Source organism: Maylandia zebra, linkage group LG23, assembly GCF_041146795.1.
Source record: "Maylandia zebra isolate NMK-2024a linkage group LG23, Mzebra_GT3a, whole genome shotgun sequence".
NCBI lineage: Eukaryota > Metazoa > Chordata > Actinopteri > Cichliformes > Cichlidae > Maylandia > Maylandia zebra.
This window is the reverse complement of record NC_135188.1, coordinates 49,232,604-49,376,782: the sequence shown is the minus strand read 5'-3', so window position 1 is coordinate 49,376,782 and position 144,179 is coordinate 49,232,604. Positions and strand designations below refer to the sequence as shown.

The window sequence follows — 144,179 nt, the reverse complement described above, 5'->3', positions numbered from 1 at the left end:
GTCTGCTTTGGTGCCATCATTTTGGCAAAAACATGAAACGCAGCTTGAATCTACAAGTTCAATGAACTGCCCGCTCTCAGAGCTCAGTTAGCAGGTTCTGTTTGATATAATGTGACCGTTCTGAGTGATCATTGAACATGGATTTGATTGAACAATGATGTGATGTCCACTCGACTAATGAATCATTTTAAAGAAGAAACCTTCCTTGTTTGATCAGGTGTCTTGCTGTGTTCTCCCTTTGCTTGATGACATTTGTAAAGATAACAGATAAATAAAACATTACATATATTACAGTACAAGACGCTGTTATAATAGGTTGGGAGTAATGCTTGTGCTGTGAGGTCCTTGTAATTGTGACAGTTACATTTATATATAACATATTACAGCTTATTTAGTCTAGTTCTTCTTTATGTTTGTGACCTGGGAGCAGAATTGCTTATGAACATATAAACGTTCATAGAATTTATTTTTTAAATTCTAATTATAATCAGCTTCAATCTGAAGAAAAAGAAGGAAAATCTATTTCTATTTTCTGTTGCCTACATTGTAAAATATGTACAGTCAGGAGGGATTCAGCAGGCTGGGGTTGTAATGTCTCAGTGTGGTGAAACAAATCATAACAGAGCTCCAGCAGATTTTTTTAGTGTACAGGCTGTGATCAGCTGACCTGCTGCTCGCTGTGGATGTACACAGCTGAATTCAACCAGATGTGAGCAGATGTTTCATAAGCGGTCCTGGCTGATTTCATCCTTTACACTGACTGTTTACGCTGTCTTTATATTAGACACTATACAGTTGGTGTGAAGGTGGAATTCAGTCAATGGATCTCAGCATCATCAGCTACAATGTATATGAATCTCTGCTACACTTGAGGTAACCTAACGATGAAACCACAGCCACTGTGCACCAGTCACACACTGTCCTTTACTTTAAATCCATCACAGTGCAGCAAACTAACCTGTTTGTCCTGCACTAACCTGCAGAGGATTTTCATGCAGCCTTTACAAAACTGTTATTCTGCCTCAGTTTGTTTAGCAGCAGGTTTCACAATATGAAAAAACATAATGTCACATGTACAGACCCAAGAGCTGATTTAAAAACATGACGACTTACATGTGAGCTCTACATTTCTCCTGATCATCCTTCCCTTTAAAGCTCTCTTCTTCCTCTCCTGTCTTTCTTATCTTTCTCCATCTCTGAGTGAGGTTAGCTCTTTCTTTTCTCTTCCTGTGAAATAAGCAGCTGGACCTTTTAGCTGGCAACACACTGTGAGACAAACTGCACACAAACAGTTTGTGTGCAGTTTGTTGAGCTGATAGAAACGTTGCATCTGAAATTACTTGCCACTTAAAAAAAGTCACTCCCTTTATGGTCGCACCTAAGGTGGGTGTCATCTGCATAGCAGTGTAAATGTATGCTATGTCTTCTAATGATGCTGCCTAAGGGAAGCATGTATAATGTAAACAGAATTGGTCCTAGCACTGAACCCTGTGGAACTCCATAATTAACCTCAGTGTGTGAAGAGGACTCTCCATTTACATGCACAAACTGGAGTCTATTAGATAGATATGATACAAACCACTGCGTTTAATAACTACAGCACGCTTAATCACTGCAATAATTCATGTTTTCTATCACACACACACACACACACACACACACACACACACACACACACACACACACACACACACACACACACACACACTAATCTTATTAAACATTTTTAGTGTCAAATTGGTTTGCACAAGTTAGAATGATTACGTGCATCCTTATGTCTCTCACATAAATGAAAAATATAGTCTTCACTTAATTCAAAAACATCACAGGATTTGTAGTTCCACTTTGTGATAAAGGCACAGTGTATAACAGGTTCATGCCGATGAAAGCTTGCATCATGCGGGCCCTTGCAGCTATGTGGATAAGAAGTATAACTCTATAAGTCATAAATGCTGCCTTGTCTTTACTGGCATTGAATCCAACCTTTTCTAAGCACCTTTAGGCGACTGTTGCTGTTATTTGGCATTATATAAATAACATTGAATTGAATTTAAATGAATTTTCTCTAGCATGGATGTCAGGACTAATTGTTCCACTTCAAACTTTGAATGTTCACGCCAACAACTAAATCTCTTTGGACAGTTGTTTCTTTATTAGAGGGAATTAAATGGATCTTAAAATAGAAACACAGTTTTTAGAGTAGTTTTTTGGGAGGTTATATCATTTTGAAAAGAAGTGACTCATCGCTTAGCAGAGCACTAGTGATTTCTACACACAAAGTGCCAACTCTGTAACTTCATGCTGAAGTTGCTTGGGTTTCCCAAGTCCTTTGCAATAATGTCAATTACAGTTCATTATGGAGGGAAGATGTCTTGTTGCAAAGTTGGCATGCTACTACAAGCTAACACCTGAATTTAGTGATCTCTTTAGAATGACCCTGTAACTCACCTGACACTGGGACGTCCTCTGTGTTTTCCCTGTATAATTGTAGGATTTTCACCATAGAATATAAAGTGCCTGAAGCAGCTGTTGTTGTGATTTGGTGCTATATAAATAAAATTGAATTGAATTCAAGGTAACAGACCCAACAACACTTTTGAAATGGCCAGCTGGTTTACCAACTGGCAGCCTGGTAAACCAGTTGCACAGCCCTCCTACCAATAGAATCAGGTCATAAGTTGATCCACAGTTGATTCATACTCCATGTGACCAGCCATCAGGCTATAATGAGCCACCTGGGAAATTAATTCCTGAGGGCTTTTTGGCACCAACAACTGGGTGTGTTCTTCTCTAGTGCAACCGTCACGAATCATTTGGTACAATATGCCCCTAATAGTGATGTGTCGGTCGCAAACGAAACGGCTCTTAGAGCCGGGTCTTTGACGTGAACGACGCGAGCCGTAGGTTTTTTTTTCTTTCTCTCTCTCTCTCTCTCTCTCTCGCACTTTTTCCCGCTTCACTCTGCACGCCAGCCTTGTGCTTTGCTGGGCAGAGGGGGGAGGGGCGGTAGTTACAGTCAGTAGCACAGGAACAGAGCGGGAGGGAGAGAGAGAGAAAGAGAGCAACGTCACATTAGAAAGGTATTGTTGTAAAGGCTCACCTTCTAGCACATTCACTTCACCAGATGCACCTTGTTTCTTTTCCTCACCTTTGATTGGGTGTGGTGCTTGGCCTTAATTGCACTCACCTGTCACACATTATATGTCACACAGTATATAAGGACTGCACTCACCTACCCCTCACTCTTTCTTCACTCCCACATGGGGCGGCAGCTGAGGTGAGTGTCTCTTTGAGTCTCCTGAGTTCATGTATCATTTTGAGTTACTTAAATCGTACTTTATGTCCTTTTTAGAGAGAGCAGTCCATGTGTGTCTTTCTTTCCTTTACCTGTTATACAATAAAACGACAAAACCTGCAAATGATGACTGCTTATTCTCATTCTAATCCGATGAGCCCATGATGATGACTACTGAAACCCTGAACCTTCCTTCCTCCAAAACATGGTCCTCCGAGCCGGAGTAGCGTTAGCGTCATGGATTCACAGCAGCCATTGACTGAAGATTTGAGACGTTCAGGTCGTGATAGTCGACCTCCTGCCTACCTGCAGCAGTATGACGTTCAGTATCCTGGAGCTAGAAGAGCTACATGTGAGACAGGGAGTCAAACAGAATGCCAACATAGTGACAAAGACACACATGGGCTGCAGGATCCTGTCGGAGAGTCAGAAAGCTGCTAGCTGCTACCACTGCACATTCACCGTATGTATGTATGTATGTCTGTCTGTCTGTCTGTCTGTCTTCTACACCCACCCACCCCCCCCATTTTTTTCACATGTCGAGGAGCATGTCAGACTACATTTCACTGTGTGTTATACTTGTATAACTATGCATGTGACAAATAAAGAACCTTGAAAGACAACCAGAGACATCCCCTGCTCCTTTACCCACCAATCAAGATGAGGTGATGAGGGAACTCCTGATGACAATGAGGGAGATTAGGCAACTCATGATTCAGTTATCTCCTCCCCATTCTCGCAGTTCCTCCAGATCTTCAATTCACACTGTCTCTGATGAAAGCAAATCCTCAGTTTGCGGTTTACAAGCCATTCCCCAAACACATCAGCAACATGAGCAGTTCCCAGTGATTGATCCAGCAACATGTCAATCACCCTCTCAGCCCCCCCAGGTTAGCCGTCACTCTGGTGCAGTTCTGGCTGCTAGCCCTCCTTTCCCTAATTCAACAATATTAGATGCTGCAGTTCCTTCAAGTGGTTTGCCTAGACCAGTTTTTCCGACACCAGATGAGACTCCTTTTAATTTCCTGGCCACACCACTGCAAGGTCCCCACCAGATTTCATGTGTTCAACCTGCTGTTCCTCTAGATCAGTAGTTCCCAAACTACCGTACGCGTACCCTCGGGGGTACGCAAGTGGCTGTAGGGGGTACGCGTGGGTTGGGGTTGGAGTGGGGATCAAAAGTTTTAAAAGCCGAAATTTGCGCTAATGCAGTTTTTTTTTGCCTGTCAAATACATGACTATATACCACCCTCTGGTGTTCAGCAAAAAAATAGCTCTGACAAAATACATGGGCGTGATTTGCCCAAATGACTGACACCTAACAGTTGAAGTTGCCTCCAAGCATTCAGTGCAGCGCGAAAATGGACAAGTGGTTAACAAGAAAAAAAGGCCCTACCACAGAGACACCGGCCACAACAACCAATAAGCTCATATCTGAAGATGCATTTTCCAGTGACCGCACAGGTGATTGTTCAACAACAATGTGTTCGTCAGATTTGGATGCTAGCAGTGCTAGCAGGGATGTATCTGTGGTTACTAGCCAAGTGGCTAGCATAGCTGGAGCCAGCCATGTGGAAAGTGATGAAGTGTCTGATGCGGAGCGTCAAAGTGGGAGAAAGCATGACAGCACGGACTGTAACACAACCTCATCAAAGAAGCGCAAATATGATGACAATTATATTTCGCTGGGGTTTACGTGTATAAATATTGGTGGATTTCCCCGGCCACAGTGTGTTATTTGTGCAAAAGTATTGTCTCAGAACTCAATGAAACCTTCACCTTTGCGCAGACATTTAGAGACAAATCATCCCCATTTGAAAAATAAACCAAGGGAATATTTTGAGCGACAGCTAAAATCACTTTCAACAAGTAAAACCTGCATTCAGGTGCCAGATCTTATGAATAAAAACAGACTACAAGCATCTTACATGGTCAGTTACAGAGTGGCTAAAAACAACAAACCCCACACTATTGTGGAGGACCTCATTCTCCCTGCTGCTTTAGATATGGTAGGGACAATGTTGGGGGAAAAGGCAAAAAAGACGATACAGTCCATTCCATCATCAAACAATACTGTCTTACGGCGCATCAATGCAATGTCAGAAAATGTTTTACAGCAGCTACTTCTGCGCATACGCCACAGTGAATGTTATGCAATACAGCTGGACGAGTCCACGGATGTGGCTGGCCTGGCGCATCTTCTCGTATATGTGCGCTACATTCATGAAGGAACCATCAAGGAGGACATGCTGTTCTGTAAACCGCTGGAACAAAGGACAACTGCCGCAGATATTTTTCAAAAGCTGGACACATTCATGAACACACATGGACTCGTGTGGGACAGATGTGTTGGCATCTGTACTGATGGCGCACGGGCCATGACTGGGAGACACGGAGGTGTGGTTTCGCGTGTGCAAGCAGTCGCGCCAGATGCCTCCTGGGTACACTGCAGCATCCACCGAGAGGCTCTTGCTGCAAAGGGAATACCTGTCCGTTTGAAACATGTTTTGGACACGAGTGTAAAAATGGTTAACTTTGTGAAAGCCAGGCCGCTGAACTCCCGCTTATTTGCTGCGTTGTGCAATGAGATGGGCAGCGAGCATGAGACATTATTACCCCACACAGAGGTTCGCTGGCTATCTAGAGGGAAAGTGCTGACCCGTTTCTTTGAGTTGAGGGATGAACTTAAAGTTTTCTTCAGTAACCATCCCTTTGAGCTGTCTGAACATTTGCATGATGAAGAGTACCTTACCTGCCTGGCTTATCTGTGTGATATATTTTCTCGTCTGAACGAGCTCAATCTCGGATTACAAGGCGTTTCTGCAACTATATTCAATGTTCAAGATAAAGTTGAGGCCATGATAAAGAAGTTAAACCTTTGGAAGAACTGCTTGGATACAAACAACACTGAAGTCTTTCCTGTGCTGCATGATTTTCTGTGCTCTAATGATCTCACACTATCTAAAAGTGTAAAGCGCGAATGTAATGTGCACCTTGAGGAGCTGGAGGTGCAGTTACGCCGATACTTCCCAGAGACGGACGGCTCAAATGATTGGATACGTCACCCGTTCACCGCCGTGCCTACTTCGTTATCACCGTCTGACCAGGAGAGCCTAATTGAAATCGCCACAGATGGATCTCTAAAAGTTGAACACGCTCAAAAGAACCTGGCGGATTTCTGGATAGGGCTGCGCACTGAACAGCCCGCGCTGGCTAAGCGCGCTGTCAAGACTCTGATGCCTTTCGCCACCACATACTTATGCGAAAAGGGATTTTCTGCTTTAACAAACATGAAAACAAAATACAGAGCAAGACTTTGTGTGGAAAACGATTTAAGACTCAGCCTTTCCCAAATTGAGCCAAACATTGAAGAGCTGTGTGCCTCTGCTCAAGCACATCCATCACATTAAATAAAGTTCTGTTTAATGAAAGTTCATGGCCTTTATGCTCTCGACAAAAAAGTGAATTCTAATAAATCCTTTGATACACTGCTAGTATTAAGTAGTAAAGTTTGTTATTAAAACTCTGTCATTACTAAAAAATATTGATAAATTCATTTGGTGGTGAGAAATAATCGACTGTGCAGTATTTATCTTTATGCATGCGATATTGCAATGTATTTATAGACACTAATTAAGAGTCGTTCGTAGTAGGGGGTATGCAGCTGAGGGTGACATGTCTCAAGGGGTACGTGGCTGGAAAAAGTTTGGGAAGCACTGCTCTAGATGAAGACCCAGCTCAACCTCTCGTTTGCATTCCAGAACCAAGGCAGCACCCTCCTGTAAAGCAGCAACCAGCTACATCTGATGGTTTGCATGCACAAAACCCTTCAGTGCCCATTACTGCTAGTTCTAGTCACCCTGTTAGCACTAGAACACATGTGTATAAGCTTGAGGGTCCTTCTTTCCCAGACCTTACCAGAGAAGATGAAATCCAGTATAGGCTGTTACGAATGGCCCTTACTAACCTGCTTGACCCTCATGAGACGGAGCACTTTAAATATCATGTCCTCCTCGATCATCTGAAAGTAGACCAAGCTAAACGGTTAGCTATTTCCTTTTCCTATGCTCCTGACCCATACACTCAAGCCATCAAAGCTCTTGATGAGCGTTATGGGCAACCAAGACAGCTAGCATTGAAAGAGCTACGGAATATACTGGAGCTTCCTCCTATCAGAGCAGGTGATGGTCGGACTCTGGATAACTTTGCTCTTCGTGTGCAAGCTTTAGTTGGTTTGCTTAGCACTATGGGTGATCAAGGACGGACAGAACTAAATTGTGGCTCCCATGTCGATCGCCTACTTGAAAAGTTGCCCGCAGAGCATTCCAGTCGCTTCAAACGGCACATTTACAGGGAACAAGGAGATATGACGTATGACTTACCTTTGTTCTCATCCTGGTTGCAAATGGAATGCAAGTGTCAATCAAGAAAGGACAGTCCTGTTTCATCCTTTAACCAGCCACGACCTGCCCATAAGTACACCTCTCCACTCACAACAATATTACATGGGACAAATGCATCCGATCCTGCACAACCCATCATAATGACTAAGGCTAGATGTGCATATTGCTGCTCACCTGAACACCACATTAGCAAGTGCCCTGAGTTCATTAACAAGACAAAGGATGAGAAAATAAACTGGATAAAAGCAAACAAACGGTGTTGGCGTTGTGCTAGGACTCATCAGGCCGCAAAGTGTGATCTGAGGAAAGCATGTGCCACCTGCATGGAAAGACATCTACAGATCCTATGTGAGGTGAATCAGAGACCTAGAACTGAAACTAATCCTGTAGTGAGGACACTGTACTTTGATAGACCTAGCGATCGCCCTAGTGTACTATTAAAGGTTGTGAAAGTGCTCCTGCGTAATGGCAAAAGAACCCTGGAAACATATGCAATACTTGACGATGGCTCCCAACGTACCATGCTTCTGACATCTGCAGCTAAGCATCTCCACCTAACCGGGAAAGCTGAAAAATTATCACTCAGAACTGTCCATCAAGAAGTTGAAACCATTCAAGGTTCTTGTGTAAGTTTCCAGATTTCTCCCATCGCACATCCAGAGAAAACTTACACAATTAATAATGCCTTCGCTACAAGTCGCTTAGCACTTTCAGACCACACCTACCCCGTATCCTCTCTTCAACGGAGATACAAGCATCTTCAAGGTATCCCATTAACCTTCATTAACAAAGCAGCTCCACTACTGCTCATAGGCTCTGATCATACCCACCTTATTACGCCTATTGCACCAGTTAGACATGGACCATTCGGATCTCCTGCAGCAGTCAAAACCTGCTTAGGATGGACACTCCAAGGTCCAATCACAGACTTCCAACCCCAGAGCAGTTCCACACATGCCCAATGTTTATTCACATCTTCCAGTTCAGGTTCAGGAGAACCGCTCCAGCACATCCTTGTGTCCGCTGATGGCTCTGAATTCATTCAGCCACCTCATACTCTACCATCAGCAGTACCTACGTCGTCACTGGCAGTGCCACTATCACCAGTTCCACCGCCTGTGGCTGCCATCCCGCCAGTGGTCAGGGCGCTGCCTGCTCCTGCATCACCTGGTCCTGCCTCTGCCAAGCCCCGTACATTGCCCCCAGCACCTGCAAAACTGCCCAACGGTCTGCAGGTCTGGGCCTGCCGCTGCATCCCAGGTGGTTGGCATTTGGACCTGCTTTGCCGCCACCGCTGGCTACATGGTCGGCCCCCTGAACTGTCTAGCCTGCATTGTCGACCTCTAGGTCGACCCCCTGGACCTATAGTAGACCTGTAGCATGTCTGATTCCTCTGCCCCCGCTTTGTGAAAAGGAGCATCTCTGATCCTTTGAACATATTTCTCAGTAGAAATATGGGGGCGGCTGTTGTAAAGGCTCACCTTCTAGCACATTCACTTCACCAGATGCACCTTGTTTCTTTTCCTCACCTTTGATTGGGTGTGGTGCTTGGCCTTAATTGCACTCACCTGTCACACATTATATGTCACACAGTATATAAGGACTGCACTCACCTACCCCTCACTCTTTCTTCACTCCCACATGGGGCGGCAGCTGAGGTGAGTTTCTCTTTGAGTCTCCTGAGTTCATGTATCATTTTGAGTTACTTAAATCGTACTTTATGTCCTTTTTAGAGAGAGCAGTCCATGTGTGTCTTTCTTTCCTTTACCTGTTATACAATAAAACGACAAAACCTGCAAATGATGACTGCTTATTCTCATTCTAATCCGATGAGCCCATGATGATGACTACTGAAACCCTGAACCTTCCTTCCTCCAAAACAGGTATAGTAATCATCCACAACTATTTTCAGTTGCAGATGATAAAGGATTCAGAAGGTTTATTCATGCAGGTCCATATGACAGAGAATGTGCATCTTCTTTATGTTTTCATATTATAATTTATATTTAATTGTGTTGTGGTTTGCAGTGTTTTGTGTTGTTTCACTTTAAATTTGTTTAAAAGGAAAAAGCTGAAAGTTTAAATAATTAAAAGTTGAAATGTGAATAGTTGGTTTTTGTATTATATGATTTATTTATTACATTTTATATTTACAGTGGCCCGGTGGACTGGTGCCAGCTGAACTACCTCCACATCAACACCAGAAAAACCAAGGAGCTGGTCGTAAACTTATGCAGGAACAAACATCCTCCACTGCAACCACTGAACATCCAAGGTATGGACATTGAGACTGTGGACAGCTACAGGTACCTTGGTGTTCATCTGAACAATAAATTGCACTGGACTGTTAATTCAGACGCCCTCTACAGGAAAGGGCAGAGCAGGCTGTACCTGCTGCAGAGACTCAGGTCTTTTGGAGTGGAGGGCCCACTCCTGAAGACCTTCTATGACTCTGTGGTGGCCTCGGCCATCTTTTATGGTGTGGTCTGCTGGGGACAGGAAGAGACTGAACAGGCTGATCTGCAGGGCCAGCTCTGTTCTGCCCTCTGGACCCAGTGGAGGTGGTGAGTGACAGGAGAACGGTGGCTAAGCTGTCATCCCTGTTGGACAACATCTCCCACCCCATGCAGGAGACTCTGACAGCACTGAGCAGCTCCATCAGTGGCTGCAGCACCCACGGTGTGGGACGGAGAGATTTCACAGGTCTTTCCTCCCCACTGCTGTCAGACTCTACAACATGGTCATACATGCACACAGACACACACAAACACCCCATACACAATTGTAACTCTCCCACTGATGCGCAGAAGGAGATAATAATCAAGGAGAGCAATCTCCGGCTTGAGTGAACGCGCCTGCTGGCTGCCGCCGCCTGGCTACCACCTGGCTACCGCCGCGCCGCGCCTGGCTACCGCTACTCACCAGTACATTTTCATTTTCGATTATTTGGCTTCAGACTTGAATGAACAGGAACATTCACACTCAGGACCAGATCGATCTCTGCCAGGGATTGATTTGCAACGCTTGTCCTCAACATCTGCTATTTCAGCTGAATGTGCTCTGACGTCTTCTTCTCAGTGAGCTGCACTAGCTTAACTGTTTGAGCTATTTTAGCCTACCTGTTTGTTGCTCCGGCCAGCTCCTTTTCCTCCACATAATTCAACATGTGGGCCAAGATGTTCTTGAGCTGGTCCACACTATTTTGGATTCTCCTGACGCTCGTCTACCATCCTCACTTTCCAGCCTCGCCGGAGATACATCCATCGCGGGTCCCGCATGGAACTAAATCGTTCTGGTCTGCTACTCGCCGCCCTCGCAGGAACCCTGATCGGGCTGTCAACCATCGATCTCTAGCCCACCTGCCCAGGGCGCCCACCACGATTAGCAAAAAAGAAAATACTCCACTCAACTTCGGTCTTCTAAACATTCGTTCATTGACAAGTAAGGGACCTCTCATCCAAGACCTCCTATCTGACCGTAAGTTTGACTTTTTCTGCTTAACTGAAACCTGGCAACAACCTGATGACTTTTCTCAGCTAAACAAATCTACTCCTCTGGGGTTTGTTTACTTTTCTAAACCCCGCTGCTCAGGTCGTGGGGGTGGTCTCGCGATCTTCTTTCGCCAGCACTTGAAAGTCCTGCCAGTTAACGTTGATACCTTTAGTTCTCTAGAGGTCCTTGCATGTGAGCTGACTGGACCCATTCCCACCATCATAGCTACTGTATACCACTCCCCCCAAACCTAACCCTGTCTTCCTCAGTGACTTTGCTAATCTACTAACCCATCCTTCATCTCTCTCCCCAAATGTGATCTTGGTGGGAGATTTCAACATTCACATGGACAATAATGACCTTCTGCTCACCAGAGACTTTTCCTCCTGTCTCGAAGGCTCTGAATTTCAACAATTTATCGACTTTCCCACTCACTCTAAAGGACACACCCTGGACTTGGTCTGCTGTTCTGGTCTCACTCCCTTGAATCTTTCTGCTACTGAAATCCCCATAACTGACCACTTCCTCCTTTCATTTAACCTCACACTCTGCTGCTCTTCTACCAAGCCAACCCGTCTCATCTCATTCCGCAACATCAAGAACATTGATATGGACATTCTCACTACCAGTTTGGACAATGTTCAGATTCCAATGTTCAGCGTTTTTCTTTTTGCAAGTGTTTTCTGAAGTTGCAGTCCGTTTGGCCTCTCAGGGCCACTGTAGTAATGGCTTCATGAATTTTATTTTACAAATAAACCTCACAAATGTACATTATGTACTGTTACAGGGTGGCCCTTAGTGGCTGGAAACACAGTGAGATGGACCGAGGCAAGAGTAGTGGAACAAATTATTTATTTGCTATACAGCTCTCCTTACAACAATTAACTTGTCGAGCTTCTTCACAGCACAAAAAATCCCCCTCTAATGACAACTGGCAGCCTTAAATATGTTCAGCTGTCACAGACTAAACCATTATTCCACTCTCAGGTAAATTCTTAAATCCCAACCTTCCACCACAGTATACAATATATCAATAAGAATAAATAAATACATTTTCACATTAATAAATATTTCACACTTAATGTTACACCAAACCCAATATTATAAAAACCCAGAAACCCAAGCACAAAAAGATTCACCACACTCTCTTTACCAATGGTCTCTCCCGGAACCTTTAAATGGTGTCTGGACCCCCGGGGAAACATTTGCCCAAACACCTTGAAGAGGACACAGGCAAGAAAGGTGAGTAATCATTAACTTACAAACACCTATTTGCACCACTTTTATCCCTAGATTTCACACACATTTGCATTAGTTTTCCTTATTGGTAAACCTTAATCACAATCTCAATCACCATTCTTCTCTCCTGACAGACAACCACCACATTCCTTGATGAGGAGCAGCTGTGCAGGATCTGAAATAAGGCTACCAACTGATTTTAAAATTCCCAATAAATAGTCAATAAATATTTAAACTGCTTGTGTGCAAATCCATGCTTAAAGTGCCATGCTAAATAAAGTGCTTGATAAGGTGCTTTTAATAAAGTGAAAGGTGTGCTCCGAAGTGCTATACATATAATATAAATAAATGCAGTAAGGGAGTCCTCTTCCTTACATGTACAGCTACTGTAATCCATCAGCCAATGTTGATAATTAAAGAAAAGATAAGATATGATTGTTCACAGCAGAAAGTACAAGAGCAGTAAAAAATTAAGAGAAGAGAAAAACAATAGAATAGAATAAGATAAACAGAATAACATACTATACAAAATAAAGAATATTATATACAATAGAATAAAATCTGCTCTCTGATGTATTTTCTGGCAGAAACCTTGCTTGTTGTGCCCGTGTGTGCTGTGAGTCAGCCACAAACCTCTTAATAGTGAGATGATCATGCTTAAGCTTTTGTGAAACATCTGAGGTTTTCATTACGTGTCCAAGGTATTCAACTATTTCACACTTTTCAGCAGCAGAGAGAACCTGCTTCTTTCCCATATTGCTTGAAAACGGTGGTCTGCTTAATAATGTGGAACACCCTTCTTTAGTTTTTCCTTTAATTGGGCTCAGCTGGCAAACTGATGATCACAGGTGTCTGGGATTGATTTCAGTCATCCAAAGAGCTCTGAGGCACAATGCTCTCCATGACTTTAATTGAAAAACATATTTAATCTTTATGACACTTAAACACAATTTGCATAATAATTTGGAACGCGGTATACAACATGCCACATTAGCACTGTTTTCTATTCTTTTAAGTGCTCAATAACTATCATTCACACTCTGATGGATGCATCGGAGAGCAACTTGGGCCCCAAAGACATTTGGCATGCAGACTAGAGAGCCAGGGATCAAACCACCGACCTTGCGATCACTAGACGACCTGCTCTACCTCCTGAGCTACAGCCACCCCCACCGCTTTATTTGCATGTGAAGATGCTCCCCAGAGCTTAATTGAGGCAACAACAAACTTCTGAAGTGCCACAGAATTTCAGTGAGGCCTTCCTTAGGAATGTGTTTGTTTTGCTTCTTCCTCCAGCTTCAATAATACAGGCAATTGCTCAAGAGATGCAAAATGTGCACGAGTTGGGTCAGGATTATGCTTTAGGTAAACTACAGTCACTTTTAAAAAATGATTTGTGCCTAAGAGATGATGCTATTGCTAAAATCTGTGATTGTATCAAGTCCACTGAGAACAACATACTGAAGCCTAAAGAATTAACGTCAGGAAATGTTGGAAATTTGACGCCAAGGATTTCCTTCTACATACCAAAGAAACAAACACAGCAGCTTATTAAAATCAGAATTATGGACGAATTCAGTGTCACAGCAGTCTGGTGAAACTGACTCGGATGCTTTTGGAGACATACGTAATGGAAAAGTCTGACAAGTTTTTCATTGAAAATCCAGGATGCCTGAAGCTAATTCTGTCCCAGGATGTATTTGAAATTGTTAATCCTCTTGGCTTTGCTAAGAAAAAACACAAAGTGGTTGGAGTCTGTCTGTCTGTGGCAAATCTGCCTGCTCATGTGTGGTCCAGTACTGATCACATGTCTCTTATCTTCCTATGTGGAGAGAATGACCTTAATAAAAATTTGGAAGAACAAAGGTTTTCTCAAAAATTTTTATTATTAACCTTTATTTAACCAGGAAAAGTCCCATTGAGATTAAAAACCTCTTTTTCAAGGGAGTCCTGGCCAAGAGGCGACAACACGTTGAAATTACAAATGTTAGAAGATTTAAGAGATTTGGAGGAAAGTGGTATCATTTCTGGTGATGAAACAGTCAAAGCAGCTTTGTCTTGTATTTCTGGGGATAATTTGGTTTCACACAACGTTGGTGGGTTTACTGAGAACTTCAGTCGCGCTGAATACAGATACTATGAAATCACACAAAGTGAGTTTCAGAGTTATGATGTAAATGCATGTGATCCGCAGCGCACATCTGAAAGCTACAATTCTGTTGTGGACAATCTACAAACTGAAGGCAGTCAAGAAATCAAAGGGATAAACTCTGTTTTTAATACTTTGAAATCTTTTCTTGTTTGCCAACCTGGTTTAGGCCACGACATGTTTGAGGGTGTCTTAGCCTACGACATTGCAGTGTACCTGAAGTATTTCATTAAGGAAAAGAAGCGACTTACATGTGCACTTTTGAACTGACGCATTAAACAGTTCAAGTACAAAGGAGCTGGTGCGCTAACAAAGCCGTGTGCTGTCAACCCATTTTTAACCAAGCTTTCAGGTCAAGCCATTCAGAACTGGAGTTTGTTAAGGTTGCTGCATGTTATAAATGGTGATAAAGTCCAAAACCCAAAGGATGACGTACGAAAGTTAATGCTCCAGCTTAAAGACAGTTGAAATGATTCGTGTACAAAAGATCTCACTGTCACAGGTAGCTTATCTTGACCTTATAATCCAAGAATATTGAGATTCAAGAAAGTGTTTGTTTCCAGAGAGTCTACTAAAACCCAAACACAATTTCTTGAGCCACTATCCTGCACTTATTTGTAAATTTGGCCCCTTGATTAGGTGAGCTATGCATTTTAAAAGTAAACATAGTTACTTCAAAAGATGTGCCAGGAATCTGAAAAACTTTAAAATCATGTGCCAAACGTTATCGAAAGCCATCAAATGATGTAGTTGTGTATTTTGTGGATATACACAAAGCTGAGTATCTTTCTGAATACCACTCGGTGACAAAGGATAGTACAAGGTTGCAATGTCTCAACTAGAGATGGACCGATTCAATATTGCGTATCGGTATCGGTCTGATACTGACGTAAATTACTGGATCGGATATCAGAGAGAAATAAAAAAAAAATGTAATCCGGTCCATAAATATCACAAGAGCACCTCAGCATCTGGGGCTCTCCTCAGCTCTTCCCAGGAGGGTGGCACGGATGCCCCTCCGGTGGTCCTCCTTGGGCTCTCGCCCTCTGGGGCCTCTGGATGTCTGGAGCCTGGATCTCCTCCATGCCTGCTTCATGCCCTGGGGGGCGGGGCTATGGCTCTCTACATCCTCTAGCAGACCGTTACATGGGGAAACCATTTGAATACAAGCGTGCTGATCCACACAGGTGTGCACACGGGTGTTCACTGTTCATAGACATAAACTACACCTTTATTGGTGCTATTTCCAAGCACATTGTGCGCTGTCGGTCCTGCTTGCTGCACAACAACCTTCAATATTTAGTATTTACTGCTGTTTACACTCAGCTAGATTAACGTGATGGTGTTGTGTTTAGTATGTTGCTCTGTTGTTTTTGCTTGTTTTCTCTTCTTTCTCTTTTTAAGTGCCCTTTCTCACTGTCCCTCTTCCCTTCTGTTTTTCTTTTCCTTCATCGTTCTCTCTCCCTTTCCTATCCCTCACTCATGTCTGTCCCGTCTGTAACAACTGAAAATAAAATTAAATAAATAATAACAACAAAGGTCGATCAAATGGACCAATAAGCAAGGCCTTGATGATCCATTTGGCAAAGTAAATCCATTGGGTCTCCTTGTTGGTCTTCAGACAACAATTCTGACGGCTAAAGAACCAAATGGGACAGGCACAAAGGAAAAAGAAAAAGAGTACCTCAGAAACTTGCAGAGGTGGGACCAAGTCATTGTTTTGCAAGTCTCAAGTAAGTCTCAAGTCTTTATCCTCAAGTCTCAAGTCAAGTCTCAAGTAATGTCAGGCAAGTCAGAGTCGAGTCTCAAGTCACTGGTGTAAAAGTCCGAGTCAAGTCACAAGTCTGAAACTTTGAATTTCAAGTCCTTTCGAGTCTTTAAAAAAAACAAACGAAAAAATAATGTTGCAGTTATGCTAAATGTAAATATTAGACCATGTGATTTTTAAATCTGTGTTTTTCTCAACACATGACAAAATAGTGAACTTAGAAAATATACACAAATTGTGAAATTGCACCTCTTTAAAATGCAGCTCAATTAAACCTAGCTCCAAGAATAATTTTCACCGACAGTTCTGAGATAAGCTGCATGTTATTCTTGGATGCGGTTGTAGGACCAGCTTTAAAATCGCATGACAAAAATATCATACACATTAAAAAAAACTGCATCACCAACGTAGCCTGGACAACATTTGCTAGTTAGATGAAGTCAGCTATCTCATCGTAGCATATTTATATGCATATTTATAATCATACGGTTCTTGGAGTGAGTGCACACACTCATGAAGTTTAGTAACTTCAGGTCACTGCAACAAGTCCAGGTACAGTTTACCGACGGATGGGTGCAGGACCTTGAAATGCACCGTGTAGAAAGTACAGAGCATCGTACATATCATAAGTTTACCAGTCTCACAAATCGTCGTCATAAATACACATTCGTTAACCGTTTATTAATAGGACCTTTGAGCTCAACGGTAATTAATTAGTAGTGGAAATAATTTCTGGTAGCATCACAGAAATGTAGCAGTGACAATAATACTGTATGCTGTAATCGTACTGGACAATTAGTGATACAAAAAACCTGTTTTATCCTGTGAATAAAAGTATATGTTTTTGTCAGTGTACCATAATAACAGAAGCGAAACGCAATATTGTGTCAGGACAATTCACTATTTATGCACAATAAATAAAGGAGCATAGCGCGACAATTTCTGTTCAGCGCCAGACTTGCTTGTAACCTATATCACCAGTTATGTTATGAAAATGACGCATTAACTACTAAAAAACACTGACCTTCGTGTAAATGCTTGGAGCAGACTAACCTGTGAGCTGGAGGGTTCTGGGACGTTATATTTGGTCTTTGAATGGCTGCAATCCAGTCGCCTGTTTGTTACTTCGGAAACATGGCTTGAACAATTTCTCTTCAACGACGTAATCCGATAACAACCGATCTCTTTACTCGTCGGCTTCCCGTGGCTGTCATGCGACCGGCTATTGCAGTTAATAATACAACAGCTTCTTGACATTTTTGTGTTTCTTTTTATCGCTGTGTAACTGATTTTAATTGAAAGCCTGCGTGCGCTAGTACCGCTTGCCACGCGTTCCCAGAATCCTTTGCGGTTTTACCCCTGAATGACGTCACATTTTCAATCTCTATATAATATGCATGTTAAATTTTATATTTGGGGTAAAATATCAAGTCTTTTCAAGTAAACCGGTTCAAGTCCAATTCAAGTCCCAGGTCATTGGTGTAAAAGTCCAAGTCAAGTCACAAGTCTTACAACATTTTTTCAAGTCAAGTCTAAAGTCATAAAATTAATGACTCGAGTCTGACTCGAGTCCAAGTCATGTGACTCGAGTCCACACCTCTGGAAACTTGTGACATGGCATAACTCAGCTCATAACCTTAGCACAGGGGTGCCCAATCCCGGTCCTCGAGAGCTACCGTCCTGCAGCTTTTAGATGCATCCTTGTTCCCACACACCCGAATCAAATGAATGGCTTGTTATCAGGCCTTTGCCAAACACGATGGCATGCTGAAGAGGTAATCAAACCATCTGATTCAGCTGTGTTGGAGTAGGGATGCATCTAAAAGCTGCAGGACGGTAGCTCTCGAGGACTGGGATTGGGCAGCCCTGCCTTAGCACGTCGGAGCAGTATGCATCACGTGAAAGAGCGGCTGTGGAGTGCAAGACCTCTCGGGGGTCTGGTTGAGCATTTGGAGCCAAACCGGCATTTCATCTCCGTGAAAGTGATCCCGAGAGAAGTAAAGCAAGTGTGTAAGTCCATCTCTGAATGTTTGTAAAGCATTCCTGCGTTAAGCTTAACAAACGATATATGGAGCGACTGCCTCTCTCTCTCCCTCTCCTGCTGCTACTTCAATCGCGAAACTGATCAATGATCAGCTGATCGGCTTTTCTGTCGCAACTCTGTCTCTCTTGTTTTTTTATCGCCCACTTTGCACCAGAAAGAGGAAACAACAGCAGCAGGTTTAAGCTTGACAAGCTGTTGTTAGAATTTATTTAATATTACTTTCTACACCAGGATCTTTTTCTACAGCTGACGGCTGGTAACTGTGCAGGGGCGGATCTAGCAAACTTTAGCCAGGGGGGCCGATAGGGCATTAACAGGGGAAAGGGGGCACAGAGACATACTTTTCTTTCTTATTCTCATTTAAAATGTCGAGCTTTTAATAAAAAATTATCTGAATCTTACACCCAAAGTTTTAATCTGATGTAACTAACGGTACAACACAAAGAAATCACAAAAGACCATGAACTCAAAATGATGGGTCACTGACCCAGGACCCTGATATACTGTTTTCCTGGCTGCTAAGAATAATCACCCGGGGGAGAGCTAACAGGGCCTACGCTACCTTCAGCTGCACCAGCTACAGAGGCCTGGCTAGCTACAGTTTTGTTGAAGGTGCGAAGCCAACTCTCAAATTCAGTGATCCTAGCCCAAACTGCAAACAGGCTACATTCATTACAAGTATCATTACTGCTAGAGGAGGCTGAGGAGTAACTAAACATCTGACACACTGAGCAGGAAACTGCAGGAGGGACAGGTGAAGAGGCCGTACCTCTAGCAAGTCAGCTTTGAGGTAAGCTAGCAAATCACAAAAGAAACAGTGAGTGAATACTGTGAATGTAACAGAGAGTGTACTTTGGATAAAGCACGTGAAAATGACACTATGAAATAACACACTGTCTATTATTTCGTTTTTAATTAAATTGACTACGCAGATAAGCTACACAAAAGCACCACTGTGTGTTGGAACAGGAACAGAAAGGGATACTCTACCGCAGTGAGAGTCAACACCAAGCGCGAGCCTCATTACATGGCAAAATATAATGGCACAAAAGGAGGGTGTGTGTGATGTTTGGTGATGCATGTTGTACCTTCATCCCTGACAATACTGCTGCTAATAGTTCTTTTACATAAACAGTCAGTAAATTAGAAACATTGGCTGATGGATTTAAATATAACATTTGATAAAGATGTCTCACATAAATGAACAACTTATTTAAATAAAGTTTTAAAGCTCTCTTTATGCAGTAGAACAACTAATGCTAATGTACTATGTGCTAACTAATGCTTTGTACAACGAGTGTGAAGACGGGAAAAGAACTGACTGTAAGCTTTGCTCAAGACCATGACAAACTTCATTATCAAGCTGGTGTCATGATGGTGAGAATTTCACTCCCAGCCACTGAGTTGAGGAAGGAATCTTGTCTTTTTCTCAATGCTGGTACAAACCCCATTATTATTATTATTATTGATCACTTTGCAAAGTTTTTAACGTTCGTTCAATAAATCTCAGAAAATCAGTTTGGTTTCGATTCTCAAATTATTTTTCCACAACAGCCAACATGAGCGTTGAAGTCCTGTTCTTAAGCGTGCTGTACCTGCTCGATGTTATCGTGCTTTTGGCTCAGATACCGCCGAGCGGTTCTCCATATTGTTTGACCAATTTATTTCTTATCCTCCTGAGTTGTCCATCTCAGATGGATTAGTTTCTTGTTAAGATTCTGCTTGTAAATCTGTCGCTCCTTTTATATTCAGACGATGCAAGCCAAAGGCTAGTCCTTGGCTAACTGATTTTACCAGAGTCGCTAGAAAAGAATGTAGAAGATGTGAAAGACGGTGGAAAAAAGATAGGCTGTGTGTCTCTATGGAAGCTCTTAAGACTAGCTGGAAAGTCTATCAGGGAGCAGTAAAGGCTGCCAAGCACTCCTATTTTTCTCAACTTATTGCTGCCAGCTCGCATAACCCTCATGTTCTATATAACTCTATAAATTCTGTACTTAATCCGGAAGGCTATATTCTTTTGCACTCTTCTGCGGTTATGTGCAATAAGTTTCTTAATTATTTTGTGGATAAGGTTGCTAGTTTGAGACCTCCGACTCTACCTATTGCTGACCCAGCCATGCATGGTTCTTGCTCAAGTCTGTTCTCTGCTTTTCTACCAATTGTTTTATCTGATTTAGAGAAACTTGTGTTGAATGCTAAACCGTGTGGCTCTCCAAAGGATGTTGTTCCTCCCCGTTTTCTTAAAAAGGTATTTCCTGTCATTGGAACACACATTCTGAACATCATTAATACTAGTCTTTTGTCTGGTCAAGTACCTAGGGAATTTAAGCAGTCATACATCCTTTACTTAAGAAACCAGGCTTAGACAGTTCAGTCATATCAAATTTTAGACCCATCTCTAAGCTTCCCTTTCTTAGTAAGATTCTGGAAAGGGTTGTTTATACTCAGTCGATGGACTACTTGAATGACTCTAAATTGTCAGAAATCTTTCAGTCCGGCTTTAAGCCATTCCACAGCACGGAGACAGCACTCGTAAAAGTTATGAATGACTTCCTGATAGCGACAGACCGTGGTAAATATGCAGTGCTGGTCTTGTTGGACATGACCGCTGCATTTGACACAGTGGATCACGATTTGCTGATCGCAGCACTGTGTGGGAATTTCTGGTTCGGCACTTTTGTGGTTAAAGTCCTATCTCTTAAATAGGACCTTTTGTGTTAAGTTGGGGTCGGCTTCATCCTCTGAACAGAAGGACACGCATTCGGAGGGAAAGGGGTTACCCGCACACGCAGGGTGGATCTATGAGAAAAAGAAAAACGAAACTTTAGGGGGAGATGCCAAACCACCGATAAGAAACAGCAATAAACATGGGGAGAGTTGGAGAGCTCACTTGTCACACTCGGGCGAGGGTTAGGGTTAGCCCGAGCCCTGTACAGGCTCGGGCGAGGATTCTCGGGATGTGGGAGAAACGCTGTGATTGATCTCCGTAGTGATCCCGGAAATGCGGCTTCACAAACAGCTGACAGGTAAGCGGGTGATGGATCCGGCTGAGGATACAGGACAACAGGTAAGCGAACAAAATCCCAGACATATGTAACGTGCGGTGGAGATGAAGCCAGCCGCGGAGGTGTGCAGGTGGATAGCGAATGAGCAACAGCTTCTGACTTTCCAAAAAGTACTCATTTATTTACAATATCAAAAATAAGTGCTACCTCTACCACACATTACTGAAGAGCACACTAGTCCGCGTACACACGGGAGCATCCATTACAGGAGGAGTGCGAAGAAGAACAAAAAGGGGGTGACACCAGTCGTGAGACAGGAGGCGCCGCCATGTGGTGATACACTGCATTACAATAGCAACTGTTACACATAGGTTGGCCGTAATGCACACCGCGGAGAATTAACAAACACGTTACCACTCGAGGAGGTGGCAATACTCCGACACCAGACGTCAGTCGCGCTGCTCCTGAGTAACGCTTCATCAAATGACGTCTGATGCACCGCCGGTGTGTCAGCATCCTGTGACACACCACCCCGCCTACCTGTGCTGAAAACAGAAGCAGACCCCGTGACACCACACCAGAGAAACACCACCAACTCCTAATAGTTATTACGTGAGTTATCATAACATAAAATACAATATCATTGTATTGAAGCAATCAAGTGATGAATAACTGTTTTCCAGTACGATGTTTTGCAATGTTGTTGGCAGAGGTGGGACCAAGTCATTGTTTTGCAAGTCTCAAGTAAGTCTCAAGTCTTTATCCTCAAGTCTCAAGTCAAGTCTCAAGTAATGTCAGGCAAGTCAGAGTCGAGTCTCAAGTCACTGGTGTAAAAGTCCGAGTAAAGTCACAAGTCTGAAACTTTGAATTTCAAGTCCTTTCGAGTCTTTAAAAAAAACAACGAAAAAAGCATGTTGCAGTTATGCTAAATGTAAATATTAGACCATGTAATTTTAAAATCTGTGTTTTTCTCAACACATGACAAAATAGTGAACTTAGAAAATATACACAAATTGTGAAATTGCACCTCTTTAAAATGCAGCTCAATTAAACCTAGCTCCAAGAATAATTTTCACCGACAGTTCTGAGATAAGCTGCATGTTATTCTTGGATGCGGTTGTAGGACCAGCTTTAAAATCGCATGACAAAAATATCATACACATTAAAAAAACTGCATCACCAACGTAGCCTGGAAAACATTTGCTAGTTAGATGAAGTCAGCTATCTCATCGTAGCATATTTATATGCATATTTATAATCATACGGTTCTTGGAGTGAGTGCATACACTCATGAAGTTTAGTAACTTCAGGTCACTGCAACAAGCCCAGGTACAGTTTACCGACGGATGGGTGCAGGACCTTGAAATGCACCGTGTAGAAAGTAAAGACCATCGTACGTATCATAAGTTTACCAGTCTCACAAATTGTCGTCATAAATACACATTCGTTAACCGTTTATTAATATAACCTTTGAGCTCAACGGTAATTAATTAGTAGTGGAAATAATTTCTGGTAGCATCACAGAAATGTAGCAGTGACAATAATACTGTATGCTGTAATCGTACTGGGCAATTAGTGATACAAAAAACCTGTTTTATCCTGTGAATAAAAGTATGTGTTTTTATCAGTGTACCATAATAACAGAAGCGAAACGCAATATTGTGTCAGGACAATTCACTATTTATGCACAATAAATAAAGGAGCATAGCGCGACAATTTCTGTTCAGCGCCAGACTTGCTTGTAACCTATATCACCAATTATGTTAAGAAAAATGACGCATTAACTACAACAGCAGACTGACCTTTGTGTAAATGCTTGGAGCAGACTAACCTGTGAGCTGGAGGGTTCTGGGACGTTATATTTGATCTTTGAATGGCTGCAATCCAGTCGCCTCTTTGTTACTTCGGAAACATGGCTCGAACAATTTCTCTTCAACGACGTAATCCGATAACAACCGATCTCTTTATCCATCGGCTTCCCGTGGCTGTCATGCGACCGGCTATTGCAGTTAATAATACAACGGCTTCTTGACATTTTTGTGTTTCTTTTTATCGCTGTGTAACTGATTTTAATTGAAAGCCTGCGTGCGCTAGTACCGCTTGCCACGCGTTCCCAGAATCCTTTGCGGTTTTACCCCTGAATGACGTCACATTTTCAATCTCTATATAATATGCATGTTAAATTTTATATTTTTTGTTGCATTGTTGATTTGTTTTTCACCGAAGCAGCTAATAAAGCACGATGGATTTTTACAATTTTGCCTCTTTCTTGTAAGATTCTATAATACAATTAAATAATAATGCCAGTTATAAATAAAGACAATAAATTGAGTAAATTATGAAACACTTATTTTATTTCTATTAGATCTGAAAATGTTGTGTAACACTACAACCTGAAAGGACAAATAGATGCGTTGGCCTGTAACAACAGCTGTGAGATGGAATCGTCCAAATCACCAAAGTAAACTGGACCTGGGCTTGTTGCAGGATCTGAAGTTACTAAACATGTTGTGAGTGTGTGCACTCTCACTTAGGACCATATAATAATAAATATGTGCGTGATGAAAGTTGGGCAGCACGCTAACGTCCTTACTCCACTCTGTATGCTCGTGTGGGTCTGACCCTTTCACTCCTTTGATTTGTTCCTCGTACTTTCTTTTGCCTCTTCGTCACGTCTGTCTTCGTACGCAGCTGCCGTGTTCTCCGTCGTTTTGTACAGAACTGTTTTTGGGACAAATAAAATGCAAGTAGTGATTAAAACCGCAGAATTAATGATTACCGGTGCTGGAAATGCAGTGTTTTGATTTTGTTGCCACTCATACCCACAATGCAATGTGCAAAAGTCACGTGGTCTGTGAGTCTCTATTGTCTTCAGACACCGTGAAAACTGAAGAAACATAAGGTTTACAACATAAATGTATTTGATCTTATCAGAGTCTCATGTTTTGAGCAAGCAGAACAGAAAAAATGCAAAATAATGGATATTACTGAAAATGTCCTCTTGTTACCAATGTAGAACGTGTATGCAACCTTACGATATACATGAAAACCATGCTGTGTGCACCTCTTGGACCACACGCAGAATAACATTCATGTTGTGCTGTAGCCCCATCTGTAGCTTCTGACCCACAATGCCATGGTTGTGTTCTCAACCAAACTCTGCTCATGTGACCATTACAAACTCTACCTAATACAAACTCTACAGCACTTTACATCTGTAACAAACCATTATTTTGTAACCACATATTTTAGCCAAGGTTTTTTAATCAATGCTACACTTTTATCATCTTATCCAATACATGTTTAATTCTTTCCAACAAATAAATGAACTAAATTAAGCATGAATCTATCACAGAAACATGTGAAATAAACAACTTTATTTTAACTGTCTCAGGGACAGTTACATCGTGGAAACATCTGAGCACAACAGAGAGCGTCTCCAGATATTCTGACGATGTCAGAAAATAAATGAGTATGTCATCCAAGTAAGCTTCACAGTTTTTCACTTGAAACAAAACCTTTTGCAGTAAACGTTGAAATGGTGCAGGTGCATTTTGCAACTTGAAAGGCATAACCGTGTATTGGAAGAAATGATCCGGAATTACAAAAGCAGAGATTTCAGAAGCGTTAACGTGTTAACAGAACTTGCCAATACCCTTTAAAAGGTCATCATCATCATCATCATCATCAACTTTATTTATAAAGCACTTTAAAACAACCACAGCTGACACAAAGTGCTGTACATTGGAACTGTAAAATAAAATTACATGAGATATAAATAAAAACAAATAAAAGAAGAGTGAAATCATTAATTAAATAACTACTGCATTAAAAAAGAAACTAAGTCTCACTGAGGTTAAAAGCCAAGGAATAAAAGTGGGTTTTAAGACGTGATTTAAAAGTGGACAGTGAAGGGGCCTCTCTAACATGCATGGGCAAATTATTCCATAACTTTGGAGCCACAATAGAGAAGGCCCTGTCCCCTCTGAGCTTCCTCCTGGATCTCGGTACCTCCAGGAGCAGCTGGTCAGCTGACCTGAGAGACCGACAGGGTATGTGGGGATGAAGAAGCTCAGAGAGGTAAGGCGGGGCAAGACTGTGTAGGCATTTAAAAACAAACATAAGAATTTTAAAATGAACTCTAAAAGACACAGGCAGCCAGTGCAGAGAGGCCAGCACGGGGGTTATATGCTCTCTTTTTCGAGTTCCTGTTAGGAGTCGTGCAGCCGCATTTTGAACCAGCTGCAGACGTGAGAGCAATGACTGACTGACCCCCACATAAAGTGAGTTACAGTCGTCCAGGCGGGAAGAAATAAAAGCATGGATCACTGTTTCAAGGTGCTGCCTCGAAAGAAAAGATTTTAGTCTTGCCAGTCACCTTAAATGATAAAAACTGGACTTCACCACTGCTCTGATTTGGTTGTCCAATTTAAAATCACTGTCCAACTTAAAACCAAGGTCAGTAACAACAGATTTAAAATAGACTTCCAGGGATCCTAAAACAACAGAGGAGGACTCACAGGGACCACTGGGTCCAAACACCAACACTTCTGTTTTCTTTTTATTAAAATTTAAAAAGTTTCGAGCCAACCAAGCTTTAATGTCATCTAGACATGTCAAGAGAGGTTTTATGGAGATGCCATCCTTGCGTTTTAGTGTCAAATAAATTTGGCAGTCATCGGCATAACAGTGAAATGAGACCCCATGCCTTCTAAGGATAGAACCCAGAGGCAGTAGATACAGAGAAAAGAGCAGTGGCCCTAAAATTGAGCCCTGTGGGACACCACATGACAGAGGAGCAGAAGACGATTCGTAACCGAGAAGGCTGACAGAGAAAGTTCTATCTGACAAATAAGACCTAAACCAATTGAGTGCAGTGCCACCAATACCCACTACATCATGTAATCGAGAAATTAAAATATTGTGGTCTACTGTGTCAAAGGCAGCAGTTAGCTCAAGCAAGACAAGAACAACATGGTTACCAGAATCACATGCCAGAAGGATGTCATTAAAAACCCTTAGTAATGCAGATTCTGTGCTGTGAAGGGTTTTAAAACCTGACTGAAAAACCTCAAAGATGCCATTACCATCTAGAAAATCTTTCAGTTGACTAAAAACAATTTTCTCTAAAACCTTGGAGACTAAAGGCAGCTTGGAAATAGGCCTATAGTTCGCTAAAACTGTGTGATCAAGGCCAGGTTTCTTAAGCAGTGGCTGTACTACTGCATGTTTGAAATTTGCAGGAACCACACCAGAAGACAGACTGCTGTTAATAATGTCAAGGACATGTATACTAGGAAAAATTTCTTTAAAGAATTGTGGAGGGACAGGATCCCGAGGGGAACCTGTGGGCTTAATATGGCGAACCACATCCTCTAAAGAGGAGAGCGTCACAAGCTCAAACTGAGTGAAAACAGCAGCACAAGGGACAGAGACAGAGGGGTCAGAGTCAGGAGCTGTGATAAGAGCCCTGATGGTGACAACCTTTTCAATAAAAAAGTTCAGAAAATCATTGCAAATCTCAGGAGAAACTTCCAAACAGACATTCAAAGGAGTATTAAGAACAGTGTCAATGGTCCTAAATAACACACGTGGGTTATGACAGTTGGAAGAAATAATATTTGCAAAATATTCCCTTTTTGCCTCTTTAACAGTGTTCTGGTAGCGATGCCAGCAGTCTTTGAGAATTTGAAATGATACATGCAGTTTATCCTTTTTCCACCTCCGTTCTGCTCGACGACATTCCCTCTTAACAGCACGACTGCTCTCATTAAACCAAAGCTCAGGTTTAGCCTTAAGCTGCCTGGTTTTTAAAGGAGCCACAGAGTCCATGATTTTTTGACAGCAAGAATTAAACCAGGAATGTAGGTCTTCTGTGTCAGAGGAGACAAAGTCAGAAGGGCCGCCGAGCTGATTAAAAGCAGCAGAAAACTGCGCAGCAGTGGCGGGGTTAATAACCCGACAGCACCGAGTAGCAGCGCCAGGTTTAACTGCGGTATATGTCAAACCAACGTTGAATAACACAGGCATATGATCTGAGAGTGCACAGTCACAAATCTCCAAGTCAGTGACAGGCAGACCATATGACAGAACAAGGTCCAGTGTGTGTCCGTGCTCATGTGTAGGGCCACGTACGGACTGTACCAGGCTAAAAGAGTCAATAAGGCTTAAAAATTCCTTTACCAGTGGCTTATCAGGACAGCATACATGTATATTAAAATCTCCAACAATAAGAACACTATCATAGTTGGGCATAATCCCAGCTAAAAAATCAGAAAAGTCGTTTATGAAGTTCTTATTGTATTTCGGGGGGCGATAGATGACAGCGCAGAAAACCGGGTTTGTACGACTCACCTCAAATGAGGTAAGTTCAAAGCTGGAGAACGAAGGCTGTAGAAAACACTGCTTACATTTAAAATCCTTTTTGTAAACAGTCACTGTGCCTCCACCTCTGCCTGACGTCCGTGGCGAGTTAAAATAGCAACAATCCACAGGTAAAAGTTCAGATAGAACACTGGACTCACCAACACTCAGCCACGTCTCAGTCACACACAGAAAATCCAGATCACGGGAACTGAAGAAGTCCCGAAGAATAAAAGTTTTGTTTAAAAGTGATCTGGCGTTCACCAGGCCAATCCTAGCTGGAGCTGGAGTTGGAGCTCGGGGTTCAGGAGGTCCAGAAACCCGCCGCAGCGATCTCAGGTTCCGATAATGTTGACAGCGGAGGTTTAGCCTGGGAGGGCATGGGCAGCGAGGCCGAGGAGCATCATCATCAAAGCCGACCACAGGCACCAAACAGGCATCAACAGGATCCAGAAAACGCCGATATGCAAACAGCCTTGGCAAGAATCCATGCACTGGTCGGAAAACAGCAGAATAATTCTTTAGGTAAACCTTTAGCTTCACCAGGCGACCGCTTCGTTTACCCCGGCGACGAGGACGCTTTCGACGGGAAGGTAGCGTGGGAACCCGGTACAGGTAACCCGGGGTTTCCGATGCAAATGGGGGCAGGGGTTGCTGCCCACCAGCTCCAAAGGACACAATATTTTGGACCACAGGTTTGAGGTCCAATAGTGTCTGGCGATCATACCTCAGCAGAGACTTTGTTTCGTGGATGACACAAATTAGAAATAACATAAACAGGAACAAACATGACAGTGACAGACGAGCAGCCACACACACCGGCGCCATCTTGCCTATATCATGCAATTTCCTTATATGCCAGTAGCATATAAGGAAATTAGGTCCAACTTTGTAACAAATTTAGCTGACTCAACACTACGAATCCTCCCCCTCCTTCCTGGAATAAGGTAAGTCCAGAGACCAAGACTTCAACAGAACACCATTTTCAACTAAATACCTTACTGGGTCTTTAGATCCATCCCTCTACAACAGAAGAAAAACAAGACGCCAGTGAAGGATCACTCTGCTGTGGTTTGATCAACGTTTCACGTCTATTCACGTTCAAATTCAAATTTATGTCTGCAGGAATAACTTCAGAAACATCACATCTGATCATTTTTACAGAATTACTGGGTGACACAAAAGAGTCTTTTTCATCAAGTGTAGCCATAAATGATCCAGACAAATCCACAATTTCATCCATTTTATGAGCTTGTGCGCGTGTAATTGTGCATGCAAGAAACACATCTGAAGATAGTGCACCAGTCAACGAAACAAACCAGCATAAGATGAATGGCAAAAACTGTGGATCAACGTCAGCTTTTGATTTTTCCTCAGCATCAACATGCACATTCAGCGGAGAAGCTGCCGGAGAAGCCCACACTGGCAGAGCTTTAGTGGCTTGAGCTTCCTTTCTCTTTAATGCTGGACATGCAGCGTTCAAATGTCCTCACGACAGTAAAAACAGACATGATCATTTGACTTAACAGCAGAGGATGATAAAATTTTTCAGAGAGGTTTTGGTGATTTTTTTTTGTTCAGATGAAATTTCTTGAAAGAGCATTTCAAGAAATTTCATTTCATTGAATTCTTTGAACGAAACACACTTTTATGAGTTAAAACAAACTCATCAGTCAAAAGTGCAGCATTAGTGAGGGAGGACACCTTTTGTTAACATAAATGAGTCACAATGCGTCAAATGCTTTTTGTATGATACGTTTTAACTTTACATAGGATAAGATAAGATAAGACTTTATTGATCCCACAACGGGGAAATTTTTGCGTCACCTCAGCTCAGGTACAGATATATGAAGGAAATACAAAAATACAATTAAGTACAATCAATGAAAAAAAGTAAGATAATACACTATATACAATGGTAGCACACACAGTATGTGATTATGGATATAGTTGGAAATATGGAAGACATAAACTATATAGCTTGGAAGGTCATGGAAGGTCCATTATGCATGAAGTGGTGACCGTGGATGTTCACAGTGTCCAGTGACTTATGACATCGTGATTGAGGAGTTATAGAGTCTAACTGCTGTTGGGATGAATGATCTGTAAAAGCGCTCCTTCCTGCAGCAAGGGTGTTTCAGTCTCTGACTAAAGGAGCTGCTCAGCCCACTCACAGACTCATGCAGTGGGTGATGTGGGTTGTTCATGATGGATGTCAGCTTTACTAACATCCTCCCCTCACCAACCACCTCCACAGACTCCAGGGGACATCCCAGCACGGAGCTAGACCTCCGCACCAGTTTGTCAATCCTGCTCCTGTCCCTGTCCGTGCATCCACTCCCCCAGCAGGGCACTGCATAGAAAAGGGCAGATGCTACCACAGTGTCATAGTATGTCCTTAACAGAGTCCTGCAGACTCCGAAGGACCTCAGTCTCCTCAGCAGGTGGAGTCGACTCTGGCCCTACAGGACGTCTGTATTTGTTGTCCAGTCCAGTTTCTTGTTGAGGTGAACACCCAGGTACTTATAAGAGTCCACTATCTCAGTGTCTTTCCCTTGGATGTTCACCGGTGTTGTAGGGGGTGACTTCCTCCTGAAGTCTATGATCATCTCCTTTGTCTTGCCGGCGTTGATTTGGAGTACGTTGGTCTCACACCAGCCAACAAAGTCACTGATGACCCGCCTGTATTCCTGATCATTCCCGTCTGATACGCATCCAATGATGGCTGTATCATCTGAGAACTTCTGTAGATGGCAATCGTCCGAATTATAACAGAAGTCTGAAGTGTGAAGGCTGAACAGAAATGGTGAACCGTGCCCTGTGGTGCCCCCGTGCTGCCCCCGTGCTGCCCACCAGTGGCCGAAGGTGGTGCAGGATGAGCCTTTCCATGGTCTTCATCAGATGAGAAGTCAAGGCAACAGGCCTGAAGTGGTTGGGCTCCCTGGGGTGTGCGATTTTTGGCACCGGAACCACACAGGAAGTCTTCCACAGTTCAGGAACCCTCTCCAGGCTCAGGCTCAGGTTGAAGATGTACAGGCCCACCTGACAGAGCTGGTCTGCACAGTCCCTGAGCAGTCTGGAGCAGATTCCATCCGGACCTGCTGCCTTCCTTGCCTTCGTCCTCTTGAGCTGATTTCTCACCTGATCAGCTGTGAAGTAGATGTGAGGCTGGGCTGGAGTGGGGGGTGGGGCTCGCTTTGTTGTGGATAGATGTGTGGATAGGGGTGAAGCAGGGTTGTGGTGAGAGGAGAGCTCAGGTGACAATGGCATTGCACCGGGAGGGGGCGGCGGCAAACGGAGGGGGGTTAATGGAACCTGGGGGGTGGGAGAGGTGATCAGTGGGCCATTGTCAAAACTGTTAAAAAACAGATTCAAGACGTTAGCCCACCCCCGGCCAGAAGACTCCGCGGCTCCTCCATTGTCCTGGAAGTGTCCAGAGATTTGTTTCATGTTCCTCCAGACGTCTCTGACGTTTTTCTGTTGGAGTTGGTTTTCCATCTTCCTCCTGAAGCGCTCCTTGCCTTCTTGGATCTTGTATTTAAGATCCTTTTGGACTTTCTTAAGTTGAATGACATGAATAACACCATTTATTAAACAGAACTCTTTTCTCTTGCATCTCAATGAAGGTCAGGTTAGCAGTTTGCTCATGTTGATCACTTTATTTCAGTCAGGGTCACTTTAAATCACTCATACTGCAAACTAAAGCTGCTACGTTTGTCATTTTAAAGCACTTCAAAGTCACTTTAAATCTCAATTGTAAATTTTAGACTGTTACTAAACCATTTTTTCCTTCAAAGTGTATATTTACTCCCCTTACCTCAGTCTCAAAGAGTATATATATTTATTCTTACTCTTCTTATATTTATTGTTGTTCTTTTGCACTGAATGGAACTGGAGCCTCGTCGTCTCCTCTCTCTAATTACTGAACTGTATATAGCAGAGATGACAATAAAGTTTACTTTGAATTTTAACGTGACTTTGAGCTGAGAAATTTGTGCTTGGTGGTGTTGATGAAACTGCAGGTGAGCCCTTTTCAAGTTCAAGAGCTCTGATATCAGTCGGTATAGCTCCATCTATCACTGCCACCATCCTCCTCTGCTTGTCCATCACTACAATGTTCAGTTGGTTAGCCATCACCAGTGTGTCACAATATTTATTATGTTTTTATTATGTCATACAACAACAAAGACCTATAAAATCGAGTCAGGTTGGATATTTGGGTAATTCTCACAACATTAGTGACAATTTTATAAGCTTTATTTGGCTGTGCAACAAACGCTGTTGCCAGTAGATGTCAGCCATGAGTGAAGTGAATGAATAGAATAGAATAGAATAGAATAGAATAGAATAGCCCTTTATTGTCATTGTACATGTACAATGAAATTTTGAGTGCTCCACACCAACTGTGCAGAAATAACAAGCAGGAGAAATATCTGCAGGCAGGAGTAAGGCACACATTAGAAGAACAGGTTGGAAGTAGTGCAGGGCTTGAGTGGAGTCTGTCTTTGAGTGGCCTGAGTGATGATGGTTTCTCCGAAACACACAAACAGGAAAACGGGGAATCAGGACTGGAGTCGAGAAAACAAAACACAACACACGGACACAACGGGCAGGTCGACCGGCGAGGACTGCCAGACCATGACAGTGCCTCATATTCATCATGGAGTCGGAAGGGAGAGAGGATGCTCTGCCTATTCCTGATAAAAAATTAAATGTTATGTTTTTATTTTACTAGTTCATAAACAATTCTGCCCCCAGGTCCAAAACGTACATAAATACACTATAGACATACGTTATAATATATCTCAATGTACCTGTCCACTGGTTAATTACAAAAGCAAGAGGAAGCAGAGACCTCACCACACAAGCACACTCCCAACCTACTATGAGAGTGTGCACGTTGTTATATATAAAAGGTTTTTTTAGTCTGTTATTTTTACAAATGTCAAGAAGTCAAAGGAGACCACAGCATGGCACATGTTTAAACAAAAAAGGTTTATGCATTAAAATGATTTTTTAATCAAACAGACACCACAACAATGGCCCGGTATCACACAATTACATGATCTTAAACTGAAGCTGTCAAATCATCATGAAGCAGTTTAATTCAAGCTGCTTTTCATATTTTTGCCCAGCAGATGTCACCAAAGAGACTGTGTTAAAAGTAGAGTATTGAACCTTTTTCAATACAAGCTTCAATGCTCGAGAAAAACTTAATTTGGCCATCACTACTGAAAGCTGTTCAAAAGGACCTAAGAACAACTGAAACAAAAACCAAAGGCTTGGTCGACGGCCATTCTTCTTACAGGGTCACCTTGAACAATCCCTCACCTGCATCAACCCAGGTGTATAAAGCTTAAGCTCCTCCCCAGAAAAAACTGTGTGTCACAAACCGGGCCGCACGGCCATGACAAAAAACCCAGACATGATTAGGAAGGTTTCCAGACTACTTTATTTATTTATTAATAAATAAAACAGAAGAAAACCTACTGTCAAAAAACACAAACTGTGGTGTGTGTAGTCAGTACCATCAGCAGAGTGAGGGAGTGCATGGGTGGGAAAATGGCGCATGTAATGGTGTAAAAAGCCAAACCAAACGCCTGGTGGCATTTGGTTTGGCTTTCCCCGAAAAAAAATGAGCCCAACACAGCTATTTAAGGCTTTTTATGGAGCCTTGGCTCACTGGCCCAGGTGTTGCCAGTGTCACTGATTGTAAACGCAAACTCCGCCTCTCCAACACCTGCAAACAAGACACACATAAGCCAAAAGGGTCGTCACATATGCAAGCAGTTATTAGTTAAGTTACATATCAAATACTTTTGCACACTAGCATCTATTTACCCCTTCTGAGGCTTTTACACAAAAACACCAATACACAATTTTGTTAACACGATTCAAGAGACAATTAAAAAAAAAACTCTGATAAACTTTGTTGTTTTTTCCCTCTTTCTTCCATAACTGGTAAGCTCCAAATTTGCACTCCTATAAAAAGGCTTGGAATCTGCCACTTCCTGTTTGACTCTTTGCAATAAGTGGAATGAGTCCTTGATCAGTGATCAAAGCCCACTGATCAATAACCATGAGTCCCATTCACAGAGAGTTGGGGAATGGCTGCAATCACAGCATTGTAAGATGGGGTCAGATGTACCCTTAAGCCCCCCTCCTCAACTCAGAGATGGTCTTTCCCTTTTCACGTAAACGGAGAAACCAGTGAGTGGACAGAAGTGGACAGTTCTTTGGTAGCTAGCTCGTCTTGGATTTACAGTACTTGCTTAAAGATGCAGTCCCACCACCTCTCTTACCACTTCTATGAACCGAAATGTTTTGTAATTACTGAATGCATGTTTTTGATACCATCTCTTCTCTTTATTGCACCTGCATGCATAAAAGCCTCAGTACAAAATTAAAGCATGATCATTACCTTTTCCTTGTGTTATTTCTCATTGTGTTTGAAGCACAATTGAAAACAATAATGTTGTGGTGTAAACCAACACCAAAGAAGAGGTGAGGTGGTTCTTGGGGCTGGCTGGCTATTATCACCAGTTCAGCTTTGCCAAGCTGACCAGCCTGGCATAGATTAGTATGGGAACCCTAAGATCAGTAATGAAGCATGGAGACAAGTGCCTGTGATCAGCTGACCTGTGCTGATATTCTTTCTGGATTTTGCCACACAGCATTCAGCAATACATAAATGAGTCATCACGACTGCTAGACATGTGGAAATCACTGAGTTAATCTAATCAGCAAAACTTTAACTTGATGTCTGCTACTATTGATGTAACCCAACTTTGACCATGAACGTCACAACTGCTCTGTAGCAATTCAGCTTCAAAATGCAAACTAACCAGTGGAGCCTGCACTAAACTGTTTAGGAGGTTCATGCAACCTTAAGACATCAATTTGTTTTGGAAGGATGTTTCCCCACATGAAAAGAGAACTTCAGCAGCTACGTATAGATCCAATGTCTGTTTAAAAACCTCTAAAATTAATGGGGACATTACATGTGAGCTTTTGTTTTCAATTGGTACTGAAGGAAAAGCAGGGAGGTGCCTTAATTAGAAGTTTTGTGCAGATATTTACATGATGCTACATGTGTACAGATGTGTTTTGTGACCAAATGATGTAGATCTGTCTTTTATTGTTTCACATGGATAAAAATCCACTAAACAAATAACTGTCCTCGATACGTTAAGAAGGAAATGCAACAATGATGCAGTAGAATTTAGAGATTCACTCTAACATGTATCCTGTCAAGTGAAAGCCTCGATACTAGCTCAACGTTACCCATGAAAGGGTTAGCTTGGAGCTAGCAATGCACTGTTTTAATGACATGGCAATCTTTTCATTTTGTAAAATAGTAAACAGCATGCAGAGCACTTAAAAGATGTTCTTCCTCACACACTCACTTGGTTGAAGCAGCATTTTCCACTGTAAAAACACAGAGACTTTGGTAAACCAGTAATAACATGAATTCATTACATTAACTGTCACTGGTGACTGCCTACAGCCAGCTTTACTAGTGTCTGTTTAGCATGACTTGTCTTTCATACCTGGTTCGGTCCAGCCATGCTTTAGATGTGGTTTAAACAAGTGTTTAACTGACAATTTCTATTTACGTATTGACGTTTAAATCCATAGGCGTCTATATTTCTAATGTGTTCAGTGACACATGTATTAGCTGCCATACTCGTGTAAAGAAGTTCTTTCATGCTACACCAACTGGTTAAATGTCTGTTTATTATGAGAGATAAGAAACGTGCTGATTGCTGTTCCTCTCTATGGTGCAAATGAAATGGCTTTGAGACTGACATAACTTTAACAGGCTGATGGGGTATGTCATGCTGCCAGGTGGGCAGGCAAGGCTGAAATACTAGTTTGTCAATGTGATACATGGAGAAAGCAGTGACATGGGAGTTTCAAATGTGTCTACTAAAAATAGAATAGAATAGAATTCAACTTTATTGTCATTGCACATGCACAGGTACAGGGCAACGAAATGTAAGTATATTACAGAAATGGGTCTATTATGGTATGTTATAATGTACACGGTATGAAGTATGTTGTGAATATTCTATAACTATAAGTATGTACAGGCTGTAGTGAGTACAAGCTATGTACAGGATATGAACAGGATATAAATATGAAAAACTATACAGAATATGAAATAAATAACTTTACAGAATCTGAGATATACAGCTATACAGAAATGGGAACTATGCAAGTTGTAAACAGTTGTAGGATTAAAGATTATCGAATGTACAGAATGATTATTTACACAGAGCTATACAGTAGTGCAGTTAAGATAAGTGAGGGTGTGGATAGTTTCTACAGAGGCTATATAAAGTGCTAGTGGTTGTGAGTGGTGGTTCACTCCATGTTATTATTGTGTGTTTGAGGGTACAGTTGTCCATTGTGGGTGTGTGTATGTTCAGTCCATGAGTTTAACGTGGGTCAGATGTCAGGAGGCAGAGTTCAGGAGTCTGACAGCTGTGGGGAAGAAGCTGTTCCGGTACCTGGTGGTCTTAGTCCGGAGGCTCCTGTAGCGCCTCCCAGAGGGCAGGAGGGTGAAGAGTCCATGTGATGGGTGACTGGGGTCTTTGATGATTTTCCCAGCCCTTTTCAGACACCGCTTCCTGTAGATGTCTTTTATGGCAGGAAGTGGTGCTCCGGCGATGCGCTGGGCAGTTTTCACAACCCTCTGCAACGCCTTCCGGTCCGAGGCAGAGCAGTTCCCGTACCAGACTGTTATACAGTTGGTCAGGATGCTCTCGATGGTGCAGCGATAGAAGTTCACCAGGATGTCTGAGGACAGGTGGTTCTTCCTCAGAGTCCTCAAGAAGAAGAGGCGCTGGTGAGCCTTCTTGACCAGCTTGGAGCAGTTGGTCGTCCAGGTGAGATCCTCGGAGATGTGGACTCCCAGGAACTTGAAGCTGCTCACACGCTCCACAGCCGTCCCCTTAATGTGGATGGGTGGATGTGGGTCAGCATTCCTCCTGTAGTCCACGATGAGCTCCTTGGTCTTCTCGGTGTTAAGCAGCAGGTTGTTTGTGTCGCACCACTCAGCCAGACGATCCACCTCCTCCCTGTAGGCGGCCTCATCATTGTCACTGATGAGGCCAAATCTTGAATGAGTTTGAATCTCAGTGACCTCAAGGTCAGAAGTTGAGTTTTCTGAAACTCTTGTGATCATTTACAGGGATCTGATAAGCAGAAGGCATCCCAGGTGTGTTTATGTTGCAAATCTAGATCAGCTCTTACTGTTTATAGTTCTCTGTAATCACACAGGCATGGGCATACACCCCTGAACTGTTGCATGTCATAGTAATCATAGCCAAAAATCAGATTACTTGTAAAAGTTAAACTGGAACAAAAATGGATGAACGATGTGGAGAAAGGGTGTAAAATGACAGAGGCGGACACACACTAGGCGGCACACACGTTTCAGAAACTGTTGCTGGTTCTTGTTGTATAAGCTGGTTAGGAGCCTGAGCCCTTGGGCTACAACCAAGCCAGAAAATATGAGTCATCCCATGAAAGACCTCCCACCTGCCTTAAAAAAGCTCAGTCTTATATAGCTACAGGCGTAACTGAAGTACATAATCAGCAGCAAACATACGAACTGCAATATTTATATCGGCTGATGTAAATTTTGGGGAAATCACTGAAAGATTTTAGGCTCCGTTTGCTGTTCTTGTATCTTTCCCTGCGTCTCACGCACAACGCCCTCTCAGAGGCTGCCACACCCAGTCTGTGCTTCACAGGCAAAGTTGACTCATGAAGTGTAAGAAGACACCAGCGGAGTGTTTCTGAGTCCACAAATACCCGCCGCCGACCCGCGCACACGGCTAAAGAAGAGCCAACATGAAGCTTTGTTTGAGGATTGCGGTGCTGCTTTTCCTGGTTACTGGAACATTAACACAAGGTAAAAGCACAGCTGCCATTATTATTGTGTGTAACTGCTTTTTAAGGTCACGCGAGACGAGTATAGCGAATTAAAAAGTTGTTTGGCCACTTGCCAAAAACAAACAAACAAGCAAATAAACAAAGAAGCACTTCTTTGAAAAGCTGGGTATTATTTCGTAGTAATAACGTCTGCTCTTTGCACATGCGGACGATATGATCCACACGCGTAAAATAAGACAAATGTTTGTAATAACGTGTAACTTTTGAGGACTGTGGTTCAATGCACACAAAAACCTGCAACCTGAGCACACGCTGAACTGTTTGCCTCGATCCAAACCGGGATACTCATCCTTTATTCACAATTTATTTAGTTCAGCTCACGAATCCGAACATTGTCTCTGTTAACAACCCTCCTGTGCGCACAAACGTCTGAAACTGCGCGTAACACGTCTCTCAAAACTTTAATGCGTGTGCGCCAATCGCTGATCACGTCATGCCCACGTGGGGTTTTGAAGCAAATTTAATGTTGCCAGCTTCGCACAGATCTACAGATATAGGCTGCGTTCAATTCCCAGTGTAAAACTGGGAGATCTGGGCTTCCTGTGTGGGGTTTTTGTGTGCTTTTTCAAATAAAGCGGACGTTTCTTTCGCTAAACAAACTCATAACCCGTTTATTAGAAAACATGTATCAGTTACAGACGCTACACAGTAGCCGCCGAAATGTTCGAGTTATTGATTGAAGGATGTTCCTCCCAGAGCGCAATGATGTCATTAAAGAGTTTAGGCTTGAAGCTCATATCATTTGCAACATATTCCATACTCGAGATGTTTTTTGGAATAATTACATTAACACTACATTTCATATAATGTTGAAAAATGTTTATTACATGTTTGTTACAGTGTCCTTAGTGTGGTCCTCTGGTCTTTTTGTTCTTTGGGTCAAACACATGATAGCTGGTTCCTCTGAGGTTTCCAGGATTATTTCCTTTTTTGGGAATACACCAAATTCCAGAAGTGGAAGCAATTTGTCACACGACTGGTACGAGTTTAGAGCGAAAAGATGCTGCTCGTCAGGATCAAGCAAACAGTTTTATTTTCATTCATTTACAAATGAAGGTTGGGGTGCCTGTAGAAAAGATTGTGAGTGTGAGTGGGCCTGACGTGGCTGGATATCTGTTTGGACTAATGTGAGAAGATCCAAATCAACCAAGCTGATCTTCTCCTCGGTTCAAACACTAGTGTCCAAGTCCCTGTTCACTTTACATTACATTTATTTGACCTCTTGGAAATCCAGTTCATGTTTTGGAGACGGACAAATAACCACAACAATAATTCAATTCAATTTTATTTGTGCAGCACCAAATCACAACAACAGTCACCTCAGGTGTTTTATATTGTAAGGTAGAGCCTACAATAACACAGAGAAAAACCCAACCCAGTGGGAAGGAAAAACTCCCTTTTAACAGGAAGAAACCTCCAGCAGAACCAGGCTCAGGGAGGGGCGGGGCCATCTGCTGTGATTGGTTGGGGTGAGAGAAGGAAGACAGGATAAAGACATGCTGTGGAAGAGAGACAGAGGTTAATAACAATAAACACATCACACTAAATTACAGACATTAAAGACACTAACAACAAGAAAGTGCTCAGTAACAACTCCAAAAATCAAATACAAGTAACACACATATCATATCACATCATATTATACACATCCAGGATTTGTTCAACATAGTTATACTCCAAGGTATAAACTTTTTCCACGGGAAAACGTCATGGGGACAAAAATACATCCATTCATTTTCTGCCACTTATCTAGGTTTGGTGTCCTTTCTGCATCCTGTTTGGGGGCGTTACTAAGCTAGCTGACAGATATCAGTCCAGCCTTTGTGAGTGTCAGCTACATTTAAAGTTTGCACGCCATTTGCACGTCTTCCTCTGTCATACTTCCTGTATGAAACTCAAACAGAGCTGGTATGGCAAACCACAGGCATGCTTTCTAAAGTAGATGGCACGCACTGTAGTAACTGAGGTTTTCTACTTCACCCACAGCTCGTCACGATACTTTGCATAAATCTTAAATTATAACTGTAACCCAGGAAACATGCCGAAACACCCACACTGGCGTGCTCACCGTGGGGCCATACGCGCATGTTTGATGGGAAATTGATATTTGGAGAAAAGAATTAAAACACATTCCAAACTGCAGAACTCCCAGGATGGACCTCTGAGCCATCGTCTTACATCACCTGTCACAGGTCATGTGACCATGAGCAACACTGAATCAGAGCCACAAAGAGCTGATCAGTAATCTACATGTAATACATATTGTCCTGGCATGAGTCAGAAAAGGCCGTAGGTTTGTGGTGCTGTTTGCATATGTGCGTTTTGTCTGTCTGTCAGCACGATACCTTCAAAGCTGTTGACTGAATTCTGGGGGGGATTAGAGTGGGCTCATGTCCACTCAAATGTTGCTTACATCCACCAAGGTTGAAACAGACTGAGAAAAATAGACTGAAAAACTCAACTTGACCCCAAAATGTGTCAGATCTTTAACGACAGAACTGTGAAGAGAGGCAACGTTGTATGTTCAGTTGTCTTGTATTCAGCACAACAACAACAGTCGCCTCAAGGTGTTTTATATTGTAAGGTAGACCCTACAATAATACACCCAACAATCAAATGAAGAAACCTCCCTTCACACAGATCTACAAATATAGGCTGCGTATATATTACATAATAAGCCAAACAATTAAACAACAAACTCCCAGCATGGATAAACTAATTGTAGGAAGACACCAGAGAATGAAACTAAAATGAAACAAAATCCGAAAGCTCCTGTTGTCCATCACCTGCTGCTGTACAACATTTGTCATGCTGCACTCATCTGGTCACAAACTATATTTAAAAAGTGCAAAGCAGATAAAAGGAATATATGCAAAAACTAGTTCGAGTACTGGCCAGAGAGCTGCCTTAGTGCAGCTTTGTGCTTCTCGTTTCTTGTTTTTCTGTTTACTGCTGCATTCATGTGGTTCAAAGTGCGTCCTGGTTGTGCTTTATAACCACAGATGAACCAAAAGGCACACGAGTCCTCTAAGACAGCGGTCTCCAACCTTTTTTGCACCACGGACCGGTTTATGCCCGACAATATTTTCACGGACCGGCCTTTAAGGTGTCGCGGATAAATACAACAAAATAAAACTAGTACCGGTACCGAAAAAAGAAAATCTATTCATAACACACGTGAAAAGACCCAGGAAAACCGCGTAAATGCTAAAAACGATAACAAAATAACGCTGAAAACTGATAAAAACCCTGAAAACCAGACATTTCAGACCTGAGCCTCAACTCTCACGGACCGGTACCGGTCCGAGGCCCGGGGGTTGGGGACCGCTGCTCTAAGACGGTCTGCAGAGCTGCTGCTCTGAGGCAAACCTGTCTGTGGGCGCGTACAGTACAAGATCAACGGGCCCAGCAAGTGCTGGATTTCTGCACTTGTTCAGGCAAAGTGCGGCTCACACCTCCTACTTTCAGTTGTGACTCGTGCTTTTTACAGCTTCTTGATGTGTCAGTCAGAGCTGCCCTAGCAACCAGCAAATACACTGTATGACTGTATCCAACACGCAAGGGGCACAGTGAGCTGTGGGCCCGGCACATCTGGCATGCGATTAGTGTGGACTGTGGGTTGTGACGACTCAGTGCTGCTTTCAATAGCACAGGGAACATTCTGACTCCATTCTGCAATAAAAACATGAATAGGTAAAAAATTCAATTGGTTAATTTCAGCCAGTTTTCCCAGTTCTAAGTTCGACTTAGTGAAACTGGTATTTAAGATTAGTTTTACAAAGTACAGATCGTGAAGGTATTTAAAATATGTTAATAAACAAAGGCTACAAATAAACAACACGATACCAAACATCTTAATAATTCAGTGATGATATCGTAGAAAACATGATAGAAATGTAAAACTATGGCGTTCAGCGGGAAATAAAAACAGCAGTCACTGTGAAACATGAACCTCACATCTACCTGCCACCGTCCACACTGTGCATGAAACCATCTAATGTGACGTCACCATTCTGGACATGTTCGCTCTGCTGGTACTCCCAGCACTCCCAGTACTCCCAGCCTTCCATTCATGACCCAGGTCACTCACAGCTTCCCACCATGGGCCCACACGGGCATGTTTGTGTCTGCTAGTTAAAGACTCAGAGGAAATCAGACATGCTGACAAAGCTGGATATAAACATATATAGATATAAATATAAAGGGTATTTATGTGAAGTGTGATGTAGTGTGACAGTGTTACCCTCCTGTGGTTACAGTCAACAGTCTCCACTATTAAACTGTAATGCTCTTCCTCATGTCTTCTTCATACAGAACTCAGCCTGGAGGATGGGTTGGATGAAATAAGTGAGTGACCGTCACATCGGGCACTTTTCCTAGCATTGTTTTTTTAAAGGTTTCATTCACTCGTTTCTTTCTGTTTCTTTAGAAACGACAACCCAAAAGCCCAAAGAGAAGCCAAAGGCACCAGAGCAGCCCAATAAGGATGGTTTGTAGTATTTCATGTGTTACGACTGAACTTTGAAGCACGCCATCAGTGGCCTTTTGTTTACAGTGATGTATATTACACATATGATGATCTGTGTTAGTCTGTCCCATTGTCCTGAACACAATATGTCAGTGCTCAGTAATGACATGAATGACATACATATATATGTATATATATGAGATTACAGGTGTATCCATTGTAACACATCAGCTGTGTAAATCAAACTCGATGAATCAGACTTGGATGTTTTTCATGCTCTTCTTTGTGGCTCTGGCAGTCATTCGTGCCATCTTTAAATTTCCCAGAAACTGCTTCATAATAAGAACGTAAGACTGTGAAAGCAGAAATAAAACGGTATAAATATAGATTTAAACGTATGTCCCAGTTGATATGCTGCACAGCTTCCTGTTTTGAAGCCACACACGTGGACGGGTTAACAGACTAATTCCATGTGTTTCTCCTTCAGGTGAGCTAGACCTTTGGGATGCATTTGAACCAGGTAGATACGCTGACGTCTTATTTTACTGATTGTCTTCTGCTGAGTGTCAGAATTTGTTCTGCGTAATATATTTGTCCTTTTTTAATCTCATGTCTGATTTTTACTTCTACAAATGCAAAACTGTTAAGCATAAATCATAAAATAGCTCCTCGTTAGCCATGCTTGGACTGTCCACCACTGTTTTGTTTAAATTAATCTTTCTTCCACAGACGAGCCACAGCCGGAAAAACCCAAGAAACCAAGTCCTGGAGACTCTGGTAGGTCTGACAGCCTTCATACATCCTGTGCTTTTGTATCATTTGTGATGCAGGGACATTGACGCTAAGATGGATTTTTTTTTTTTTTTTTTTTTTTGTACTGTTTTAATGCCAAAACACAGTTTACACTGGCACAGGCGATTAGAAAACCAGAGCCAATTTGGATTAATCCTGACATAAATATTTTATTATTTGCACATTATGGTTATTGTCAACATCAGTGTGTAAAGCTAGACCCCAACTTTAATGCATACAACAGATGTAGGGTACTGTACAAGAGGGACAGCAAATATCGTCTCAGTGTTGAAGAAGGACAAGCACTCTTTCGTGCAGACTTGGAAGAGCTGGTATAAAAAAGCATCATACAGAACAGAGGGAAGCTGTATACAAATACTGTGAGGTAAAAAAGAATGCTGCTCCAAGTGGAAGCATGACTGATTTTCTTTTAACATCTTGTGCAATTCCAGGAAAAAACTGAAACACAGACACAGCTGTTCATGATATGGTGTTTGGTAACACCACTCCATTTGCTAAACTATTGGATTTGGCAGGGACCTTTGATTTCTTTATGTAACAAGACATGTGAAACAGCTCTAGAGTTTAATTCTATTTCAGCAAATACTCGATTGGTCTGACCTGTAAATATGACATAAAAAAGTCTCTCAAGTCTCAGAGATGCATAGTTACAGATACATTAAAGGTAGTAAATTAAGTTTAGTTTGATTAAAATTAAACTAAACTTGTGAAAAGACTCTAGACATTGGTTAAAGAAATTTGCTTGTTTTTCATTGTTTAGCTCTGTTTGTCTCAAATGAAAATCCAATATTCTCTGTTCATTTAACACTTTAAAATTTTATGCATAACACATATTAAGTCATTGTTAAATGAACTGAAGCATGCACCACAGTATTTGCCATTTGCAAAATAGCAGATTTTTGCTTGACCTGTGCATTTCACTCACAATTGTCCATATAAACTAAAGTGCATTTGGCTTGAAAATGCATTTATGTATATCATTTACTTTTGTTGACATAAATGCATTTCATATGTATATTTAATTTGCATTTTTTGCATAATTTAAGTTAGAACTTATATTTATTTTAGGCTTACACTATAGGTAATTCAATGCCAGCCTTTAACAGGCAATATTAATTAAAATAAGTTTAAAAACTTAACCTAGACCATCTATGAAAGTTTTATTCTTGTGGGACAGCTTATTTTTGAGTTTGAATCACTAGTGACTTAACTGGGGCTGGCGAGGAAATTTCAACTGGTGACAGACACCAGATTTGATGTGAAATCTCCAGTGGTGAATGATAGCTCAGATCTATGGCCCATTTACTGAAGTTTGTATCTTAGATAGAAAATTTTGAATAGTTATGACCGGAAATACTCCAGATGCATTATTGGAGGGCGTTAAAGGAGTCTAATTTTAATGTGGTACACTGTGACCTAAGTACTTGTGCTGCTTGGCTCCATGCCTCTCTGTGGCTCTGCGATATGAAAAGGGCCCCTTAGAAGAGGACTAGAGGGAAAGATATGGTGAGAGGGGTCTAAAATCTCACTCTGGGGGGATTCTTATGTCACATCTATGGCCAAGGCTTTCACATCTCCATCATTGTGGATGGTGAAAAGCTCCCAAGCAGGTAGGTAAGCCCTTTGCATGTAAATTTTTTACACTCAGAAACTTTGACCGTTTTATCTTTCAAACCATCATTCTTTTCACTTCTTAACAAAACTCCTGCAAAACACCTGCCAGACTGCACCACGCCCTGCGTGACATTCAGAGAAGTCTTTTATTATTTCTGTGAAAGCAGAAATAAAACGGTATAAATATAGATTTAAACGTATGTCCCAGTTGATATGCTGCACAGCTTCCTGTTTTGAAGCCACACACGTGGACGGGTTAACAGACTAATTCCATGTGTTTCTCCTTCAGGTGAGCTAGACCTTTGGGATGCATTTGGACCAGGTAGATACGCTGACGTCTTATTTTACTGATTGTCTTCTGCTGAGTGTCAGAATTTGTTCTGCGTAATATATTTGTCCTTTTTTAATCTCATGTCTGATTTTTACTTCTACAAATGCAAAACTGTTAAGCATAAATCATAAAATAGCTCCTCGTTAGCCATGCTTGGACTGTCCACCACTGTTTTGTTTAAATTAATCTTTCTTCCACAGACGAGCCACAGCCGGAAAAACCCAAGAAACCAAGTCCTGGAGACTCTGGTAGGTCTGACAGCCTTCATACATCCTGTGCTTTTGTATCATTTGTGATGCAGGGACATTGACGCTAAGATGGATTTTTTTTTTTTTTTTTTTTTTGTACTGTTTTAATGCCAAAACACAGTTTACACTGGCACAGGCGATTAGAAAACCAGAGCCAATTTGGATTAATCCTGACATAAATATTTTATTATTTGCACATTATGGTTATTGTCAACATCAGTGTGTAAAGCTAGACCCCAACTTTAATGCATACAACAGATGTAGGGTACTGTACAAGAGGGACAGCAAATATCGTCTCAGTGTTGAAGAAGGACAAGCACTCTTTCGTGCAGACTTGGAAGAGCTGGTATAAAAAAGCATCATACAGAACAGAGGGAAGCTGTATACAAATACTGTGAGGTAAAAAAGAATGCTGCTCCAAGTGGAAGCATGACTGATTTTCTTTTAACATCTTGTGCAATTCCAGGAAAAAACTGAAACACAGACACAGCTGTTCATGATATGGTGTTTGGTAACACCACTCCATTTGCTAAACTATTGGATTTGGCAGGGACCTTTGATTTCTTTATGTAACAAGACATGTGAAACAGCTCTAGAGTTTAATTCTATTTCAGCAAATACTCGATTGGTCTGACCTGTAAATATGACATAAAAAAGTCTCTCAAGTCTCAGAGATGCATAGTTACAGATACATTAAAGGTAGTAAATTAAGTTTAGTTTGATTAAAATTAAACTAAACTTGTGAAAAGACTCTAGACATTGGTTAAAGAAATTTGCTTGTTTTTCATTGTTTAGCTCTGTTTGTCTCAAATGAAAATCCAATATTCTCTGTTCATTTAACACTTTAAAATTTTATGCATAACACATATTAAGTCATTGTTAAATGAACTGAAGCATGCACCACAGTATTTGCCATTTGCAAAATAGCAGATTTTTGCTTGACCTGTGCATTTCACTCACAATTGTCCATATAAACTAAAGTGCATTTGGCTTGAAAATGCATTTATGTATATCATTTACTTTTGTTGACATAAATGCATTTCATATGTATATTTAATTTGCATTTTTTGCATAATTTAAGTTAGAACTTATATTTATTTTAGGCTTACACTATAGGTAATTCAATGCCAGCCTTTAACAGGCAATATTAATTAAAATAAGTTTAAAAACTTAACCTAGACCATCTATGAAAGTTTTATTCTTGTGGGACAGCTTATTTTTGAGTTTGAATCACTAGTGACTTAACTGGGGCTGGCGAGGAAATTTCAACTGGTGACAGACACCAGATTTGATGTGAAATCTCCAGTGGTGAATGATAGCTCAGATCTATGGCCCATTTACTGAAGTTTGTATCTTAGATAGAAAATTTTGAATAGTTATGACCGGAAATACTCCAGATGCATTATTGGAGGGCGTTAAAGGAGTCTAATTTTAATGTGGTACACTGTGACCTAAGTACTTGTGCTGCTTGGCTCCATGCCTCTCTGTGGCTCTGCGATATGAAAAGGGCCCCTTAGAAGAGGACTAGAGGGAAAGATATGGTGAGAGGGGTCTAAAATCTCACTCTGGGGGGATTCTTATGTCACATCTATGGCCAAGGCTTTCACATCTCCATCATTGTGGATGGTGAAAAGCTCCCAAGCAGGTAGGTAAGCCCTTTGCATGTAAATTTTTTACACTCAGAAACTTTGACCGTTTTATCTTTCAAACCATCATTCTTTTCACTTCTTAACAAAACTCCTGCAAAACACCTGCCAGACTGCACCACGCCCTGCGTGACATTCAGAGAAGTCTTTTATTATTTCTGTGAAAGCAGAAATAAAACGGTATAAATATAGATTTAAACGTATGTCCCAGTTGATATGCTGCACAGCTTCCTGTTTTGAAGCCACACACGTGGACGGGTTAACAGACTAATTCCATGTGTTTCTCCTTCAGGTGAGCTAGACCTTTGGGATGCATTTGAACCAGGTAGATACGCTGACGTCTTATTTTACTGATTGTCTTCTGCTGAGTGTCAGAATTTGTTCTGCGTAATATATTTGTCCTTTTTTAATCTCATGTCTGATTTTTACTTCTACAAATGCAAAACTGTTAAGCATAAATCATAAAATAGCTCCTCGTTAGCCATGCTTGGACTGTCCACCACTGTTTTGTTTAAATTAATCTTTCTTCCACAGACGAGCCACAGCCGGAAAAACCCAAGAAACCAAGTCCTGGAGACTCTGGTAGGTCTGACAGCCTTCATACATCCTGTGCTTTTGTATCATTTGTGATGCAGGGACATTGACGCTAAGATGGATTTTTTTTTTTTTTTTTTTTTTTGTACTGTTTTAATGCCAAAACACAGTTTACACTGGCACAGGCGATTAGAAAACCAGAGCCAATTTGGATTAATCCTGACATAAATATTTTATTATTTGCACATTATGGTTATTGTCAACATCAGTGTGTAAAGCTAGACCCCAACTTTAATGCATACAACAGATGTAGGGTACTGTACAAGAGGGACAGCAAATATCGTCTCAGTGTTGAAGAAGGACAAGCACTCTTTCGTGCAGACTTGGAAGAGCTGGTATAAAAAAGCATCATACAGAACAGAGGGAAGCTGTATACAAATACTGTGAGGTAAAAAAGAATGCTGCTCCAAGTGGAAGCATGACTGATTTTCTTTTAACATCTTGTGCAATTCCAGGAAAAAACTGAAACACAGACACAGCTGTTCATGATATGGTGTTTGGTAACACCACTCCATTTGCTAAACTATTGGATTTGGCAGGGACCTTTGATTTCTTTATGTAACAAGACATGTGAAACAGCTCTAGAGTTTAATTCTATTTCAGCAAATACTCGATTGGTCTGACCTGTAAATATGACATAAAAAAGTCTCTCAAGTCTCAGAGATGCATAGTTACAGATACATTAAAGGTAGTAAATTAAGTTTAGTTTGATTAAAATTAAACTAAACTTGTGAAAAGACTCTAGACATTGGTTAAAGAAATTTGCTTGTTTTTCATTGTTTAGCTCTGTTTGTCTCAAATGAAAATCCAATATTCTCTGTTCATTTAACACTTTAAAATTTTATGCATAACACATATTAAGTCATTGTTAAATGAACTGAAGCATGCACCACAGTATTTGCCATTTGCAAAATAGCAGATTTTTGCTTGACCTGTGCATTTCACTCACAATTGTCCATATAAACTAAAGTGCATTTGGCTTGAAAATGCATTTATGTATATCATTTACTTTTGTTGACATAAATGCATTTCATATGTATATTTAATTTGCATTTTTTGCATAATTTAAGTTAGAACTTATATTTATTTTAGGCTTACACTATAGGTAATTCAATGCCAGCCTTTAACAGGCAATATTAATTAAAATAAGTTTAAAAACTTAACCTAGACCATCTATGAAAGTTTTATTCTTGTGGGACAGCTTATTTTTGAGTTTGAATCACTAGTGACTTAACTGGGGCTGGCGAGGAAATTTCAACTGGTGACAGACACCAGATTTGATGTGAAATCTCCAGTGGTGAATGATAGCTCAGATCTATGGCCCATTTACTGAAGTTTGTATCTTAGATAGAAAATTTTGAATAGTTATGACCGGAAATACTCCAGATGCATTATTGGAGGGCGTTAAAGGAGTCTAATTTTAATGTGGTACACTGTGACCTAAGTACTTGTGCTGCTTGGCTCCATGCCTCTCTGTGGCTCTGCGATATGAAAAGGGCCCCTTAGAAGAGGACTAGAGGGAAAGATATGGTGAGAGGGGTCTAAAATCTCACTCTGGGGGGATTCTTATGTCACATCTATGGCCAAGGCTTTCACATCTCCATCATTGTGGATGGTGAAAAGCTCCCAAGCAGGTAGGTAAGCCCTTTGCATGTAAATTTTTTACACTCAGAAACTTTGACCGTTTTATCTTTCAAACCATCATTCTTTTCACTTCTTAACAAAACTCCTGCAAAACACCTGCCAGACTGCACCACGCCCTGCGTGACATTCAGAGAAGTCTTTTATTATTTCTGTGAAAGCAGAAATAAAACGGTATAAATATAGATTTAAACGTATGTCCCAGTTGATATACTGCACAGCTTCCTGTTTTGAAGCCACACACGTGGACGGGTTAACAGACTAATTCCATGTGTTTCTCCTTCAGGTGAGCTAGACCTTTGGGATGCATTTGGACCAGGTAGATACGCTGACGTCTTATTTTACTGATTGTCTTCTGCTGAGTGTCAGAATTTGTTCTGCGTAATATATTTGTCCTTTTTTAATCTCATGTCTGATTTTTACTTCTACAAATGCAAAACTGTTAAGCATAAATCATAAAATAGCTCCTCGTTAGCCATGCTTGGACTGTCCACCACTGTTTTGTTTAAATTAATCTTTCTTCCACAGACGAGCCACAGCCGGAAAAACCCAAGAAACCAAGTCCTGGAGACTCTGGTAGGTCTGACAGCCTTCATACATCCTGTGCTTTTGTATCATTTGTGATGCAGGGACATTGACGCTAAGATGGATTTTTTTTTTTTTTTTTTTTTTGTACTGTTTTAATGCCAAAACACAGTTTACACTGGCACAGGCGATTAGAAAACCAGAGCCAATTTGGATTAATCCTGACATAAATATTTTATTATTTGCACATTATGGTTATTGTCAACATCAGTGTGTAAAGCTAGACCCCAACTTTAATGCATACAACAGATGTAGGGTACTGTACAAGAGGGACAGCAAATATCGTCTCAGTGTTGAAGAAGGACAAGCACTCTTTCGTGCAGACTTGGAAGAGCTGGTATAAAAAAGCATCATACAGAACAGAGGGAAGCTGTATACAAATACTGTGAGGTAAAAAAGAATGCTGCTCCAAGTGGAAGCATGACTGATTTTCTTTTAACATCTTGTGCAATTCCAGGAAAAAACTGAAACACAGACACAGCTGTTCATGATATGGTGTTTGGTAACACCACTCCATTTGCTAAACTATTGGATTTGGCAGGGACCTTTGATTTCTTTATGTAACAAGACATGTGAAACAGCTCTAGAGTTTAATTCTATTTCAGCAAATACTCGATTGGTCTGACCTGTAAATATGACATAAAAAAGTCTCTCAAGTCTCAGAGATGCATAGTTACAGATACATTAAAGGTAGTAAATTAAGTTTAGTTTGATTAAAATTAAACTAAACTTGTGAAAAGACTCTAGACATTGGTTAAAGAAATTTGCTTGTTTTTCATTGTTTAGCTCTGTTTGTCTCAAATGAAAATCCAATATTCTCTGTTCATTTAACACTTTAAAATTTTATGCATAACACATATTAAGTCATTGTTAAATGAACTGAAGCATGCACCACAGTATTTGCCATTTGCAAAATAGCAGATTTTTGCTTGACCTGTGCATTTCACTCACAATTGTCCATATAAACTAAAGTGCATTTGGCTTGAAAATGCATTTATGTATATCATTTACTTTTGTTGACATAAATGCATTTCATATGTATATTTAATTTGCATTTTTTGCATAATTTAAGTTAGAACTTATATTTATTTTAGGCTTACACTATAGGTAATTCAATGCCAGCCTTTAACAGGCAATATTAATTAAAATAAGTTTAAAAACTTAACCTAGACCATCTATGAAAGTTTTATTCTTGTGGGACAGCTTATTTTTGAGTTTGAATCACTAGTGACTTAACTGGGGCTGGCGAGGAAATTTCAACTGGTGACAGACACCAGATTTGATGTGAAATCTCCAGTGGTGAATGATAGCTCAGATCTATGGCCCATTTACTGAAGTTTGTATCTTAGATAGAAAATTTTGAATAGTTATGACCGGAAATACTCCAGATGCATTATTGGAGGGCGTTAAAGGAGTCTAATTTTAATGTGGTACACTGTGACCTAAGTACTTGTGCTGCTTGGCTCCATGCCTCTCTGTGGCTCTGCGATATGAAAAGGGCCCCTTAGAAGAGGACTAGAGGGAAAGATATGGTGAGAGGGGTCTAAAATCTCACTCTGGGGGGATTCTTATGTCACATCTATGGCCAAGGCTTTCACATCTCCATCATTGTGGATGGTGAAAAGCTCCCAAGCAGGTAGGTAAGCCCTTTGCATGTAAATTTTTTACACTCAGAAACTTTGACCGTTTTATCTTTCAAACCATCATTCTTTTCACTTCTTAACAAAACTCCTGCAAAACACCTGCCAGACTGCACCACGCCCTGCGTGACATTCAGAGAAGTCTTTTATTATTTCTGTGAAAGCAGAAATAAAACGGTATAAATATAGATTTAAACGTATGTCCCAGTTGATATGCTGCACAGCTTCCTGTTTTGAAGCCACACACGTGGACGGGTTAACAGACTAATTCCATGTGTTTCTCCTTCAGGTGAGCTAGACCTTTGGGATGCATTTAGACCAGGTAGATACGCTGACGTCTTATTTTACTGATTGTCTTCTGCTGAGTGTCAGAATTTGTTCTGCGTAATATATTTGTCCTTTTTTAATCTCATGTCTGATTTTTACTTCTACAAATGCAAAACTGTTAAGCATAAATCATAAAATAGCTCCTCGTTAGCCATGCTTGGACTGTCCACCACTGTTTTGTTTAAATTAATCTTTCTTCCACAGACGAGCCACAGCCGGAAAAACCCAAGAAACCAAGTCCTGGAGACTCTGGTAGGTCTGACAGCCTTCATACATCCTGTGCTTTTGTATCATTTGTGATGCAGGGACATTGACGCTAAGATGGATTTTTTTTTTTTTTTTTTTTTGTACTGTTTTAATGCCAAAACACAGTTTACACTGGCACAGGCGATTAGAAAACCAGAGCCAATTTGGATTAATCCTGACATAAATATTTTATTATTTGCACATTATGGTTATTGTCAACATCAGTGTGTAAAGCTAGACCCCAACTTTAATGCATACAACAGATGTAGGGTACTGTACAAGAGGGACAGCAAATATCGTCTCAGTGTTGAAGAAGGACAAGCACTCTTTCGTGCAGACTTGGAAGAGCTGGTATAAAAAAGCATCATACAGAACAGAGGGAAGCTGTATACAAATACTGTGAGGTAAAAAAGAATGCTGCTCCAAGTGGAAGCATGACTGATTTTCTTTTAACATCTTGTGCAATTCCAGGAAAAAACTGAAACACAGACACAGCTGTTCATGATATGGTGTTTGGTAACACCACTCCATTTGCTAAACTATTGGATTTGGCAGGGACCTTTGATTTCTTTATGTAACAAGACATGTGAAACAGCTCTAGAGTTTAATTCTATTTCAGCAAATACTCGATTGGTCTGACCTGTAAATATGACATAAAAAAGTCTCTCAAGTCTCAGAGATGCATAGTTACAGATACATTAAAGGTAGTAAATTAAGTTTAGTTTGATTAAAATTAAACTAAACTTGTGAAAAGACTCTAGACATTGGTTAAAGAAATTTGCTTGTTTTTCATTGTTTAGCTCTGTTTGTCTCAAATGAAAATCCAATATTCTCTGTTCATTTAACACTTTAAAATTTTATGCATAACACATATTAAGTCATTGTTAAATGAACTGAAGCATGCACCACAGTATTTGCCATTTGCAAAATAGCAGATTTTTGCTTGACCTGTGCATTTCACTCACAATTGTCCATATAAACTAAAGTGCATTTGGCTTGAAAATGCATTTATGTATATCATTTACTTTTGTTGACATAAATGCATTTCATATGTATATTTAATTTGCATTTTTTGCATAATTTAAGTTAGAACTTATATTTATTTTAGGCTTACACTATAGGTAATTCAATGCCAGCCTTTAACAGGCAATATTAATTAAAATAAGTTTAAAAACTTAACCTAGACCATCTATGAAAGTTTTATTCTTGTGGGACAGCTTATTTTTGAGTTTGAATCACTAGTGACTTAACTGGGGCTGGCGAGGAAATTTCAACTGGTGACAGACACCAGATTTGATGTGAAATCTCCAGTGGTGAATGATAGCTCAGATCTATGGCCCATTTACTGAAGTTTGTATCTTAGATAGAAAATTTTGAATAGTTATGACCGGAAATACTCCAGATGCATTATTGGAGGGCGTTAAAGGAGTCTAATTTTAATGTGGTACACTGTGACCTAAGTACTTGTGCTGCTTGGCTCCATGCCTCTCTGTGGCTCTGCGATATGAAAAGGGCCCCTTAGAAGAGGACTAGAGGGAAAGATATGGTGAGAGGGGTCTAAAATCTCACTCTGGGGGGATTCTTATGTCACATCTATGGCCAAGGCTTTCACATCTCCATCATTGTGGATGGTGAAAAGCTCCCAAGCAGGTAGGTAAGCCCTTTGCATGTAAATTTTTTACACTCAGAAACTTTGACCGTTTTATCTTTCAAACCATCATTCTTTTCACTTCTTAACAAAACTCCTGCAAAACACCTGCCAGACTGCACCACGCCCTGCGTGACATTCAGAGAAGTCTTTTATTATTTCTGTGAAAGCAGAAATAAAACGGTATAAATATAGATTTAAACGTATGTCCCAGTTGATATGCTGCACAGCTTCCTGTTTTGAAGCCACACACGTGGACGGGTTAACAGACTAATTCCATGTGTTTCTCCTTCAGGTGAGCTAGACCTTTGGGATGCATTTGAACCAGGTAGATACGCTGACGTCTTATTTTACTGATTGTCTTCTGCTGAGTGTCAGAATTTGTTCTGCGTAATATATTTGTCCTTTTTTAATCTCATGTCTGATTTTTACTTCTACAAATGCAAAACTGTTAAGCATAAATCATAAAATAGCTCCTCGTTAGCCATGCTTGGACTGTCCACCACTGTTTTGTTTAAATTAATCTTTCTTCCACAGACGAGCCACAGCCGGAAAAACCCAAGAAACCAAGTCCTGGAGACTCTGGTAGGTCTGACAGCCTTCATACATCCTGTGCTTTTGTATCATTTGTGATGCAGGGACATTGACGCTAAGATGGATTTTTTTTTTTTTTTTTTTTTTGTACTGTTTTAATGCCAAAACACAGTTTACACTGGCACAGGCGATTAGAAAACCAGAGCCAATTTGGATTAATCCTGACATAAATATTTTATTATTTGCACATTATGGTTATTGTCAACATCAGTGTGTAAAGCTAGACCCCAACTTTAATGCATACAACAGATGTAGGGTACTGTACAAGAGGGACAGCAAATATCGTCTCAGTGTTGAAGAAGGACAAGCACTCTTTCGTGCAGACTTGGAAGAGCTGGTATAAAAAAGCATCATACAGAACAGAGGGAAGCTGTATACAAATACTGTGAGGTAAAAAAGAATGCTGCTCCAAGTGGAAGCATGACTGATTTTCTTTTAACATCTTGTGCAATTCCAGGAAAAAACTGAAACACAGACACAGCTGTTCATGATATGGTGTTTGGTAACACCACTCCATTTGCTAAACTATTGGATTTGGCAGGGACCTTTGATTTCTTTATGTAACAAGACATGTGAAACAGCTCTAGAGTTTAATTCTATTTCAGCAAATACTCGATTGGTCTGACCTGTAAATATGACATAAAAAAGTCTCTCAAGTCTCAGAGATGCATAGTTACAGATACATTAAAGGTAGTAAATTAAGTTTAGTTTGATTAAAATTAAACTAAACTTGTGAAAAGACTCTAGACATTGGTTAAAGAAATTTGCTTGTTTTTCATTGTTTAGCTCTGTTTGTCTCAAATGAAAATCCAATATTCTCTGTTCATTTAACACTTTAAAATTTTATGCATAACACATATTAAGTCATTGTTAAATGAACTGAAGCATGCACCACAGTATTTGCCATTTGCAAAATAGCAGATTTTTGCTTGACCTGTGCATTTCACTCACAATTGTCCATATAAACTAAAGTGCATTTGGCTTGAAAATGCATTTATGTATATCATTTACTTTTGTTGACATAAATGCATTTCATATGTATATTTAATTTGCATTTTTTGCATAATTTAAGTTAGAACTTATATTTATTTTAGGCTTACACTATAGGTAATTCAATGCCAGCCTTTAACAGGCAATATTAATTAAAATAAGTTTAAAAACTTAACCTAGACCATCTATGAAAGTTTTATTCTTGTGGGACAGCTTATTTTTGAGTTTGAATCACTAGTGACTTAACTGGGGCTGGCGAGGAAATTTCAACTGGTGACAGACACCAGATTTGATGTGAAATCTCCAGTGGTGAATGATAGCTCAGATCTATGGCCCATTTACTGAAGTTTGTATCTTAGATAGAAAATTTTGAATAGTTATGACCGGAAATACTCCAGATGCATTATTGGAGGGCGTTAAAGGAGTCTAATTTTAATGTGGTACACTGTGACCTAAGTACTTGTGCTGCTTGGCTCCATGCCTCTCTGTGGCTCTGCGATATGAAAAGGGCCCCTTAGAAGAGGACTAGAGGGAAAGATATGGTGAGAGGGGTCTAAAATCTCACTCTGGGGGGATTCTTATGTCACATCTATGGCCAAGGCTTTCACATCTCCATCATTGTGGATGGTGAAAAGCTCCCAAGCAGGTAGGTAAGCCCTTTGCATGTAAATTTTTTACACTCAGAAACTTTGACCGTTTTATCTTTCAAACCATCATTCTTTTCACTTCTTAACAAAACTCCTGCAAAACACCTGCCAGACTGCACCACGCCCTGCGTGACATTCAGAGAAGTCTTTTATTATTTCTGTGAAAGCAGAAATAAAACGGTATAAATATAGATTTAAACGTATGTCCCAGTTGATATGCTGCACAGCTTCCTGTTTTGAAGCCACACACGTGGACGGGTTAACAGACTAATTCCATGTGTTTCTCCTTCAGGTGAGCTAGACCTTTGGGATGCATTTGGACCAGGTAGATACGCTGACGTCTTATTTTACTGATTGTCTTCTGCTGAGTGTCAGAATTTGTTCTGCGTAATATATTTGTCCTTTTTTAATCTCATGTCTGATTTTTACTTCTACAAATGCAAAACTGTTAAGCATAAATCATAAAATAGCTCCTCGTTAGCCATGCTTGGACTGTCCACCACTGTTTTGTTTAAATTAATCTTTCTTCCACAGACGAGCCACAGCCGGAAAAACCCAAGAAACCAAGTCCTGGAGACTCTGGTAGGTCTGACAGCCTTCATACATCCTGTGCTTTTGTATCATTTGTGATGCAGGGACATTGACGCTAAGATGGATTTTTTTTTTTTTTTTTTTTTTGTACTGTTTTAATGCCAAAACACAGTTTACACTGGCACAGGCGATTAGAAAACCAGAGCCAATTTGGATTAATCCTGACATAAATATTTTATTATTTGCACATTATGGTTATTGTCAACATCAGTGTGTAAAGCTAGACCCCAACTTTAATGCATACAACAGATGTAGGGTACTGTACAAGAGGGACAGCAAATATCGTCTCAGTGTTGAAGAAGGACAAGCACTCTTTCGTGCAGACTTGGAAGAGCTGGTATAAAAAAGCATCATACAGAACAGAGGGAAGCTGTATACAAATACTGTGAGGTAAAAAAGAATGCTGCTCCAAGTGGAAGCATGACTGATTTTCTTTTAACATCTTGTGCAATTCCAGGAAAAAACTGAAACACAGACACAGCTGTTCATGATATGGTGTTTGGTAACACCACTCCATTTGCTAAACTATTGGATTTGGCAGGGACCTTTGATTTCTTTATGTAACAAGACATGTGAAACAGCTCTAGAGTTTAATTCTATTTCAGCAAATACTCGATTGGTCTGACCTGTAAATATGACATAAAAAAGTCTCTCAAGTCTCAGAGATGCATAGTTACAGATACATTAAAGGTAGTAAATTAAGTTTAGTTTGATTAAAATTAAACTAAACTTGTGAAAAGACTCTAGACATTGGTTAAAGAAATTTGCTTGTTTTTCATTGTTTAGCTCTGTTTGTCTCAAATGAAAATCCAATATTCTCTGTTCATTTAACACTTTAAAATTTTATGCATAACACATATTAAGTCATTGTTAAATGAACTGAAGCATGCACCACAGTATTTGCCATTTGCAAAATAGCAGATTTTTGCTTGACCTGTGCATTTCACTCACAATTGTCCATATAAACTAAAGTGCATTTGGCTTGAAAATGCATTTATGTATATCATTTACTTTTGTTGACATAAATGCATTTCATATGTATATTTAATTTGCATTTTTTGCATAATTTAAGTTAGAACTTATATTTATTTTAGGCTTACACTATAGGTAATTCAATGCCAGCCTTTAACAGGCAATATTAATTAAAATAAGTTTAAAAACTTAACCTAGACCATCTATGAAAGTTTTATTCTTGTGGGACAGCTTATTTTTGAGTTTGAATCACTAGTGACTTAACTGGGGCTGGCGAGGAAATTTCAACTGGTGACAGACACCAGATTTGATGTGAAATCTCCAGTGGTGAATGATAGCTCAGATCTATGGCCCATTTACTGAAGTTTGTATCTTAGATAGAAAATTTTGAATAGTTATGACCGGAAATACTCCAGATGCATTATTGGAGGGCGTTAAAGGAGTCTAATTTTAATGTGGTACACTGTGACCTAAGTACTTGTGCTGCTTGGCTCCATGCCTCTCTGTGGCTCTGCGATATGAAAAGGGCCCCTTAGAAGGGTGACACCAGTCGTGAGACAGGAGGCGCCGCCATGTGGTGATACACTGCATTACGATAGCAACTGTTACACATAGGTTGGCCGTAATGCACACCGCGGAGAATTAACAAACACGTTACCACTCGAGGAGGTGGCAATACTCCGACACCAGACGTCAGTCGTGCTGCTCCTGAGTAACGCTTCATCAAATGACGTCTGATGCACCGCCGGTGTGTCAGCATCCTGTGACACACCACCCCGCCTACCTGTGCTGAAAACAGAAGCAGACCCCGTGACACCACACCAGAGAAACACCACCAACTCCTAATAGTTATTACGTGAGTTATCATAACATAAAATACAATATCATTGTATTGAAGCAATAAAGTGATGAATAACTGTTTTCCAGTACGATGTTTTGCAATGTTGTTGGTTTTTTGTTGCATTGTTGATTTGTTTTTCACCGAAGCAGCTAATAAAGCACGATGGATTTTTACAATTTTGCCTCTTTCTTGTAAGATTCTATAATACAATTAAATAATAATGCCAGTTATAAATAAAGACAATAAATTGAGTAAATTATGAAACACTTATTTTATTTCTATTAGATCTGAAAATGTTGTGTAACACTACAACCTGAAAGGACAAATAGATGCGTTGGCCTGTAACAACAGCTGTGAGATGGAATCGTCCAAATCACCAAAGTAAACTGGACCTGGGCTTGTTGCAGGATCTGAAGTTACTAAACATGTTGTGAGTGTGTGCACTCTCACTTAGGACCATATAATAATAAATATGTGCGTGATGAAAGTTGGGCAGCACGCTAACGTCCTTACTCCACTCTGTATGCTCGTGTGGGTCTGACCCTTTCACTCCTTTGATTTGTTCCTCGTACTTTCTTTTGCCTCTTCGTCACGTCTGTCTTCGTACGCAGCTGCCGTGTTCTCCGTCGTTTTGTACAGAACTGTTTTTGGGACAAATAAAATGCAAGTAGGGATTAAAACCGCAGAATTAATGATTACCGGTGCTGGAAATGCAAGTGCTTGATGCAGTGTTTTGATTTTGTTGCCACTCATACCCACAATGCAATGTGCAAAAGTCACGTGGTCTGTGAGTCTCTATTGTCTTCAGACACCGTGAAAACTGAAGAAACATAAGGTTTACAACATAAATGTATTTGATCTTATCAGAGTCTCATGTTTTGAGCAAGCAGAACAGAAAAAATGCAAAATAATGGATATTACTGAAAATGTCCTCTTGTTACCAATGTAGAACGTGTATGCAACCTTACGATATACATGAAAACCATGCTGTGTGCACCTCTTGGACCACACGCAGAATAACATTCATGTTGTGCTGTAGCCCCATCTGTAGCTTCTGACCCACAATGCCATGGTTGTGTTCTCAACCAAACTCTGCTCATGTGACCATTACAAACTCTACCTAATACAAACTCTACAGCACTTTACATCTGTAACAAACCATTATTTTGTAACCACATATTTTAGCCAAGGTTTTTTAATCAATGCTACACTTTTATCATCTTATCCAATACATGTTTAATTCTTTCCAACAAATAAATGAACTAAATTAAGCATGAATCTATCACAGAAACATGTGAAATAAACAACTTTATTTTAACTGTCTCAGGGACAGTTACATCGTGGAAACATCTGAGCACAACAGAGAGCGTCTCCAGATATTCTGACGATGTCAGAAAATAAATGAGTATGTCATCCAAGTAAGCTTCACAGTTTTTCACTTGAAACAAAACCTTTTGCAGTAAACGTTGAAATGGTGCAGGTGCATTTTGCAACTTGAAAGGCATAACCGTGTATTGGAAGAAATGATCCGGAATTACAAAAGCAGAGATTTCAGAAGCGTTAACGTGTTAACAGAACTTGCCAATACCCTTTAAAAGGTCATCATCATCATCATCATCATCAACTTTATTTATAAAGCACTTTAAAACAACCACAGCTGACACAAAGTGCTGTACATTGGAACTGTAAAATAAAATTACATGAGATATAAATAAAAACAAATAAAAGAAGAGTGAAATCATTAATTAAATAACTACTGCATTAAAAAAGAAACTAAGTCTCACTGAGGTTAAAAGCCAAGGAATAAAAGTGGGTTTTAAGACGTGATTTAAAAGTGGACAGTGAAGGGGCCTCTCTAACATGCATGGGCAAATTATTCCATAACTTTGGAGCCACAATAGAGAAGGCCCTGTCCCCTCTGAGCTTCCTCCTGGATCTCGGTACCTCCAGGAGCAGCTGGTCAGCTGACCTGAGAGACCGACAGGGTATGTGGGGATGAAGAAGCTCAGAGAGGTAAGGCGGGGCAAGACTGTGTAGGCATTTAAAAACAAACATAAGAATTTTAAAATGAACTCTAAAAGACACAGGCAGCCAGTGCAGAGAGGCCAGCACGGGGGTTATATGCTCTCTTTTTCGAGTTCCTGTTAGGAGTCGTGCAGCCGCATTTTGAACCAGCTGCAGACGTGAGAGCAATGACTGACTGACCCCCACATAAAGTGAGTTACAGTCGTCCAGGCGGGAAGAAATAAAAGCATGGATCACTGTTTCAAGGTGCTGCCTCGAAAGAAAAGATTTTAGTCTTGCCAGTCACCTTAAATGATAAAAACTGGACTTCACCACTGCTCTGATTTGGTTGTCCAATTTAAAATCACTGTCCAACTTAAAACCAAGGTCAGTAACAACAGATTTAAAATAGACTTCCAGGGATCCTAAAACAACAGAGGAGGACTCACAGGGACCACTGGGTCCAAACACCAACACTTCTGTTTTCTTTTTATTAAAATTTAAAAAGTTTCGAGCCAACCAAGCTTTAATGTCATCTAGACATGTCAAGAGAGGTTTTATGGAGATGCCATCCTTGTGTTTTAGTGTCAAATAAATTTGGCAGTCATCGGCATAACAGTGAAATGAGACCCCATGCCTTCTAAGGATAGAACCCAGAGGCAGTAGATACAGAGAAAAGAGCAGTGGCCCTAAAATTGAGCCCTGTGGGACACCACATGACAGAGGAGCAGAAGACGATTCGTAACCGAGAAGGCTGACAGAGAAAGTTCTATCTGACAAATAAGACCTAAACCAATTGAGTGCAGTGCCACCAATACCCACTACATCATGTAATCGAGAAATTAAAATATTGTGGTCTACTGTGTCAAAGGCAGCAGTTAGCTCAAGCAAGACAAGAACAACATGGTTACCAGAATCACATGCCAGAAGGATGTCATTAAAAACCCTTAGTAATGCAGATTCTGTGCTGTGAAGGGTTTTAAAACCTGATTGAAAAACCTCAAAGATGCCATTACCATCTAGAAAATCTTTCAGTTGACTAAAAACAATTTTCTCTAAAACCTTGGAGACTAAAGGCAGCTTGGAAATAGGCCTATAGTTCGCTAAAACTGTGTGATCAAGGCCAGGTTTCTTAAGCAGTGGCTGTACTACTGCATGTTTGAAATTTGCAGGAACCACACCAGAAGACAGACTGCTGTTAATAATGTCAAGGACATACTGTTGTATACTAGGAAAAATTTCTTTAAAGAATTGTGGAGGGACAGGATCCCGAGGGGAACCTGTGGGCTTAATATGGCGAACCACATCCTCTAAAGAGGAGAGCGTCACAAGCTCAAACTGAGTGAAAACAGCAGCACAAGGGACAGAGACAGAGGGGTCAGAGTCAGGAGCTGTGATAAGAGCCCTGATGGTGACAACCTTTTCAATAAAAAAGTTCAGAAAATCATTGCAAATCTCAGGAGAAACTTCCAAACAGACATTCAAAGGAGTATTAAGAACAGTGTCAATGGTCCTAAATAACACACGTGGGTTATGACAGTTGGAAGAAATAATATTTGCAAAATATTCCCTTTTTGCCTCTTTAACAGTGTTCTGGTAGCGATGCCAGCAGTCTTTGAGAATTTGAAATGATACATGCAGTTTATCCTTTTTCCACCTCCGTTCTGCTCGACGACATTCCCTCTTAACAGCACGACTGCTCTCATTAAACCAAGGCTCAGGTTTAGCCTTAAGCTGCCTGGTTTTTAAAGGAGCCACAGAGTCCATGATTTTTTGACAGCAAGAATTAAACCAGGAATGTAGGTCTTCTGTGTCAGAGGAGACAAAGTCAGAAGGGCCGCCGAGCTGATTAAAAGCAGCAGAAAACTGCGCAGCAGTGGCGGGGTTAATAACCCGACAGCACCGAGTAGCAGCGCCAGGTTTAACTGCGGTATATGTCAAACCAACGTTGAATAACACAGGCATATGATCTGAGAGTGCACAGTCACAAATCTCCAAGTCAGTGACAGGCAGACCATATGACAGAACAAGGTCCAGTGTGTGTCCGTGCTCATGTGTAGGGCCACGTACGGACTGTACCAGGCTAAAAGAGTCAATAAGGCTTAAAAAGTCCTTTACCAGTGGCTTATCAGGACAGCATACATGTATATTAAAATCTCCAACAATAAGAACACTATCATAGTTGGGCATAATCCCAGCTAAAAAATCAGAAAAGTCGTTTATGAAGTTCTTATTGTATTTCGGGGGGCGATAGATGACAGCGCAGAAAACCGGGTTTGTACGACTCACCTCAAATGAGGTAAGTTCAAAGCTGGAGAACGAAGGCTGTAGAAAACACTGCTTACATTTAAAATCCTTTTTGTAAACAGTCACTGTGCCTCCACCTCTGCCTGACGTCCGTGGCGAGTTAAAATAGCAACAATCCACAGGTAAAAGTTCAGATAGAACACTGGACTCACCAACACTCAGCCACGTCTCAGTCACACACAGAAAATCCAGATCACGGGAACTGAAGAAGTCCCGAAGAATAAAAGTTTTGTTTAAAAGTGATCTGGCGTTCACCAGGCCAATCCTAGCTGGAGCTGGAGTTGGAGCTCGGGGTTCAGGAGGTCCAGAAACCCGCCGCAGCGATCTCAGATTCCGATAATGTTGACAGCGGAGGTTTAGCCTGGGAGGGCATGGGCAGCGAGGCCGAGGAGCATCATCATCAAAGCCGACCACAGGCACCAAACAGGCATCAACAGGATCCAGAAAACGCCGATATGCAAACAGCCTTGGCAAGAATCCATGCACTGGTCGGAAAACAGCAGAATAATTCTTTAGGTAAACCTTTAGCTTCACCAGGCGACCGCTTCGTTTACCCCGGCGACGAGGACGCTTTCGCCGGGAAGGTAGCGTGGGAACCCGGTACAGGTAACCCGGGGTTTCCGATGCAAATGGGGGCAGGGGTTGCTGCCCACCAGCTCCAAAGGACACAATATTTTGGACCACAGGTTTGAGGTCCAATAGTGTCTGGCGATCATACCTCAGCAGAGACTTTGTTTCGTGGATGACACAAATTAGAAATAACATAAACAGGAACAAACATGACAGTGACAGACGAGCAGCCACACACACCGGCGCCATCTTGCCTATATCATGCAATTTCCTTATATGCCAGTAGCATATAAGGAAATTAGGTCCAACTTTGTAACAAATTTAGCTGACTCAACACTACGAATCCTCCCCCTCCTTCCTGGAATAAGGTAAGTCCAGAGACCAAGACTTCAACAGAACACCATTTTCAACTAAATACCTTACTGGGTCTTTAGATCCATCCCTCTACAACAGAAGAAAAACAAGACGCCAGTGAAGGATCACTCTGCTGTGGTTTGATCAACGTTTCACGTCTATTCACGTTCAAATTCAAATTTATGTCTGCAGGAATAACTTCAGAAACATCACATCTGATCATTTTTACAGAATTACTGGGTGACACAAAAGAGTCTTTTTCATCAAGTGTAGCCATAAATGATCCAGACAAATCCACAATTTCATCCATTTTATGAGCTTGTGCGCGTGTAATTGTGCATGCAAGAAACACATCTGAAGATAGTGCACCAGTCAACGAAACAAACCAGCATAAGATGAATGGCAAAAACTGTGGATCAACGTCAGCTTTTGATTTTTCCTCAGCATCAACATGCACATTCAGCGGAGAAGCTGCCGGAGAAGCCCACACTGGCAGAGCTTTAGTGGCTTGAGCTTCCTTTCTCTTTAATGCTGGACATGCAGCGTTCAAATGTCCTCACGACAGTAAAAACAGACATGATCATTTGACTTAACAGCAGAGGATGATAAAATTTTTCAGAGAGGTTTTGGTGATTTTTTTTTGTTCAGATGAAATTTCTTGAAAGAGCATTTCAAGAAATTTCATTTCATTGAATTCTTTGAACGAAACACACTTTTATGAGTTAAAACAAACTCATCAGTCAAAAGTGCAGCATTAGTGAGGGAGGACACCTTTTGTTAACATAAATGAGTCACAATGCGTCAAATGCTTTTTGTATGATACGTTTTAACTTTACATAGGATAAGATAAGACTTTATTGATCCCACAACGGGGAAATTTTTGCGTCACCTCAGCTCAGGTACAGATATATGAAGGAAATACAAAAATACAATTAAGTACAATCAATGAAAAAAAGTAAGATAATACACTATATACAATGGTAGCACACACAGTATGTGATTATGGATATAGTTGGAAATATGGAAGACATAAACTATATAGCTTGGAAGGTCATGGAAGGTCCATTATGCATGAAGTGGTGACCGTGGATGTTCACAGTGTCCAGTGACTTATGACATCGTGATTGAGGAGTTATAGAGTCTAACTGCTGTTGGGATGAATGATCTGTAAAAGCGCTCCTTCCTGCAGCAAGGGTGTTTCAGTCTCTGACTAAAGGAGCTGCTCAGCCCACTCACAGACTCATGCAGTGGGTGATGTGGGTTGTTCATGATGGATGTCAGCTTTACTAACATCCTCCTCTCGCCAACCACCTCCACAGACTCCAGGGGACATCCCAGCACGGAGCTAGACCTCCGCACCAGTTTGTCAATCCTGCTCCTGTCCCTGTCCGTGCATCCACTCCCCCAGCAGGCCACTGCATAGAAAAGGGCAGATGCTACCACAGTGTCATAGTATGTCCTTAACAGAGTCCTGCAGACTCCGAAGGACCTCAGTCTCCTCAGCAGGTGGAGTCGACTCTGGCCCTACAGGACGTCTGTATTTGTTGTCCAGTCCAGTTTCTTGTTGAGGTGAACACCCAGGTACTTATAAGAGTCCACTATCTCAATGTCTTTCCCTTCGATGTTCACCGGTGTTGCAGGGGGTGACTTCCTCCTGAAGTCGATGATCATCTCCTTTGTCTTGCCGGCGTTGATTTGGAGTACGTTGGTCTCACACCAGCCAACAAAGTCACTGATGACCTCCCTGTATTCCTGATCATTCCCGTCTGATACGCATCCAATGATGGCTGTATCATCTGAGAACTTCTGTAGATGGCAATCGTCCGAATTATAACAGAAGTCTGAAGTGTGAAGGCTGAACAGAAATGGTGAACCGTGCCCTGTGGTGCCCCCGTGCTGCCCCCGTGCTGCAGATTACCACCTCAGACACACAGTCATGGAGCCTCACATACTGTGGTCTGTTGGTAAGGTAGTCAATGGTCCATGCAGGCAGCTGTTTGCCTACTCCGGCTCCCTCCAGCTTCCCTCTCAGTAGTGCAGGTTGGATGGTGTCGAAAGCACTGGAGAAGTCAAAAAACATGATCCTCACAGTGCTCCCCGTCTGCTCTAGGTGAGAGAGGGATCGGTGTAGCAGGTAGATGACAGCGTCATCCACCCCAGTTCTAGGCGAACTGCAGGGGTCCAACACTGAGCCCACCAGTGGCTGAAGGTGGTGCAGGATGAGCCTTTCCATGGTCTTCATCAGATGAGAAGTCAAGGCAACAGGCCTGAAGTGGTTGGGCTCCCTGGGGTGTGCGATTTTTGGCACCGGAACCACACAGGAAGTCTTCCACAGTTCAGGAACCCTCTCCAGGCTCAGGCTCAGGTTGAAGATGTACAGGCCCACCTGACAGAGCTGGTCTGCACAGTCCCTGAGCAGTCTGGAGCAGATTCCATCCGGACCTGCTGCCTTCCTTGCCTTCGTCCTCTTGAGCTGATTTCTCACCTGATCAGCTGTGAAGTAGATGTGAGGCTGGGCTGGAGTGGGGGGTGGGGCTCGCTTTGTTGTGGATAGATGTGTGGATAGGGGTGAAGCAGGGTTGTGGTGAGAGGAGAGCTCAGGTGACAATGGCGGCAAACGGAGGGGGGTTAATGGAACCTGGGGGGTGGGAGAGGTGATCAGTGGGCCATTGTCAAAACTGTTAAAAAACAGATTCAAGACGTTAGCCCACCCCCGGCCAGAAGACTCCGCGGCTCCTCCATTGTCCTGGAAGTGTCCAGAGATTTGTTTCATGTTCCTCCAGACGTCTCTGACGTTTTTCTGTTGGAGTTGGTTTTCCATCTTCCTCCTGAAGCGCTCCTTGCCTTCTTGGATCTTGTATTTAAGATCCTTTTGGACTTTCTTAAGTTGAATGACATGAATAACACCATTTATTAAACAGAACTCTTTTCTCTTGCATCTCAATGAAGGTCAGGTTAGCAGTTTGCTCATGTTGATCACTTTATTTCAGTCAGGGTCACTTTAAATCACTCATACTGCAAACTAAAGCTGCTACGTTTGTCATTTTAAAGCACTTCAAAGTCACTTTAAATCTCAATTGTAAATTTTAGACTGTTACTAAACCATTTTTTCCTTCAAAGTATATATTTACTCCCCTTACCTCAGTCTCAAAGAGTATATATATTTATTCTTACTCTTCTTATATTTATTGTTGTTCTTTTGCACTGAATGGAACTGGAGCCTCGTCGTCTCCTCTCTCTAATTACTGAACTGTATATAGCAGAGATGACAATAAAGTTTACTTTGAATTTTAACGTGACTTTGAGCTGAGAAATTTGTGCTTGGTGGTGTTGATGAAACTGCAGGTGAGCCCTTTTCAAGTTCAAGAGCTCTGATATCAGTCGGTATAGCTCCATCTATCACTGCCACCATCCTCCTCTGCTTGTCCATCACTACAATGTTCAGTTGGTTAGCCATCACCAGTGTGTCACAATATTTATTATGTTTTTATTATGTCATACAACAACAAAGACCTATAAAATCGAGTCAGGTTGGATATTTGGGTAATTCTCACAACATTAGTGACAATTTTATAAGCTTTATTTGGCTGTGCAACAAACGCTGTTGCCAGTAGATGTCAGCCATGAGTGAAGTGAATGAATAGAATAGAATAGAATAGAATAGAATAGAATAGAATAGCCCTTTATTGTCATTGTACATGTACAATGAAATTTTGAGTGCTCCACACCAACTGTGCAGAAATAACAAGCAGGAGAAATATCTGCAGGCAGGAGTAAGGCACACATTAGAAGAACAGGTTGGAAGTAGTGCAGGGCTTGAGTGGAGTCTGTCTTTGAGTGGCCTGAGTGATGATGGTTTCTCCGAAACACACAAACAGGAAAACGGGGAATCAGGACTGGAGTCGAGAAAACAAAACACAACACACGGACACAACGGGCAGGTCGACCGGCGAGGACTGCCAGACCATGACAGTGCCTCATATTCATCATGGAGTCGGAAGGGAGAGAGGATGCTCTGCCTATTCCTGATAAAAAATTAAATGTTATGTTTTTATTTTACTAGTTCATAAACAATTCTGCCCCCAGGTCCAAAACGTACATAAATACACTATAGACATACGTTATAATATATCTCAATGTACCTGTCCACTGGTTAATTACAAAAGCAAGAGGAAGCAGAGACCTCACCACACAAGCACACTCCCAACCTACTATGAGAGTGTGCACGTTGTTATATATAAAAGGTTTTTTTAGTCTGTTATTTTTACAAATGTCAAGAAGTCAAAGGAGACCACAGCATGGCACATGTTTAAACAAAAAAGGTTTATGCATTAAAATGATTTTTTAATCAAACAGACACCACAACAATGGCCCGGTATCACACAATTACATGATCTTAAACTGAAGCTGTCAAATCATCATGAAGCAGTTTAATTCAAGCTGCTTTTCATATTTTTGCCCAGCAGATGTCACCAAAGAGACTGTGTTAAAAGTAGAGTATTGAACCTTTTTCAATACAAGCTTCAATGCTCGAGAAAAACTTAATTTGGCCATCACTACTGAAAGCTGTTCAAAAGGACCTAAGAACAACTGAAACAAAAACCAAAGGCTTGGTCGACGGCCATTCTTCTTACAGGGTCACCTTGAACAATCCCTCACCTGCATCAACCCAGGTGTATAAAGCTTAAGCTCCTCCCCAGAAAAAAACTGTGTGTCACAAACCGGGCCGCACGGCCATGACAAAAAACCCAGACATGATTAGGAAGGTTTCCAGACTACTTTATTTATTTATTAATAAATAAAACAGAAGAAAACCTACTGTCAAAAAACACAAACTGTGGTGTGTGTAGTCAGTACCATCAGCAGAGTGAGGGAGTGCATGGGTGGGAAAATGGCGCATGTAATGGTGTAAAAAGCCAAACCAAACGCCTGGTGGCATTTGGTTTGGCTTTCCCCGAAAAAAAATGAGCCCAACACAGCTATTTAAGGCTTTTTATGGAGCCTTGGCTCACTGGCCCAGGTGTTGCCAGTGTCACTGATTGTAAACGCAAACTCCGCCTCTCCAACACCTGCAAACAAGACACACATAAGCCAAAAGGGTCGTCACATATGCAAGCAGTTATTAGTTAAGTTACATATCAAATACTTTTGCACACTAGCATCTATTTACCCCTTCTGAGGCTTTTACACAAAAACACCAATACACAATTTTGTTAACACGATTCAAGAGACAATTAAAAAAAAAACTCTGATAAACTTTGTTGTTTTTTCCCTCTTTCTTCCATAACTGGTAAGCTCCAAATTTGCACTCCTATAAAAAGGCTTGGAATCTGCCACTTCCTGTTTGACTCTTTGCAATAAGTGGAATGAGTCCTTGATCAGTGATCAAAGCCCACTGATCAATAACCATGAGTCCCATTCACAGAGAGTTGGGGAATGGCTGCAATCACAGCATTGTAAGATGGGGTCAGATGTACCCTTAGGCCCCCCTCCTCAACTCAGAGATGGTCTTTCCCTTTTCACGTAAACGGAGAAACCAGTGAGTGGACAGAAGTGGACAGTTCTTTGGTAGCTAGCTCGTCTTGGATTTACAGTACTTGCTTAAAGATGCAGTCCCACCACCTCTCTTACCACTTCTATGAACCGAAATGTTTTGTAATTACTGAATGCATGTTTTTGATACCATCTCTTCTCTTTATTGCACCTGCATGCATAAAAGCCTCAGTACAAAATTAAAGCATGATCATTACCTTTTCCTTGTGTTATTTCTCATTGTGTTTGAAGCACAATTGAAAACAATAATGTTGTGGTGTAAACCAACACCAAAGAAGAGGTGAGGTGGTTCTTGGGGCTGGCTGGCTATTATCACCAGTTCAGCTTTGCCAAGCTGACCAGCCTGGCAAAGATTAGTATGGGAACCCTAAGATCAGTAATGAAGCATGGAGACAAGTGCCTGTGATCAGCTGACCTGTGCTGATATTCTTTCTGGATTTTGCCACACAGCATTCAGCAATACATAAATGAGTCATCACGACTGCTAGACATGTGGAAATCACTGAGTTAATCTAATCAGCAAAACTTTAACTTGATGTCTGCTACTATTGATGTAACCCAACTTTGACCATGAATGTCACAACTGCTCTGTAGCAATTCAGCTTCAAAATGCAAACTAACCAGTGGAGCCTGCACTAAACTGTTTAGGAGGTTCATGCAACCTTAAGACATCAATTTGTTTTGGAAGGATGTTTCCCCACATGAAAAGAGAACTTCAGCAGCTACGTATAGATCCAATGTCTGTTTAAAAACCTCTAAAATTAATGGGGACATTACATGTGAGCTTTTGTTTTCAATTGGTACTGAAGGAAAAGCAGGGAGGTGCCTTAATTAGAAGTTTTGTGCAGATATTTACATGATGCTACATGTGTACAGATGTGTTTTGTGACCAAATGATGTAGATCTGTCTTTTATTGTTTCACATGGATAAAAATCCACTAAACAAATAACTGTCCTCGATACGTTAAGAAGGAAATGCAACAATGATGCAGTAGAATTTAGAGATTCACTCTAACATGTATCCTGTCAAGTGAAAGCCTCGATACTAGCTCAACGTTACCCATGAAAGGGTTAGCTTGGAGCTAGCAATGCACTGTTTTAATGACATGGCAATCTTTTCATTTTGTAAAATAGTAAACAGCATGCAGAGCACTTAAAAGATGTTCTTCCTCACACACTCACTTGGTTGAAGCAGCATTTTCCACTGTAAAAACACAGAGACTTTGGTAAACCAGTAATAACATGAATTCATTACATTAACTGTCACTGGTGACTGCCTACAGCCAGCTTTACTAGTGTCTGTTTAGCATGACTTGTCTTTCATACCTGGTTCGGTCCAGCCATGCTTTAGATGTGGTTTAAACAAGTGTTTAACCGACAATTTCTATTTACGTATTGACGTTTAAATCCATAGGCGTCTATATTTCTAATGTGTTCAGTGACACATGTATTAGCTGCCATACTTGTGTAAAGAAGTTCTTTCATGCTACACCAACTGGTTAAATGTCTGTTTATTATGAGAGATAAGAAACGTGCTGATTGCTGTTCCTCTCTATGGTGCAAATGAAATGGCTTTGAGACTGACATAACTTTAACAGGCTGATGGGGTATGTCATGCTGCCAGGTGGGCAGGCAAGGCTGAAATACTAGTTTGTGAATGTGATACATGGAGAAAGCAGTGACATGGGAGTTTCAAATGTGTCTACTAAAAATAGAATAGAATAGAATTCAACTTTATTGTCATTGCACATGCACAGGTACAGGGCAACGAAATGTAAGTATATTACAGAAATGGGTCTATTATGGTATGTTATAATGTACACAGTATGAAGTATGTTGTGAATATTCTATAACTATAAGTATGTACAGGCTGTAGTGAGTACAAGCTATGTACAGGATATGAACAGGATATAAATATGAAAAACTATACAGAATATGAAATAAATAACTTTACAGAATCTGGGATATACAGCTATACAGAAATGGGAACTATGCAAGTTGTAAACAGTTGTAGGATTAAAGATTATCGAATGTACAGAATGATTATTTACACAGAGCTATACAGTAGTGCAGTTAAGATAAGTGAGGGTGTAGATAGTTTCTACAGAGGCTATATAAAGTGCTAGTGGTTGTGAGTGGTGGTTCACTCCATGTTATTATTGTGTGTTTGAGGGTACAGTTGTCCATTGTGGGTGTGTGTATGTTCAGTCCATGAGTTTAACGTGGGTCAGATGTCAGGAGGCAGAGTTCAGGAGTCTGACAGCTGTGGGGAAGAAGCTGTTCCGGTACCTGGTGGTCTTAGTCCGGAGGCTCCTGTGGCGCCTCCCAGAGGGCAGGAGGGTGAAGAGTCCATGTGATGGGTGACTGGGGTCTTTGATGATTTTCCCAGCCCTTTTCAGACACCGCTTCCTGTAGATGTCTTTTATGGCAGGAAGTGGTGCTCCGGCGATGCGCTGGGCAGTTTTCACGACCCTCTGCAACGCCTTCCGGTCCGAGGCAGAGCAGTTCCCGTACCAGACTGTTATACAGTTGGTCAGGATGCTCTCGATGGTGCAGCGATAGAAGTTCACCAGGATGTCTGAGGACAGGTGGTTCTTCCTCAGAGTCCTCAAGAAGAAGAGGCGCTGGTGAGCCTTCTTGACCAGCTTGGAGCAGTTGGTCGTCCAGGTGAGATCCTCGGAGATGTGGACTCCCAGGAACTTGAAGCTGCTCACACGCTCCACAGCCGTCCCCTTAATGTGGATGGGTGGATGTGGGTCAGCATTCCTCCTGTAGTCCACGATGAGCTCCTTGGTCTTCTCGGTGTTAAGCAGCAGGTTGTTTGTGTCGCACCACTCAGCCAGACGATCCACCTCCTCCCTGTAGGCGGCCTCATCGTTGTCACTGATGAGGCCAAATCTTGAATGAGTTTGAATCTCAGTGACCTCAAGGTCAGAAGTTGAGTTTTCTGAAACTCTTGTGATCATTTACAGGGATCTGATAAGCAGAAGGCATCCCAGGTGTGTTTATGTTGCAAATCTAGATCAGCTCTTACTGTTTATAGTTCTCTGTAATCACACAGGCATGGGCATACACCCCTGAACTGTTGCATGTCATAGTAATCATAGCCAAAAATCAGATTACTTGTAAAAGTTAAACTGGAACAAAAATGGATGAACAATGTGGAGAAAGGGTGTAAAATGACAGAGGCGGACACACACTAGGCGGCACACACGTTTCAGAAACTGTTGCTGGTTCTTGTTGTATAAGCTGGTTAGGAGCCTGAGCCCTTGGGCTACAACCAAGCCAGAAAATATGAGTCATCCCATGAAAGACCTCCCACCTGCCTTAAAAAAGCTCAGTCTTATATAGCTACAGGCGTAACTGAAGTACATAATCAGCAGCAAACATACGAACTGCAATATTTATATCGGCTGATGTAAATTTTGGGGAAATCACTGAAAGATTTTAGGCTCCGTTTGCTGTTCTTGTATCTTTCCCTGCGTCTCACGCACAACGCCCTCTCAGAGGCTGCCACACCCAGTCTGTGCTTCACAGGCAAAGTTGACTCATGAAGTGTAAGAAGACACCAGCGGAGTGTTTCTGAGTCCACAAATACCCGCCGCCGACCCGCGCACACGGCTAAAGAAGAGCCAACATGAAGCTTTGTTTGAGGATTGCGGTGCTGCTTTTCCTGGTTACTGGAACATTAACACAAGGTAAAAGCACAGCTGCCATTATTATTGTGTGTAACTGCTTTTTAAGGTCACGCGAGACGAGTATAGCGAATTAAAAAGTTGTTTGGCCACTTGCCAAAAACAAACAAACAAGCAAATAAACAAAGAAGCACTTCTTTGAAAAGCTGGGTATTATTTCGTAGTAATAACGTCTGCTCTTTGCACATGCGGACGATATGATCCACACGCGTAAAATAAGACAAATGTTTGTAATAACGTGTAACTTTTGAGGACTGTGGTTCAATGCACACAAAAACCTGCAACCTGAGCACACGCTGAACTGTTTGCCTCGATCCAAACCGGGATACTCATCCTTTATTCACAATTTATTTAGTTCAGCTCACGAATCCGAACATTGTCTCTGTTAACAACCCTCCTGTGCGCACAAACGTCTGAAACTGCGCGTAACACGTCACTCAAAACTTTAATGCGTGTGCGCCAATCGCTGATCACGTCATGCCCACGTGGGGTTTTGAAGCAAATTTAATGTTGCCAGCTTCGCACAGATCTACAGATATAGGCTGCGTTCAATTCCCAGTGTAAAACTGGGAGATCTGGGCTTCCTGTGTGGGGTTTTTGTGTGCTTTTTCAAATAAAGCGGACGTTTCTTTCGCTAAACAAACTCATAACCCGTTTATTAGAAAACATGTATCAGTTACAGACGCTACACAGTAGCCGCCGAAATGTTCGAGTTATTGATTGAAGGATGTTCCTCCCAGAGCGCAATGATGTCATTAAAGAGTTTAGGCTTGAAGCTCATATCATTTGCAACATATTCCATACTCGAGATGTTTTTTGGAATAATTACATTAACACTACATTTCATATAATGTTGAAAAATGTTTATTACATGTTTGTTACAGTGTCCTTAGTGTGGTCCTCTGGTCTTTTTGTTCTTTGGGTCAAACACATGATAGCTGGTTCCTCTGAGGTTTCCAGGATTATTTCCTTTTTGGGAATACACCAAATTCCAGAAGTGGAAGCAATTTGTCACACGACTGGTACGAGTTTAGAGCGAAAAGATGCTGCTCGTCAGGATCAAGCAAACAGTTTTATTTTCATTCATTTACAAATGAAGGTTGGGGTGCCTGTAGAAAAGATTGTGAGTGTGAGTGGGCCTGACGTGGCTGGATATCTGTTTGGACTAATGTGAGAAGATCCAAATCAACCAAGCTGATCTTCTCCTCGGTTCAAACACTAGTGTCCAAGTCCCTGTTCACTTTACATTACATTTATTTGACCTCTTGGAAATCCAGTTCATGTTTTGGAGACGGACAAATAACCACAACAATAATTCAATTCAATTTTATTTGTGCAGCACCAAATCACAACAACAGTCACCTCAGGTGTTTTATATTGTAAGGTAGAGCCTACAATAACACAGAGAAAAACCCAACCCAGTGGGAAGGAAAAACTCCCTTTTAACAGGAAGAAACCTCCAGCAGAACCAGGCTCAGGGAGGGGCGGGGCCATCTGCTGTGATTGGTTGGGGTGAGAGAAGGAAGACAGGATAAAGACATGCTGTGGAAGAGAGACAGAGGTTAATAACAATAAACACATCACACTAAATTACAGACATTAAAGACACTAACAACAAGAAAGTGCTCAGTAACAACTCCAAAAATCAAATACAAGTAACACACATATCATATCACATCATATTATACACATCCAGGATTTGTTCAACATAGTTATACTCCAAGGTATAAACTTTTTCCACGGGAAAACGTCATGGGGACAAAAATACATCCATTCATTTTCTGCCACTTATCTAGGTTTGGTGTCCTTTCTGCATCCTGTTTGGGGGCGTTACTAAGCTAGCTGACAGATATCAGTCCAGCCTTTGTGAGTGTCAGCTACATTTAAAGTTTGCACGCCATTTGCACGTCTTCCTCTGTCATACTTCCTGTATGAAACTCAAACAGAGCTGGTATGGCAAACCACAGGCATGCTTTCTAAAGTAGATGGCACGCACTGTAGTAACTGAGGTTTTCTACTTCACCCACAGCTCGTCACGATACTTTGCATAAATCTTAAATTATAACTGTAACCCAGGAAACATGCCGAAACACCCACACTGGCGTGCTCACCGTGGGGCCATACGCGCATGTTTGATGGGAAATTGATATTTGGAGAAAAGAATTAAAACACATTCCAAACTGCAGAACTCCCAGGATGGACCTCTGAGCCATCGTCTTACATCACCTGTCACAGGTCATGTGACCATGAGCAACACTGAATCAGAGCCACAAAGAGCTGATCAGTAATCTACATGTAATACATATTGTCCTGGCATGAGTCAGAAAAGGCCGTAGGTTTGTGGTGCTGTTTGCATATGTGCGTTTTGTCTGTCTGTCAGCACGATACCTTCAAAGCTGTTGACTGAATTCTGGGGGGGATTAGAGTGGGCTCATGTCCACTCAAATGTTGCTTACATCCACCAAGGTTGAAACAGACTGAGAAAAATAGACTGAAAAACTCAACTTGACCCCAAAATGTGTCAGATCTTTAACGACAGAACTGTGAAGAGAGGCAACGTTGTATGTTCAGTTGTCTTGTATTCAGCACAACAACAACAGTCGCCTCAAGGTGTTTTATATTGTAAGGTAGACCCTACAATAATACACCCAACAATCAAATGAAGAAACCTCCCTTCACACAGATCTACAAATATAGGCTGCGTATATATTACATAATAAGCCAAACAATTAAACAACAAACTCCCAGCATGGATAAACTAATTGTAGGAAGACACCAGAGAATGAAACTAAAATGAAACAAAATCCGAAAGCTCCTGTTGTCCATCACCTGCTGCTGTACAACATTTGTCATGCTGCACTCATCTGGTCACAAACTATATTTAAAAAGTGCAAAGCAGATAAAAGGAATATATGCAAAAACTAGTTCGAGTACTGGCCAGAGAGCTGCCTTAGTGCAGCTTTGTGCTTCTCGTTTCTTGTTTTTCTGTTTACTGCTGCATTCATGTGGTTCAAAGTGCGTCCTGGTTGTGCTTTATAACCACAGATGAACCAAAAGGCACACGAGTCCTCTAAGACAGCGGTCTCCAACCTTTTTTGCACCACGGACCGGTTTATGCCCGACAATATTTTCATGGACTGGCCTTTAAGGTGTCGCGGATAAATACAACAAAATAAAACTAGTACCGGTACCGAAAAAAGAAAATCTATTCATAACACACGTGAAAAGACCCAGGAAAACCGCGTAAATGCTAAAAACGATAACAAAATAACGCTGAAAACTGATAAAAACCCTGAAAACCAGACATTTCAGACCTGAGCCTCAACTCTCGCGGACCGGTACCGGTCCGAGGCCCGGGGGTTGGGGACCGCTGCTCTAAGACGGTCTGCAGAGCTGCTGCTCTGAGGCAAACCTGTCTGTGGGCGCGTACAGTACAAGATCAACGGGCCCAGCAAGTGCTGGATTTCTGCACTTGTTCAGGCAAAGTGCGGCTCACACCTCCTACTTTCAGTTGTGACTCGTGCTTTTTACAGCTTCTTGATGTGTCAGTCAGAGCTGCCCTAGCAACCAGCAAATACACTGTATGACTGTATCCAACACGCAAGGGGCACAGTGAGCTGTGGGCCCGGCACATCTGGCATGCGATTAGTGTGGACTGTGGGTTGTGACGACTCAGTGCTGCTTTCAATAGCACAGGGAACATTCTGACTCCATTCTGCAATAAAAACATGAATAGGTAAAAAATTCAATTGGTTAATTTCAGCCAGTTTTCCCAGTTCTAAGTTCGACTTAGTGAAACTGGTATTTAAGATTAGTTTTACAAAGTACAGATCGTGAAGGTATTTAAAATATGTTAATAAACAAAGGCTACAAATAAACAACACGATACCAAACATCTTAATAATTCAGTGATGATATCGTAGAAAACATGATAGAAATGTAAAACTATGGCGTTCAGCGGGAAATAAAAACAGCAGTCACTGTGAAACATGAACCTCACATCTACCTGCCACCGTCCACACTGTGCATGAAACCATCTAATGTGACGTCACCATTCTGGACATGTTCGCTCTGCTGGTACTCCCAGCACTCCCAGTACTCCCAGCCTTCCATTCATGACCCAGGTCACTTACAGCTTCCCACCATGGGCCCACACGGGCATGTTTGTGTCTGCTAGTTAAAGACTCAGAGGAAATCAGACATGCTGACAAAGCTGGATATAAACATATATAGATATAAATATAAAGGGTATTTATGTGAAGTGTGATGTAGTGTGACAGTGTTACCCTCCTGTGGTTACAGTCAACAGTCTCCACTATTAAACTGTAATGCTCTTCCTCATGTCTTCTTCATACAGAACTCAGCCTGGAGGATGGGTTGGATGAAATAGGTGAGTGACCGTCACATCGGGCACTTTTCCTAGCATTGTTTTTTTAAAGGTTTCATTCACTCGTTTCTTTCTGTTTCTTTAGAAACGACAACCCAAAAGCCCAAAGAGAAGCCAAAGGCACCAGAGCAGCCCAATAAGGATGGTTTGTAGTATTTCATGTGTTACGACTGAACTTTGAAGCACGCCATCAGTGGCCTTTTGTTTACAGTGATGTATATTACACATATGATGATCTGTGTTAGTCTGTCCCATTGTCCTGAACACAATATGTCAGTGCTCAGTAATGACATGAATGACATACATATATATGTATATATATGAGATTACAGGTGTATCCATTGTAACACATCAGCTGTGTAAATCAAACTCGATGAATCAAACTTGGATGTTTTTCATGCTCTTCTTTGTGGCTCTGGCAGTCATTCGTGCCATCTTTAAATTTCCCAGAAACTGCTTCATAATAAGAACGTAAGACTGTGAAAGCAGAAATAAAACGGTATAAATATAGATTTAAACGTATGTCCCAGTTGATATGCTGCACAGCTTCCTGTTTTGAAGCCACACACGTGGACGGGTTAACAGACTAATTCCATGTGTTTCTCCTTCAGGTGAGCTAGACCTTTGGGATGCATTTGGACCAGGTAGATACGCTGACGTCTTATTTTACTGATTGTCTTCTGCTGAGTGTCAGAATTTGTTCTGCGTAATATATTTGTCCTTTTTTAATCTCATGTCTGATTTTTACTTCTACAAATGCAAAACTGTTAAGCATAAATCATAAAATAGCTCCTCGTTAGCCATGCTTGGACTGTCCACCACTGTTTTGTTTAAATTAATCTTTCTTCCACAGACGAGCCACAGCCGGAAAAACCCAAGAAACCAAGTCCTGGAGACTCTGGTAGGTCTGACAGCCTTCATACATCCTGTGCTTTTGTATCATTTGTGATGCAGGGACATTGACGCTAAGATGGATTTTACATGTTTGTTTTGTGTGTGAGTGTATTTGAAGGTAAATGAATCATCACTTACAGTGTTTGAAGAATTTTCTTTTTTATGTCACAGATTCCAATGGATTCAATCTGGGAGACGCTGTCAATCCAGGTAAAGACATGGATCATTCCCATCAGTCACTCCAGTTTTGTTAGTAGTAGCAATGGTGAGTACTGGGAAGCGTTTCCTTTACGCCTCAACAAGGGTGAGAGAGTGTGGAGCGAGTTCATCTGTGCTCGAGCTGGCTGGCCCTCCCCCGCCTGCTTTGAGCTGTCAGCTGTAGATTCAGTCTGGACTCAGTCATTAATGTTGAGTCTGGCTGATTGACTGCTGTGTGTGGCTCAATGCTAACATGGTGCTATCTGCACAGAGCATGGACGTATAGCACTGCTGCTGTGCTCACAGGTGGGCCTTTGCCCACATAGACTTTAATCCATCTGCTCTGTTTATCGTATATATTATTATTGGTTCTCATGATGCATTTGTATTTACAGGACCTACCACTAAACCTGACAAACCTGCTGTCAACCCACCAAAGGGTGGAGGAGGTAAGCCTCTGTTTCATAAGCTGCTGTCAGTGGCAGGTTGTTGGTTCGACACTGATTTATGGATGAGATTCCAGTTTAGCAGCTCTGACCTGAGGCTCTGTCTCTTTGCTTCCCTGTCAGTTCTTCAGTGCACATCATGAAGGCAAATAAACATAATAATTGAGGCATTTTGAGGTTTTGGTCAGATATAATCACGTGACCTTACATATGCTTTTCCTGTCACAACCATGAATGGAAATAAATTTACCTTTTTAAGATATGACAACGACTGAATTCATCAAGAAAACCCACATTTGTGTTCACTGATTATCAAGCAGTGTCTTTGTGGCAGATTTTCAGTCTCAGCAGATGTTGTTAACATGTGGAAACAGCTGTAGCAGTACAGAAGTGTTGGTGTTCTCATGTGACGGCATAATTGGTTGTTCATCATTTTTTCAGGTGGTGGAAAGTTTGATGATTCCGACTTGTTTGATGTAAGCACTGGAGACTACAAGCCTGATGGAGGCCGCTCAGGAGGTACGATAACGGTTGTTTTATGATGTTATTTCTATCGTTTTTTATGTCTCTGTCTTGGCTCTGTGTAACCCTAAATCACAGGTGTCCAGCTCCAGGCCTCCAGTGCCCTGCAGGTTTTAGATGTGACCTTGACCCAGCACAGCTGGTTTAAATGACTAAATGACCTCCTCAACATGTCTTGAAGGTCTCCAGAGGCCTGGGAATGATTTGATTCAGGTGTGTTGACCCAGGGTGAGGAGTTGGACACCCCTGGGATAAATGCATCAGGATGTTACTCGTTGTGCTTCCAGCTGTATACTGCTGGTGTTTGCAGCTGTAGACCTTTGATTATATAAATGACAGATGGCACTATAACACGGTCTAAATCTGCACTGTAGCTGATAAGTGTTTTGTTACTGCTGTTATGCAGTTTGTTTCCCATTTGTGAGTCAGAAAATTCAGTGGTTCCAGTTTGTATTTAGGAAACATTTTGGAGTTTGTGCAGTACTTCCTCTCTGTTGTTGTGTTTTGTTGCCCTTCACTACCGCTGACTCTGCCCAGCTGCTATAATGGTATCATGTGTCACTGGAAGACAACAACACATTGATATAATGTCACGGTAATGTTGACGCCCTGTGGCTCTTCTCCAACACTGTTTCATTATTTATCCTTGATGTTGTCTCGAGGGAACTAAAATTACTTAAAGACAAAAGAGACAGTTTCATATGCACAGAAGCAACTATCTTTTTATTTTTAGTCTTTATTGCAGTAGATTCTTTTGGCCGTCTTTATCATTGAGGTTAATGCACTTTGGCCCCTTATTTGTTATTTAATGAGTTTACTGCACATCTGTTTAACCCTTCCATGCATGAATTATGACAGCCGCACTCTGGATGTTTTTCTTTAGTATTTTTATTCTTCTTTAGGCTTAAAAAAAGATTTTTGAACTTCTTCTTTTTAAACGTGTACTTTTCAAAGAGTTTTTTACATCCACTTAGGTAGACACAAATAAATAATATACGCTGTGTAAAAACTATAAAATAGCTCAAATATTTTTGATAAAAAACATGTCAATATAACAGCATGTATATAAACTATAACAAATAGGGTTTGGAGGGACACATCAGTGTCCAGTGCAGTGGTTTATGTGCAAGTATACCATCAACACTGACAGACGTACAAGTAAACAGCCTTTGAATAGCTGCAGTGACCGCTGTGTGAAAGGTTAAAAAGCTGCGATGGAGCTTTTGGAACTGTTTTTATTGGTCACATTTGGAGGTTTGAGGATGGGACATAAAAGCATTTTCACTTTGTTGTTTTTGTTTAGACTTGAAGTGGTCACCAGAACTAGAAAGGACCAGACGTTAGGACCAGTCTGAGGTGCTCCTGTGTAGATCAGTACTGAGCTGCTGATGCTGTTCTGCTGACCTTTAAATGGTTAGAAGCTATTTTTACCAAAGGACAGATCAAAACGTCTCATCATTTATCAGAACTGCTGCAATGTTGTTTCTTCTTATCATTGGAAAAAAGGAAAATACAGAAAAACAAGTGTAGATCTTTTTGTTTTTTAATTCCTAGATAACAGGACACAGGCCTCGAGGGCTGGTGTCCTGCAGGTTTTAGAGATCACCTGAATCACATGATCAGTTCATTCCCAGGCCTCTGGAGACCTTCAGGACATGTTGAGGAGGTCATTTAAATCAGCTGTGTTGGATCAAGGACACATCGAAAACCTGCAGGACACCGGAGGCCTGGAGATGGACACCCTTGGTCTTGGTTTAGTGACAGCATTAGAATAATTAGTTGTATTTTGACCAAAGACAGGAAAGACAAGTCATGACTGAGGTATGTGATGTCATGTTGATTTGCTGTGCTGAGAGTCTGAGGTCAGCTCTCTGACTGACGTCTAACCCTTTCTTCCAGGTCGTGCCATGGGTCCTCAGGGTATGCAGTATTTTGGTTCATCTTGTCTCGTTTTTACCTTACAAATATTATGACTACATGTTTCATTTAACAAGAGTAGCAGGAGTGCACTGCTGTCCTAAGTTATCATGCCACAAAAAATACTTATACTTTGCTCAAGATCAGCCAATGAGCACAATCATCCTCGTGTTAGCATTAGCATGACATGACATCAGTGTCACAGTATGAAGCACGTCTGTAATAAACACTGTTGATTAATGTGAATCCCGTGTTCTCACAGGTGGCGCTGACCAGCCTCAAGGTGAGTCCCACGTTTGATCTTCAGTCCATGCTTTGCCTGGACGAGTGCAGAAATGCAGCACTCGATGGGCCTGTTGTACTGTACCCACACACACACAGGTTTGCCTCAGAGCAGCAGCTCTGCAGACAGTCTTAGAGGACTCGTGTGCCTTTTGGTTCATCTGTGGTTATAAAGAACAACCAGGACGCACTTTGAACCACATGAATGCAGCAGTAAACAGAAAAACAAGAAACGAGAAGCACGAAGCTGCACTAAGGCAGCTCGCTCGTCCTCGTGTTAGCATTAGCATGACATGACATCAGTGTCACAGTATGAAGCACGTCTGTAATAAACACTGTTGATTAATGTGAATCCCGTGTTCTCACAGGTGGCGCTGACCAGCCTCAAGGTGAGTCCCACGTTTGATCTTCAGTCCATGCTTTGCTAGACCTGCACAGTGTGTCCTCCATATGAGGACCATGCTCAGTCTCCAGCACTAACAGTGTTCTTGTTTTTATGATCACGTGGAATTTGTTTAAATGTGGTGATGATGTAATCATGAGCTGTAATAATAACAGTGGATCATTTGGTTGTGCAGTCGCTATAAAAAGGTTTCAGCACATGAGACCAACATTTATCTATTCGGCCTTGAAGACGCGCAGCCCTTCTTCCTGTGTGTTCGTCTTCAGAATCGAAGCTCTTGAGTTGTTGTTGGTCATTTCCTGTTTCCTGTCATGGAGGAAGCACCACAGAATGCCTCTGCTTTCCTACATAAGTTTTTATCATTATGGACTTCCTGTTACTAGTTGTTTTGAAAGCTCATTACCTTGGTGGGTAGGAGCTGGATTATGTGCTGGCTGTTTGATGGGCTGCATTTTGTTTAAGTTGCTAATGGCCCCCCGGTCTGGTTCCTCTGGTTAAAACCCTGCTACGATTGTGTCGTTGCAGATCCAGACTTTCTGTGGGGCCACATCCTGAAGATGTTAAACGCTAACATGCCCGAGGAATTCTATGTTTGGATGTCCAACTTAAAGCAGATCTTAACACCTCTGTTAGAGCGGGCCATGGATCTGTTACAAGCTGTGCAATGAGCTGTTGGGTCATGCGGCGGTTTACAAAAGCTGTTTTCAATATCTGATGGACTCAAAATGAGCAGTTAGACATGTTGTTTTGCTGGGTGCCAGGATTGTGGTCATTGGGATACTTTTTTATGTTACTTCATTTTCTGTGTAATTTGTTGCTGTGCAAACAAATGTGTGCTTTGTAGTACTTTGACAGTCAGAGGGGACCACATACCAGCAGCACCTCATACTGGGAGAGTTTTTTAAAGAACATCTGACTGTGAATGCAGCTAAATATCACATGTTCATCCATGTTCATGACAACTGGTTTGCTTACTGGAAATCAGGTTTTTTACTGCCATCCCTTTGTGTCAGGACACGCCTGCGTATCTCTTCCACAGTCGGCATTCTTAGGATAGCACGCATTGAAAGCCTCAGCTGACACATCCAACATGTAGAGCTGCAAACTTCCCGGGGTAGACTTTCTGATGTGTGATCCGATGATGCTTCTTCTCTCTGGCACAGCTCAGCTTCTGAACTGCTCTTTGTGTGACTGGACTTTTGGTTTTTGCTTCGAGTCTTTAAGGGATTTGGATTTTATTTTGAGAAAAGTGTAACACATAATAATAAAATCATAAAAGCAGCTTGAAACGGTCAGTGTATCTGAAATATGATTCCTAAATCCACAAGAGTTGTTGTGCTGTAGGATTTAGATTTTATAATGACCTCGACTTATGTCCCAGTATCATAATAACATAACAGACACATCACGCTAAGCCCTCGGGGGTCCTGTGTGAGACAGGAGAGCAGTGAGTGACATTCTCCACATTTCCCAGCAGTAAGTCATGCACACAGCTGCCAGCCTGCCTTGTTTTCTTGTTGTTTAATATCCAGGCAACTCCCTGTTTTAGTGATCGGCAGCATCATGAGACAAAGCTCAGTGACTCAGTGTGGCTTCAAAGAACAGCTTCATTATTCATGCTGCCACGCCCTGCACTGGAGCTGCTGCATCTGCCTTTCATTTGCCTTCCTGCACATTTTCCCAGTGCTGCCAGTAACTGTGGCATTGAAAGTTATTAACGCCACAGGTACCGCCATCGTGTGGTGAACTGTGGTCATTACAGCTCATGGACTGGGTCTGGATCAAGCTTTTTGAATTGTTCCTAAAATCTTAAACTCTAACGATCATGTTTGTGAGCCAAACAAACACAGAGCGCTGTTTCGATTTCTCACTTGAGCAGGTATCAAGTTACAAGTATTTGCAAACATTTGCCACTCTTAAAGCAGAGGTGCCCAACTCCAGGCCTCGAGGGCCGGTGTCCTGCAGGTTTCAGATCTCACCCTGGGTCAACACACCTGATTCACAGGTTTAGTTCATTCCCAGCCTCTGGAGAACTACAAGACATGTTGAGGAGGTCATTTAGCCATTTAAATCAGCTGTGCTGGATCAAGGACACGTCTAAACCTGGAGGGCGCCGGCCCTCGAGGCCTGGAGTTGGACACTCCTGCTTTAAAGTGATTTTACTCTGATCTTGATAAACGAAGTCATTTGACATACCGATTAAAAAATAGAATTTGAATACATTTAAAGTGGGTCCCTTCCAGTAATGTCTGTGTCCTTTTTCCGTTCGAAGGGAGTGGTCCGATTGCAGGAATCATCAGTGCCGTAGGCGTTGCCCTGGTGGGAGCAGCGTCCAGTTACTTTGCTTATCAGAAGAAGAAACTGTGCTTCAAGCTGCAGGGAGGTCGGTATCCCTCGTTTCTGTAATAATGAGTTCAGTATTACTGCTGATTACAGATAACAGGACTCTGACATCATCCTGATAAGTGTTTCTGATCCAGGTGCAGATCCAGAGAGTGGTAAAGGACACCAAGGCACTCATTCCGAGCCTCAAGGTAAGTTCTCACAGTCCACGCACGGTGGCGTGACACGCCCCAAAGCTGCCCGCGCATGCGCCACTTTTGGTGTTGTTTCGGACGGCCTGCACATCTTGATTTTTGTAACCTGGGTTGAAGACGGGAGTGTACGATCGTATTCTCTCCACCACCAGGGGCGAAGGGCTTCAACAGAATGAAAAATGTGAGGTTTTTGGAGAAACAAGACTGTTTTCTTTGTTTCCTGTCTTTACTTCTACACCAGTGATAATTCACAGTTTATTTGTGAGAAGGCTGCAGAGCGTCAGGGCTCTGTGACACGGCCATGAATCAGGCTCAAGCTGGCTGCTTACTACGAAGTTACAAAAGGTGTCTTAACTCATTCACTGCCATTTATAGATGTCAATTACGTTTCCAATGGGAGGGGCTAGAATACAACCTCGGGCAGCTTGTCAGTGAACATCAGACTGCTTGAAATGTATTTTTCACAAAAAGCTCGTTTTCTCCCTTTTTGTGGTCAAAACAGGCATTTTTGGTGGAACCCACCTCTCTTCTACAGCTGATTACTAAAGAATGGAAAATGGTAGAAACAAGCTTTTTTTTTTGGATGGAAGAAGAGAGTCTGTTCTTCATTTTGGTAGGTTCAGCGTTTATATGATCATAACACACAGTTTTCTGTGGCTCTTCAAAAATGAGTAAAAATGCTCAAAAACCCTGGCAGTGAATGAGTTAATAAGGAGTGTTCACTGGACTGAGATCTGCTGAGGACAGCAGCATCACCTCATCAAACCGTTCAGTGAACCTTCATGACGAGACCACACCCATCACCAAGGTGATCACTGAGACCTGCCTGGGGTGCTTGACTGTCACGCTGTCACAGAGTAACAGTAAAGAGTACCTCTCAGCCCCTCATTACAGAGTAGATTCTAGTTACTGTAGCTTTAGTGTTACTTGTTTTCTCAGCTGTGACACAGGAGCGATGACTGGTCAGTCAACAGTTTTAAAACTGTTACGCTCTGAAATGTGTGACCTGAGCAGTGAGTGAGCTTGTTTGCTAACAGATGTTCATTGATATGATAAAGTGATGTTAAGTGTGAACTGGAAGGAGAAAAATCAGAGTGCACAAAGTGAATATTTAAAATGTTTGAATGCAGATCAGTCTGCTGTTCGCAGCTCGAATACTAAAGAATGATTAGGGGGAAATAATCAGTGATTATATGTAACAAGTCTTAAATGAAGGTCCGATGGAGCGTGATATTGGCAACATCCAGAACAGCACCAAAAAGACTAACTAAGCCCAGCCTGCCCCCTGGTGGTGACTGTGAACAGGCACTGGCTTATCTCTGTGCTCTTTCTAACTTCAGTTCTCAGCAACCTGCTCCAGACAAACTAGACGCGTCTCTCCTGCTGCCAGAGGACTTCATTCAACTTCCAGTCAGCCTTGTTGGTGGTGCTTCTGCAGCCTGATCGACTTAAACCAGAACTACAACTGTAGCCCAGCTTGAAGACTGTCCATTTGCAAACATCTGAGTGTGCATCTTCTCTTTGTGTCTTTAACAAAAATCAGAATATCCCAAAGGTGATTTGAAAGGAGCATTGTATTTGTGTTTGTTGGCTGTGTGTAACTACTGTAAAGATGAATACTCTGGCACTGTGGTAATACACACATTTATTTTAAAGTAGGTGCAAATATTCATGCAGGTGATATTTTTAACAGTAAGTCTCCTCTGTAGGGTTCCCGTTTAAAACACTCGTTACTACAGTTTACTAAATACACACATATACTATTCAGCGTAGCGCACACCTCTGCAGCACACCTCTGCAGAGAACAGGGATATAAAAGCTGCTGGGCAGCGCAAAATGAACACATCCAAACACAGCAGTGACCCCGTTTGGAGCAGGGTGTGTTCATGCTAGCCAGCCTGGTCCCTGGAGGTGTTTCAAACTGAAGGTGAGCTTTCATTAGTTGAGCTGTAGTTTAGGCTCAGTGTGTGACCGATGAAAATCAACTGAAAATGTGTATTTTAGAGTAAAAGAACCGTGTTTGTCGCATGATTTAAGCGTTTAGTGGAAGTGCACATTCTTCAGGAGGCCACGCACATTTCCAGTGCTGGTAAACGACAGCAGGAAGCACAGCCCGTGCTGAGCGCATGGAGATGTTTGTAGTGTTGGTTGCAGTGTGAGCACATCTGTTCATGAAACACAAAAAATGCACATTTATTATTGCACTCGTTGTAGCCAACTCTTAGGATCTTTGCTCTTAATGTAACATACAGCACAAACATGAGTTTCTTGCTATCTTGAGCTTGATTATAAATATTCATTTTCCTCCGTCTGTCCAAAACCTTTTTATCGTCCTAACAGTCAGTCTGCTGCTTTGTAGATGAACGCTCAGAATCAGCAGCTCTTTATCAACATATGATTTATGCCAAAAGATGAGAAGTAATTGTACACAGTGTCCTAAATACGATGTCACTAAAAGTTTGAACATTTAGCAGCTGAATTCAGGTGTTTGGTATATTTACATGGGATGTGTAGATGTGTCGGCTCATGTTTAGCAAACAGAGAGTTGGTGAAAGGTTTAATGAATCAGTGCCTCAGACGAGCAGCAGCCACAGACCACTGGGCCGACGCATTTATGCTCATCAGGTGTTTGTTTCAGTGTGACACGTTGTGTGCTGTCCCACAGACTCACACTGGGACATTGGTCATAAATGAGCTTCACATTACAGTCTGAGGGCTCATCAGCAGACACTCAGACTGTAATGTGATGTGAACTCTTACGATGCTAAAATATTGAAATAGTTTGCATCCCTGTGAGATGTAGATAGTTGGGGAGCTGGTGTGTACAGATGCTTTGAGCTTTGTTAGTCTGTTACTAATTTGTCTGGGTTTACAAACCGAGATGTGATCCAGGTTATTTAGTTGTTTACATCTGACTTAGATGAGAGAAATGTTGCATTTGTGAGTGGATTTAATGTACGCTAATGTTTCAAATAAAATGATCTGTGTTTGTATTTTGGAACCCTCGTTGTGTTTAACCTGCACCAAGTCCACACAAACGTACCTGAGCAGCTGAAAGTCTGCTCCCATTTTTATGCTTCATTTTAAATCCTTTTGTTGGAGTGCAAAGGCAAAGCTGTTGGACTTGTTTCATATCTAAATGCTTCTCTAGTTTTTATGAGAATACACATATTCAGGTAAAGACTGTAGAATAATACAGAGAAGATCCCCTTTGAGCGCTTTGGTGACAGTGGGAAAGAAGACTCCCTTTCAACGGGAAGAAACCTCCGGCAGAACCAATAAAAACGAACGATTCAGTGCAGAGAGGTCTATCAACACATAGTGAGTGAAGCAGAAACACCCAGTGCATCATGGGAATCCCCGGCAGCCTACACCTGTTGCAGCATAACTAAGGGAGGATTCAGGGTGACCTGGTCCAGCCCTAACTATATGCTTTAGCAAAAAGGAAAGTTTGAAGCCTAATCTTGAAAGTAGAGATAGTGTCTGTCTCCTGAATCCAAACTGGAAGCTGGTTCCACAGAAGAGGGGCCTGAAAACTGAAGGCTCTGCCTCCCATTCTACTTTTAAATACTCTAGGAACAACAAGTAGGCCTGCAGAGCGAGAGCGAAGTGCTCTAATAGGGTGATATGGTACTACAAGGTCATTAAGATAAGATGGGGCCTGATTATTTAAGACCTCGTATGTGAGGAGCAGGATTTTGAATTCTGGATTTAACAGGAAGCCAAAACAGGAGAAATCTGCTCTCTCCTTCTAGTCCCTGTCAGGACTCTTGCTGCAGCATTTTGGATCAGCTGAAGGCTTTTCAGCGAGTTTTTAGGACTTCCTGATAATAATGAATTACAGTCGTCCAGCCTGGAAGTAATAAATGCATGAACTAGTTTTTCAGTGTCACTCTGAGACAGGATATTTCTAACTTTAGAGATGTTGTGCAAATGGAAGAAAGCAGTCTTACATATTTGTTTAATATGTGCGTTGAAGGACATGTCCTGGTCAAAAATGACTCCAAGGTTCCTCACAGTGTTACTGGAGGCCAAGGTAATGCCATCCAGAGTAAGAATCTGCTTAGATACCATATTTCTAGGCTTTTCAGGGCCGAGTACAATAACCTCAGTTTGATCTGAATGAAGAAGCAGAAAGTTAGAAATACACACATAAAAAACAGGAGTTTCTTTATGTTTCATCTAGTTTATAATGAAATCTTATGTCATATTCAGCCAGATATGATCTAAAAAAATTTGATGGAAACCACTCATTTCCATTTTAATTTCTAACCTCTAATATGGACTGGCTTTGTCGATGTTGCACCACCTATACACATACGGTTTCAACAAATGCGCTGTTATGAACAAAGAATGTAACGGTGACACACAGCGTTGCATTCTTACTGAGCTCATAATAGGCAGCTGTCACTGGGTCAGGTGGGCATCGCACTGGTCCTGGGGTTGGTTGTCACACCTGTGAGGTGGACATGTGAATGCTGGTGTCTTTTAAAAGATACATTAATGCTATCAATGATACAAAAGTCCATAAAATAGATTAGATTAGACTTTATTAATCCGGCGGGCGGAGATGGTGTAGTGCGGTGCTGCAGAGCTGCTGGAAAAGCTGCCACAGCCACATAGGTCATGAAATGCAGGATTTGTTCTCTTTGATAGACGCTACATCATTAAAGCACTTCACTGCTCATATGCACAGTTATTACTCACACTAAGTCAACTTATATCTGAATAAATGACGAGTAACGCTGTTTTTACTGAAGGTGTTCGTGTTGTGATGGCCAGCTTCCTTTTTGCAGCAGTTCGTTACAAACAGTAACAGAGGGGGGTGTCGAGCCGAAACACCGGCTGATTGGTAACCTGTCACGCATGTAGAGTGAAAGGAGGGCGGTCAACAAAGGGGCATTAGGGCAGAGTGTGTTGCACAACATCAGTCAAAGCTTCCTTTGTGCTGGTTGAATGACCAGTTGAGCAAACAGGTAACCAGCAGCACCAGCAGCCCAGTGTCACACGGTCGGGAGGAACAACTGAATGAGCTGTGGTTTGGTGGCGTTTCTCGGGATTTAGCCGTTGCTAACCCGGGTCTGTCCCGGGCCTTTGTGATTGGCTGCTCCCACAGCGCTGCAGGGAGACTTTCACACACGTGCCGCATATTCCTGATCTCCTCTGTGGATACGTGCAGCTGTCAGGTGTGCACAGGAATGTCAGGTAGGTGGCTTTTCCTTTAACACACACGATCTAGTCTTTATCACGTTATACTTTGTTCTACTGAGGAATCAAGTACGCGTCAGTGTGCGTGACCTTCTTTCAATTCAGTTTTATTTATACAGCGTCAAACCACAACAGCAGTCGCCTCAGGGCGCTTTATATGTAAGGTAGAGCCCACAGTAATAACTCAGTTAACCCCTCCACAGGTTAACTTCTTTAACTGAGTCGTAACTCGCTCAAGCTTCCACTCAATGAAAAACGGCGCAGTGTAATTCTGACATGAAAGTCTTTGCTTGCTGTTCCCCAGCACTCTCCCACACAGTGAGCCGCGTGAAATGTGACACTCGTGCAGACAAAAGGTTAACATGCTTGTGATCTGACTGCATGCTCGGGATATTAAGCCATGCACACTCTGTGCTCTACGTGACGCGTGATTTACAACCACAATAGGAGTGTAACCATATATCCACGCATCAGAAGAACCAGCAGTGGGCTGTTATTTATTATTAAGAGTGTTCCCAGCAGAGGCCAAGTCTAAAGGTTATTAAAACATACTTACATTCACAGAACTTCAATCCTGTGTCCTGTCATTGCTATGGTGGCGATGCAGCCACTCTGTGAAACTACTGACTGTGACTGTGGCTTTTACTGACACACACAAACAACAACAACACAAATCCCACCTAAAATACATCCCATCCTAAATGTACAACCACAGTTACCAACTTTGTGTAAATGTAAATCAAAACAGAATGCAGATATCTTTAAGCCATATTTGATCCGAGCATCTCAGCTGTTTAAACGTAGAAATCTACTGTATTTTTTTTTTAAACAAAGTAGGTTGAAAACTGAAACCAGTTTGTTGTTGATGTTGTTTCTTGATGATTCAAATGTTTTTAGATGGAAGATTTCAGGCTGGTCAGCTCACAACCCAGACAAAGGCATGCCTTTCTAAAAACACAGCAGAAATAAAACGCACGTCTGGACTCTGTGTGTGACTCTAAATCAGGGGTGTCAAACTTCAACGAGCCACTTTAGTGTTCGAGTACTACAAAAACCCCAACAGACAAGAAAACAGCCACAAATATTTCCTAAAATGGTTTTTTTATGTCAAATATTGTAAAACAAGCCTGTTTGCTCCTCCCTCTTCACTAAACGAATCCTTTCAGTGAACTACCAAACAAACACACTGGTCCTCTGTGTCTGTGCACACACACAGCAGCACTTGTGCTACACACTAGTTTGTGAACTAACACAGCCAATCCCTCAGCACGTTTGTGCTCTCTGCTCATATTGCCTTCATATTAAATCACTTATTTTAACAAAAAAAGTCACTTCAAAGGCCAAACTGCATTATAATTCTTCACTTCAAGATTTGGTCTGCAAGCAGGGGTGACGTGGGCCACAAGTGGCCCCCGGGCCGCGAGTTTGAGACCCCTGCTCTAAAACCTGTATGTACTTTCAGCCTTGATGGTACCTTTGCAGAGCTGACCGCCCCACAGGCATTGAAGTATCAGTTGACCAAAGTGCTTAAGTAACCCTACCCTTCTTTTACTACTACGAACTCACATCAGCTTAGGTTACTTCAGTCTGTATTATGCAGCTACCCTTTCATATTTGCATTTATTCTGATATTACGCTTATATTTATCTTCCTGCCAGTAGAGCTTCCCATGTTTCAGAGGTCCTTCTGCTACCGCCCGTGTATTGCTACCCACCTTGAGAGGTCATGTGTGTGCTGAACCTACTTTACAGTACAGGCCCCTGCGCCCTGCACTACAAAGTGAATTTAGCTCATCTGTAGCAGTGACGATCCAATGATCAGGTTTGATGTGTTCCAACTACTCCAGAGACATTCTCAAATGGGGATTAAAAACTGGTAAAGAAGGTAGAAAATGCGCCGGTAAAATGCAACGCTGGTGCAAAATGCACAGATTGAATGGTGTCGTGGTGATTTTAGTGCACAGAGCGGTAAGATAAAACATTTTAGCTCCAGTTTATTATTTGATGGCTGAGTGTGCTCTCAGTGCTGCTGCAGATTTCTACACATCAGACGTGCTAAAACTTTAAAGCATAATGGAAATCACTTTAGTTTTTTGCAGATCACAGTGAAAACAATTTAAACAGTTACTCACTACAACAATATGATGCACAGCTGGTGCATTTACTGGTTCTCGTGAGGTAAGCTTGACAACAGGCACGTGTAAAACGTAGTGCAGTGTTCTGAACATGTTACGACTGGTTTTTTAAATTCTGTCAAATAACATTTTGAAAGGTACAGTTTCAGAGTCTGAACCTCAACATATTTTCCACTGAGAATGACCAAAATTAGTCTCAGTTGGTCTTACTAGAAGTGCATCTGCTTGATGTTAACCTATCATAGGCTCCTTAATAGGTCATTAAACAGTGTCTGGGGTGGAGTGCGTGGATTTGGACCAGGTCAGGCCTGGATCTGTCCATAGTGGCTTTCTGAATTGTATTCTTTATTTAAAATAGCTCCTTGTTCCACAAAGATCCTGAAATATTTTAAATACTACAAGTATTCTTTTTCTTTCTAACATGCCTTTACTGATATCGCTTGTGAAAGGGTCACTGTTACTTAACTCTCAGTATGAACAGGGTATCAGGACCTCATGTAAAAGTCAAACCATGCAGTGGTTACTTTTCCTGCTGCAACAAAGAAACACCAAATCCAACAAAGATTAAATGACAAACACACGTCAGCCGGGTCAGTCAGCCTGATGGGGTCTTTTTGTTCTTTCTCCAGCTGCTGAGGCTTTTGTGACCCTTGCCACCACAGACTCTTACTGCATGGGAGCCGCTGTAGTGGCCAGAAGTCTGCGGCGGCATGGAACAACTCGCCACATAGTTGCCATGATCACACCAAATGTCTCTGAGCAGTCAAGGTGGGAGAATGATGAACCATGTGTCAAACGTTAAAAGAATTTAGTCTCACTCCCTCATGTGTGCTCGAAGTATGCTCAGCCATTGTTAAATATCTTTTCCAAGGGTGTTTTCATCTTTATGCAGTGGCTCCAGAAAGCTTTTGTTCCACATTTTGTCCTGTTACAGCCCTATTCCAAAATATATTAAGTCTAAAAATCTTCATATGTATATAAGTATTCACAGCCTGTGTTTAATGCAGCTTTTGCAGCAATTACAGCCTCAGTTCTTTTCGTGTATGACTCTACAAGCTTGATGCATCTAATTTTGGGCAGATTCTCTCATTCTGCTTTGTGGAACTGATCAAACAAAGGTGGGAGATGTTGGTGCACAGTCATTGTCTGAGTCCTACAGAAATGTACATTCAGGTCAGGACACAAGAGATAAAGGGAGCCATCAGGCTGAAGAAGCAGTTCTATCAGGCTTGGTTAGCCTGTGGGACTTTGGAGCCAAGACCTCCTTAAACCCACTGATACGTCTTCTGTAGAGGACGCAGAGTCTGGGGACGGGTGGATGACTCCTCCATCACTGAGGCCGAGGTCACTGAGGCAGTTAAACAACTCCACGGGGGTGGATGAGGTTCGCCCTGAGTTCCTGAAGGCTCTGGATGTTGTAGGGATGTCTTGGTTGACACGCTCTGAAATGGTGCATGGTCAAGGGTGGTACCTCTGGACTGGCACACCTGGGTGGTGGTTCCCATTTTTAAGAAGGGGAACCGGAGGGTGTGTTCCAAATATAGGGGGATCACACTCCTCAGCCACCCTGGGAAGGTCTATGCCAGGGTGCTGGAGAGGAGAGCCCACCATCCATTAGTCCAGGGGTGGGCAACTCCAGGCTTCGAGGACCGGTGTCCTGCAGGTTTTAGATCTCACCCTGGGTCAACACAGCTGGATCACATGATTAGTTCATTCCCAGGCCTCTGGAGAACTTCATGACATGTTGAGGAGGTCATTTAGCCATTTAAATCAGCTGTGATGCATCAAGGACACATCTAAAACCTGCAGGACACCGGCCCTCGAGGCCTGGAGTTGGACACGCCTGCATTAGTCAAACCTCGGTTACAGGAGGATCGTCCCAGTTGCGCAAAACTGGACCAGCTCTTTACCCTCTCAAAGATATTCAAGGGTGCATGGGAGTTTACCCAACCAGTGCACATGTTTTGTGGGCTAGGAGAAGGCTTTCCACCGTGGCCCTCAGTGTTCTGTGGAAGGTGTTTCGGGAGTATGGGCGTATCTTGCCCGTTGCTACGAGCCATTCGATCCTTATCCAACTGTTGTAAGAGCTTTTAAAAAAAAAAAAATATTTGCATCCAGACTTTTCCATTATGGGTTATTGTGTGTGTAGAATTTGGAATTGGGACTGTAACATGAAAAATGCAGAACAAGTGAAGTGCTGTAAATACTTTTACTCTGGTCTGAACCAGGTGATGAAACTTGTAGTTGTGGTTTGGTTTCTTTTCATATAGGAAAAATTCAAAGTGAAGTAAGTGACCCACATTTGTCACTACATGAAGTAACGTTAAGTTGGCATACTGGCCAGATGTTATTGGGATGGGAGCAACAAACATAAGGTGAAATGGGAGCTGTGTGTGAAAATGTTAGGTGTCCCATTACTCTTGAACAAACAGGCTCTGAAGGTGCATCTGCTAAAAATCATATACTGACGTTTATGAATCGCCCGACAGACTCGCCCTTGAAGATGTGTTTGATGAAGTGATTGTGGTGGATGTGATGGACAGTGAAGATTACCACCACTTGTCCTTGCTGGGACGTCCTGAGCTCGGTATCACTTTCACTAAGATCCACTGCTGGACTCTGACACAGTATAGCAAATGCGTCTTTCTGGATGCCGACACTCTGGTGAGTTCACTGACACATGCCGATATGTCTGAAGCTGGTTGAGGGGAGGATCACAAACACTCGGGGTGGGAGCAGTGGGTAGCAGTTTCCCTTGAGCCAGTCGCCTTCTCAGCACAGAGGAAATGGTGTCTCACAGATATCTTCATTTAGCATAGAAAAAGAGTTTGTTACAATAACAATAAAAACAAGAACAACCCACCTACCTACCTACCTACAATATGTTCCTACTGAATGAAACTAATACCAGCTGAGGTCCAAGGAGCTTGCAAAGAAAAGCGTCTGGACTTCTTTAAGTTGCTTGAAGACGTTTCACCTCTCATCCGAGAAGCTTCTTCAGTTCTAAGGTCAAATGGTGGAGAGTCCCAGATATAAACCTAGTGGGAGTGACCCCCCACAGAGGGACAAAAGGACCCCTGATGATCCTCTAATCGCCTGAGCCAAGGTGTGACCTCAGGCGATTAGAGGATCATCAGGGGGTCCTTTGTCCCTCTGTGGGGGACCAAAGCGTCCAAAGTCCAGACGCTTTTCTTTGCAAGCTCCTTGGACTACGATGACCTGGATGACTGAGAACCTTCACAGACACCAGCTGAGGTGTTTCACAGCAGGCTCTGTAATGAGTAATGTTCTCATGCTTTCTGTAAAAAAGCACGTTTGAAGACTAAAACTTATTTTTTTATCCCTTATGACGCCTGTTTCTACACAAAGGTAACATGTATACCTCCAGATGTCAACTTAAGGTGGATGAAGTCCGTGTAGATGTGAGTTTAGATGACCTCTGGTCTCCTCAGGTGCTGTGTAACGTGGACGAGCTGTTTGACAGGGACGAGCTGTCAGCCGCTCCTGATCCCGGCTGGCCCGACTGTTTCAACTCAGGAGTGTTTGTCTTCAGACCGTCCCTGCACACTCACACCAGACTGCTGGATCACGCCAGTCGCCACGGCAGCTTTGATGGTAACACACGACTACACGGGCTCAGGCACAAGCAATGAGCTACAGTGCTTTGAATTCCAATGGCTCAACTAATTGGAGTCATGTGCTCATAGAAAGCAAGTCAATGATGTTTTATTCCCAACAAAAACATTCAGTCAGCTTTTGGTTTCGTTCTGATCAGGGAGAGAGCGGTGACTGGTCTGATTCAAAAATGCATTATATTATGTCAACCTAGCCTCACCAGGACTTCAGCTATCTTAGTCAGGAACTTCATTGACATAATGCTTTCCCTAGCCCCTTACCTAACCATTAAAAATGAATGCCTAACCCTGACCCTAAACCGAACCATAACCTAATTGCAACCCTGACACTAAAACCACTGTTTGAGCCTCAAAAATGCCTTCAAACTTGTGAGGACCGGTGAGTGTGTCCTCACAAGTGACTGTCGGTCCTCACAAGTATAGTAGAATGCAGATGACGGTCCTCACAAAGATAGCTAGACAGGAACACACACACACAGACACACACAGGCAGCCTCTGGTGGGTGTGGATCTCACAGTTAACCCTTTCACAATGAACTCTTGGACAGCTTTGCATCAAATGCACTGACATAACATCATGTTTTTAATGTGCAGGATCCTTTAGCACCTGCACACCTACCAAACTTTAGGAAGAATAAAATAAAAGAATATTGAGATTTTGGCCTGTTTTCAGCTCTTTATATCAGGACTTTGTTTCAAAGATTTAAAAAAATAAAATCTAATTCCTTGAATTGCTCGATGAATCGTTGCAGCCGTTGAGCTGATCTGAGGACAAATTCTTTGCTTCGATGCTTCGTTTATCAACTGCGGCCTATACTCAAAAAATGCACGGAAGGATCAATAGGATACTCGATTACTAAAATAATGGCCGCAGTCCTTGTAAATGTTGTGCTGCTTTATTGTTCAAACCTGGGTAATTGTTACACAGTCACACAAAAAAAGGGGAACAAAAGATAAAAACCATACATTGAGTTTGTTTTATTGTGGACTTTGTTCTTGTGTGCTGACAGGAGGAGACCAAGGACTGTTGAACTCTTTCTTCAGTAGCTGGTCAGTGGAAGACCTCAGTAAACACCTACCGTTTGTTTACAACCTCAGTGCCAGCTCAGTCTACAGCTACCTTCCTGCTTTCCAACAGTGAGTGTGTCTGCGCTGCCTGTGGTTCTTTTCCACTTAAAACCCACAGTTAAATATCTCCACGTGTAAAGGCTAGTTCTAGTCCTATAATGCATGTCATTGTTTTGGGCATAAATCAAATAGTTTTGTATTTATTGTCACAGGAGCATCATCTGCTGCCTGCATCACTGAGGTGAAAACATATTTGCTAGACGTGCAGTCGGCACTGAAATAAAACTTTGATAACAGATCAGTCGCTGACATCACTCTGAGAAATCTCTTTAATCTGGACTCCAAAATCTAGTTTTCTTCAGAGGTGGACTTTCTATGCTCGTCTTGTCGCTTTAGCTGTCCTCTTCCATCTGTGCAGGATGTGTTTGCACAATGCCGTCGAAGCAGAGCCGTTAAAGTTGACTCCACACGCCCTCACTGACTGTTCACCCTTGTGCTCGGTACAGAACTGCCAAGTTTCCAGACTCCTGAATGCTCCATGATATATATGATATATACATGTCCAACTGCTGCTGTACATGATCAGTCTTAATGCTGCAGTTTTGAATGTGGCATGAAAAGCTCTGTATGAAAAATGCTGGCTAGAAAGCACTTATACATAGAAACGTGCTGGTGTGAATGAGGCAGTCGGGTAAAGTAGAAAAGTGCTGTAGCAGAAGGCCACCGGTCCATAACCCTGTTGGTGTGAATGTGTCCTGGTGTTTTCGACAACGCTTTGCTTCTTTTTCATCTCTGTGTTAGTGTGACACTTTTCAGCTGGTCTATGAAGGCGACCGTTGATTGGATGCTGCAGTTATCTGGCTTGAGTGTGTTTTTAGTATAACATCTGTAGTATTGTAGTGTACCTTAATATTAGGATCAGGAGGGTTTTTAAGCCCTGCACGTTTTCTGTTGTTCATTTTTAATTTGAGCTAACTGTGCATCTCTGCATTGACTGTGAATGTAATCTTACAGTCTGATAGAGTTCTTATGAAACGAGAATAAACTGACAGAAAACAAACGGTGACAGCTGATGACGCTCCAATGAACCTTCTGGAACATAAATATAGGTTTGAGGAATTGATAAATTGGGAAATACTCTGAACCGTGTGGGTTTCAGTCTCCTCTGTGTTACTGGTTTCCACAGTTGGACATGTTGGAGTTACAGTTTTGTTCTTGCAGGTTTGGCCACAATGCAAAGATCATCCACTTCCTTGGAGCAGACAAACCCTGGAACTCGCAGGGAAACAGCAGCTACTCACACAACATGGAGCAGTTTGTGTCTCTGTGGTGGAAGGAATACCTTATTCACACAGTGTCATCTGCTCCAGTTGTCCAGCCCAAGCAAGAGCAGAAGAAACCACAACAGGTAGGAATGTGCACGAGGGCGGGTAGGACAGTAAAGGTTTAATCGGGGGAAACGGAACAGGTGTGGGACTCACTGGTGGGTGGAGGTCCAAAGTCACACACCAGGAGTCAAAGGAAGGGATCTGAGTGGGACAAAGACAAAAATGACATCTGAAGCTAAAGATTGGCTTTAAACAGCAGCAGACGTTACCAGCATGAGTTACAACTGAGCTATGCAAACGTTCACATGGGATGAGCCATCAGGCTGATAGTGAAACCCCCGAGATGTCTCTGCTTTACCATCATGTGCCTGTGCAGTACAGCAGCTCACAGGTGGTGTCCTTGTTAGTAAACCAGTATCACTGTCATGATGTTGTAGTGAAGGCACCAGACTGGCTTACTCACACTGTCTGGTTTAAATCCGATGCTTTGTTGGACTCCTGTAAGGATACATTGTCACCAGTTTGCTGGATTTTGTTCCATTGTGAAGAGTGTTGCTTTGCCACGTTTGGCAGATGCTCTGCACGTTTTCTCTGCAGCCGCTCCAGCACCAGTTTTCACTGCTGACTTCTCCCTCTGTAGCTGAAGATTTGTCAATCTGTCACATAAGTTGCTGCAGAGTTTGGCTGCAACATGAACGTGGCAGCTAGACGTGTCAGATGGCTGTGCAGCGCTGGTCTTGGTTGTCAGCCCAACATTTACTATCCTCCTTTTTTTTTTTGTCTTTGTGCAGATCCAAGAAAGAGAAGCCAAGATGCCGTTTACAGAAAACTTGGACACCTCGAATTCACTGCTTGCACATTTTTCTCCTCCTCCTCCTCCAGAGTACCTTTATTCACAGTCTGAACCAGCTGTGGTAAGCTGAGACTGACATGCTGATCTGTATGTTAAGCTCTTGGACAGTTTCTGTGTTTTGTTGAAGCATCATTTTTTGCTTTTGTTTATTACTAAATATAATTGTCATAGCTGTGCATCTCATGAGTCAGAGTAGGGGGATTAACTACTTTAAACACAAGTCAGACTTTTCCTGTAAGTACTCATTCGATATAATCTCTTATCAGTACATTAATTAGCTTAATGAATAACCTTATTAGCTAGTTGTGTTTTTCATATATCATAGTAATGATCGTAGTAGTTGTGAGTATTTCAGCCTGACTTCATTTGACTCCAGGAAGAAAAAACACAACAAGACAGGGATACAGCCTGCTGTCTGCCACGGGCCTCCGAGCTTCTCGTTGTCTTTGGTCATTTGTTTAATTCATTACAACTTGATGCACTGTGTTTATACAAGCTTGTACGATTAGTTTGAACAACCACATTCCCTCCAGTATGATCACAGCTATGAACATGCATCAGCAGAGTTATCCCCACGATCAGGTGATGTAGAAGCTTTTACAACAGCGTACGGCACATGCAATCACGTTTGCTGTTTAGTAAAATGATTCCTGCGTCTGCAGTGTTCCCACACAGATGGCACACAGTTGGAGGAGGAGTCGAGATCGTCTGAGGAGTCAGAAGCTGAGGATCCGCCTTTGGGGGCAGAAGGCTCTGAAAGCAGTGACGTTCCTGCAGACACGGCTGCTGATCCCGTATGTAGTCCTTTAAACCGTAGAAGTATGAATTTACAGCTGCCAAATTTATGTTCTGTAAAACAATTTATGTTGTAATAATCTGCAGATTTTGCTTGTCAACAGAATCGCAAATGAAACCGTAATTATGTCATTCCTTAGACTAGTTCTGACGGCCCCTCAGACGTAGTGTGGAAATATTAGCACGTTCTCCAGGCTCACAGCAACTTATAACTAAAGGTTTCAGTGAGGTGTGTCTGAGCCAGCGCTATGCAGGGCACATTCTTTCAAGGCAACACTGGTTGCTCAAAACCGCACAGAGCACATGCTGGTGGCAGTTATCATTTTGATTTGGTTTACTTACAATATTTCAGATCGATGTTTATTGTACCAGTTGAATCTGTTCAGAATGAAGTAGAGCTACTGCACTGGTTGAAACGTCCTTTGACTGTCAGTGTTCCCTTAAATGTGTGGCACAGAGTAGCAGACAGCTTGTGAAAGCTTCACTTGTGTTGCCAGAACATGATTCGTGGAGCGGTGGTTTTGTTTTTTTTAGCTACTGTGATACTCCTCCTCCTCTTCACAGACGATTCACACTGACTCTTTGTGTTTACACTGTGTTGTCTTTGTGTAAGAATTCAAATCCGGCCAGATTTCAAAACGAGACTTCTGTTAAATGCATCTATATGGAATAATTATGTGATGTTTATTTCCCACTTTGTCGTGGCAGACACCTGCAGACACTGAGCCGCTGGATCACCGCAGGCTGTGGGAGATGGGACAGGTGGACTACCTCGGCAGAGATGCCTTTCACAACATCCAAAGGATGCTGGACCGCTTTTTGGATTAAAAAATGTCAAACTTCATCAGCCTTAGTGTTTCCATGTTCTGTAGTGTGGTTACTAAAATGCTGGGGTTTGACAGTTTGCATGCCTTAATACATAGAAGGGCACACAACTATTTATAAAAACTGAAGTTACACACAGTAACACGCTTTCTACCTGTTTACTTACTGATTTATTTATTTGAGCAGTCTGATAGACATCTACATCGTTCATAGATGGTTTTGTTTTGTTTTTAAAGTATCTCCCCTCTGCTGCTTATTACTAGATGGCCCAGTCAGGACAGAGGAGAGCTAGTACCCGTTTTAGTTTCTGTAGTTTTCTTTTCTTTTTGTTCTATTAACCTGTGCTTTCTTGGTATTGTGCTGGATTAGTCTTCATCATTCTCTGACAATGACCACAGGCCAAAACCTGTTGGTCAAGGATCAAAGCTGTTCTTTATACTCCAAGTGTTCTTTGGACCCTTGTTTTTCTCCATGCACCTTGGAAGTAGGTGACGCTGTGGCAGGAACAGCCTTTGTTTTTTGTTTTTTTTTTTTCTTTTTTTTTTTTTTCTAAGTGACATCAGAAACAGCAGCATGTGACATCACGTGATGGCGGAGCTTCAGTTCATCCTTTGTCATCCTTTTTTTTTTTTTTTTTTTTTTTTTTTTTTTTAATAGGACAGGGGGAAAGAATGAAAGAAAGAGGGGGAGAGGAAGAAAGAAAACCAAAGGGGAGAAGAGACGGTGAGAAGGGGGGGAAGAGAGAAAAAAAAAAAAAAAAAACTCCTGGGTCACCTGTATGGAGAGAAAGAAAAACAAAAAAAACAGGGGAGACAGCAAACAACAAAGAGCAACATAATAATAAAATTAAAACAAAGCACCATCACAATAAACTAGCTAGTCATAGATATCAATAGTTACTAAATAATAAACGATATTGTGCAGCACGCAAGATAGACAGCGCACAGTGTGCTTTGAGGCAGCAGCCAAGAAAGCTTTAGTCCGCATCTGTGAATACCCATGTGTGCATACCTGTGTGGATCAGCATGCTTGCATTCCAAAGGTTTCTCCATGTAATGATCTGCTAGAGAGTGTGGGGAGCCACAGCCCTGTCCTCTATGGTATCAAGCAGGTATGGAGGAGATCAAAACTCCAGACATCCAGAGGCCCCCAGAACACAAGAGACCAAGGAAGACCCACAGAGGGGCAGCCGCGCCACTGTCCCAGTAAGAGCTGAGGAGAGTCCCAGATGAGAGCTCATTCAGCAGCCGCGGAGCAGAAGCCAGGGGGAGTTGCAGTGACGCGCCCGTGAGCTCCGCCGGCAGCCAGCTGTGCCTGAGTGACCGAGCCCCAGGCCGAGAGGCCGGGGGCACCCCACCTCCACAGCCTTTGTGCTGGAAGTGGCAAATGCAAAATTAATATTGCATGTGAGAATCATAAAAATATGATATAGATAGTTTAATTGGAAACTTTAAATTGCCCATAGGTGTGAATGTGGAAGTGAATGTGAGTACAAATGGTTGTCTCCTGTCTATATGTTGGCCCTGCGACAGACTGGCGACCTGTCCAGGGTGTACCCTGCCTCACTAAGACAGCTGGGGTGGGCTCCAAGCACCTCCCGCCATCCTGAAAAGGATAAGCGAAAGCGGATGGATGGATGGATAGTTTGACGTTGACTTTAAGTATGCACTTGGCTTTCAAACTTGGATCATTTGAACACCAAAATGCAAGATGTCATGCTACTCATATCCCACCGAGTCATGCAAACTTTGATCGATTCTTTTAAGACAGTCCTTATAAACACATAAAGATTTATGACTATCCTTATAAATAATGAAAATCCATAGAATTTACAGAAATTCTGAACAAGAGTGACTCCAAGATGAATAGGTTGTAAAACCTTAAAGGAAAAGGCCAAAAAGGCAGATGCTTGACCCCTGGAGTCTGTCTATACACATGCTTGTTTAAATATTTAAACCTTTAACACTGGCACTTGTCTGGTGATACCACTAACACTCACTGATGGCTAATAGATGTTTTTCCCATTAAAAATGGTTGCAGTCCTTGAGTTGGTTTTAAATGACTTTTGATATGAACGATTAAATAATGACCAAATTCTACATACCTCAGCACTGACACGATCTGACCAGTACAACAATGAAAAGGCCTAATGTCTCAGAGTAGTGGATGAGAGGACCTGCAGCGCAGCCATCAAGGTCTCGTTCACTCAACCCTAACCCTGTCTCCCGATGTCTCCTCCACTCTCATGAGACTGCTGGGAGATGGAACAAGCCCTGTGGGCGCACACAAGGATGTCTTTTCCTCGATGAGCTCAGCTGCCGCTTCATGCCTGCAACAGTGATATGGACACAGCAAAGATACACCTGTGGCCAATACCTGCAGAACCATTCTTTTTTTGGAGGTTGTCTTCTTATTGTCAGTGTACAACGGTGTTATTTTTGTGCCTCTATTCTGAGCACACGTAAAGAATTTACAAATGTACAAATGTTGCATTTTGAGGAGAAAATAATTTTGAGCAAAGAAAAGTTTAATTTGAGCGAACAAAATTCATTGCTGCATGCAAGAAATGTATTTGAGTGTTTGCTATTATCCATATACACACACAATAACAGCCCCTCTCGCTCAGTTGTTGGCATTTGCTCTTGCTCAGATCTCTGCTCTGTGCGCTCACAGACATCTGCTCTCAGTGTGTCGTTCTCGCTCACATCATCTCTGCTCTCTGCACGCTCAACTCTTTCTGTGCACTGTTACAAATGTGCCACAAAACCAACCAATCACAGACTTGGATGCAAAACTTATGATTGGCTGTTTTGGTCTCCAATCAGCTCCCTAGCTACTGCATTCGGGAAACATGGTCCAGAATGTAACTAAATCCATTTTCGGTTAGTATTGTAGCGTCCCTCCGACAGAAGACGGAGACTATTGTTATTCCGGTTACCTGGTGTTATATTAGGAACAGTAACACCGGCTACTGTGTGCCATAGCCAACGCCAAAACAAGAGGGAAAAACGCACTCTCTTGAGTCAAAACAAACCCCCAACTTGCGCTCCTTTTCCCCTGCAAACACACACAACAACATTCTCTAACACCCCCAAACACTCAGCCAACCACACACATGCTCTTCTCCAGACTCTCTGCCATTGGTAGATGATCTGATTGACAGGCCAAACGGCCTCTAGACTACTACACATTCAAGGATACTCAAGGATAGTCCCTCGCCGGGCGGATAAAGTCTCTCAGGTGGCCTGGTGGTCTATGGTGCCTCCTTGGGCGAAGGTGCCACATCTGAAGCGGCCACAGGCCCAAGGCTCACGGGGCTCACTGTAGGGGGAGTCACAATGGTGATGGAAGAGTCTGTAGGGGTGGAGTCCAGGTCTGTCCGTGCCCCGATAGGGGGCCAGTGTGTCCTGGTGCAGGGCGACCTTCCTTCCCTTGGGGGGGGGGGGGTAGTTGTACCCTGTACACCACTTCTCCCAGGTGTTCCAGAACCTTACAGGGCCCAACCCAGTTACTGTCCAGCTTGGGGCATCTGCCCTTTTTCCTCCAGGGGTTGTACACCAAGACCAGTTCCCCAATGTCAAAATGTCGGCCTCTGGAATGGATGCTGTAGTTCGTCTTCTGCCCCACCCCCGCACTTAGTTTCCTTCAAGCAAAGTCATGAGCAGACTCCATGCGATCCTGGAGCTTCCTCGCATAGTCAGAACCTGGTTGATCCTCATCAGCATCAGAGGGTCGGTCCATCATCATTTCTGCTGGAGTCCGAATCTCCCTTGCCAACATCAAGAGGGCAGGGGAGCACAAAGTCGAGCCTTGGACCACCAAATGATATGCCATGAGGACCAGGGGAACATGAGTGTCCTGGTCACGTTGATGTATAGCCATCACTAGCGGCAGTTGCTCTGCCAGTGTACGGTTAAATCTCTCAACGAGTCCCTCACTCTGTGGTTGGAAGGGTGTTGTATGGCTCTTATGGGAGCCTAGTTTCTCGCACATGGCCGCAAACGCACGGGACTCAAAGTTCCTGCCCTGCTCCGTGTGGATTACTACAGGCACCCCAAATCTGATGAACATCCCCTCCACCAGAGCATCCACAATCATCTCGACCTCTTGGTTAGGCAATCTGTGTGCCTCTGGCCACTTTGTGAAGTAGTCCATAGCTGTGAGGATATAGCAGTTTCCCCGTTCTGTGCGGGCAAAAGGAGCCAGGATGTCCATCCCCACCCTCTCCACAGGGTACCTTGCTGGAAACGGTTGGAGTTGGGCATGGGATTTGGTTGTGGGCCCCTTCCGTGCTGTACAGCTGTCGCAGCAGTGGCAAAAGTCCTCTACATCCCACCTATGTCGGGCCCAATAGAATCCCTGCTGGAGGCGACAGAGTTTTTAAGTGACACCAAAGTGGCCAGACCCTGGGGCCCCATGCATTGCGTGAAGCACCATCTCTTGCAGGGCCCGCGGGACCAGCAAATGCCACCTCATCTCGCCCGTAGCTGGTTCCTTCCAGCCCCTTTGCAGCACTCCATCGTACTGCCGCAAGGCATTAAACATGGACCAGAGTCCCTTTGTGGCCTGTGACAACATGGCGATTTCCTCCTTTTGGGGTTGTCACTGTTCCTCACTTCTCTAGCTCCTTAAAAGACACGAGCCACTGCAAGGCAGCATGGTCAGTTCTGACCGTGAAGTGGAGGCCCCGAGGTAGTACTTAAAGTGGCGTGTGGCACATACCACTGCGAGCAGCTCCCGCCTTGTGACACAAAAGCGGCGGTCAGCTTTGTTGAAGGCCCTACTATGGTATTCAACCACTTTCTTCCCGCCGGGTATCATCTAGGCTGGCACTGCACCAGATCCGACACTGCTGGCATGTGTGTCAAGGACAAAGGGCAGTGTGGGGTCAGGCGGAGAGAGAACTGGGGCCCCCACTAGGGCTTCCTGCAGTGAGGTGAAAGCTCCCTGAAAGCCCACTGTCCACTGGAATGGAACAGTGGCACAGCTATGCAGGAGAAACCCCTTACAAACCCTCTGTAGTAGGATGCCAAGCCCAGGAAGCTCTGTAACTCCTGCACAGATTTTGGGGTGGGCCAGTCCTTCACAGCTTGGATCTTATCATCCATGGTGCCGACCCCCCCAGCCCCCAGTGAGTGGCCTAGGAACGTGACCTGACATTGCATGAAGCAGCATTTCTGTGGGTTGAGTTTTAGCACTGCTGCCAATACCCTCTCCAGGACCCGTCTGAGGGCCCCAAGGGCAACGTAGAAAGAAGCACCATGTACCAAGATGTCGTCCAGGTACACCCAAGGCTGGACCGGGACAAAAAATCGGCCCGGGCATTTTGACTAGAGACCGGCCCACCAGGATAAAGATTGAAAATGTGACGTCATTCAGGGGTAAAACCGCAAAGGATTCTGGGAACTTGTGGCAAGAGGTACTAGCACACGCAGGCTTTCAATTGAACTCAGTTACACAGCGATAAAAAGAAGCCCAAAAAATGGCACGAAGCTGTTGTATTATTAACTGCAATAGCCGGTCGCATGACAGCCACGGGAAGCCGACGGGTAAAGAGATAGTTTTTTTTTATTTTTTTATCGGATTACGTCGTTGAAGAGAAATTTTTTAAGCCATGTTTCCGAAGTAAGAGCCGACGGATGGTCTGGATTGCAGCCATTCAAAGACCAAATATAACGTCCCAGAACACTCCAGCTCACATGTTAGTCTGCTCCAAGCATTTCCACAAAGGTCAGAGTTTTGTAGTAGTTAATACGTCATTTTCATAACATAATTGGTGATATAGGTTACAAGCAAGTCTGGCGCTGAACAGAAATTGTGGCGCTATGCTCCTTTGTTTATTGTGCATAAATAGTGAATTGTCCTGACACAATATTGTGTTTCGCTTCTGTTATTATGGTACATTGACAAAAACATATACTTTTATTCACAGGATAAAACAGTTGTTTTGTATCACTAATTGTCCAGTGCGATTACAGCATACAGTATTATTGTCTCTGCTACATTTCTGTGATGCTACCAGAAATTATTTCCACTACTAATTAATTACCGTTGAGCTCAAAGGTCCTATTAATAAACGGTTAACAAATGTGTATTTATGACGACGATTTGTGAGATTGGTAAACTTATGATACGTACGATGGTCTTTACTTTCTACACGGTGCATTTCAAGGTCCTGCACCCATCCGTCAGTAAACTGTACCTGGGCTTGTTGCAGTGACCTGAAGTTACTAAACTTCATGAGTGTATGCACTCACTCCAAGAACCGTATAATTATAAATATGAGCGTGGTGAAGTTGGGCAGCACGCTGATGTCTTTTGTCCCTCTGTGTGCTCGTAAGGGTCTGACCCTTTCACTGGTTTGATTTTTTTCCTCGTATCTTTTCTTTGACTTTTCATCAAGTCTGTCTTTGTACGGACCGGCATTGTTCTCCTTCGTTTTGTACAGAACCTTTTTGGGGGGCAAAGAAAAAGCAAGAATTTATTGGAACCGAAGAATAAACGTTTTGCGGTGCTGCAAATGCTTGCATTTGATGCGGTACTTGGATTGTTTTGCCACGAGTTACCGGCATGCAATGCACGAAAGTCACGTGGTCTGTCAATCTCTATGCACTCACTCCAAGAACCGTATGATTATAAATCTGAGCGTGGTGAAAGTTGGGCAGCACGCTAACGTATTTTGTCCCTCTGTGTGCTCGTAAGGGTCTGACCCTTTCACTCCTTTGATTTTTTCCTCGTATCTTTTCTTTGTCTTTTTGTCGAGTCTGTCTTTGTACGGACCGGCATTGTTCTCCTTTTGTTTTGTACATACTTTTTTGTGCGGCAAAGAAAAAACAAGAAGGTATTGGAACCGGAGAATGAACGTTTTGCGGTGCTGCAAATGCTTGCATTTGATGCGGTACTTGGATTGTTTTGCCACGAGTTACCGGCATGCAATGCATGAAAATCACGTGATTGCTAAACAAGGGGGAGGGTGCATCTGGCCTCCTCGGCTGTAATTGGTCCAGCCCAGAGTCGATCATGACCAATTGGCCAATCCAACACCTTTCATTATATATACCCTTCCTAAAAAAAAAAAAAAAAAAATCCATCGGCCCATAAAAACAAAAAATCGCCAGCGGCCCACCGGGCAAATGCCCGGTATGCCCGATGGCCAGTCCAGCTATGGGTACACCACACATTCTCCATGGGGAATTCCAGTGAGCACCTTATCCATGAGTCTCTCAAATGTGGCAGGGGCATTGCAGAGGCCGAAAGGAAGAGCTTTAAATTGCCATAAGCCTCAACTGGTAATGAATGCGGTCTTTGGTCTGGCCTCTGGTGCAAGGGGTACCTGCCACTACCCTCTACGTAGGTCTAGGGAGGATAACCATGAGAATCCTGCCACAGTGTCAAGGGTCTCATCTATATGGTAGCGGATGTGGGTCCTTCTTTGTCACCTTATTCAAAGGCCGGAAATCTACGCAGAACCGCCAGTCATCCTTCACTTTCTTTGGAACTATAACAACTGGCGAGGCCCAGGGGCTGTTGGATGGTTCAATGAGTCTAGCACATTGCATCTCCTGCAGAGCCCTGTCCACTGCAACCCGTCTGGCCAGGGGGAGGTGTCTAGGCCTCAACTGAATGGGCTGTGCATCTCCTGTATTGATGTCATGTTGAATGAGGTCAGTCCAGGCCCATATTATCCTCTGAAAAGGAGAAGCAGTCCTTGAAGTCCAGCAGCAGCTGCCAGAGCAAGCCTTGCTTGCTAGCAGTCAGTCCATCGCAGCTCCCCTCCCACACCCCCCTCACAGCTTAAACTCTCCCGTCCTTGTCTGGCGGTTCTTTGGGGGGAAGGGGAGGGCATGAAGCAGCATAGGGTACAGTTGAGGTTGGTGTAAGCGGGTCCTTGGGAGCGGCCGGAACATCATCAAGATCGGGGGAGGAGTCGGCTGCCAGCTCAGACATGGCGTGGGCTGTAGGCTGATCAGGTTGGGGTGGCCGCCTCAACAACTGAACAACACACCCGTCAAGGAACAACAAGAGTGCCCCCCCCCCCCTCCCCTGCTTGTATAAATAACGCAGTCCAGTGCCCCGAGTACCTCCAGCCCCAGTATACAGTTTGCCACCCATACCGAGCAGCGGACTGACTTCCTCCTCACACTCAGGGTGAGCAGCGCTTCCCCTAGCATGGGGGCCCACTCTCCCATGACAGTTTGCAGCTTCACCATGGTAGAGAGGATCCTACCCCCCCTTCCCACCACATCGGGTCTTAAAACTGTGGCTGAAGACCCGGTATCCACCGGGGCTGAGCAGCATAGTCCATTCACGACTAATGGGGCATAAGTGAGTGGCAATTCTGAACACAAAACACTGATAACACAACAGTCAACTAAGACCACCGTTGGTTTTAATCTAGTTTGTGTTGTCCTTGGGTAATTTTTCTCCTCTAAAGAAATCTTTTGCTATCAAAAATGTGTTTTTTATTCATCAAATGGACTGAATATAACAGAAGTTATTCATTACTATGCTATGCATGATTGGAATAAGTTTTAAGTAATTTGATTTATTTATGGGGTTTTTATTGAATTTTATAATGTTGTTGGTCCTTGTGGACAAAAATGACCCCAAAGTACAAAGTGTTGCAAAGAGCCGTATTTTCACACCATACTGTTTTCAAACATCTTTGATCTTGGATCACTGATGTGTGGGGTCAAGCACTGGTCATAACAACCACAACAGGCAGCACAATGAGGAGGCAGGTGCTCTATATTCAATGAAATTTTATTTATACAGCGCCAAATCACAACAACAGCCGCATCAAGGTGCTTTGTATTGTAAGGTCGACCCTACAATAATACATACACACAAAGTATGCTCACAAGCCTCCATTTGCAGTAATGTAAGGAAACACTGATCTGGTCTTCTAACCTTCCCAGTGACAGACGATGCCTGACTCTCTCATGTGCCTCAGAGAAAGATGATCTACCACAGTCCAAGCACATGTGCCAGGTCCCATACTCCTTCAGTGGCTTTTCTACTCGAGTACTGAAAGCATTATACACAGTGTATTCTGCTTGTATTCTGCTTTTTAACGTTCACATGCCAATGGATGCATCAGAGACCAAGTTGGGGTTCAGTAACTTGCCCAAGGACACCTTGGTAAGAACTCCAGACTAGAGCACACAGAGATTGAACCAACAACCATCCAATTAGCAGATGACCTGCTCTACAGCCAACTCAATGATGAACAAGGAGGGACAACAAGAGAGGAAGAAAAATGGACCGAATGCAGCTGTAGGCATATGTGGGTGTGTTGATTCTTACTGCCGTGCATCCAGTAGAGTCGCTACGGCCAGTTTATGACATCCTGAGTCTGGTAGAGAAGTTTTCATGCTGACACAAGATTAATCATAGAAGCACAAAAAGGATATAATTTCTTGATAAAGACACAATAGATGATCGTCGTTCATGACACAAACGTGCTGCCATTTGAGGTGTATGGAACAAGTGGGTGTTCCTCCTGCTGTGATGTAAGATCCTGGTACTGATGTGACTGTATGAGCACCAAGTCCCCTTCAGAGGACTCTGTCCAACAGAACATCCAAGTAAACCAGGGAGCTATGAGATACAAACATGGGCAGCATGTGATGCAGGTCCAGCTGCACATGGAACATGCTAGTGTGCGATGGCAAACCGTCTGTCCTGCAGTCATAAAGTATACTTTATGTAAACAAGGTCTGGTGGCCCTAAAATGTAAAATGTTGGTTAATTTTGTGTTAATGTGTTGGTCTTAAGTTAAACTAAGGTGTAACACTGAATTGATTGACAATTTATACTTTGTACTTTAAAAAACACTCAAATGAAGTGGGGACATTTTTGACCCCTGAGGACCACAGGTGTGTGGAGGACATTATGAGGGTTAAACCAGTCCACTCCACTGGATTTAGCTACATTTTGGACAGTGTTTCTGGAATGCAGTAGATAACGAGCCGATTGGAGAAAGAGTTGAGCGTGCAGGGAGCAGAGATGTTGTGAGTGTGAGCGACACACTGAGAGCAGGTCTGCAGATGTCTGTGAGCGCACAGAGCAGAGATCTGTTATTGTGTGTATATGGATAATAGCAAACACTGAAATGCAGTTCTTGCACACAGCAATGAATTTTGTTCACTCAAATTAAACTTTTCTTTGCTCAAAATAATTTTCTTCTCAAAATGCAACATTTGTACTTGCAACATTTTTTTTATGTGCACTCAGAGTAGAGGCACAAAAATAACGCCATAGTGTAGCTGGTGTCTCTTTAATGTGCACCAAAGCAGGTGAAATGATTGATGATGGCTTCTGCTTTTTAACGTGTAATAAGAACTGCTTTCTGTTTTAGCTGGTTTTGAGAAACCAGTAGCACCAGTTTAATTTGTGATTTCTGAGCTGGTATTGAATCAACTTGCAACAAAATTGCTTGTTTTGTGGAGCTGTTACTTTTGGTCATGTAGTCAGATTTATAAAAACTTCCTAGGCCACCCCATGTGTGCATCTGCACAAACACACACTCTCACTACCTTATTTCTTAAGGATGTTCTTTAATGTTTCCAGTAGGGGGCACTGTGGTCCTTTAGAGTGGCCATCTTCTCAGCTCATCACAGAAGCAAAAGCAGAGATTAATAGCTGTCTCTCTGCTGTTGGCAGGATGCTGTGTGATCCTTATCCAATGGGCGCACAGTGCATGTAATTTTCATAAGCATTTCTCCTATAATGTTGTCACCACAACACAATGCAGTGTGCTGAATGTAAAGCAAGAGTAAAGATGTGAGAAGGCCTCGGCTAAGAGCAGTGATGTGCCCGGCTTTCTAAGCAATTCCTCCTTCAGTCTAATTCATTCAAGATTAGTGTGTGAGTGCAGAGTTGGGATAAGTCAACCCTTTCACACATAGTAGTCACGACAGTGGACAGCTATGCAAAGGCTGTTGTCTTGTATTCGTGTCAGTGTTGATGGTATACTTAAACCCCTACACTGGACACTGATGTGTCACTCCAAGCACTGCCTGGTCCTTTAATGTTACTATAGATGTATGATGTGTTTCTTTGTAATTATTGTTATTTAACTGTTTCATGCATGAATTATGATAACCTCAGTCAGGATTTTTATTCATCTTTTCATGCCTAAAGATGAATAAAAGTCCTGATTGAGGTTGGCATAGTTCATGCATGACAGGGTTAATAAGTTCACATGACCACCTCATTCATTAAGTCCTGAAAACTAAAAGGAATCAAGAGATCAGTCCACGGAGGCGATACAATTCTTGAAATGATTCGAGTAACTGCAGTAACCTAGGATGACCAACAGAAAGCTGGGTTAGATTATTTCAGCCTTTGTTGTGTGACAGTCACCTGCACTACGCTGGCAGCAGCTTAACCCTCATAATGTGCTCCACACACCTGTGGTCCTCTGGGGTCAAAAATGTCCCCACTTCATTTGAGTGTTTTTTAAAGTACAAAGTATAAATTGTCAATCAATTCAGTGTTACACCTTAGTTTAACTTAAGACCAACACATTAACACAAAATTTACCCAACATTTTACATTTTAGGGCCACCAGACCTTGTTTACATAAAGTATCGTCTGTTTTTGAGCAAAAATAAAACAAGACAATAAAATATTTAAATGTTTAGATTATTTTGACTGTCTGACTAACCACAGAGTGCTGTATGTTGAACTTTAGTGAGAATTGTTTGTTTTTTAATCATTTCAAATTTTTAAATGGCAGCACATAATCACAGCTGTGGTCCCATCTGCTTTGATTGATACTTAATTACTATGAAGTGGATTTTCCCCCACTTTTAATTAAAACTTAATTCAAACATTTTGACACAATTTCTTTATTCCATTTCAAATTTATATCTGATAAAACTTTATTTATACAATGTTATTGTATAAATAAAGTTATTGTATATGTTATTATAAAATGTTTTTGTTTTTGCATAAAAAAGAAATGAAATCATCAGTTATCGTGAGGATCGTTTCACAACCAGAGTCGGCTGCTTTAACAGATGATCACAGACGGGTTTATGTCAAAGTTAATTTAGGAAGCTGTTTTTAAACTACTTCAAGTTTTTTACTGGCAGCACATAATCACACCTGTGGTCCTCAGGGGTCAAAAATGACCCCGTTTGCTTTGACTGTTTATAAAGCAACAAGTATAAAATATCATCCATCTCTGTGTTTCAAGGTTTTATTCAACTTTATTCCAACTCATTGCCTGACAGTTTTCTATATTTTGGCATGGTAGGACACCAGGGCATGAGTCTGAGTGAAGGCAAACTTTCATGAGGACAAAGGCGTGTCCATATTGGACCCAAGTGCAGGAGGAAGCTCAGGTTTATTCCTCTGCACTGGTCCCATCATGGACAGCATTCTTTCTGCAGTTGCAGGCCAAGGGGCATATACAGTAAACAAGCTGTTACAGGTGATTGTTTTCTTTTGGAAACCTGCAATGTTAGGGACAACTCGTGTCCTGACTGCAGGACAGACGGTTTGCCATCGCACACGAGCATGTTCCATGTACAGCTGGACCTGCATCACATGCTGCCCATGTTTTTGTCTCAAAGTTCCCTGGTTTACTTGGATGTTCTGTTGGAGGGGACAGAGTCCTCTGAAGGGGACTTGGTGCTCATACAGTCACATCAGTACCAGGATCTTACATCACAGCAGGAGGAACACCCACTTGTTCCATACACCTCACAGGAGCACGTTTGTGTCATGAACGACGATCATCTATTGTGTCTTTATCAAGAAATTATGTCCTTTTTGTGCTTCTGTGATTAATCTTGTGTCAGCATGAAAACTTCTCTACCAGACTCAGGATGTCGTAAACTGATCGTTGATTCTTCCTCCTCATTTTATTAGAGGACAATATGTGCTTTGTTCTGCTGGTCATTGCTTTGCACAACATGGTAAAAAAATGTACTTTTTTCATACTTTCTGTGTATGTATTATTGTAGGGTCGACCTTACATTATGAAGCACTTTGATGCGGCTGTTGTTGTGATTTGGCGCTGTAAAAATAAAATTTCATTGAATATAGAGCACCTGCCTCCTCATTGTGCTGCCTGTTGTTGTTGTTGTTGTGGTTGTTATGACCAGTGCTTGACCCCACACATCAGTGATCCAAGATCAAAGATGTTTGAAAGCAGTATGGTGTGAAAATACGGCTCTTTGCAACACTTTGTACTTTGGGGTCATTTTTGTCCACGAGGACCACAAGTGTTATACAATCCAATAAAAACCCCATAAATAAATCAAATTACTTAAAACTTATTCCAATCATGCATAGCATAGTAATGAATAACTTCTGTTATATTCAGACCATCTGATGAATAAAAAACACATTTTTGATAGCAAAAGATTTATTTTCGGTTCAGAAATGACACAGAGAGAGCCCCGTCAATCAGACGACCCCTTTTGAGCAAGCATCCTGAGAAGGGTGGATCCAGGGTCACCTGGTCCGGCTCGGTGAAAATCTTTTTTGAAATTCTTAAGCCTAATCTTAAAAGTACAGAGTGTCTGTCTCCCAGATTGAAGCTGGAATATGTTCACACGTTTCCTTGATTGATGGCATCATCATTGAGGTCAAGGAAAAGAGATTAAGAATAGAAGATGGGAGGTTGTTTGGAGCATGAAAGGAAACTCACCTAACTAAACAGGAAATTCAGAACTATAGATGCTTTTAAAACATGTATGCTTCTGTTTTTTTCCTTACCTCATTTCAATAGAACTCTTTGAATGTAGTCTAAGGAGCTTGCAAAGAAAAGCGTCTGGACTTCTTTAAGTTGCTTGAAGACGTTTCACCTCTCATCCGAGAAGCTTCTTCAGTTCTAAGGTCAAATGGTGGAGAGTCCCAGATATAAACCTAGTGGGAGTAATCTTTGAATGTATACAAGTCAACTAGAAGCTTTTTCAGATGATGATATGATATGTTTGTCCCTCTTCTTCTTCTACTTTTGTTGTTTCTGACCCTGGTGGGTTGTCACAGGGACTGTGTCAGAGGCGGTTGGTCCTGCAGGTGGAGGTATGTGTGGATCAGGTTTATTGCATCCCATGCTTGGATTGGGATCTGGGGAGGCTGTTTGTGCTCACTTTGGATGGTGTGATGGGCCGTAGTGTACTGCTGGGGTTGCCCCCTGTTGTGTGGGATTTCAGGTGTTTATTCTTTAACACTTTGTACGTGTCAGAATAATGTCTATGTAAACGGCAAGGCCAGAGCAGGACACTGTATTACAAAGTGATAACCAATGCCCCACTGCCAGTGGATTTAGATGTTACAGATAAAATGGTCTCAATAGTTTTTATAACTGACTGAAGTTTGGATGCCAAACAAAGCTAATGTATATTTAAAAATCTGATTATAGAACACAGAAGATTTTGGTTACAGTGTTGAACACTGGTAAATATTAAATGGAAATGGTGAAGTGAACATGTTAGCACAGAATCTCATTGGACTGGCTGACCATCAGGCAGCTTGTCTCAGTCTCCCAGTAAATAAACTCGTCCCTTTTTCAGTCTCTCTGATATGATTTAGAATGAGCGCGAGCATTCAGCTCAGTGTCTTTGTCACAAATGAGCAACCTGCCACATTAACACTCACAGTTAGCTCAAAGCTCCAAATCTGATCATTACGATGAGCTAGTGCTGCTCTCATTGCAGAGGCATCTGTACGTCCTTATTCTCATGGTCCAAAGAGAGAAAGCATTTTCTTCTCTTTAACCATTACATTTATCTTCTCTGCTACGCAGCCATGAAGTGCCTCTCACCCAGCTTAGGGTTCATCAGTCAGCTGTGACATCATGTGACAATCTCTAGTCATCCATAGATCACAGCAGATTCTCCATATATTGATGTTTCTGAGCAGGAGGGCACATACTTTCATTACCACTAATCCCTGAAGTAAGGGTCCTTTTCCATTTCCTATGATTTGACTTCCCTTTGTAAATCATCTGAAGTCAGAGCGGGTAAGCACAACAAAGTAACAGGTACATATGAAGAGCATAAACACCCAGAGGAGAGGCATTACATAATCCTGATCAATGAGAAAACCACAGTTACAGCAGGAGGAAACCATCCGTGGTGGCATCTCCAAACTGTAGCCTAGTACCTCCTGGGTCACAGACCAAGACTTCAAGGTTATTCAGTTCTGCATTTAAATTTTTGTAGCCACATTATTAAAAACATGCACCATTGCATTCCAGTCATTTTACTGGTGAAAAAGCTGCACAGCATTTGAGAAGTTGGGTGGTGTACCACAGTTGAGTACTGCGCTCCGGGAGAGTGGAAAAGCACTTTAGAAAATCTGTCCGTTTACTGATTAACCCTGACAATTCTGATACCAGCTGTCACAAAAAGAGTAGCTGATGCTAAAATTCTCATAGTGGGATTGTTTTAGGACATATATGCTAATCTAATTGATTTCCTCACAGCTTTGCAGACTGTGGCTGTATTCCCCGAGGCGACTCAGCGTAGCTGCGACCAGCTTCCCTCGTCCTAATTGCAAAGTTCGATTTATAAGGCCAGCTAAACAAAAACTGCACTCTTGAATTATTTATTTAGAGTTAGAAAGTTATATTTCCAAGAAAATACTACAAACATTTTTAGCAGAGTGGCAAAACATTCTTGAGTCATCACTTTTTCAATTTGTTCCTTTTCCAACCTCAGCAGAAATAAAGGTTTTGTTTTTGAGCTTAGTGGAAATGTGGAGGAATTTTATATTCAAATAAGGAAAACTGCTACGCATCACAGTCTGACAGACACAAATTATTTACATATGAGAACGTAGTACAGTGTCAGCACTCTGCAGAAGCAGATTCAAAGATGCTCCACGTTGCTGTGAGTTATTGAAAAATCTGCACCAAGGTACAAAAACATGGAAATATTCAGGTTGGGCCTTTATTATGAAAAGCACAGGATACCAGCAGTTTCAGCTTCTTTAAATAAAAATACAACAACAACAAAATTACATATATTCTCAGTCAATTTTATTAAGTTCAAAAGTATTTCACAATTAAATGAGCTGTTTAGCAATTCTTTACAGGCTGACATCATCTGTCCTTGTCAGAAATAACTGTTCCACTGAAGAAAAGGTACACATACAGCTGGGAATATATGCTCACTGATCAACTGGAGATCAGCCAAAGGATAAAATGTTTTGTCGTGATTAACTTTGAGTGGAGCTGATAGAGCCAAAGCCGGATAGTTTAAGGCCGGGTCTGCAGAGTAACTCTTTGCACAGCTTTGTCCCGCCAGGCTACATTTTAACATGCTGAACAGTTTGGCAGTCATTGGCGTAAATGCTAATTATTCCAATGTTGTTCATTTAGCACCAGTCTCATGTAGACGATTGTGGTTAGGCGTGATCCATCTGTCATAACCTGCACATCGCACCCCGGCAGCATCATAAGCAGCTGAGGTAATCACAAGCCAGCAAAACAAAATCGCTGTCCACATATTTAGTTTGAATACAAATGTAGATTTCCAATTAACAATTATATTACAAAAGTTTAGAAAAATAAATTAAAGCATTGCACATCCTTGATAAGATAAGCATCTTATACTAAAACGAATCAACATCATCTTCACTTCTTTACTGAATAAAAGAGTCATTTTGTGTTTTGCATGCTGGCATGCACGCTCCACGTCCCTGAGTCACTTGAAACAACGATGTTTTATATTATTTAAGTCTATCTTTATTACAGTATTTGTCTTGCACATAGCAGGTGAACACAGCTATTCTGCTTGATAGTGTGAAGTGCCAGCACAAGACAATTACTTTTGCTTTCTCTTTCCAGTTGTGTAGGCTAATTACCTCACAATGTAAAGTGGCCTGAGGAAATCGTTGTTGTGAATTGGTCCTCTATAAAAAAAAACAAAAAAACTGCATATATTTCCTACATGCTTGAAATGGGAGGTTTGCAAAATGGTGAAAACTGTAAACTGGCACTCGGTGTCTTCAACTAACGGCCTCTAAAGAGCAAACACTCAAAGCATCACTGCAGGTTTTAATCAACTCATCATTATAACTGAAGTTATTACTACATGTGGTGATTAAACACTTCCTTTTAATCAGGCAGTTGTTTGGGCAGCAACAGACGAAGAGGAACGGTGACATTTTAGAACACGTTGAGAACTGTAGCTTTAGAGTCCAAGCCAATGGCGTTTCTGGCTGTGCATCGGTAGATGCCAGCATCTCTTTGTGTTGGATTCTGGATGATGAGGGAACCTTGCGGAAGGAGGTACTTGTTTTCAAAGAGCTTTGGCTTTGCATTGGCAGCCAGACGAATTTTGTCAGGTGTTTCCCATGCTACCTCAACTTTAGGGATGCCAGTTGCTACACAGTTTAACTGAACAGCAACTCCACGTTTAGCATAAGTCACAGAGGGAGGGCCGTTAGTAATTTGAGGTGCGTATGCTATTACATTTACCACAGTTGAGAGCAAGGAGCTGCCATATTCATTACTAGCTCGGCAAACGTAGGGACCCCGATCGTGGACTGACACTTGTTGAATGGCAAGGGTTCCATTGGGCTGTATGGTGTATCGCCCAGCTCTCTGTGGTCTGCTGAGGACGACTCCACTAGGCAGAGTCCATGCTAGTCTGAGTGCTTCACCAGTGGTTTGACAGTGAAGCCAAAGGTTTTCCCCATTCATGACACTGACAGGGGAATTATATCTGCTGTTGATCTCTGGTTTTTTTCCTGGGGACAGTGTAACAGTATGCTCCACAAGCCCCCTTGAATTATGTATCAGACAGCGGTACATACCAGCCTCAGCCATAGAGGGGTTGCTGATGATCAGCAAGCCGTCAGGCTGGTGGAAAAACTTGGAGAACCGAGCACCACTACGCAAAGGTGTACCACTGGGCAGGATCCAGGTGACAGGCAGTAGTATTGAGCCCTCAAAGGAGCAATTCAAAGCCACAGCATTGCCTACACTCAGTGACTGAACATTTGCTTTGGGAGCTCTAATTTGTGGCCTCTCATCAACTGTCTTCACATCCAAGTTGACCACCAACCTGACCTCTCCTCCTTCATTACGAGCAATACAAACCAGCTGCCCCGAGTCTGTCTCCTTGGGTGAATGGATTTCTAAGGTACCATTCTGATGAACTACCATTCTATTGCTGTAATATGGAGCAGAAAGGGTCAAATTTCCTGGCAGAAGCCAAGTGATTCGAGGGCTGGGGTTTCCATGTACATTGCAGTCCAGCAGCTTTTGCTGATTCTGAACTGCGGTTACTTTGATAGCATTCAAAGTTCCTCTTAACCCACTGATCACTGGAGGTGTTATCAAGACTTCGAGTCTGGTAACTTCACGGTCCTGTCCTGCATTGTTTCTAGCTATGCATGTGTAGTTACCTTTATCAAAACCTTGGATCTTTTGAACTACCAATGTCCCATCATCCAGAACCTGGTATTTGTCTAATGCAGGGAAAATCACTTTGTTTAAAGGGGATAACCATGTGATGACTGGCGCTGGTTCACCTTTGGCATTACATTTCAGTGTAGCTTCGTTGCCATAGAAAACGCTGACAGTCTGTGGGTCTTTATTTTGAATTTTCGGTGGGGAGGGTGCAGCTTTGATCTTGACTCTGACCTTCATCTCATCTTTGCTATGTTGGTTTTCCGCGTAACATGTGTAGTCACCTTGTTCTGGCATGCGAACATTGTTGAAGTAAAGTGTCCCATTGTCAAACACCACATACCTACATGTAGTTCCAGAAGAGAAGGATAAGAAATGGTTACTCACTGTTACACTTTCATGACTGGATTCATTGGTTGGCAACAAAGAGAATGTATTAAATTAATACAACATATATAATTACATTATTTAAATTTAAACTTCACATATTCATGTCACATGAAGTTCTTTTCTTACCAAAGGAAAAATAACTAGTGATTACACCTGATGTTTCAGTCTGACTGAAATCTGTTAATTTAATTAAATTTCAGTTAATTTCTATAGCGCCAAATGACAACAACAGTCGCCTCAAGGTGCTTTATATTGCACAGTAGACCCCTACAATAATAGATACAGAGAAAAACCCAACAATCATATGACCCCCTATGAGCAGCACTTTGGCGACAGTGGGAAGGAAAAACTCCCTTTTAACAGGAAGAAACCTCCAGCAGAACCAGGCTCAGGGAGGGGCGGGGCCATCTGCTGTGATTGGTTGGGGTGAGAGAAGGAAGACAGGATAAAGACATGCTGTGGAAGAGAGACAGAGATTAATAACAGATATGATTCAATGCAGAGAGGTCTGTTAACACATAGTGAGTGAGAAAGGTGACTGGAAAGGAAAAACTCAATGCATCATGGGAATCCCCCGGCAGCCTACGTCTATTGCAGCATAACTAAGGGAGGATTCAGGGTCACCTGGTTCAGCCCTAACTATATGCTTTAGCAAAAAGGAAAGTTTGAAGCCTAATCTTGAAAGTAGAGATAGTGTCTGTCTCCTGAATCCAAACTGGAAGCTGGTTCCACAGAAGAGGGGCCTGAAAACTGAAGGCTCTGCCTCCCATTCTACTTTTAAATACTCTAGGATTTCTCTAGGATGGTAAACTGTTCTTGAAGTTCACTGAGAGAGAAAGAGCTGTGCAGGAAGTGTGATTATGTTGTGGTGGAAGCAAAACAGCCAAAGTCAGAGGGAATTAACGATGTTTATCAAACATGAAGATTAGTTTGGATCTTCTTTTGCTGCTGGTTCAGTGAATTTTGGATGGAGAGAGACAAAACCTGCAGCATCAGAATCTGTGAGACGTCGGCCTTCAGCACCGACGGCGTGCCTGTTTACGTGCGGTCGGGTGAACGATCCACGCTCTGTGTTTATATCTTTGTGTGGTTGTTGAAATAGTTTAGTGAGCTTTGAGCACTAGAGACTCGACTAATCGTTTCCAAGGGAGTCTAGTTTTAATGAAATGAGACCAATGACATAAGACACCTTTCAACATATTTATGGGGTAGTTGCAGACTTTTCATAAGGCAAACTAGCAAAGCTATGTTTTTAGTCATTTTTGTTTAAATGGATACAATTTATTGGAGCAATATTGTACTTTTAAATAATTCATTTACTTGCTCTGTAGCTGCTCCTGACCCCATGGTGGCAGAATTGTTTAAGTTACAGTTAAGTCGAGTTCTTGCAGCAAAAGGGAAAGCACAGAGACAGAAAGAAGATTAGCTCGGTTTTCTGTAATAATGCCCAGAAGTTCATGAAACAGTTAAAGGAAGATGGATGTTCAGTCATTTCTCTAGTGACTAGGTTCCCACACTCACAGATCCTTCTGATAAACAAAGCATCACCACAGAATAGAACTTCATTAACCCTGGAGAACCCATGGGGTCGGATCTGACCCCATGGGTTCTCCAGGGTTAAAAATGGTTAAACTTCCATCTACACAGAAGAACTTGGATCAGACAGCACAAATGCTGGCTGGTGAAGGTGTTTTCCCCCTGTGTTAGACACTGGGAGCACTTTGTAGAAGTTAAAACAGCTCGTACCTGCGACTGCGCCCCTCAGAGACACCATCGCTCTGTTTGACTGGGTTAACCATCGTGCCATCCGGCAGAACCCAGCTGATCTCCGGGTTGGGGAGGCCAGAAGCCACACAGTCCACCGTCAGGTCCCCACCGTACAAAACCTCCTGACTGGATCTTTGCTGCTTCTGTTCGATCTTGGCTGGTCTGCTCAGCACGTGTACCCGCAGCAGCACGTGGTCGTCGCCCATCTTGTTACGAGCCACACATAAGTAATCGCCACTGTCCTTGTCAGTCACTGGATGAAGGCTAATGCTGCCATTGGGAAACACTTTGATTCTCCTGTCAAAACTGCAAAAAACAAACAACCAAAGTTGATGCATATGATTAATAATTAAGATTGCTTTGAATGATTTCTAATGACAACACTTAGTTTGAGCATTTTGTTTCATTACAAGATTTACGTTTCACCTGTACTGAGCATCTACTAGCTTCTTAGAAGGTGTCCTCCAGAGGATTCGGGGCTCTGGCTGTCCTGTTGCCACACAGTTTAGTAACAAACTACTCCCATAGATGACATGTGTTCTTTGGGGTGATGATAAGGTGATACTGGCCTTGGCAGAGGACAGATTCTTCCTTATGTTCAGGATCACAGTTCTCCTGCTGGATGCCACTGTGTTACTGGCTGAGCACTCGTATCTCCCAGCATCTCTTTTGCCCACACGCTGTATGTAGAGAGTCCCATTGGGGAAAACAATTAGGTTCTGTCCAGTGTCTAAGGATGCAGTGAGCTGTGCACCATCAGGTGTAAACCAGCGAATAACAGATGGAGGGGAACCTGTAGCAGTGCAGTGGATGTAGGCAGGGCTGCCTTCTGAAATGGTGGCAGTCTCATGATGTGACTGCTGAATCACGGGTGGCAATGCTCGGACATGAAGACGTACTGAAACAGAGTCAGTTCCAGCTGCGCTGCTGCCAATGCACTTATAAATCCCTCTGTCTGTATAGCGGGCCTGGCTGATCCGGAGGATCCCGTTATTTCCAACAACTACGTGCTGCTGAGACGGAACAGAAACGGAACCAGCAGCTACATGGACGTAGTTAGGGAGTACCCATGTGACCCGGGGCGCAGGATGCCCTTCCACTTTGCATTCCACACTGACTTTGTCACCTAGATGCACAGTCATTTCTCTGTGCTGAGGATGCAGGACCCGCGGAGGCTGAGACAAGACCACAAGGTTGACCAGCATCGTGTCCGTGCCGTACTGGTTCTGCGCTGTGCACAGGTATTGGCCTCCGTCTGTGAGCTGTGTGCTCCTGAGGATTAATGTACCATTTTGGTGGACCTCAAACCTCTGGACCCTGGTGTTCTGAGGAATATTCGCCCCTGCAAAAGTGGACAGACACAAAATGCACAGTCTTTTCTCAAACACAGAATAAAATTTAAGATGAAAATAATTGAGAGTATAAAATATTTAGCGTAAGAGAAATTGATGTCACATTTACATAGTGTACAAAAATACAATAAATGAGAGGACTTATTGAAAAATGCAAATATTTTAGTGTGATTGCCAACCGTGGAAAAAACCCCCGTACCATATAAAAGCAAAATAGTTACTTTTAATTATGAGCAGGCTAAAGGCCCTTTTAAAAACTCATATCATAATAAAGTAAGTAAGTAACATAGATTATAAAAATGTTACAAAATTCAAGACTATAACCATAATCTTACAAGTGCATCATCTACATCATAGCATCGTCAGTCATGGAGGTTATATGGAAACACATCTACAGTAATAAGGAATGTCTGAACATACTGATATGCTTGCAAATGTTGCTGATAATCTGCTATTTGATATACTATGTGCCAATATTTCCAATAAAACATCTTTGCAAGCTATATTTATATAAGTCTGCAGGTAGTTACATTTTGCTCTGGTTAACATTTCACTACATCAAAATATTTTTGGATGTTTCCATTTGAATAAATAAATGATATGTTTTCTATTTTCATAGCCATGTTTCAGCAGACAGAAGTATGATGGCTCTGAAAATGTATGGAAAAAAGAATGAATGAGGTTGAGTCATACATACCACTAAGAGCTTTGGTCCATGACAGGAAGGGCTTTGGGTCACCTTCGGTCTCACAGGGAAGTTGAACATCTGTTTCAGCTTTAACAGTGAACGTCTGGAAATGAGTCTTAGTTATCCTTGGCTTTCCTCTTGGAACAGATCCTTGTGTAGGTACCTGGTGCTTCCTGGACACATTGTGAGTACTTGTTAACAGTGTCCCTCTATGCGGATTCGTTTGGACTGTAGCAGTCGGAGCAGAGGTGACCGACTGTAAGACGATCTGTCTGCCAGTCAGACGTGTGCTAGTTGGTTTGTGGTCTGCCGACTGGGCTGTGGGCTGGAAGTTTAATTCTTTCCGTGGCTCTGATATGTTAATGATGGGGTTTATTTGTTGGTCTTCATTATGGCCGACTCTGATCCGGGGAGTCTCCTGCATGCTGGTCCTCAGTGAAGAGTCCATCTTGGCTTCTGTGGAAGATATTTTGGGAAGTGTGGTATCCACTGTCACTTTGACACGCATTATAGGATCAAGCCTCGGAGTGGCAGGAGAGGTAGGTTTTGCTTTAAAGGTACTAGCAGTAGAAGGAAAAACATTTTCATTTAGAGCTTCTTTAAGATTCTGAGCTACCTTTGAGGGTTTACTTTGACTAGAAGTATAATGTGAATTTTCAGGTACTGCAGAAGTCTGTGTAACACCCAGAGCTGTCTCCAAATAATCCTTGGAAAGTGTGCTTGGTGTCACAGTCAAGTCACTGGGAGTGTACCCAGAGGTTGTCTTGATTACTTGGTCGATCAAAGACGTGGAGGATGGGGACAGCGGTGCCAAAAACCCCTCCCCACTCTCATTCAACAGCATCCCCTCATTAGTTGTGTACTGCTGGCCCAGTTGGCTCTCCTCCACATTGCTTTGCAGTTGTAAAGTGCTGGTGGCGTAAAAACCCACCAACAAGCTGTCAGAGCTTGGCAGAGGTCCAAGGTCACCCATAACACTTGACCTTTGTGTCTCCTCAGGAAGCCTAATAGGTGGAGCAGGCGTGTTTATAAGCCTCTGCAAAGTGGCCGGTGTTGGTGCACTGAAGTGCTCTAGTGGACAGTCTGAAACTCCAAAGGCTGCTTGAGAGGTTGTCTTTGTATCACCCACTTCTGGAAAAGTTGCTGGAAGCGATGGTGCCGCTAACGTGCTTTTTAATAATGGCAGATGGCTGTCCTTTGTTTGGAGGAAAGAAGCTGGTGGGGAGGAGGGTTTAGTGGCTGCCTCGTGGTCGTGCCTGGAGGCTGTGCTTTCTTTATGACTCAGTTTTCCTGATGACGCTTCTTGGCTGCCAGTGAATGGAACAGTGGTACTGGGATTGGTTGCTGTAACTTCTGAGGAAGCTATTTTTAGCAGTGTGGAGGGAGTGGTCTTGACAGTTGCTGGGACAGCTTTGGCAGGTGTGATGGCCATAGACGGGACAGATTTCACAAGCTTTTGTTTCCTTCTGTTTGGCCTCCTCCTCTGACTCCCATTCCTTCGCCTGGAATTATGTTGTTGGAGGCGTGGAGGGGATTCAGAGCCTTCAGAGCCAGTTGTTGGAGATGCCCTTGCTACAGACTGCAAATCATCAGATTTTATGACAGGCTCACTAGGATATTTTTCTTCTTTGCTTTTCGTTGATTTGTTTGGATTTACTGAAAGGATCCTTTTCAAAAAGGGTTCGTTATCATTCCTCGAACTGGCAATAACCTTTAGTCTATCTGTATTGACATGCCTCTGTGATTCCTTGGACCAATCAGCTGTTTTATCCTCATTAACATCTGTGTTTGTGAGCGACTGCCAGAACGTGACAGCATACAGTGGAACAGATGTGGCCTGTGGGGAAAACACACTGTTTGAACTTGTGTGTAGGTCTAAGACCGCATCGTTGGATGTCTGTGCTGTTGTAGCTTGCATGCTGTGTGCGTTGTCTATAATGTTGCTGTTAGATGTCACACGTTGTGTGGCCTGGTCTTGTACATTTTGTTTATCAGTTTTGAACAGCGGATTGTGTACAGGAGTGTGCAGCGTCCTGAAAAAACCCTGCCGTGCCTGCTCAGTCACACTGTCTGCTGATCCTTTAGTAGCTTCATTTGACTGCATTGTCCCCTCTGCAGCTTTCCTCTCTGTTGTGTGCTGAGTTGGGACTGGTGTCACAGCATTTTGAGCCTTTCTATCTCTAATCTTGGCCAAAATATGAGCCCATTTCTGTGGATCTATTTTACCTTTCGATATATTAATCCTCCTTGTGTTGTCAGTAGGATTCTTCCTGTCTACAACACGCGATCCTCTTGGTTGCTGAAGCATTGGGGGCTTCCGCCAGAAGTGCCTGGACGGGTGAATGCCCCTCCTGCTCGGGACCACACCTCCTGGAGTTCTCCTTCTCAAAGGCTCCAGGTGGCTCACTGGAGCCCCACCCTGAGTGCCTTCAGTGTCCCCTGATGCTTCTTCTGTGTCTTCTGTGGGGATTTTAATTTGAGTGTTGACTCCTGAAGCTGACTGAGGTGTTGCTGGAAACTTCCTGAAGTTGTGCCTGATAACAGCGAGTTTTGTGGCCAGTGTATCCACACCATGTTGATTCATGGCAACGCATTTATAATAACCACTGTCTAATAACTTGGACTGTGGAATATGTAGAGTGCCATTGGAATAGACTAAAGCTCTGGATGAGTTGGCTTGGAAACTCACGATGCTGCTGTTTGGCAGAATCCAGTTAATTTCAGCATCGGGGGAGGCAGATGCAGTGCAATGCAGGGAAATAGGTTTGCCTACAAATACCTCACTAGGTTTGATTGATGTTTCGTCCCTCGGGGGAGGGCTGGAGGATTCCTGCACTGTCAGATAGAACAGCAAGACAGCAAAGTCTTCGTGAGCCCTGGCGATACAGTAGTAACTTCCTGCGTCTGTGGGGCGGACAGCCTTAATAATCAACGTTCCACCGCGGGACACAGACAGTCTGTTGCCTGGACTTGAGTACGGTGCCTCCACTTTGGAGCCATCTGGCAGCATCCAGCGAATAACTGGTTGACCTGAACTGTGCACGCTGCAGTTCATTCGAGTTTGCTTTCCTAGGATAGCACTGAAGACTTTATGACTGGTGTTTGTTGACTCAATCGTGACCCATGACCTCTTCTGTCTTTGCACCTCCTCCGTCTCCACCATCTCTGAGAGCTCTGTGCTCATACTCAATTTTGCCATCCTGGCTGACGACTGAAGCCGGTTCAGCTGAAGGTTCACAGATGTTTGCAGCAGCCATGGTGGTTGGGCTGTTATATTAACTTTGAGACCTGTGTAGTACAGGGCATCTTTCTCAGAGTCCTGTCTGTACATATGGGTTTGATGAAGGTCTTTGCTTAGAATAATTTCCCTCTGTAAATGTGCTGGCACACTGCTGTAGTATGCTATGAGCCTCCACAGTTTTTCATATTTTTCTCTATTAACTGGACAGTCCAGATCTACCGCCACTGTGATGTTGGTCAGCTGAGGCTGACTGCTCTGCTGCCAGCTGATCTTGGTAAGCTCATTAGACTTGCTAATATTACACATCAGATCCAGCTCATTCCCATGTTCATCAGATAGGCCAAACGAGAGATTTCCAAATGGTTCTATAAAATCCTCTGTGGTCAAAACCTCACTCTCAACATCCTTAGGTGTGGACATCCTGTGAGGAAAGGTGATGACGGGGCTTCTGCAGACCAGGTTCTCCGCATCAAAGAGGTCCTTTCTCTGGAGGTGTCTGGGAGACGAGCACATGGGACACAGCTGGCCACTAGGAAGGGTCCTATCCTTTTTACATTTTACAACACCTGGGCAAAGAACAGAGCATGAGCGTTATAAAATCAGATCATCACGTCTCTTTGAATATTTTATGCATTTTGAGTCTTAGTTTACTTTAACCATCACAAAAAGAAAGCTCTAAATATAATTGCAGCGTACATATTAAAAATACCACCTGGAAACTTTTTATTCCAGTCATGGAGCCGCCTCATGCTGCAGTCACAGATCCAAGGGTTTCTATGGAGGTACAGGCTCTCCAACTGGGGCATGGTCCCTACCAGCCTGGAAGGAAGTGTCACCAGATCATTGTCTGACAGGTAGAGGTGCCTCAGAGTTGAGACATGAAAATGGCTTTTCACAGTGAAGGTGGTGAAGGTGTCTGGGTGCAGCTGCTGAAGCTGGTTGCCCTCCAGCTGCAGCAGCCAGAGAGAAGTGAGGCCCTGGAAGGCGTCTGGATGGATGTACTCCAGCTGGTTGTGATCCAGGTGTAACCTGGCCACAGACCACAGACCGTGGAGAGTGTGCCTGCTGATCTCCTTCAGTTTGTTGTAGCTCATCTTCAGCATCTACATCAGTGAGCAGGGAGAACAGAGAACGTCTCTATTGCTCATCATATTAGAGTACTTCTAGTTACATACATGAACCAGGCATCAAGGTTCAGCATCAAGGCACATATACATCATACAGTTTGTATGTCAGTGCTTTGTTTCATTAACATTTCAGGGAGAAATTTGGGATTTAAAATTACACAATTTTTACTTCATATCTTACAAATTCTTAGGAAGAATCAGGAATTTGTCCAGCAGATAAAATGATTATTAAAGTTGGATGTCTTTTGTAAATTTCGATTCACAGTTTGGCCCAGGTTCAGATATCTTTTGCTTTTTTATTCCTAAAACTAGACTGTGTGGATAAAGCTAAGATATTTGCACAATCTCATTTAAGTGCTCGTGTTGAATTAATCAGTAATATGTGCTGACTCTTTTGCACATTAGTAAAATAGTTATTATTGTATTAAAACCGAGCATTTTAGGAGATATAGGCTTTATGTATACACTCATAATCATATGTGTATGTGAGATACCATATGAGAGATTATGAAAGGCTCAGACTAATATGGATTCATCATTAAAATTCACTGTTTTGCTCAAACAACAATCCCCCTGCCACCATTTATTGATTTAGGTCATTGCACCTGAAGTGAACTGAGCTCCGTGAACGCTCCATCAGGTAGCTGGTGAAAGTCATTCCCATGAAGCATGAGCATCTCCAGCTTCCTCAGGCCCATCAGTGATTTGTCAGTGATGTTATTAATTTTGTTGAACCTTAAATAACAAAACCAGAGTGGAGAGGATAACAGACATGAAACCAACTCATGCACTTCCTAAGCCTCGGTCTTTACATAAAGCATTTCACTGCATTAAGTGTTTAATCCAGTCACTGACAGTTTAATAACCATGCTAAATCAATGCTACGGATGCCAGAGCGACTGACCCCAGGTTCATGTGTTTCACGTGTTTGGGTATAGCTGCTGGGATGGTGAGAAGGGAGCGGAAGGTGCAGTGGAGCTCGGTGGGCTGAGGGCAGGAGCAAAGTCGGGGGCAGAAGCCACAAGTGGCAAGAGGAACAATAATCAGCACCAGCAGAGTGTTTAGGACGAACTGAGAGGGAAGATCCATCTTCATCTGCGGGATTATCCGTCACAGCAGCTGCCTGTAAAGTCACTATAATGACAGAACAATGAAAAGAGTACAGAAAAACCCAGCTGCTCACTTTCTGGTGAAAAGGCTCGCCTGAGATGTCAGTCATAATCTGTCAAAGGTCAACTTTACTTTCAGCACTTTCATCCCCCATGCATGACTTTGAGGCTCTGCTGAATGATGCACATAGCGCTGAAGCAAGGTTTCATAAACGTCTGCTTGAAGCACTGCAGTCAAATGCAGATATCCTTACCTCCTCTCCTGCAGGGGGGCTCCTGTGTCCCATTTTAACGACACTGTTAAAACCGAAACTTTAAGATGACGTGCTGCAGAAAACCCCAAAAAGCAAAAACGATTTTAAAGTACAGTCCTCCTGATCACTGACTGCTTTAAGCAGTGACCCTGGTTGTGAACCTCCGTCGGGGAACGAGCGGTGAGTCTCCTCCGCTCGCTCGGCGGAGACCCGACAGGAGGAGGGGCCAGCGAAGCCCGTGGAGGAGAGCGTAGACGCTGAAGGACGGAGCAGCGATGTCACACCGCTCTCTAACAACTGCTGAGTGTTTAGATATGCTTCGTGAGTCATACTGAAGCTATTGGGAAGTAGATCAACGCTGGAAGCTGAAAGAATGAGGAGGAGAAACTGTTGAACTACACAAACTGAACAAACTTTGACATTTAGTTCTGAGGACAGATAATGTAGCGGTACAGGCCAGGTCCACAGAGAGACGGGGAGTCGGGTTTAAAAGCATCGCGTCGGGAAACAGTGAAGAAATGAGTGAAAACATGAAATGATGTTGGTGAGTGCAGAACTGATGCAGTGATGCCCGTTTTTATTTTCAGCCACAGGTCTTAAACCTCGTGTGTGTTCTCCGCTGTAGCAGTGAATCCATAAAAGTAAGGCTTTTATGAAAACACTGAGTAAAAATTGCTTCATTGAAAAAGCCTAAATTTATAGTTGAGTGTTGAATATTCCACAGTCAGCATGTACAAAGTGTTTGAATGGCAGAGACGCAGGAAGCACAGAGGCTCAGTGTGAGTCTCACAGGTCTGAATGTGCCTGAAGCCGTTCACACTTCTTTGATCTGCTGCTCACTAGTTTTTATATGTTTGACACCTTTTCCTGCCTGATGGCCGTTCACACTACACACAGTCAGTAAGCAATAAACAATTCAAGGACAGAAAAATGTCTATTTTTCGCTTTCTAATATCTAAATTTCAGGCTTTTAAAAACTACAGTTATTAAAAACAAAAACTGGACAGTCGTCTGAGCTCTCAGAACGTTTTCTGTAATTTTGCACATTTATTTCTTACAGTTTAAGTCCAAAGAGTCGTGCTGACAGATTTCTTTCTGTGTCACAGCAGCTTTTTCTTTATCACGTAGAGAAACAATTAAATATGAACTGACAGAAAGAGGAGTTTCACTGGTCCAGCCTACTCAAGGTCAAACTGACCAGTAGAACCAGTGCTGCCAGCATGCTGCAGCTCGCATAACTGAACTGGTTCTTAGATAGTGCTTTTCTACTCTACTTTAAGTGCAACTGTGTTACATGCCAAACGTACTTGTAGAAACTGTAGACTGTCACAGTGCCAGCAGTAATCCCTCTTCCCCTCCAGTGTAAGGAATTAGGAGTTAGGCCAGTTCATTGTGCATTATTATAAACATTTCAAATCCAATTGTTTTGATTAGAAGTCGAAGATAACAGAAATTTTGATGCAGTACTGAGCGTCTGGGTTTAGCTGATATTTGCATGCAGAGACAGAAGAACCGAAAGGTGGCATTACTGCTCGGTTTTCCCTAAACTCAAGCTGAATATAAAGAAAATGTAAACTAGTCATTCACACTGACTCATACATATAGGGCACAAAAAACCCAGCAAACAGACAGACACGCATACAAGGCCTACTAAGAATGGGCCATAAACAAAAACACATAGAGAACACGCTGAAGCTCAGGCTTTGTAACGTGGTGGAGAACAGTGGAGGTGATGGAGCTCCCTCTGTTCCTGTTGCTTTTCTAACACAGTTGAGCTCATGGTTGATTCTTAACACCGGTGACGTTTTACTTTTAGGTGTGTTTCAAGTTTTCTTACAATCATTTGCAGCAGAGATTAAAAAAGACGACTTTTCACTGCATTAGAATAAATAATCTGACACTGTAAGTTCTTCTAAAAGAAACTGAGAATCATGTTTAGGCTGTACGTTTCTTTTTATTTTAGGGCCCAGTGTTTTCTGGTTTGATTCAGTCCTCTCATCATTCATTAACATTCAGACGAACTACACTGAGTTAGCTCATGGACACTGTGAATTGAGTAGAGCGGTTTTGGCCTCTGTCACATTTATTAGTATTTTTGCATATTTGTCACACTTACATTTTTCAGATCATCAAACTAATTTTAATGATAGATAAAAAATATTAAATCCTGGTTTCAGTTACTATTAAAGAAAAAACAAAGCCATATGTATCCAGCCCTGTGTGAAAGAGTAAATCCACATATGAGGTCTTTAATAATCAGCCAGCATCTTATCCTGTTATTGTAGAAGGTTTTTGCCCGTTTCTTTACTCGAGCTGGTCCCTGCTTGTTTTTAAGATTACGCTTGGCCCTGCTCTTCTTCACAATTACAGAGCAATCTCCAAATCATTGCTACGTTTATTGCTAAGATTTTAGAAAAGGTTGTTGCTGAGCAGCTTACAGATGTTTACTTGACAAACCGTCATGTTTTGTAGCACTCATTCTACTGAAACTGTCCAGTGACATTTTGATGCAAAGCGATGCAGGCGAGTGTTCAGCTCTGCTCATGTTGGACCTGACATCTGCTTTCGATACCATTGACCATCAAATTTTGCTTTATAGGCTGAAATATTGGGTGGGTGCATCTGCTTTGGAGCGGTCCACATGTTATGTGTGTGAATGATGCTTTAAAGTAAAAAACAATATATGCAGCGTTTTCTTCATTTTAGATGTCAAAAAGTATTTGCGGCTCCCAGTGTTTTCTTTTGCGTGGAAACCGGGTCAAATGGCTCTTTGGGTGTTAAAGGTTGCTGACCCCTGAGGTAGAGTATAAAGATGCTATATGAGAACAAGTCACATGATGAAATGAGCATTTCTCTCCCAGGTCTATGTCACTGCTGCATGGAATCACCTTTGATCAACACTCTCGATCCTCTTTCTTCTCCTCACCATAAAGCAGCTGCTGCCCACCCTGGAGCCTGGTTCTGATTAACGTTTTTTCCTGTTTAAAGACTTTTTCTTTCCTGCCACCAACAAGTGGTCGCTCATATAGGAGATCGACTGGTTGCTAGCATTTTCATTCTAATATCATAAGGTCTGCCTAACAGTAATAACACAATGAAGAATCTGTTGCTGTGAATTGTTGGTATATCAGTACAAATAAACTAAACTGATCATACAGGCTCACAATGATCAATGTTCAGATGTTCAATATCTTGATTAAAGACAGTGCAGCATTCAAACTGAATACTTCAATCAAACCAGACAGGCGGTCTTGGAAGGTGAAGCTGGTTTTATGGTCGGCGTGGTGCACTCCCTGCCAATTCAGGGACTGCCAAGCTGCCTGCAGCGAGCTGGTGAAGGCAGTGTAGAAAGTGTGTGGTACAATGGGTGATGCTGCTGTTGGTCTGTCAGCCAGCCACCGAACGGTTCTAACATATAAAGAACTGAAGTGAAATTTAGTGGTATAAAACAATGCAATACCTCTGTATAGTGCACGCAATAAATTAGATTTTGTTTCCTTCAGTTAGTTGGATAATACACATGTTTGCGTTGAAACTTACAAAAAAATTACAATATGTACCAAGGTGAGCTGTGCGGCAGGCAGGGGTGGGACCCAAACGCAGGACTCTGACAAGAAGAATTAACTTACAGTTTCAGCTTTATCCACTGGGAACTTAAACTCAAAAACAAAGTAGAAAGAAGCAAACAAAGCAAAGACTCTGGACACTACAAGCTCATCACTATACATAAACAAGAGCCCATGAAACACTCACTAAACACAGCTAACGTGGCAAACAGGCAAAGACTGAAGACTTAAGTACACCTACAGGAAAACAGCGGGATGGGAAACACAGCTGGGGATAATCATGAGACAGAGGAAGCAAAGCTGGATACACTGATACAGGACAGCAGACTACCAAAATAAAACAGGAAACACTAAGACAGAAGATAAACAGAGCAAGCCTGAAACAATAATACTAATGCTACTATTATTCTTGCATAAGTTTGCTAAACAAGCCAGCTGTTTGTTCAAAGTGGGAATACTGTTTTAAGTCTCTCCTAAATAGCAAATTACCCGTCGTAACAAACATACACATAAAAGTGAAATCTGAGATACTTTGACTCGAGTAAATTTGGATATTTTTAAGCTTTAATTAATGTCAAAGATGAACCATTTTGGTACGTAAACTATATTTCCTAGTTATTCTCTGTGACTGCATGCAGTGTACTAGTTTGGCATTTTTCCCTAAAAACATCTGTCATGGCTACAATTTTACTTTGAAAATAGTGAGTGAGAATAAAACTCCTGATTGTGGACTGAAAAGCTATAAACCTAGAATGAAAGGAAACTTACTCTAAAAGTTAATAAAAAGGAATGATCATGAAAAGACCAGAAGTCATGTTAGAGAGTTGTGAAGTAAACTGCTATAAATGTGACAGCTTGAGTCGCCTCCTCCACCCCTCCCATTTTAACTGTTATGGATCAGGATCTTACACGAGGTTATAACCAGTCTACTGAAAAAGACAAGGCGGAGAGAGAGAGTCAGACAAGGTCATGCTGTACAAGAAGACATGTGTTAACATTTGAAAGTATGTGTGAGGGTTACGAGGTCATAGAGAGTTTTCCATCCAGCAGTGAGTCACTTTTTCCTCCCCTCTCCTTCCTGCAAAGCTTTTTTCTGCAATGACTTAAAGTTCAACCAGTCTTATCTATTTCTCTACATTTTTTCTAATATCTGGCTTGGTTGTTGGAGGACAAAATCTTGTGGATGTGTTAATAAATCTTCAAGGATCCTGTTTCACATTATGCTGCTTTTCCTGCAGAAAGAATGATGAAGAACTTATCCCTTTACCTTCTGTTGGCTAGTCATTTTTGAACACAGGAAGATGGGATGCCGTGGCAGAAATTGAGGATTTCATCTTCTAAATTTCCAGCCATTAGGTTTCCCTTGGCGTTTACATAATGGCAAAGTGTCCAAATACTCTTTAGCACATGCTGTGGGACTGTTTTCTGAGGTGAATCGTCATAAAAAAGTCACCCTGAGCATATAGAGTAGAAAAGCCAAATGTCTGAGAGACATTTAGAGTGACTGTAAATGCAGGAATCCTCCTGATGCTCTTCAACTCTATCATTCTACAGGGTGGGCCATTTATATGGATACAGCGTAATAACATGGGAATGGTTGGTGATATTAAAGTCCTGTTTGTGGCACATTAGTATATGTGAGGGGGCAAACTCCTCAAGATGGGCGGTGACCATGGTGGCCATTTAGGAGTCGGCCATCTTGGATACAACTTTTGTTTTTTCAATAGGAAGAGGGTCATGTGACACATCACACTTATTGGTAATGTCACAAGAAAAACAACGGTGTGCTTGGTTTCAATGTAACTTTATTCTTTCATGAGTTATTTACAAGTTTCTGACCACTTATAAAATGTGTTCAATGTGCTGCCCATTGTGTTGGATTGTCAATGCAACCCTCTTCTCCCACTCTTCACACACTGATAGCAACACCGCAGGAGAAATGCCAGCACAGGCATCCAGTATCCGTAGTTTCAGGTGCTGCACATCTCGTTTGTTTCGCCCATTCATTACACTAATGCCACTCTCCAGTGACATGCGGCGAGTGCTACGCTGTGGGCTCTTGCTGAATGAAGCTAGCACAGCCACTGATGTTTCTTCATTAGTCACAGTTTTCTTGCGTCCACATTTTGGCAAATCCAACACTGAACCAGTTTCACGAAACTTAGCAAGCAGTTTGCTGACTGTAGCATGGGAGATGGGTGGTCTCGTAGGGTGTCTTGCATTGAAATCTGCTGCAATGACCCGGTTACTGCGTTCACCAGATATCAACACAACTTTGATCCGCTCCTCACGTGTTAACCTCTTCGACATGTCGATGGCTGTGAACAAAGAGAAACTTGTAAATACTCATGAAAGAATAAAGTTACGTTGAAACCAAGCACACCATTGTTTTTCTTGTGACATTACCAATAAGTCTGATGTGTCACATGACCCTCTTCCTATTGGAAAAACAAAAGTTGTATCCAAGATGGCCGACTTCTAAATGGCCACCATGGTCACCACCCATCTTGAGGAGTTTGCCCCCTCACATATACTAATGTGCCACAAACAGGACTTTAATATCACCAACCATTCCCATGTTATTATGGTGTATCCATATAAATGGCCACCCTGTACTATTGCGTCTCTCTCTCTTTTATACAAGTGCATATTCAGTCAAACTTTTTCCTTCATTTAAAGCTGAAAAGTTCCTAAATCAAGAAAAACCAGGTAAATAATTCAAAGGGTTACAATAAGTTCCAACTAAGCACAAAGAATGCAGATACCTTAAGTAGGTAAAGTAAATTATACTTAAGTACAGTCAAAAAATGATTCCTACTTGTTACTGTTCTGCTACCTAGCAAAGTAAACTGCAAATAACACAAAAGGTAACTGATCTCATGGCCACTCGGGCAGGTTGAACTCAAATATTGGAGTCTAACATAAAATTTGACAAGTTTAGTAGTTCATACAAAAGGAATTGCTGGTTCAGGCAAAGATAAATCCAGAGTTCAGACAGGTATTTTCCACAGAAGCTCCTCTTCATCTGTTGGGTTTAATGGCAGTTGGCAAACCAGCTTAAAGGTGTATTACTGCCACCCACTGGATCAGGAATTTGACAGAAAAACAGACACGCTTATTACAAATCGCAAATTCCATCAGTTGGCCATAGATTTCACATTATATTTATTGTAAAGTTTTATGAAGACCTGAGTCCTATCCTGAGACGGGTGACTGATATTTCTTATTTCGGTTCTTGCTCACTTCCCATGACCATCATGTTTTTGAATTTTGTATGAGTGCGTTCCTGTATCGATGTCCCAGTACTTCTGCCATATTTGCTGGATTTGACTATAACTTTTAACATAAGCTTTGCTCAGTGGTGTCTGTAAATCAAGTGATTGTAGTTTCGATGATTGTTTTGTCAGTATATCCACATCCTTGTTTCCTTCCACACGTACATGTGTGGGAATCCAAAGAAACTCAGTATTTACACACCTATTGTGCAATCTTTGCAAACTATAATATTTTTCATGTTAGCATTTTAGTTGCATGTTTTCCCAGACCCAAATCATTATCAATAATTTTATAACTTTAACTAATAACTTTTTGGATTATTTCTTTCTGCCCACTGCAAACCAAGCATTATGACCACCAGCTCTACTGTTTACACTGATGAATTATCTGCTAGTCTCTTCTTAATAGTTGAGGGATGAATACTGCAGGACCAATCCACCCAGACCATGGATCTCGTGACCTATTTGTAAATAGGTAAATGTATCACTTTATCTGTATAGTGCTTCTTCATAAAACTCTGTGCTATATACTGAACAAGTGTATAACTGGACTTTCCTTTTATTGCCTTTTGTCCAAGGATGGTGTGACAAACACATAAGGATAAATAGATGAGTAAGTGACTGTTGAACAATACATGCTTTACAAAATATAAAGTAAACATAAGCTTAAAATAAGCATGAGCGTAAATGCAATTTGAAGTGCTGAAAGAAACAATTTTACATGCATGAACTTGTACCTGAGGCCTACAGGCAGAAATGTAGAAATCACAAGAAGTCCAGCAGTCAAACATATGCTGAGTTTGCACATGAAAACGGGGCTCTTTTTGATAAATGGTGTCCTACTAACAGAGTTAGTGATGATTAGTCCCTTTGTGAGTTAATGCTATTGGAGGACTTCTTTACCTGATGGAGTAATAACGTTCTCAAACGAACAGAAGGTGATGTCAATGTCAAAAGCAGCTGTGGTAGCCGATGAGTTTCTGTTAACAGATAAAAATGTGTTTACCCCTTTTTCTCGTCCAGGCAAACCTGCAGCGTTGTATCCTGCACAGCTTGAGTCTAGTTGCCCCTCCTCTAGGCCAGTAAGACTACCCTCACCTCCACATGGTGAGCGTTAATGCTTCTACTGCCATAAAAAGGATCATCTCATTGCAGAGTGTCTGGCATTAAAGCATAAACAGCAACCCTCCTCACAACCAGAAGGGGTGGGACTGATTAAAGCCCTTCATCCTAAAAGGGAGTAATTTCACTGACTGGGAATCCAAAAGATCAGCAACTGGTGAAAATACTGAGAGACACGGGGCCTCTCAGTCCGTCATTAGAGAAGTGATCTTACCATTTTCTGAAGAGTCATTCTGTCAATCAAGTGTCATTGTCCAGGGAGTAGAACTGGGATCTCCACATTTTGCATTGCCTTTCAAAGGTATTAACTTCATCCTAGGTAATGACTGTGCTGGAGGCAAAGGCATGTCCGTTCCTGAAGTATTAGACAGACCCAACCCGAGTCTGGAGTCTACCTCGGCTCAAGACCAGCCTCTGTACTTACCCAGTCAGAAAAGTGTGACCCTGACTTGGCTGATTCCTTTAAGAGGTCAGATCCCCTCGGCACTTACAAAACATTTCTTCTGGCCAGGTCTAAAATTGGATGTCATTTGTTACTGCCATACATGACAAAACAAACTGACAAACCAAAGAATCCCTCTGGCTCCCCTCGGTCCTGTCCCAGTAGCAGAGGAGCCATTTCAAAGAGTGATTGTTGACTGTGTGGGACCTTTACCTGTCACGGGGTGGAAAGGGACAAGTTATCTAAGTTTTTTTACTGTGCATGTTTTTGTTGTGTTTTATCTTTTTAATGTTTAAATATTGTACATTGGGTTATTTTTATGAGTTTTACTGCATGTTTTAATGGTATTTATTTGTTGACTTGTCCTGGAAAGACTCCGCCCCTACCTGATAATAAACTGATCACACCTGCGAGAGATCCCAGAGAGGCCAATAAGAGGGCCTGGCAGACCACAGGAAGCAGTTCGACCGAGAGGCAAGAGAGGACCGAAGCATGAAGGCACCCATGAGTGTCACGGGAACCCACGAGAGCCTGAAGTGACACGGAGGCTTAGGAGATGAGGCCTGAGACACATAAGACGGGTTGGAGCTTGGCGTTCCAGGGCACGATACAGCACCAGCGACTAGGGACGCGGAGCGAACAGTCGGACGGCAGTAGCAACAAGAGCCCAGCTTGTGCACTGCGGGAGAGCAGAGGCGGCGAGACAGCTGGTGCCGATTTGCAGTTTTAAAGAAGCGGCGGGCGGAGTCGAGAGCTCTGCCCACCCGGGGTAAGTCTTCGACTTATCCCCTTTTTACGAATGAAAACTGCCGAAAAGAATAGTGACTGCCGCTCCCTCCCTTTCTTCAGTGTACCAGGACGCGGAACGCGGGGAGGAAGGCGAGGACTCCGCTGGGTTTCCCTTTTATATCACTTCGCTGGATTTCTTAGTTCTTTGTGACTTTTATACCGTGGCGGATGCCACTGGACTTTTAATGTTGTGTTTTATTGATTTTTATTGTGTTACCCCTTGGCCAGGGTTGTTTTAATTCATTTTACATTTTTAACTATTTAAATATAATAAATTATATTTTAATTATACAGTTTTTTAATCATGTGCTTTCCCTTGGCGGCTCCACTGCTCTGTCCGTTTGGAGGAAGGTTTCCTTCCTTTAGAAAAAACACTGTGGAAATAGAATCACCTTCCCTCCGTTACATACCTAAAACTGGATTTCAGTTTCTGTTGACAGTTATGTGTGCTTCCACCAGGTTTCCTGAGGCAATCCCACTACGGAGGATTACGGCTCAGATTGTTGTCAAAGCTCTGGTGAGATTCTTTTCAACCTTTGGTCTGCCTAAAGCTGTGCAAACTGACCATTGGTCAGTGACCAAGGCACCAACTTTAAGTTGAGTGTTTGACCAGGCCCTTAAAACATTAGGCATTGAGCACATAACCCCTAGTCCTTACCGTCCTGAGCGTCAGGGGGCGCTAAAAAGGTTTGATCAGACTTGATCAGTCCATGTTGTGGAAACATTGTTACAGTTCTCAGCGGGACTGGGACGAAAGTGTTCCCCTTGTGTTATTTGCCTGTCATGAAGCTAAGTTCTTAAAGATAGGCTGGCTACTCCGGTTAACAACACCAAAATCCTCCCAGAGTCTGTCAAAATGCTAAATGACAGGTTAAAGAGAGCTTATTCCCTAACAAGGAATGCACTACCAACTTCACAAGCAAAGACGAAGAGACACTTTGACCAGAGGGCTGTTGACCGTTCATTCCAGCCAGGTGACAAAGTGGTCCTTCTCCTTCCTGTGTCTGGCTCAGCTCTTTCTGTTAAATTTTCTAGTCCTTAAGTTGTAGACAAAAAGCACAGCAAGACCAACTACATAATTCGGACCCTAGATCGTAGACGCCCTGTCATGTCAACATGATGAAGCTGTATGGCCCAAGAACAGGTGGCTACATCACTGATGGCTTCTGTTTCCAAGGTGAAATTTTCCCTGATGAAGATGGGTTGGTGTTACGGGGTGCTGAGCCTCAAAGTGCTGGACTAGGTAATTCGATATTACAGCGGTCCCTCGTTTATCGCAGGAGTTACGTTCCAAAAATAATCCACGATAGGTGAAATCCGCGAAGTAGCCAACTTTATTTTTTACAATTATTATAGATGTTTTAATGCTGTAAAACCCCTCACTACACACTTTTCTCAGACAGGCATGAACATTTTCACTTTTCTCTCTTGTTTAAACTCTCAAAGTTCAAACCTTCGTAGAAAAATAAGTCCAGTATTATAGAATGAAAACAAAGGCTCGACGGTGCAAACCGTTTCATCAACATTTTTGTGTTTGTTGGGGAGAAAACTTGCAAACATACAGTGCAGCACTTCAGAGTCACACTGCTCGTGATCGCAGGTTTATATAAATTTGACAAGCTAAACGCGTTCTGTACTGTACAGGCGACACGGCAGGAGATTGACTGACAATGGTCTATACCAGGGGTCGGCCACCCTGGGCACGTGTGCCACAGCTGGCACGCGAAGGGTTAACTGCTGGCACGACCATAGCTGGACTGGCCATCGGGTATTTGCCCGGTGGGTCGATGGTGATTTTTCGTTTTTATGGGCCGATGATTTTTTTTTCTTCTAACGGTATAAACAATGAGAGGTGGTGGATTGGCCAGATACTGGTCGATGTGTAAAAATAACTCAGTAGTTTGGTGGTGGCTATGGTGGAGCTTCCACAGAGGCCAGCAGGTGGATGAGGGAAGGGGAGACAGGAGGAGAGACTCGAGGCGGCCGCCGGTCCGAGTATCAGGTGAACTGAACTTCAGGTAAGAAGTTATGAGCTGCAGTCTATCTGGGTCAGATATGAACCAAGTTTAGGTGGAGTTTATTTTCGTTGTGCTGACTTTTTACAGTCAGTTACAATAACTCGTACTGCTACTAGCTAGCATGACGGAGTTTCTATACAGCTGGGTGGGTGCTATGTTATTGATAGTGAACTTTATTTTGTTCATAAGGTTAGTTAGTAGAGTTGCCAACTGTCCCGTAAAAAAATGAAATCGTCCCGCATTCAGAGAAAATATTACGCGTTTCGTATTGAAGTGAAAAGGAACAGTTTGTCCCGGACTTCAGCTACAATGAAAAAGACACAAAGCTGGAGTTACTCTGTGTTTACGCTGCACAGCTGCCTCTTCTTCTTTCATTCTCTCCCCCTCTCTCTCCTGTTTCTACTTCAATCATGAAACTGATCAATGATCAGCTGATCGTCTCTCTTGTTTGTTTATCGCTCACTTTGCGCCAGAAAGAAGAAACCAGCGGATGTCGTGCTAAACAACAGCAGCAGGTTTAAGCTTGATCAGCTGTTGTTAGAATTTATTTAATATTAATTTCTAGTATCAGCTGATGTTTGCGGGTCTAGCAAAGTGTTGCCAGGGGGCCAGGTAGGGCATTAACAGGGAGAGGGGGGCACAAAGAAATACTTTTCTTTCTTATTCTCATTTAAAATGTCTGGCTGTTATTAAATAATTATCTGAATCTTACAACCAAAGTTTTTATCTGACATAAAATGTATAGAAATCACACATATACCAACAAGACTGTACATCACTGTCACAACAGCATTTTCATTCAAAGGCTTTATGGCTTTAATACCTGGGGGGCCGGTCTCTAGTCAAAATGCCCGGGACGATTTTTTTTGTCCCAGTCCAGCCCTGGGCACGACACGCAGTGAGTTAACCTGAGCAGGTGCATTAAAAAATAAATGCCCGGGCCAGCGTTGTGCATCGCAAACTAGCTTGCATAGTTGTGCCGCTTCTTAATGACAGTATCTTAGCTAACAACCCCAACTACCAGATTCAACTTGTAATTGGCTAAAAATAACTTAGCTACCGGTGAGAGGGACGTTGCTAGCTGGCAGTTTTATCAAGCGATGTTGAAATTTCCATATTCTGACACTTCAAAAGCTTCAGCAGCTGTCTGCTCAGCGCAGCATCAGCACCACGGAGATACACGGATACATCCGTAGACTCGAGACAGAATTCACAATGTGTTTTTGAGACTTTCAGGTTTATGGACCAATGTTTTACTTTCTGATCAAATCAGAAAGCTTTAATGATCAGCTGGTTTGTCTCACATTAACTGGCTGAGTTAATGCCAGTTAATGTGAGATCGAAATGCAGCTGACTGAACTGAAAAGCTCGACTCTGTGGGGTCAAAGTTTGCAGAACTACGAACGCAGCTGGAATCCACAGCTGTGCGTGTTCATGGAGCTGCATGTTCACCTGCTGGACATCACTACCTGAAAGTTTAACTGTCTTCAGAACATAGCAGAGGCCTTATTGACAGTATTTGGCTCTAATATCTGTGTGAGCAGATTTTCTCTCACATGAGTCCTCAGGTAGCCTCTGAAAGCTGGACACTCAGAGACCTGTGTCTCTTGTCTGCTCCTAACTTCTCTTTACCATTCAAACTGGAAATAGATGCCAGCACAGTTGGGGCAGGAGCAGTGCTTCTGCAGGAGGATAATCAGGGCATTGACCATCCTGTGAGTTACTTCGCTTGCAAGTTTGATAAACATTAGCTCAAGCATTCTACTATTAAAAAGGAGATGCTTGCTTTGTTGTGGGCCTTGCAGCATTTTGAAGTTTATATAGGGTCAAGTCTTCACAGATCACAACCCTTTGGTGTTACTCTCTAGGATGTATAATCATAACCAGCGACGTATGCATTGGTCACTGATTATTCAGAACCATGTTCTCGACATCCATCACAAAAAGAGATCAGAGAACATTGTAGCAGACACTCTCCCGTGCTACTTGAACATGTTACCAAATCCTGAGCTTGGCTCCTAATGGGTGGGGGTGTAACATGCCACCATAAGTGGCTGCTCTTGTCTTTCAGGTGTCAAGCCTCAACCTATATACCAATTCAGAGTTAATTGGCAAGTGTCTGTTGGCTGATCTGGGCACAGTAGACCAATTGCTCGTCAGGGATCATTATAAAAGGACACCTCCATGGACAGCTGGGCTGCTTCTGATGGTCTCTGAACTTTTGTTTGTAGGTTTCTGTGTGTGTGAACAGAGTGTTGTGGTGGGAGGCTGGACAGGTAAGTTTGGGTAGCCCATATACCTGCAACAGAGTTACAGTTGTTAAAACCACTAGATTATGTAGTTGATGCCACTTTTGTATGTTTATGAGCTTTTTTGTCGAGCAGCCCAGCAGGCCTTTTGCGTATTGGTTTCGACTTTAAGGAAGCTCTTTGTGCTGTATTCATTTCTTTGATTTGGCTCGAGCCCCTAGTCCTCCTCCCCCACCTTTTTCTTTTGCTAGGTTCATTATTGTCAAGGCATGGTAAACGATAAATAGAAACTGCCTGACTATTCATCTTTCTGTTGTCCCTCTCTTTCATTAATTTTGGTTGTGTTGCTGTCTCCCCCCTGCCTTAGCCCCCACCGTGGTGACGTAACAGCCATCGAGTGAGACAGGGCCAACTATGAAAGACTCAACTGCTCCAAAAACATCTTTAAATTTGCAGCTGCCCACACAGACAAGCCAAATGCTTCCTGTCAGACAAGACAAGAATTGTTGGTCTGTTGGATTTTCATGTTGTACAGTTTTTTTGTTGTCTTTGTGACCCCAATACATTAGTCACATATAACCAGATCACAGTGATAAACCAGGCTATATAATTACATTAGGATCAGGGAGTCTAATTTCAAGGCACGTCTGCATCTACTCCCTTGGGCAAAAGCCAGCGTCCCTGTTTCCTCAGCTGTGGATGTGGAATTCAGCCAGACCCATTTGTTTCTATCAGCAGAGGGCTGTATCTCCAGAGAAAAGGGTTCAGCGATTAGAACAGCTCATAATTTTCAAAATGACATTTTTGAGAGCTGCTTCGTGTTTTAAAGCTGTGGAAAAGCTTCCCAAAGGTTAGTTTAGTTCTAGCTGAAGTGAAGGACTGAGGATTTTCTCTTTGTCTTCTTATTTCTTTTAGAAAACTGAGGGTTTCTAAAAAGGCAACAATTGCTATGGACAAGAAGTGGTGTTGTTACAGCTATCTGACAAAAATTGACCAATTAATAAAAACTGGTTAGTGATGTTATTGGCCAGTACAACGTCATAATAGACGTGATGATGGATTCCAAAGTTACTGTGATCTGGCATTAAGATAGCAATTGAGATTAAGTCAGTTCCTGTTCTTCAGTCAAGTGACCGAGTGAATGGAGAAGTGGTTTTAAACAAATGAATGAGAGAATTTTTCCACTCAATGAAGGACACAGGGCAGTGTCTGAATTTCCCTCAAGACATAGCTCACTCACCTGCAATTCCATTAGTCAAAAATGAACATTCATATACTCAGGCAGGAAACAAAAATCTAGAAGGTGCCCGCGATGTAGTCACTTAGAAGCAGCTGACAAAACTGTCAAGAATAAAAGGCACTGCTGAATATCATGTAAGTGCGTTTTACATCTTGGCCACTGAGAAGTCTGCATTTTGATTATTTGAAAGATGTGGAATTACATTTAATGAGGATAACAAAGTGTTTGTTTTTGTAGCTTTACATGAACGTGACTAAACACAGCAGCTGAACATCAGCTAAAACCAAAAAAGCTTTTATATCCTTGTACTTGTACTGTTGTCTAGGTGAATCTTATCAGTGAATCCTTGGTCAGTTTATAACAGTTCTAATGTTCTAATGTTCAACAGGACCTACAGTCGAAACCACAGTATTTTTGTGCAAGGTAATAAAGTTATTGTCATCACTGACAAATATCAGTCTTCCTGTTGACCCACTGCTACATCTTCTGCTTTATGACTCTAGGCTTCCAATGACAATTGTTCTAAAAGCAAATAAATATTGCATTATAAAAAAAACACAATATATTTATCCAGTCGTTAAGTGATGACGTGACGAATCCTACTTCCGGGTCTAAAGTAGTCTGCGTTTAATATGGCTTTTGTGTTGTTAACATGTTTAATGTTTTGTATTTTCTTCTATTTGATCTCAAAAAGCTCCTAAAACAGTCAGTGATCCCTGTTGACCTCCCTCGGCTTTTATTACCGCTAATCATTTATTTAAGCTCAGTTTTTAAAACCTTAGGATGTAGCTACAGCCCAGCCCATGCAGCAGTATATGAATGACTAACCTCGTATTGTGGATGGATTATCTCAGTTGTTCTCCTGGCTGAAGTTTGGTCCTTTTACAGCATCCTGCCATGCGATTACATTTGTTCCTGACCACCGACAACACTCACGTTAACTTTTATCGAGTGGAAAAAAGTTAGCTTGTTTATATTATGCTAACATAGCTGTGTCGCTAGCGGTCACGTAGCACATCATTATATAGCAGCTAGCCCAACTTCAGTAACCCTACAATCGTCACTGCTGTTTAGTTTTCTGTCTTCATTTATGCTG

The 144,179-nt window shown here is 42.3% G+C and overlaps 4 protein-coding genes across 15 annotated transcripts; 3 read left to right on the top strand and 1 right to left on the bottom strand.

Annotated features, from left to right (window-relative positions):
* The first annotated feature begins 37,311 nt into the window (after positions 1 to 37,311).
* LOC143414995 (uncharacterized) lies at positions 37,312 to 58,333 on the top strand. Of its 5 annotated transcripts, XM_076880205.1 has the most exons (14): positions 37,314 to 37,680; positions 42,036 to 42,068; positions 42,151 to 42,210; positions 44,906 to 44,938; positions 45,148 to 45,195; positions 47,376 to 47,423; positions 49,363 to 49,395; positions 49,605 to 49,652; positions 51,591 to 51,623; positions 51,833 to 51,880; positions 54,060 to 54,107; positions 56,046 to 56,078; positions 56,288 to 56,335; positions 56,802 to 58,333. In XM_076880205.1, the coding sequence occupies exons 1-14, from the start codon at positions 37,620 to 37,622 to the stop codon at positions 56,810 to 56,812; spliced, it is 585 nt and encodes a 194-aa protein (XP_076736320.1). In that variant the 5' UTR covers positions 37,314 to 37,619; the 3' UTR covers positions 56,813 to 58,333. The 5 variants fall into 5 exon arrangements, 4 of the variants coding, with proteins under 4 accessions (XP_076736317.1, XP_076736319.1, XP_076736320.1 ...); XM_076880202.1 differs by lacking the exon at positions 56,802 to 58,333 and having other exon boundaries at positions 37,312 to 37,680; positions 56,288 to 56,425; XR_013095604.1 differs by lacking the exon at positions 56,802 to 58,333 and having other exon boundaries at positions 37,316 to 37,680; positions 54,574 to 56,078; positions 56,288 to 56,336.
* Positions 58,334 to 72,314: 13,981 nt separating this feature from the next.
* Positions 72,315 to 87,219, top strand: cd99 (CD99 molecule). Of its 8 annotated transcripts, XM_076879758.1 has the most exons (14): positions 72,319 to 72,643; positions 76,998 to 77,030; positions 77,113 to 77,172; positions 77,639 to 77,671; positions 77,881 to 77,928; positions 78,093 to 78,131; positions 78,515 to 78,568; positions 79,007 to 79,084; positions 80,987 to 81,007; positions 81,267 to 81,287; positions 81,655 to 81,675; positions 83,962 to 84,072; positions 84,170 to 84,223; positions 85,567 to 87,219. In XM_076879758.1, the coding sequence occupies exons 1-14, from the start codon at positions 72,583 to 72,585 to the stop codon at positions 85,593 to 85,595; spliced, it is 663 nt and encodes a 220-aa protein (XP_076735873.1). In that variant the 5' UTR covers positions 72,319 to 72,582; the 3' UTR covers positions 85,596 to 87,219. The 8 variants fall into 8 exon arrangements, with proteins under 8 accessions (XP_076735878.1, XP_012778172.1, XP_076735875.1 ...); XM_076879760.1 differs by lacking the exon at positions 80,987 to 81,007 and having other exon boundaries at positions 72,317 to 72,643; XM_012922717.4 differs by lacking the exon at positions 81,267 to 81,287 and having other exon boundaries at positions 72,318 to 72,643.
* A 1,768-nt stretch (positions 87,220 to 88,987) lies between these two features.
* On the top strand, positions 88,988 to 100,091 carry gyg2 (glycogenin 2). The gene is made up of 9 exons (XM_004564119.5): positions 88,988 to 89,431; positions 92,198 to 92,336; positions 94,058 to 94,232; positions 95,021 to 95,183; positions 96,214 to 96,340; positions 97,493 to 97,679; positions 98,391 to 98,513; positions 99,115 to 99,246; positions 99,956 to 100,091. The coding sequence occupies exons 1-9, from the start codon at positions 89,425 to 89,427 to the stop codon at positions 100,073 to 100,075; spliced, it is 1,173 nt and encodes a 390-aa protein (XP_004564176.3). The 5' UTR covers positions 88,988 to 89,424; the 3' UTR covers positions 100,076 to 100,091.
* A 15,877-nt stretch (positions 100,092 to 115,968) lies between these two features.
* mxra5a (matrix-remodelling associated 5a) lies at positions 115,969 to 128,764 on the bottom strand. Its single transcript, XM_004564118.4, has 8 exons — positions 128,383 to 128,764; positions 127,924 to 128,153; positions 127,625 to 127,754; positions 126,605 to 126,995; positions 122,661 to 126,458; positions 121,038 to 121,953; positions 120,591 to 120,917; positions 115,969 to 118,797 (listed from the first exon to the last, which is right to left on the bottom strand). The coding sequence occupies exons 2-8, from the start codon at positions 128,112 to 128,114 to the stop codon at positions 117,207 to 117,209; spliced, it is 7,344 nt and encodes a 2,447-aa protein (XP_004564175.3). The 5' UTR covers positions 128,115 to 128,153; positions 128,383 to 128,764; the 3' UTR covers positions 115,969 to 117,206.
* Positions 128,765 to 144,179: the final 15,415 nt, after the last annotated feature.

Bases quoted from the DNA above. Each gene is read 5' to 3' on its own strand.
- cd99 (XM_076879758.1), top strand. From the start codon at position 72,583: ATGAAGCTTTGTTTGAGGATTGCGGTGCTGCTTTTCCTGGTTACTGGA. The intron at 72,644-76,997 runs GTAAAAGCACAG...TTCTTCATACAG, and splicing joins TACTGGAACATTAACACAAG to AACTCAGCCTGGAGGATGGG. The intron at 84,073-84,169 runs GTCGGTATCCCT...TTTCTGATCCAG, and splicing joins GTGCTTCAAGCTGCAGGGAG to GTGCAGATCCAGAGAGTGGT.
- gyg2 (XM_004564119.5), top strand. The intron at 94,233-95,020 runs GTGAGTTCACTG...TGGTCTCCTCAG, and splicing joins TTCTGGATGCCGACACTCTG to GTGCTGTGTAACGTGGACGA. The intron at 98,514-99,114 runs GTAAGCTGAGAC...CTGCGTCTGCAG, and splicing joins CACAGTCTGAACCAGCTGTG to TGTTCCCACACAGATGGCAC.
- LOC143414995 (XM_076880202.1), top strand. From the start codon at position 37,620: ATGAAGCTTTGTTTGAGGATTGCGGTGCTGCTTTTCCTGGTTACTGGA. The intron at 42,069-42,150 runs GTGAGTGACCGT...CTGTTTCTTTAG, and splicing joins GGATGGGTTGGATGAAATAA to AAACGACAACCCAAAAGCCC. The intron at 54,108-56,045 runs GTAGGTCTGACA...TTTCTCCTTCAG, and splicing joins ACCAAGTCCTGGAGACTCTG to GTGAGCTAGACCTTTGGGAT.
- mxra5a (XM_004564118.4), bottom strand. From the start codon at position 128,114: ATGAAGATGGATCTTCCCTCTCAGTTCGTCCTAAACACTCTGCTGGTG. The intron at 126,996-127,624 runs GTGCAATGACCT...TCACTGATGTAG, and splicing joins CGGAGCTCAGTTCACTTCAG to ATGCTGAAGATGAGCTACAA. The intron at 121,954-122,660 runs GTATGTATGACT...CCACTTTTGCAG, and splicing joins ATGGACCAAAGCTCTTAGTG to GGGCGAATATTCCTCAGAAC.